Genomic DNA, 142,657 nt, shown 5'->3' with positions numbered 1-142,657 from the left:
AAGTCGGTGATGCTATCCAACCATCTTGTCCTCTGCCTTCCCCTTCATTTACCATGAATCTTTCCCAGCATCAGGGTCTTTTCCAGCACTTCGCATCAGGTGGCCGAAGTATACTCCTTCCAATGAGTATTCCCAGTTGATTTCCTTTAGGATTGACTGGTTTGATTTCCTTGCTGTTCAGAGGACTCTCAGGAGTCTTCTCCAGCACCACATTTGTACTGTTCTATAAACGGAAGGATTGCTTTCTAAAACGCTTACTGCTGTGCTAAAAATTCAGCAGTCAGTTCCAAGATACAGTTGCACCGTCTATCAATTTTAATTTCTCGGCTTTATTTTAAATATACCAACCCTGTGCCTTTTTCCCCAAGAAGCTGCAGCCAAGGAGGTATCCCTGGTGAGTGGAGAGCTGTACCCAGGAGAGATGGTGCCCATTGACTTCTTAGAAGCCAAGACCGGAGGTGAGGACCTGGAGCAGGACCTGGAGCAGGACCTGACCTGTGACATGATCCTGGCCTTGATGAATAAGTGACAGGAGGCAGGATTCAGTCTCATAGCCACAGAATTCTTACATAGAGTTACAAGGTTTTAGCACTGTGTTTGAAACAATTGAATTCATCATAGGGAATTATCATAATTTTTTCTAGAGCTTGTGGTAGTGCCTAGAATTGTTTGCCTATTTTCAACTGGATGTTGCAAAACATTGCAGGTATTTGATAAAGGGCGCAAATCCTGAATTGGAGGATAAAACCTCAAACCTATGAATTCATTTGCTTGATGCAATGTGGCCCATGATGAACGAGCAATAATTTTTGGATAATTGTTATTTCCATCATAGTATAGACTTATTTAGACATCATAGTATAGAAGTATAGACTTATATAGACATCATAGTATAGAAGTATTTTAGTGCTTCAGCAAATAGTGTCAAACATGGGAAACTGTAGGTTACCTTGTACACACCCATGATATTTCCGATATTATGAGTTTTAACGTTAAAGACTACTTTTATGTCCATTTTTTTAATATAAATAAATTTTCTGTAAAATTTAAGGCTAAATTTAAAGTAATATAATAAAATGTAATGCTTTTAGTTAGTTTTAAATTCAACATGAAATATCTTAATGTTATTTTAAGAACTAAATAGAAATAAGAAACTTTAAACTGGAAAATGTTGAGTAAATTTTTTTACTTTAGTTGATGAGCAAGACTCGATTTTAGATTTTGTATTCTTTCTTCATGTCATTCTTTGGCAAGTATGAAACCCCTCCCCACCCCCTTTATATTCCATTATTGCTTATTAATTACTAGATCAATTGGTCACCCTTTTGTTTTGCTAAAACACCTTTGTTTATATTTTTTAAATAATTGGCAGAGAAAAAACAAAAATCCAATAAGGCGAATGTGTACCTGTAAAGAATGTGTACTTTTTTAGAGCTCCCTATAATGAGTATTTCTCTTTTGCCAATTGAATTTTCCCACATTTGAGTAGCACATGAAATGCCTCTTTTACTTAAAATTAACTAATACCTATCTTTATAGTGAGGGTTTCCCATGTGGCTCAGGGTACAGAACCCGCCTGCCAATGCAGGAGACGCGGGTTCGATCCCTGGGTGGGAAAGAGCTCCTGGAGGAGCAAATGACAACCCACTCCAGTATTTTTGCCTAGAGAATCCCATGGACAGAGGGGCCCATTGGGCTGCAGTCCCTAGGATTGCAAAAGAGTCAAACATGACAGCAACTAAACAAGAACAGTCTTTATACTGAGTCATATTTTTCTTCTTAGCACAGCAACTGCCTTTGCTGTGAACTCTTCCCCTCCCATATTTTAAAATCATTGATAGGCCCTAAGTTCTTTTTTTTAGCTTTATTGAGATGTAATTGACAAATAAAATTGTAAGGTTTTTAAAGTGTACCTTCTGGTGACTTGATAAATAATTTGATGTACATACACATTGTAAAAGAATTTCTCCCATCTAATTAACTAAATTCAAATTCTTAAAATGCTGATCTGCTGTTAAAATACACCAAGTTCAGAAGGCCCATGTAAGGTGAACATATAGAAGCAATTTCCTAGCAGGAAAGGCCGTATATTCATTTTATGACAGTGAATTAATGGAAATCACACAATAAGACTTAAATCCCATGCTCTGCTGTATGCTACAATTGGATCTATTTGAACTTCTGTAATACTTTCTTATTCTTTGACTGTTGTTAAAAGATGTTTTTTGCAAAACTCAATAAAATGAATTGACTTAAATTTGCTGTCTTTTGTTATGTGTGAGTGACGGTTCTAAAAAATGTTTTCTTTGTCCGATGAGAAGGTGGAGAAACTGAAACCCTTGTGCATTGTTGGTGAGCTTGTAAAATGGTGCAGATGCCAGATGCTATGGAAACAGTATGGTGGGTCCTCAAAAAATTAAAACTAGAATTACCACGTGATTCAGCAGTCTTGGGGATAGACCCAAAAGAATTGAAGCAGGGGATTGAAGAGATACTTGTATACCTGTGTTTATGGGAGCACCATTCACCATAGCCAGAAAGTGGAAGTAACCCAGGTGTCCATGGATAGATGAATGGATAAGCCAGATGTGGTCTATCTATACAGTGGAATATCATTCAGCCTTAAAAAGGAAGGAAAATTTGACACCTGCTAGAAGGTGGGTGAACCTTGAAGATACTATTCATAGTGATATAAGCCGGTGATAAAAGGACAAATACTGTTTGTTTTCACTCATGTGAGGTTCCTCAGTTCAGTTCAGTTCAGTCGCTCAGTCGTGTCCAACTCTTTGTGAACCCATGAATTGCAGCATGCCAGGCCTCCCTGTCCATCACCAACTCCTGGAGTTCATTCAAACTCACGTCCATCAAGTCGGTGATGCCATCCAGCCATCTCATCCTGTGTCGTCCCCTTTTCCTCCTGCCCCCAATCCCTCCCAGCATCAGAGTCTTTTCCAATGAGTCAACTCTTCGCATGAGGTGGCCAAAGTATTGGAGTTTCAGCTTCAGCATCAGTCCCTCCAATGAACACCCAGGACTGATCTCCTTTAGGATGGACTGGTTGGATCTCCTTGCAGTCCAAAGGGCTCTCAAGAGTCTTCTCCAACACCACAGTTCAAAAGCATTAATTCTTCGGCGCTCAGCTTTCTTCACAGTCCAACTCTCACATCCATACATGACCACAGGAAAAACCATAGCCTTGACTAGACGGAGAGGAGTCAAAATTCACAGAGACAGAAAGTAAGACGGTGGTTTGCAGGGGCTAGGGGGAGGGGGCAGGGGAGTTATTGTCTAACGGGGACAGTTTGGGAAGACAAGATGGGTTTTAGAGATTGGTTGCAAAGTGAACGTAATGAACCCTACTGAACTCCACACTTAAAATGGTTAAGATGCTAAATTTCATATATTTTACTAAAATATTTTTTCAATTAAAGAAAAACAGATAAGAAACGTGTTTGATAATGGTTGCCGGGGGTAAGGATGGGAGGAAGAGATAGTTGGGAGTTTGGGATTGACATGTACCCACCGCTATGCTTAAAATGGATAACCAACAAGGGCCTACCGTGTAGCACAGGAAACTCTGCTCAGAGTTATGTGGCAGCCTGGATAGGAGAGGAGTTTGGGGAGAATAGATACACGTGTATGTATGGCTGAGTCCCTTTGCTATCCACCTGAAACTATCACAGCACTGTTAATCGGCTATGCTCCAATAGAAAATAAAAGAGTTTCAAAAGAAACATGTTTGAAAAATTTAAGTCCAGTTGGTATGTAGACACCATCAAAAACTTCCTGGAAACAGTCTTTTTCGTAGGTTATTTGCAGAGTTTTGAACACATACCACCTGGATAAACTATTCGGTAAAATTAAGTTCAGATGCCTGACTGGTGCCCAGACTCGCACCAGCTTTGAAATTTCCAAAAGGAAAAATTCCCGAAGCCTGTGGCAGGAGCAGTGACACAAGTGCCCACAAGAGGGCGATAGTTTCTTCCTTTTCAAACATGGAGCTGGACTCCAGTCCTTGGAGATGGTTAACAAACACAAGTTACAAAAAAGTCTTGGTGATTTGTTTGATCACTTTCGTACCACACAGAAAGATGAACAAAAATCTGTATGTCTTTTAATAGTAACAGGAGGGTTTCTGGCCCATTGCTCAGTGAGACAGGGGCCTTTCCCAGACCTGGAAGTGAAGATACCTCGTGGGCTTGGAGTCAGGATGCCTGGAGAGAAACCGCCTTCAACACACTTCTGCTTTAAATAGTTGTGAGATCCAGCAGGAAATTGTTGTGGAATACACACCTCTTGCACAATTTAATGTCTCTGTCTGGAGGCAAGGGTGTTCAAACTGCAGCACTGTTTGACAACAGTTTTATTGTATAAATGATGCTTTTTAAACACACCTGAGGCTTGTCTGATGCCTCTGTCGTTTGAGGTCAGTCTCTGGTGGCTCAGTGGTAAAGAACCTGCCTGCCAATGCAGGAGACACAGTAGACTTGGGTTCGATCCCTGGGTCAGGAAGATCCCCTGGAGAAGGAAATGGTAGCCCACTCCAGTATTCTTGCCTGGAGAATCCCATGAACAGAAGAGCCCGGTGGGCTACAGTCTGTGAGGCCTCAAAGAGTCAGACACAACTGAGCGACTAAACAACGAACAGCAACAACCGAAAGAGTCGGTACCACAAGGGGGTTAACCCTGGTGGAGCACAAGCGGTTTATACTGGAAAGTTCAACAGCCTTGTGAAAATGGCAGGAATTTCTTATTTTCCAGGCATTATTTCCAGGACAGTAAGTCCCCTACATACAAACCTGGGAACTTTAAAAGATGTGAACCTGGATTCACACGTCCAATCATGTAAGTTAGCTCACGTGTCTGGGGGTACTTTGTCGTGTGCCCCATGTGCCCTCTACACGTGACTGGGTTTTGTGTGCATTGCTGCACAGTACTGTATAGAGTAGAGCAGTTTAGTACTTTTATTTCAAGTCTAGGATATCCAGTTAGTGTTAGTCTCTCAGTCGTGTCTGACTCTTTGAGACCCCATGGACTGTAGCCCGCCAGCCTCCTCTGTCCATGGAATTCTCCAGGCAAGAATACTGGAGTGGGTTCATTTCCTCCTCCAGGGGATCTTCCCAACCCAGGTCTCCTGCATTGCAGGCAGATTCTTTACCGTCTAAGCCACCAGAGAAGCCCAGGATGTCTGGAAGAAAGGGTAAAAGGGGTAGTGATGTAGCTGGTATGACTGTACTTTTTAAGGTACTGTACTGTAAGATTTAAAGTGGTTTTTTTTTTAATGTATTATTTGTGTGGTAAGTATTAGAAACCTATTATAGTACAGTACTATATAGCTGATTGTATTAGTTGGGTATCTAAACCAACTTTGCTGGACTTATGAACATGCTGTTAGAATAAAACTCGTTCGTCAGTAGGGGACTCACTGTATAAATGTTATGCTTTCGGCTGACCTTTGATAATCTCACTGAATAGTCCCTGGAAATGTATCCTTTATAACAATCAGTCCTTTTAACGGGCAGTTAAGGACTTAACAGCATTGAACTTAACCACGTTCAATGAAAAGCCTTAGGACCTTTGGCTTATCAAACCAACTGTTTCTACATTTCCCCATCTTTATTTGCACTTTACTTTTAATGGGGTGTAACAGATAAAACAGATCTTAAGAGGCAGCCTTGTTCCGGGTGTGACTTAAGTAGCTTTTGTATCATTTCCAAGGCATGGCTATGATTATAAGCCTTGTTTCCATAAATCATTGTCTTTTATAGTAAGCGCAATTCAGGATGTCAAAAGACACATGTGCTTGTTTTTCTGAGCAGTTGCAGATTAAGTGCTGTACGGGATGCTCACCGTGCTTGTTGAGACAAAAAATGCAGTAAAGGAAAAAAAAAAAAAAAAAACTATTGAACCCCAGTGGCTAGGAGCCAGTCACAGGAGACGAGATAGGAGGGCTGCAAATAGCTGTCATGGTAGAATACTGCCCCGCGTAGCAGCCAAATGGTTGAGCTGGAACGTGATGTCATTTCCTGTTAATGAAGGGTGACAGTTTGTAGACGAGTCCAGAGGTCGCTGATTAAAAGACTCATCCTGATAATTATTATAATTACATCCCAGTGCCTGAACTACCAACATCAGGAAGGTAATAACAGAAAACAGTGCACTAGACAATGAATTACTTTAAGTCCATCAGCTTTGGTCACTAATTCGATCAGAAAAGCTGTGTTTAACCTTTTCTGAGGGTAGTCCTTTCACTTAATGACCATCTGAAAACTAAACACGAATCTGTTTGTAGTGAAAAGCCCATCTAGTATTTCAAAGCATAAGAACCGCTTCACCCCCTAAAAATGAGAGTAGCTGGTTGATGGCGTTGGAATCATCTGTGAACACTGCCAAAACAATTCTAAAAGGGATTCTAGGATTTTTCTACGACATAAGAGTATTTTGTCAGTTAAATCATTTGTCTTAAGCAGAAAAAAATAAAAACCTTTCACAACACAGACATGCCCGAGTTTGCTGCTGGTGTAGCAAGATTTAAATACAGCTGCCCCAGGCATCAAAAATCAATTTTAAATGGAATACAGGAACAGTTAGGCTTTTCCCATCCTGGCCGCAGAGTGTTGTTATCAAGCGTGTTGCCAACTCCCTAAATAAAGAAGCTAATATTTGAAAGTAGGAGTCTTTCAGAGGAGCGGAAGTTGAGTTTTGTTAGCAGACATGCCCAACTTTGCAGTGAAATCTCTGGAATGATTTTCACTGGGAAAAGCCCTGGAGGCCAAAGTGTCACCTGGCGTGATGGTCTCCCTAGAAATGGCCACAGTTGCTGGCGCTTTTTTTTCAACTTTGTGTGCCTGGATTTTAGGATGTGATCCCGAAGCTGTTCATAATACCGTGAACCCAACTGAATTCCCTCAGAAGTCCCAGCACGAAATGAAAGTCCTGTTTTCAGGGCTTGGGAAGAGCAGACGCGGTCACGAGCGGCAGGGGGAGCCTGGCGCCTCTGCTGGAAAAGGTGGAGGGGTGGAGAGCGGGGTGTCCTCAGGAACAAATGGAGTGGCCAGAGCTGCAGGCGGGCAGTGAGGACGGCTGGACGGTCCCGCCTGGACTGGAGCCTGTGTCTGCAGGTGACACCCCAGTTCTCTGGGGGTGCTTCTGCCCAGCAGGCAGCCTGTCTGCGCAGAGGGCCTGGGTCCCGCTCGGAACAGCGTCACCTGTCACTTGGGGGGAGTGGTGTGTGCTTCTCGCTGCTCTGGTCACCTGGTCCCCCATTGGCCAGCGTGGGTCCCCTTCTCGAGTGCCACCGCACAACACACTGTCACTTGATCCTGTCCTGGGGGCGGGGGTGGTGTTCCTGCTCCTTCAGGGCCCTCAGTGACAGAGTTCAGAAATCTTTCTGGGCACTGGGACTGTCCAGGGGCTTGTGAAAATCACAAACTCCCAGACAGGACACCCCAGCACACGAAGTGAGCGGCCCTGAATGACACCCGAGAACTGGCATTTTCCACTGGCAGTGCTGTGGCTGAGCCAGCTCAGCGTCACCTGCCCTTCAGGCTGCACTGCTTCCATGCTTTCACTGATGTTGGAAAAACTGAAGGTGCTTTCAGTGCCAGGACCTGAGGGTTTTGCTCTGCATGGTTCTACCCCCCAAAGGGCACCTCGGCAGCCCTCTGGTGGCCTGGCAACGGCTTTTGCACCCCCTGGGAACGGAAGGAGACAGAGCTCTGGAAGCGACAGGTGACCTGTGTTCTGGAGTCTGCTGGGCCTCCTCCATGGTTTGGCACTGAGATCCCACACTCAGGTGGCCTGGGACATCTGTTTCGTGGTGGCAGAGCACAAAGGGAGAGAGACAGAAGTAAGATTCAGGGTCTGCCAATCGCACATGAGTTTCTACCAGGCTGACGGTAGACGTGTCATGTAGAGAACGGACATTTGAAAATGCATTGGTCTGACTGCATTTGCCCTGTGTCGGGGTAATAACAGACCCATTTCAGAATAAGAAGAGCTGGATCTTCTTAAAAATTATCCTTACCATGTATTGCAACAGGTAGGATAACGTCAGGATGGATGGATGAATGGGTAGGAACAGATAGATAGTTGCTCACATTCTTTTAAAATTTTGATCTTAAAAAATTTCTTGAAGGGACCTCCTTAGTGGTCCAGTGGTTAAGACTCTGCACTTGCACTGCAGGGGACATGGGTTCTATTTCTGGTCAGGGAACTAAGATGCCACACCCTTCATGGTATGGCAAAAATAAATAAGTAAAAATAAACTTAAGTAAGCATCTTTAAAAAAAAAACAAAATTTCATGAAGAATCAGAAATTAGTCATGGAAATATGGAGCCTTCAAACGTTGGCCAAATGGAAATTAGTTTACTAATCACAAATTTTTATCTACATGATATGATAGTAGAATTCTCAGTTCTATTTTCCAACACTACATTTTTTTTACATATTTTTTTATTTTTGAGGCATAACTTACAAATAGTAAAATTCTCCTTTTAAGCGCACAATTCTCTGTTTTGACAAGAGGATGGTCGTGGAAACACACCCCAAACCCCACAGTGCTCCTTTGTTGCTGCCCTGCTCCTGCCCTGCCCACAGCAAAAACCGGTTTCTCTCTGCCCCGAAAATCACCATTTCCAGAACGTCCTATAGATGGAATCACATATTTCTAATCAAATACACTCCATTTTTGAGTCTGGCTTCTTCCATTCAAGGTAACGACTGTGAGAGCTAGCCTTACTGTTTCCTAGGTTATTTGTTAATTTATCTTTATTATGGGGTAATATTCCAGTGTACAGCTATTCCAAAATTTGCTTCTCTATCCACCAGGTCAAGGACATTTGAATTGTTCCCACTTTGGGTAGATTGTGAATAAAGCTATTATAAAACATTTGTGTACAGGTTTTGTGCAAATCTATATTCTCATGTCTCCTGAGGTGAGATCGCTGGGTCATAAGACAGATGTTTGTTTGCCCTGGTAAGAAACTACCAAACCAGTTCTCAAAGTGGACGCTCCTGTATTCCCACCAGTAAGCAGTCAAGTCACCCCACTTCCTGGCCATCACTTGGTATTATCGGGGTTTGTTTGGTTTTGTTTTAAGCTGTCCTAGTAGGTATAGTGATATCCTACTGTGGTTTTGGTTTGTACTTTATTAATAACTCACGAGTCTGAAAACCTTTCCATAGACTTATTTGCCATCTACACATCTTCTCTAATGAAATATCTGGTCAAATCTTTTAACCATCTTTTCAATCAGTTTGAGAGTTTATAGATTCTGAACACAGATTCTTTATCAGACATATGCTTTGCAAGTATTTTCTCTCTGTCTTCTCTTTTCATTCTCTTAACAGTGTTTTGCAAAGAGCAGGTTTTTCTTTTAATTTGATGGTGTCTAATTTATCCTTTTCTTGGGACGAATCATTCTTTTAGTGTCTTGGCTAAGACATCTTTGCATAATGCAGGGTTACACAGATTTTTTTTCCCTAGGTTTAGTTCAGAAGTTTTGTAATTTTATGCTTTGCATGGGAGTCATGGATCTATTTTGAGTCAAATTTTGTTTATGATACAAGGTGTGGATCAAGGTTTCTTTTTTCACACGTGGATGACCAACCAATTGTTCCAGCACCATTTGTTGAAAAAACTATCCTTTGTCCATTGAATTCCCTTTGCAGCTGTGTTGAAAGTAAATTGGCCACACATGTGGGATCTATTTCTGGATTCCACTCTGTTGCACTGATCCAGGCTTTCATCAGTACCACACTGTCTTGATTACTGTAGCTTTATAGTAAGCATCGAAATTAGAGAATGGGAGTCTTCCAAAGCTGTTCCTCTTTCCCCAAATTGTTTTGGTTATTCTAGATCTGCTGCCTCTCCATGTAAATTTACAAACCAACTTGTTGATTTGTACCTAAGATGTACAAATTCCTACATTTTGTTGGACAAAACTACATTTTGGAAGGGAAGAATTTACAGACTTGTTTGGGAAGAACCTATCATTTTAACAATATTGAGTCTTCTGAATCCCATGAACAGAGGAGCCTGGCAGGCTACAGTCCCCGGGGTTGCAAAGAGTCAGACACAACTGAGCAACTAAGCGAGCACACACTGATTCATGAACACAGTATATCTCTCCACTTGTTTAGGTTTTTAATTTCGTTTATCATTGTTTTATAGACTGTGTACAGATCTTGCACAGATGTTGGAATTTATACTCAGTTTTTGGTGAGATTTTTCTTTTTTTTTTTTGGTACTATTGTAAATTGTGCTGTTTTTAGAATTTCAACTTCCTACTGTTCATTGCTAGTACAGACAAATACTGTTGAGTTTTATATTGACCTTGTATCCTGCAACCTTACTAAACTCACTTATTATTCATTCTGGCAATTTGTTTGTAGATTCCTTGGTGTTTTCTAAATAGACAGTCATGCCATCTGCAAATAGAATGATTTCTTCCCCCCTGTCCAATCTAGGTTTTTATTTTCTTGCCTCATTGCACTTGTGAGGGCCTCCAGTATGATGTTGAATAGGAGTGGTGAGAGTGGACATCTTTGTCCAGTTCCCAGTTTAGGGGGTGAGGATCAAGCCTTTTGCCATTAAGATGTTAGCTGTAGGTGTTCTGTAGATGCCATTTAATGCACCGAGGACATTTCTTCCTAATATCAGTTTGCTGAGAATTAATCATGAATGAATACTGAATCCTGTCAAATGCTTTTTCTATATCAATTAAGATGACTACATGCTTTGTCTATATCTGTCAATGTTTTAGATTACATTGGCAGATTTTCCAATGTTGAACAGCCTTGCATTCCAGGATAAACTTCACTTGGTCATGATGTATTATACATTTTATATTTTGCTGGATTTGACTTGATGATATTTTTCTGAGGATTCTTTTATTTATATACACTAGCAATACTGGTCTATAGTTTCCTTTTCTTCTAATGTTTGGTATTAGCATATGCACCCCACTCCAGTACTTTTGCCTGGAAAATCCCATGGATGGAGAAGCCTGGTAGGCTGCAGTCCATGGGGTTGCTAGAGTCGGACACGACTGAGCGACTTCACTTTCACTTTTCACTTTCATGCATTGGAGAAGGAAATGGCAACCCACTCCAGTGCTCTTGCCTGGAGAATCCCAGGGACGGGGAAGCCTGGTGGGCTGCCGTCTATGGGGTTGCACAGAGTCGGACATGACTGAAGCGACTTAGCAGCAGCAGCAGCCTCAAGAAATGAGTTGGGAAGTGTTCCCTCTTCTTCAATTTTCTGGAAGAATTTGTGTAGAATTAGGATTATTTCTTCCTTGAATGGTAATATTTACCAATGAAGACATCTGGTCTGGAGCTTGCTTTGTTAGAAAGTTTTGACTATGCATTCCATGTCTTTAATAGCTATGGTTAACTATTCCTTCTTGAGTGAGTTCTGGTTTTCTAGGTCTTTCAGGCATTAGTCCATTTCACCTAAGCTGTCAAATTTTAGGACATAACATTGTTTGTTACCTTCCCTTACTATCTTTTTCATGCCTGTAGAGTCTTGAGCGATGTTTTCTCTTTCATTTCTAATACTGCTAATGTTTATCTTCTCTCTTTTTGTTATTATCTGTCTGGCTAGAGGTTTATCAATTTTGTTGGCCTTTTCAAATAGTCAGATTTCTGTTTCATTAATTTTTCTCTTTCATTTTTTCTGATATTAACTACATTGCTTTCTGAGCTTATCTTTATAATTTCATTCCTTCAGCCTAAAGTTGCCATTCTTTTTCTAGCTTCTTAAGGTAGAAGTTTGGATAATTCATTTGACATGTTTCTTATTTTCTACCATAAGCGCTTGGCGTTATGAAACTCCCTCTCAGCTCTGCTTTAGTTGCAGTTTACAAATCTTGATATATTCTTATTTTTAGTCAGTTCAGAATATTTTCTACTTTCCCTTGAGATTTCCACTTTGACCTAGAAGTGCATTTAATTTTTAAATATCTGGGAATTTTCCAGATACCTTTCTGCTTGTGAACTCTAGATTTATTACCGTATGGTCAGAGAATGAACACTGTATGCTCCCATTTGTCTTAAATTGGTTAGGGTTTGTTTGGTTGCCCAGAATACAGTCTGTCTTGGCGACAGTTCCATGGCACTTGAGAAAACTGTGTATCCTGTTACTGAGTGGCCTGTTCTAATGCGTCACTTAGGTCACATCACTGACGCTGCCATCCAGGTCTTTTCTATCCTCACTGATTGCTTGTTTGTTTTGTCAATAACTCAGAGAAGAGTTTGAGGTCAACCAGACCTGTGGATTTGTCTATCCTTTCAGTTTTTGCTTTGTGCATTTTGAAAAGGCATATTGTTGTTCAGTTGCTCAGTCGTGTCTGACTCTTGGCGACCCCCATGGGCTACAGTACGCCAGGCTTCCCTGAACTTCACCATGTCCTGAAGTTTGCTCAAACTCATGTCCATTAAGTCGATGATGCCATCCAACCATCTCATCCTCTGTCACCCCCTTCTCCTCCTGTCCTCAATCTTTAGAGACCTCATGTGATTAAATGCTGCACCCATTACTTGCTAAAATCATTTTGCAAAGCTGCAAGGTGTTAAGAAATGGGTGCTCTGAACAAAGGCTTTGAACTTTAGGGCCGCTGGGAAGGCAGAGTCTTCTTCATTGCCTGAGGCAGAGTATTTGAGCTCAGCTACCAGCTGGGCCTCTCAGTCCTCCAAGGGTCAGAGATGACTGGATAAGAAGGGCTGATGCCAGGGTGGGGCACAGAGTCTGTGCTCAGGATCCTACCCCAGCACCAGGTGACTTTGGACCCCGACTGCCTCTAGTCAATCCATCCTCATAAACTGGCTGTCCACACTAGATGCTGGTGAAACCAAAGTGTGAATCTTGCTCCAAGGATGACTACAACCCCTCCTTCCTGGTACTTGGGGTCCCCGAAGAGCAGATGGGGCCCCACATGTGTTATCAGGCCTCCTTTCAGCACTATGCTGCAAAAGTTCAACCACAGTTTGGGGTGGGGTAGCCCTATTTGCAGCACTTGCCAATGTCCATGGTGTGAATACTCCCAACCATGATGGGTTTCAAGCTACCAGCCTGACTCCCTATGTGTGGAGCAGGGAGACGCAGAGGCCCGCACAGTCCAAAGCACTGACACTGCACAGAGACAACAGAGATAAATAGCCCCAAGGGCGTGGATTGGTAAAATGTACTGAGGGGCTTTCCTCCTGGCCCAGCTGCTAAGACTTCACTTTCCACTGCAGGGCTACAGAGGATGTGGGTTCAGTCCCCACTCGGGGAGACAAGATCCCACATGCCACAGGGCCAAAAAAGCAAAACATAAGACAGAATCAATATTGTAACAAATTCAATAAAGACTTTAAAAATGGTCCAGGGCTTTCCCTGGTGGCTCAGTGGTAAAGAAACCGCCTGCCAATGCAGGACACACAGGTTCCATCCCTGGGCTGGGAAGATCCCACATGCCACACAAAGCAACTAAGCCCACACACCACAACTATTGAGCCTGTGCTCTAGAGTCTGGGAACCAAGACAGCTGAAGCCCATGCACCCTACAGCCCATGATCCACAGCAAGAGAAGCCACTACAATGAGAAGCCTGTGTACCGCGACTAGAGAGTACCCTCTGCTCGCCACAGCTAGAGAAAAGCCCATGCAGCAATGAGGGCCAAGCACAGCCAATAAATAAATACATTTTTTATAATGGTCCACATCAAAAAACAGAATTCTTAAAAAGATAGTAAAATAGATTACCTTTGTTTTTAATATAACCCATTTAATGATAAGTTCATACAATTCAATTTTAATGTTGCCCATGTTTCACAAACAATACGCAAAATTCCTGCCAATTCAGCAATCATTTTGTGTAGATTCACTGGAGTGCTGACCCAACTGCCACTCAGACAAGCCTCAGACAAGCTCAGCCGACAGAAATGAATTGGTTCATGTGAGAGGTTCCGTAGCAGCTCTTAAGCAGAGTGTCTTGGGTTCTCCAAGCTTAACACATCTGAGAGGCACATCTAAGAGGCATCAGGAGATGGAGAGTGGAGGTCCAGTTGTCCGAAAGAGTGAGGGTCCATCACACAAAACCATAGAAGCCCTTTGCTAACTGTAAAATCCCATATAAACATTCAGGTTGAGATTTTTCAATCTTGGGATATATTCAAACTTTTTGGTGTTCAAGGTTCTCAAATTTCGGAAGTAATCCATACTTGTTTTAAACAATAAATACAAAGCTTTGCATAAGGACAGAGTTACTCACCTCCCAGGCTCTAACCTCAGCCCCTAACCCACCCTCCCCCTGGCTCCCCCATTCCCTTAGTTAGCAGCCTGCCCCGTGCCCCGCCCAGGCTGAGCAGTCCCAGACACACATACACAGGGGGGTTTTGTTTTGCAGAAGTAGACCCAGACACACCTGTGGCTCTGCAGCTTGCTGTTTCTCACCGTGAGATAAATCTCGGGCGTCTCAGCAGTCGGTAGACAGAGCCTGGCATAGGGTTTGCTGTAGCTGGACTGGCAGGGGCTGGGAATGGGGGCCTTTTCATCCATTCCTCCTACCGAGGGCATGGAAGTGCAAAGACCTCTTGTGATTTCTAAATTTGGTCAGAGTGCAGGAGACAGTGCAGGGTGCCTGTGTGCTAAAAATACCAGCCGGGGTCTGGGGTGGAGGCCACTCATTCAGAGCAGACAGGGAAGCCCAGGGTGGCAGAGCATCGGGGTCCTTGGCAAAGCATCTTCAGGTTTTTCCAAAGAGCCTCAGCCTCTACACTGACACCCACGCCCACGGCCACATGTCCGCGTGACCAAGGTGCATTTGCATGCTAAGTCTTTTCAGTCGCGTCCAACTCCGTGTGACCCTATGAACTATAGCCCACCAGGCTCCTCTGCCCATGGGATTCTCCAGGCAAGAATACTGGAGTAGGTTGCTGTGCCCTCCTCCAGGGGATCTTCCCAGCCCAGGGATCGAACCCAGGTCTCTTATGTCTCCTGCATTAACAGGTAGGTTCTTTACCACTAGCGCCACCTGGGAGACACAAATGACCAGGGTACAGATTCTAAAATCTGCTTCCAACTGAGTCACCATCACCCTGTGGGTCATGTTAACCTGTTGTTTGATACCACCTCAGGATTTGGACCCTATCTGGCTACCACTGCACAGAAACTTATTTTCAACTTACTTTTTAAATATATAATTTCATTTATTTATTTTATTTTGGGCTGTGCTGCGTCTTCATTTTCACACGGGCTTTCTCTGGTTGTGGAGAGCAGGGGCTGCTCTTCGCTGCAGTGCTCGGGTTTCTCATTGCGGTGGCTTCTCTTGGTGTGGAGCAAGGGCTCTAGGGCGCACGGGTTTCAGTAGCTGCAGCACGTGGGCTCAGTAGTTGTGGCTCCCTGGCTCTAGAGCACAGCTTCAATAGTTGTGATGCACAGGCCTAGTTGCTCCACCGCATGTGGGATCTTCCCAAACCAGTGATCAAATCCGTGTCTCCTGCATTGGAAGGCGGATTCTTTATCACTGAGCCACCAGGGAAGCCCTCAACTCACTTTAAAAAAATCAAATTCATTTATTTCTAAATAGAACTTCACAACACTACAGTAAATAGAAAACCAGTATCGCTTTCCATAAATAATTATGATACATAGATAAGTAGATCATATACACAGTGATTACACATAATGTTGTTATTAACAGTTCTGAGCACTTGCTCTGTGCCAGTCTGTGTTCTAATCTAAAATATGAACTCGATCCTTATAACAGCCCCCATTCTACTGTAGACAAGAAAATGAGGCTCAGGGTAGCTCCACCTTAAAGTAGACAGGTCACTACCAAAACAAAGTCAGGAACTGTCTTGATCACCAAGGTGCCCATGGGTGGGGAACCTCAGCTGTGCTGGACTTTGAGTTCACTTCCGGCTTTTGATTTGCTCATTCACTCATCTCTTTAACAAGTGTTTGCTGAGCACTTACTGTGGGCCAGGGCTGAGGAGTGGAGGGGGCAGTGGGGGGATTCTGTGTCTGCCCTTGACGAGCTCTGTCTGGTGGTAGGGAAGGCGCATGTGGTGGGTGCTTCAGAGCCGCAGTGCTGGGGATAAGAGAAGGCATTCACCAGCCTAGGCTTAGGCGTGGGGGTGGGGGGTGATGCTGGGCCACGTTTCTAACCTTTTCAGGAAGAACAGGAGCTGAGTGGAATAAAGGAAGCGCAGAGGGGAACGTGGCAATTCAGGTGCATTAAAAAGGTGAATTCAAGTAATTTTCATGTCCTCACTGGAGACCCCTATTATGAGCGGATTGAAAGAAGAAGTTAACCTTAGTTTCTTCATCTGGAAAATGGGAATAATGGTACCAGCATCACAGAGTAATATCCGTGACGAGGATGGATGTGTCACAGTTTATGAAGCCTTCTGGCAGTTCTCGCCACAGGATAAATGCTCAAAATGTCACTAATAATAATGATGATAATTATTCTTATTTCTGGCAGGTGACCATGTTTTCTATGCACCAAAGCAGTACAGTAAAGTTCTTTTTAAGTATTTTTTATTTTAAAAAAATGAATTTAAAAGTGGCATGCTTCATCTAAAACTATCACAAATTTGTAAATCAACCATAATTTTTAAAAAATAAGGAAAGTGGCACTCTTGCAGGGAGTTTAAGCTAATATTCATATTACCATGTTTGTCTTCATTTGCATATGTCCGACAAGTTTACAAGCACATACGGAAAACTTAACCTGTAACTTCCACCTGTCCTTTTTGTCTTCCCTGGGCTTTATTTTGAAAGAAGTGGAAATCCAAGACTATCCTTTCAAACTAATAGCAATACATTTACTTGACAGGGGATTTAATTCCTTACCAAATGACATGAGCAACCTCATAATGAACAGTATTTCTAAGTAGCACAGCTCACAGCACGGGGCTCCCTAAATCTGACTTAGACAGTGGGTCAGCCATCTTTCATGACAAAGTTTCTCATAGAAAAGGCATGGTTTTGCAAGGACACCTATCAGAGTAGCCAGTAGGAGCTGAATTTTTCCTCATGTCTCCCACCTACAAACATGCTCAGCCACTGTCTGTGAGGAAGGTAGTATTTGGGGGAAAATTAAAAATCTGGAAGTCATTTTCAGGAGCCCATGGGCCATGGGCTACTCCTGGTCCAAGGGGTTTACATTCATGATCTCACATCTTCACAGCCATCCCTTGGGAGAAATGCCATCATTATTTACTTTTTACAAAGCAGAAAGCAAGGCACAGTGAAGTTAAGAAGCACGACCCAAGCCAAACAGCTCATAGACAGAGCCAGGATTCAAATCTGGGCAGTGAGATGCCCAAGGCTCAAGGAGAGAATCCGTTTATACTTGCCTTTTCCAGCACCTGGAGCCTGCCAAAATCCCGTGGCTCATGGCCTCTTCCACCTTCAAAGCCAGGAAAGGCTGGCTTATTTTTCTCCCTCTGACACTGACTCTCCTGCCTCCATTTAAAGGATTTTGTGATGGCATTGCCAGGGGGATGGGGGGCTTCCCTGATGGCTCAGACTGTAAAGAATCTGCCTGACAATGCAGGAGACCCAGGTTCGATCCATAGGTCTGGAAGATCCCCTGGAGAAGCAAACAGCAACCCACTCCAGAATTCTTGCCTGGAGAATCCCATGGACAGAGGAGCCTGATGGGCTGCAGTTCATAGGGTCACACAGAGTCAGACACGACTGAAGCCACTTAGCACGCACACACACTTGCACATGCATAGTGATGACATGGGTCCACCTGGATAGTCCAGGACAATCTCCCTGTTTTAAAGTCAGCTGATTGGCAACATCACTTCCCTCTGCAACTTTAACTTCCCTGCCACGTAAGGGAGTGTCACCAATTATAAGGATTAGAATGGGGACATCTTTGGTCACATCCTGCATTTCTCCACCTGGATGCACCCTTTGGAAGGGATAGCCTGGACTGTCAGGTCTCCATCAGAAGGGGTTAGGGTGAGAAAAAGGGTGGGGAGGGCTGGGAGGGAGGAAGAGAAGGAGAAAGAGACAAAGAGAAGAGACAGGAAAAGAGACAGAGCAGGAGGGAAAGCCACAGCATCTCTCCCCACCACCGAGGGGACTCTGGCTCCTCTCCTGCCCCTGACAGGGAGTCCCTAACTCGGCCCCTTGGAAGGACCCAGGGGCCCCAGTCTCCGCGTCCAAAGCAGGTGGCCGGAATCATGCTGCCCAAAGCCTGGAGAGGCTGAAGGCTCCTTTGCATATGCAAAGAGCCTCCATGTCCAAAGCAGAGGCCAGGCCAGGATCTGGCAGATGTTGGGAGGCTGGTTCAGGGATCTTCAGCCCCCACACCCCCTCCAGAGCTCGCTGTCCCTGAGCTGTTTGTCCTCACACTCAGCCTGGTCCTGAGGAGGCTCTTGACCTTGTAGCCAGGCCTGCCCCGAACAGTCACACTATGTCTCTCCCAAGAACTTCACGGAAGGAGAGAAGGAGGAAAGAAGGCAAAAGTAGGGGAAAGAAGGAATGGAAAAGGGAGGAAGGTTGTGGATGCAGGACCCCACTACAATGTCAGGACAGCAAGGCAACATCACAACAGTCTGAGCAGTGAGTGGGAGGGATGCTGGGCTAAGGGGTCCACCTGAGTGGGGTGGGGCTCCCTGTGTTCAACCCTCTGTGTTCAACCCTCCACGGCAGCATGTCCCTGGTCCATGCAACCACCTGTGAGGTAGCTCTCCATGCCCATTTCACAGATGGGAAAACTGAGGGTTACACTGGGAGAAAGAAGATAGAGAACCCACGACTCAGATACCAATGCTGAGAACCCCTTGGAAAGCAGCCACCACTCATGTGTGCATCTCAGGACAGTGACAGCAGCCGATCAACTGTGTTGACAGGACTAACTATTCGTCCTGGTGTTTTGAGGCCACTTGGCAGCAGCAGGTTGAACTCTGTTAGCACCGCAGGAAAGGGAATACGCCACATCAGAGGCAGCTGGGGTGGGGGAGGAGGAGTTACAGCAGCCCCTCTTCATAAAAATGTTCTCAAATTTGCTTTTACTATTTTTTTAACAGAAAAAGAGAGACTTTGAGAGAGTGAGTTAATTTGAAGGGAGAGTTGTTTAAACAGAAGAGAGAACTTTTCTGCTGGGATGCGATGGGATTTCCAAAAGGACCTCACACCTGAGCTGTGAACTTCTACGCAGCCAGAGCCCTCGTGTGTAAAATGGGTGGGATGCAGGGTGGGAGGGAGGGAGGTCCACAAGGGATGGGGTATATGTATGCTTATGACCGGTCCACTTCGTTGTCCAGCAGAAAGTAGCACAATATTATAAACGAACTATATCTGTGTGCTCAGTCACTTCAGTTGTGTCTGACTCTTTGTGACCCCATGGATTATAGCCCACCAGGCTCCACTGTCTGAGGGATTCTCCAGACAAGAATAATGGAGTGGGTTGCCATGCCCTCCTCCAGGGGATTTTTCCTATCCAGGGATTGAACATTTGTCTGTTAAGTCTCCTGCATTGGCAGGCGAGTTCTTTACTACTAGCGCCACCTGGGAAGTCCCATAAAGGAACTATACGCCACTGAAAATAATTTAAAAAATGTTGAACGAGATGAAACAAATAAATGAGAGGTTTGCCTGAAATCACCCCTGCCCTCAAGCCCAACAGGACCAAGTCAACCCAGGGCCACAATTCAAATGCCCCTTGGGGTGGGCAGGTGAAAAATGGGCAGGTAAGGAGAGTCAGAAACTGCATTTTCACGTGAATATTCCTCTTACATCAGTTCAGTTCAGTCGCTCAGTCGTGTCCGACTCTTTGCAACCCCATGAATCACAGCACGCTAGGCCTCCCTGTCCATCACCAACTCCTAGACTCCATCCAAACCCACGTCCATTGAGTCGGTGATGCCATCCAACCATCTTATCCTCTGTCATCCCCTTCTCCTCCTGCCCTCAATCTTTCCCAGCATCAGGGGTCTTTTCAAATGAGTCAGCTCTTCACATCAGGTGGCCAAAGTATTGGAGTTTCAGCTTCAAAATCAGTCCTTCCAATGAACACCCAGGACTGATCTCCTTTAGAATGGACTGGTTGGATCTCCTTGCAGTCCAACAGACTCTCAAGAGTCTTCTCCAACACCACAGTTCAAAAGCATCAATTCTTCAGCGCTCAGCTTACTTTATAGTCCAACTCTCACATCCATACATGACTACTGAAAAACCATAGCCTTGACTAGATGGACCTTTGTTGACAAAATAATGTCTCTGCTTTTTAATATGCTGTCTGGGTTGGTCATAACTTTCCTTCCAAGGAGCAAGCATCTTTTAATTTCATGGCTGTAATCACCATCTGCAGTGATTTTGGAGCCCCCCAAAATAAAGTCAGCTACTGTTTCCACTGTTTCCCCATCTATTTCCCATGAAGTGATGGGACCGGATGCCATGATCTTAGTTTTCTGAATGTTGAGCTTTAAACCAACTTTTTCACTCTCCTCTTTCACTTTCATCAAGACGTTCTTTAGTTCCTCTTCACTTTCTGCCATAAGGGTGGTGTCATCTGTATATCTGAGGTTATTGATATTTTTCCCGGCAGTCTTGATTCTGGCTTGTGCTTCCTCCAGCCCAGCATATCTCATGATGTACTCTGCATAGAAGTTAAATAAGCAGGGTGACAATATACAGCCTTGACGTACTCCTTTTCCTATTTGGAACCAGTCTGTTGTTCCATGTCCAGTTCTAACTGTTGCTTCCTGACCTGCATGTAGGTTTCTCAAGAGGCAGGTCAGGTGGTCTGGTATTCCCATCTCTTTCAGGATTTTCCACAGTTTATTGTGATCCACATAGTCAAAGGCTTTGGCATAAGGGTGCTAATTTGCAATTTTCAGAAACATTCCCATTTGTTGGAAAAAACCATCTGCGGCTGGATTTCCCTTTTCATCGCCTCTCTCAGCTGCTCTGGGTTCCCTCTTGGTTCTCCTCAGAACTCTGTGTCTCTCTGAGGCTTTCTGGGGCCCAAAATAGCTAGAAGCAGGCATTTTTATGGGACTCTGACAGCACAGGTCGGAGGAGCTGGGGGGCCAGGCCGGTGCTGGGCTTGGAGTCTTTTATCAGCCTTTATCACCCAGCTCTGAGCTGTTGGACTCAGAGTGCCTGGAGGCATTGGAGAAGCCCAGGAATGTTCCCACTGGCGATGTCTGGGGAGAGTCAGGCAGCCTGGGGTAGTTATAAATAGGACATCCGTGCAGGTGGAGCCCAGCCGGCAGGCTGCGGGAAGCTGGTTCCTGCTCCTTGAACCCTTCCATCTCTTTCTCTGCCAGAGCCTCGGGCGCCCATTTCCCTAACATTTGCATGACGGTTGCCTGGGTCTCCAGTCAAAGTGCATGCAAATCCAAGCTCTGTGCCCAAAACTTATCTCTTGAGGAACACTGTTCCCAGTAGAGCCTGGACCCGAGATGCCCAGGGAGAGAGGGAGCAGGTATTCTTCCATCCCTCAAATACATACTAAGCACCTACTGTGTGCTTAGCCTGTGCACCTAGCACAGGCAACATGCTAGGAGCTGGGTACCAGAGTGAGCAGCCAGCCCACACCCATGGGGCTTCCAGTCAATGGGCAGACAGCCAGACAGATCCTTCAAATGCCTAAGGTGATAGCTGGGTGTGTGTGGTGGGGGGATGCGTACCTGCTCAGTCACTCAGTCATGTCCGACTCTTTGCAACCCCATGGACTGTAACCCACCAGGCTCCTCAGTCCATGGAATTTTTCAGGCAAGAATACTGGAGCAGGATGCCATTTCCAACTCCAGGGGATCTTCCCTAACTGGGGATGGGTAATACTTAAAACAGGATTGTGCAAGAATGATCTTAGCAATTTTATGTATAAGAGCCCCAAACTAGGAATAATTCAAATGCCCATCGATGGGATAGAGAAAAAAAGGGCCATGTATACAGCTGTGGAATATTCCTGATCACTGAGGAAAGATGAGATACCAGACACAGGGATGCATCTTGATATGAGAAGGAAGCCAGGCCAGGAGAAGACTCTGTGTGCTTCAATGCACAGATCATTCAAAGGCAGGAACTGTCTATGTGTGGAGCTGAAAATAAGGACAGTGGTAACCCTGGGGTGGAACAGGGGGCCCAGAGAGGCACATGGAGAACTTCGAGGGTCAGGTTCTCTTTCTGGATCTGGATGCTAGATACCCATGTGTGCTCCCTTTGTGAAGATTTGTGCATCTGGTCAGTTAACATCTGTGCCCTTTTCTGTTTATATATTTTACGTCTTGATAAAAGTTTACATAAAATAATAAAGGAGGGAAGGGGAGATGTGGGGCCATCCAGGAAGTAGGGCTGCAGAGAAAACACAGGACACCCAGGTAAATTTGAATTTCAGTTAAACAAGGAATCACCTTTTTTAGCGAAAGTATGTCCAGAATATCGCTGGACCTGCCCAGCGTGCTACTGGGAACCACAGTCCCAGGACCTCGGCTCTCTCTACCACCTCTCATGGTCTCCAGGTAGTCTCCCTGGTCTCCAGCTCATCTGCTCCCCAGATGGGTTGCTTTGGGGTGCTGCCAGGCCATGAACCCAGGGCTCTGGGCACCCCCCAGGGCAGCTCAGCTCTGTACCAAGACTTGGAATCAGGAAGTTGAAGACACCAGCAAGTCCCCCTCAAGGCCTTCCCTCTGTCCAGATGAAAATACTAAGTGGGAACATTGGAGCTGGATCCTCTGGAGTCTAATGCGTAATGGCCACAATATAGTTCCTGAGTGCTCAGCAAATGCTATGAGCCTCTGTGATCAGTGGCAGCACTGACTGAATGCTGACTGTGTGTGCACACAGGCGTGTGCAATTCCCACCTTGAACGGAGAGGAGATGCTTTGTAGAAAGTTGGTTGATCGAATGAATGAGCTCTCCTACTGCTATCACAGCCCCCACCTACCACCTGTGTGGTGACTTTGGAATCCTTCCCTCCTTAAGCCTCAGTTTCCTTCTCTGCAAAACAAAGATGATGACAGTCACTGGCTCACTTGGAAGGGTTTCTCAGCCTCGGCACCACGACCATTCGGCCTGGACCATTCTGTGCAAGGTTATGTCCTGCACTTCCAGGGGCTCAGCAACATCAGGATCTCTACTCACAAGATGCAGATGGCAGCCGCTCCTGACTGTGATGACCGAAACGTCTCCAGAGGTCGCCAAGTGTCCTCTGGGAGACAGGATCACTGGCTGAGAGCCCCTGGGTTGTTATGAAGATTGATGAGATTATGTCTGCAGAGGACCTAGCAGAAACCCCAGCACGGGATGATCGCTGTCAAGTTGAGGAGCCTAAAAGTGCCGGGATGAGGACTTGAACTCAATGTGTCTGACCGCAAGGCCTGACTGTGCCCACGGATGCCCCAGGGATCTTGTTGGGTGCTGATCTGATGGGACAGGTCTAGGGTGGGCCCAAGATGCAGCCTTTGTATGAAGTACATGAACCCTTGCCCTTGACACTGCCGATGGCCTTGAGGTGCTTATGGTCCAGTGTTAGTCGCTCAGTCGTATCTGACTCTTTGTGACCCCATGGACTGTAGTCTGCCAGGCTCCTCTGTCCATAGAATTCTCCAGGCAAGAATACTGAAGTGGGTTGCCATTCCTTTCTCCAGGGGATCTTCCCAACCCAGGGATTGAACTGAGGTCTCCTGCACTGCAGGCAGACTCTTTACCATCTGAGTCACCAGGGAAGCCCAATCCAGAGGGGAAGAAAAAAGGACACACACCACAGGACCTGCCATATGACAGGAAGGTGGGGGTTTACATAATAAAAATTAGGTGGCAGTGGGGAAGCAGTACAGTTTGCAAAATTCAGATCGGTAAACTATAGCCACTATAGGCTGCTGTCTGTCTGTGTAAATAATGTTCATTGGCATCGGGGCTGGGTCTAGGGCGAGGCAAGTGAGGCAGGATGGTGCCAGCACAGGGCTGCCACTTTTCTGTGCTAAACTTTTTCTGTATTTTGTACCTCATGGCTTTTTTCAGCAACTGATTTTTTAAAATTATTTATTTATTGGTTTCACTGAGTCTTCATTGCTATCTGCGGGCTTCCTCTAGTTGCAGCGAGCAGGGGCTTCTCTCTAGTTGTGGTGCTCGGGCTTCTCATTGCGGTGGCTTCTCTTGTTGCAGAGCACAGGCTCTAGGCACTCAGACTTCAGTAGCTGCAACACATGGGCTTAGGTGCTCTGTGGCATGTGGGATCTTCTTGGACCAGGGATCGAACCTGTGTCTCCTGCACTGGCAGGCACATTCTTAACTACTAGACCACCAGGGAAGCCCTGAGCATTGATTTTGATCTTTGAAAAATTTGCTTTGCAGTCATCTCTGTGCATTTTCTGTACACAGGGCCATGCCTCACTTGCCTCATCCTAGTCTCAGCCCTACTGGAAGGGTTCCAGAAGGGCTCTGTGCCTCCAGATGGGACCAGCAGGGACTCAGATGTGACATTTTCCTGTGTCTGCACCCTGCTCTGCCCCCAGCTGGCTGTGTGGCCTTGGGCAGCAGCCTGAGCTCTGGGGCCTCCATTTCCCTCCTGTGAAATGGGGCCAGAAGTGCCCAACTCTCCTACCTGGCAAGGATGTAGAAAGAATTAAATGAGATAATATATGCAGAAGCTTTTGGGAGGCCTGAAGTATACTCACTGTCAGCTAGAACGCAAAGTCAAGTCAAACCTACCTCACGGAAGCCGAAAAGAAGCAGGGAAGCCTTCAAGGGGCTGAGCTGGGTCATCACAGGTGACTCTTGAAATGGGTCTGGAGGAATAAGGAAGGGCTCAGACAATCCAGAAAGACATCGAGGTGAAGGAATCTGCAGAGGGCAAGACTTAGAGGAAGGGGTTCTCCTGGATGGCGGGACCCAGATGGCCACGTGCAGAGGGAAAGTCAGAGCTCAGCATGTCCACTCATTGGCAGCGGAGGTACTTCTCTCTGTGGCCAGGAGGAAGGGGAAGTCCCAGCCCGGCATGGATCACCATGGAAGGTAATCACCATATCAGCAGCAACCATCCACATGCCAGGGCCCCAGCAAGCAGCCAAGGACTTCCCCGCACAACCTCCTTTGCCACAGACACCATGTGGGGTTACAGAAGTGAGAATGCGGGCTTCTGATGGTCCAGACCTGGAGGGAGGGAGAGTCAGACCAGGGTGGCCTGGATGCAGGAAACGAAACTGAAAATACAAAGCAGAAGATTTGGCATTGGGCACCAGGGAGACTTGGCTTTCCTGGTGGCTCAGACAGTAAAGAGTCCACCTGCCAATGCAGGAAACCCGGTTCGATCCCCGGGTCAGGAAGATCCACTGGAGAAGGAAATGGCAATCCACTTCAGTATTCTTGCCTGGAGAATTCCATGGACAGAGAAGGCTGGTGGGCTACAGCCCATGATATCGCAAACAGTCAGAGACAAGTGAGCAACTAACACTTTCACTTTTTTTGACTGAGGAGACAAAGAGCCAATGGCGCTCAACCTCGGACATATCAGCTTCAGATGCACTGAGTTTCAAGATACCATGTGGCAGGGAGACAGGCTCTGATAAATTGCTCTCTGGGTTAGAAAGCAGCAGATTCCAGCTGGGGGCCTGGTCTGGGTGATTTCCCCCTAAACTTACCCAGAGATGGCCCCAGGAGGCCTCCCTGAGTCACCCAGAGCTGGCGAGTCTCAAGAGGCACCATCTTGGGATGCCTTTGCTCTGTGTACACGGGGCGAGGTTGCACAACCCCAGGGACAGGGTGACCTGTAGAACATCAGCTTTATCTCCTTGATCTGTGCTGTCAGGACCATTATTATCCCCTTCTGCTGCTGAACAGAGTAAGGCTCAGAGAGGTGATGTAACTTGCACTTTGGCCAACAGCTAACGCAGGTGGAGAGGGATTCACGGCCAGCTCCTGTCCCTTTCCAGAACAAATGACTTCTACCCCACTGGCTTCTCCCCTGAGGACTCACTTTCCTCCAAACCCACTCAAATGATGCTAAGCATTCTCCCACACCCTCTGGTTTCTTTGCCTAGGAGAGCTGGAGGCCAGCCTTAAGCAAGTTCCCTGGGACTTAGGGTTTATTGGAATCGGAAGAAACCACTTCCTCCCAGGACAACACACCTGAGCCTGCTCTCTGTCCATCCACCTGGGCCTGTGGGGGAGGGGCAGCCTCCCGGAAGTCAGGCTGTTGGGGGGTTCAGTGCTGTGCCAAGGTCTGATTTCATCAAGGAAATTGGCCAAGTCAGATTGCAGGATGTACGAGAAGGTTCCTAAAAATCATGTAGCAAGAGAGGTAGAGAGGCAGGCGTCACACCCTCCGGGGGAAGGCATGGGGGAGGGGACACCATAAGCATAAGATGTTCATCCTTGCACATCTGCAGCAGCGGGAATCAACACACTTGTGGGGATGTAAGCTTTGCTTGAATGACAAGGTGGAAGATTAATTATAATCACAGCCATTTATGACGTCTGTATTCATTTCTCCGTGTCTGATGCAACGATGGACTACAAACCAGGTGGCTTAAGACAACAGAAATTGATTCTGTCCCAGTTCTAGAGGTCAGAGTCCAAAGTCAAATTGTTGGCTGTGCCTCTCTTCCTCTGCAGGCTGTGGGGGACAACCCTTTCCTGGGCTCTTCTGGTGACCCCAGGTGTCCTGGGCTTGTGGCCACATCACTCCAGTCTCTGCCTCCATCATCACATGGCTCCACCCTGTGCGTCTCCTTCTCTTCTCTTCTAAGGACACTTGTCACTGGACTTGGGGCCCACCCGGATCCAGGATGGCTTCGTTTTGAGATCCTTAACTTGATTGCATCTGTAAAGACTCTTTTCCCGATAAGGTCCACATTAGCAGGCTCCAGGGGGACACAATTTTTGCGGGGGGAGGGGCCACCCTCAACCCACGACTGCGCCATTCCCACATCCCACAGGCTGAGTGGGCAAGGGAGGGCTTTCCAAGCACAATCTCATTTGCACACACTGTTTTGTACATAAAAATATGAGCTCCTCGTGGAACAGTGTGTTGGCTGTGAAGCTGCACCCCTGTCGGCCAAAGTCATTGCCTGGTATTTCCTTCCCCTGCCACCCCCTCGCGGGTACAAGGGAGAAAGAGGGAGGGAGCTTGCAAACAGCACATCCACTACTTGTTAGGGATGTCCTATAGGGGAAGTTAATGGTTGCACAGTCACACACATGCACACACACCTACACACATACAATTCCAAAAGCCAAGCATCTGGTCATTTTACGGATAGGGAATCCGAGGCTGGGATGACTGGAGGGAGGATGATCGGAAGTCAGAGGATCAGAGTGACGGCTTCCATGCCCAGGTGGAGTCGGTTGACCCTCGAGAGTGCATTTCAACCCATCTTGAGACTGGCCTCAAAAGGACATCCGCAAACACCTCCCAGAGCTTTGGTTGAGAGGCTTCTAAGAGAAAATCCGCGCCTGCAGCCTTTTCACTCGCACACCTAGCCATCCGAACAGATCCAGGCCTGCTTCTCAGAGCAGAGCTGGGACAGGTGCTCCGCAGGCAGCATCGGTTTGGAATAAGCTTACCTTGCAGAGATTAAATCCGCTCTCAGGGCTGAATTAAAGTTCAATGAAAGATAGTTCTTAATGCCTTGCTGGCCTCATGGAGCTCTCTGGGAGACAAGTCCTTCAAAATTCCTTCCTATGAGCCCATACCCTCCCCAAATCAAGCAGCCGTGTCATCCGAGGCAGGGCACACCAGAAGCAGGCCGGAGGAAAACATGAGTTTTCTTCTGGTAGGAAGTTTGGCATCTCCACTGCCAGGATTAAAATTCTGGCCCTGTTTCAGACTAACTGAGAAGCAAAGGCTGTTTTCATCCATTCATTCATTCATTCATTCATCCATCCATTCATCCAGCAAGTATTTTTTGAGGGCCTGCTTAGCCCTGGGGCTTGCATGACCTCACCCTTTAGAGGGAAGGTGGACATGAAACCAATAACACAACAACCACATAATCAAGCCATGGGGGTTTAGAGTCGGAGGTTTAGAGACCCACCCACTCTACAGGGTGGGTCAGGTAGAGCTGAAGGATCCTGTTGGAAGGAAGACCCTCCCTAGGAGAAATGATGCTTGAAATGAAACTTTAAGGACAACCAGGACAGACCTGGAGGTGGTGGACCTAGGGAAGGGGAGTCATCCCAGCAGAGGAACAGCAGGTGGAAAGGCCCTGCGGTGGGAAGACACCAAGGTGGGAAGGCCTGAAAGCAGGCCAGGGGAGGCGGAGGTGGGAACCCCAGGTAAGAACTCAGGTGTGCCCTGGGGTGGGCGTGGCCAAAGCACAGAAGGGCTTGGATTTAATTCTGTGGGCAATCAGAAGCCTGTGGAGCATTTATTTTCAACTAAGCTTGTAATTTGTAGGTAATTGTAGATTTCCATGCAGGAGGAAGAAATAATGCAAAGAGATCCTGTGTAATATCACCTCACTTCCCCCAGTGGTTTGTTTTGTTGTTTAGTCGCTAAATCGTGTCCGATTCTTTTGTGACCCCATGGACTGTATAGCCCACCAGGCTCCTCTGTCCATGGGATTTCCCAGGCAAGAATACTGGAGTGGGTTGCCATTTCCCTTCTCCAGGGGATCTTCCCAACCTAGGGATTGAACTTGAGTCTCCAGCATTGGCAGGCGGATTCTTTACTGCTGAGTCACCAGGGAAGCTCCTCCCTCCATGATTATATCTTGCAAAACTATACTGTAGGGTCACAACCAGGACACTGACATGGACACAAGCCACCCATTTTATTCAGTCTCCCCCAGTTTGCTCACTCGTGTGTGTATGTGTGTGTACCTGTGAATGTGTATATGTGTGTATTTGTGTCCCTGTGAGTGTGCATACATGTGTATGTAAGTGTATATACACGTGTTTAGTTCAGTGCAGTAAGTAGGCTTGTGGGGCTACTCACATTTATCTACCATTTCACAGTAAAAGAAAAGAGCTTGTAAACATGAAATACGACAGATGGGGTTCAAGTTGCCACTGACCACTCCCATTATGGTCCCTGTTGCCTCTCCCAGAGTGACCCTTAAGAGATCTCTTTGGTGTGGAGACCTCCACAGCTCCGCACTGTAGGTGGGAAGATGTGGCATCATTAATTTTCTAGGATGGCTAGAAAGTAAAAACAATACCACGTGGACTGTATGTGCCTGTGGTAGGATGTGACAAGAAGGGAATTTCACCTCTGTGGTCTTCTTTCCCCAAACCCCAAGCCTGGTCTAACTTTGAGGAAAACATCAGGCAGACTCAGGTTGGAAGGTGTGTCACAAAACACTTGAGCTGTACTCCCCCAAACAGCCGAGACCACCAAAAACGAGGCATGATGGAGAAACAGTCACTGAGCAGAGGACCAAGGTAACAGGAGCACTAAATGTCACGCGCACCCTGGCTGTGGGCTGGCGCAGGCACCTGTGGACTCTAAATAAAATCTGGAATCGAGTGAATAATGATACCAGGATTGGTGCAGGACCCAGTCACGCAGAATGACATGATGGGAAATTCAAACCGAGCGAGAGCCATGGACAAACACTCTGTACTATCTTTGCAACTTTTAGTACTTTTAGGTGCAAAGGTAGCACAGAGTGTTCCCATATGTCCCACATGCAGAGTTCAAGGGCACCCCCTTGAAGTTCACAAGGGACTCCAGGGAGCTGATACATTCAAAAGTATGCAAAGTACAAAATTCAAATTTCCCCTCCAGCATCTTCTACCCCGAATTTACTACCCAGTAGCTAGGACACGATATGGATTTTCTGCCACCTTTGGGAGTTCTTTTATAAAAGAAACGTCCAGTGCCTGATGACAAGCTCATCTTTGCAGACGAGTCCTAAGTCAGAGGAAAGTCTCTGAAAAGACCCTCACTTGGTCATATTTCAAATAACGTAAAACCCACATAGTCTGAACTTCTTCCGGGCACCAGGCCCTCTGCCTCCTCACCCCAGCCCACCAAAAAGAAACTGTCTTTAGCTCCATTTCCAAGAGGAGGAAACTGAGGCCTGAGTCACAGCCACTTGCAATGGGAGTGGAATTCGGTTCTAGCCTCTGATGGCAACACACAGCATCAGCCCCACTCCCTGGGGCTTCTCTCCCACAGTTCTTCCTCCCCTGCTTCTTTCCTCCCTTCCTTCCTTCCTCTGTCCCTCCCTCCCTCTTCACCTCTCTCTCTTTCTTTCCCTTCCTACTTTCTTTCCTTCTCTCTCTCTCCAGACCAGCAGCATCAGCACCACCAGAACACACATTGTCAGAAGCCCACAGGGCAGTGGTGGGCACGTACCATCCTAAGGGGTCCTCTTAGAGCATCTCCCCTCATAAGGGATGCTAGTGAAAAGCCTCCAGGACCATCTGACTCCAGATGCCGTGCTGGGCTGGGATGGAAACTTCAGGAGGCTCCGTGACTAGATTCAAGTATGCTTGGGTCTCACGCTTCAGCCAGGCACTTAACTGGCATATTCCTCTTTCTAGCCTAGGAAATGGCTTTAAAAAGCTCTGCAGAATCTAGTCCTGGGAACCCTGGCTCTGCCGATCCGTCATGTCCCCAGGGAGGCCACTCTGCCAGCCCAGGAGAGGCCTGGGCTGGATCTTGGCACTAACCACAAGGGGCCTACTCTGGTGGGTCCCATGGGTGGCTCACCCCCACCCTAATGATACAGCCACAGACCCCGAGCACCTCAAAGTCTTACACCATCTCCTGCACAGAGCAAGCCCTGGGGAAGGGATACTGTGAAGGGGGAGAACTTGTGGACACAGGACTCTGTCTTGTCTCCTCCGATTCCTGAGGCAGAGACTCTGTCCTTTGAGGCAGGAAGCATCTGTCCAAGTTCCCTGCTCTGCACCCTGGATTCAGCACCGTCTCGGCCTGTTGCTCCTGACTCCCAACCTCGACTTCCCCATCTGTAGAATAGACTGACCATCGTTTCCATCCCATGAGGGTGTCGTGAGGACTAAGCGAGATGCTGCAGCAAGGGAAGCCAGGCTGGCACTGGCTCAGTGAATCTATAACAGGAGAAAGGTCAGAAATTAAAGGAAAAACTGTGTGTGGGCTAAGTCACTTTAGTCGTGTCCAACTCTTTGTGATCCTATGGACTGTAGCCCCCCAGGCTCCTCTGTCCGTGGGATTTCCCAGGCAAGAATGTTGGAGTGGGTTGCCATGCCTCCTCCAGGGGATCTTCCTGATGCAGGATGTGTCTCTTACATCTCCTGCGTTGACAGGTGGGTTCTTTACCACTAGCACCGCCTGGGAGACCCAAATAGAAAGGTGGAGGATCAAAAATGGGGCATGGCAGGGCAGCTCTGATGGGGCCCCTGAACCAGGGATGAATGAACCGTTCCCAGTGGGTACACCTCTCAGGAGGAAGTAGACATTCCAAAATGCTTGTGGAAAACAGGAGCTCTTCCCATGTTGGGGGGAGGCAACCTCAGGGTCCCATCCAGACCCATAATCCTACGCCAGGGCCCAGTGAGAAAGAAAACTTGGGGCCTTTATTCAAAAAGTATCGAGACTTTCTAAACAGTGGCGGCAGAGCATTAAAGTCGGTGTGAGGTGCTTCAGAGAGGGCCTGTGTGACCACCCGAGTCGCACACCCAGAAAGCCAGCCTTGCTCAGGGGTCTCTCTGCCTTCAGAGAGTGAAATCTGGAGACCGCTGTTAGCAGATACCTTTACCCAAGCAGTCTAGCCACACACTCCCTCTCCTCCAATAGTTCCCCAAAGTGCAAATCGATCTAAGGGTCAGAGTGGCCCACACCATTAACAAGAGGGGAAGTGGGAGAGGGGGAGGTGACCCTGGGAAAAGTCAAAGTGTCACCACGCAGCTCCAGGAGATAAGCTGATGATAGCCAGCAGCCACCAGGCATTTGCCATGATGCCAGAAATGGCACTTGTCTGCTTCCTGTGATCTAGGAAGGAAGTCAGCTCACACACAAGGGACCCCTGCCCCAGTCCAGGCAGTGGGTAGGCGCTTAAAGCCTTCAAGTGCCCGCAGAGCACGCTGCAGGATGGAGCCAGCCGCCGACGGGACCATGGAGCACAGGGACGAACAACCTTCCCAGAGCATCCAGGTGCCTCTGGCCACTGGGAGCCTGCAGATTCAGGGGCAGGGGGATGCTCCTGCCTGAGAACCTCAGTTTCTCTGGAGGTCTTCTGATGGGTGCGCACAGCAGAGGGGAAGGAGTTGGGCCCCTCAAAACAAAACAAAAGGACTCTGGCACTGGGGACACTGCAGAGCAGCCAGGGCCCTGTGGGCCGTGGGGAGTTGGGGGAGGCCATGCGGCAGGAGAAACAGGGGAGTACAGGGTGGGGGGTCAGCTCCTCACCTCACGCCTGAGGCAGTGCCAGCAGAGGTGGCCGCAGACAGAGACCAGGCCCCGTTCTCAGGGAGTCAAGGCTCTAGGGCAATTACAGACAGACAGCACTCCCCGCCCCACCCCCCAACAAATATGCCCCGCACCGTGCAAAAGTTTTCCCAATAGACAAGAAGAAACTAGAGGACCCAGCCATGCAGTCTCCCCCAATGCTGCTCTGTGTGGCCTCGACTAATCTGCCACCATCAGAACCTCCATCCTAGAGGAGGAGCCTGAGGGTCAGGGAGGAACTGCATCTCTGGGGTCACACCACTGACCAACAGCAAAAGCAGTATTTAACCCAGATCTGAGTCACCTTCGGGGTTTTCTAGGGCATCCCAGGTGGCACTAGTAGTAAAGAACTCGACTGCCAATGCAGGAGACGTAAGAGGTGCAGATTCGATGCATGGGTCAGAAAGATCCCATGGAGGAGGTCACACCAACCCACTCCAGTCTTCTTGTCTGGAGACTCTCATGGCTATAATCCATGGGGTCACAAAGAATCAGGCACTACTGAGGCAACTTAGCACACATGCACGCTTCTTTCCAATCTTAGGAAGTCCTCCTCTCCTCCAGGGATGGCTATATCCCCTTTGCCCACCCAGCCCTGAACTCTGTCCTCCAACCACCCACCTTGGGGAGGGCCCACTGACTCATACACACACACACATACAGATACACACACAGAGACACACAATGGCTTTAGAATTTCCCCATAAGGGATTTTGTTGGTGGTCCAATGGTTAAGAATCTGCCTTCCAATGCAGGAGACATGGGTTCAATCCCTGATCAGGGAACTAAGATCCCACGTGCCTTGGAGTAACTAACCTTGTGTGCTACAATACTGAGCCTGCAAATCACAGTGAAAGATCCCGCATGCCTCAACTAAGACCTGACACAGCCAAGTAAATAAATATTAAAAATAAAAATACTTTATTAAAACAAGAATTTCCCCTCAGTTGGCTTCTTGCCCTGGGTGGTGTGATGGGAGATATTCACACATACACACACACACACACACATTTTTGTCTCATGGAATGCAGAGATGACTACATTCCCACTCCCATATCTTTTGGAAATAGCACTTAGAATTTTCTTACAGGACTCTCTACCTCAAGTCAATTCCCTATTGTTTGGGTAGTGAAAAAGTTGGCTTAAAGCTCAACATTCATAAAACTAAGATCATGGCATCCAGTCCCATCACTTCATGGCAAATAGATGGGGGAACAGTGGAAACAGTGGCTGACTTTATTTTTCTGGGCTCCAAAATCACTGCAGATGGTGACTGCAGCCATGAAATTAAAAGATGCTTACTCCTTGGAAGGAAAGTTATGACCAACTCAGACAGCATATTAAAAAGCAGAGACATTACTTTGTCAACAAAGGTCTGTCTAGTCAAGGCTATGGTTTTTTCCAGTGGTCATATATGGATGTGAGAGTTGGACTATGAAGAAAGCTGAGCGCCGAAGAATTGATGCTTTTGAACTGCGTTGTTGGAGAAGACTCTCGAGAGCCCTTTGCAAGGATATCCAACCAGTCCATCCTAAATGAGATCAGTCCTGGATGTTCCTTGGAAGGACTGATTTTGAAGCTGAAACTCCAATACTTTAGCCATCTGATGCGAAGAGCTGACTCATTTGAAAAGATCCTGATGATGGGAAAGATTGGGGGCAGGAGGAGAAGGGGATGACAGAGGATAAGATGGTGGGATGGCATTACCGACTCAATGGACATGAGTTTGGGTAAACTCCAGGAGCTGGTGATGGACAGGGAGGCCTGGCGTGCTGCGGTTCATGGGGTCGCAAAGAGTCGGACACAACTGAGCGACTGAACTGAACTGAACTGAGGGGAATCCCATTTCGAGGGTCCAAGGGTGGACATGTGACTCAGTCCTGGCCCATCAGCTTATTCCATCCTCCAGGCCTCAGAGATTGATTCACAGGCAGGAAGATGACCCAAATCAGTCCAGTCTGTTAATTCTGTGAAACTGTTGGAAAGAAATAACCTGAGTTTCTATTGGAAGAGGAGGTGGGAGGATGTAAATCTTGACCTGCCAGGAGTTCACTTGAAAGGAAGACAGAGCCAGTGATGGAGAGAAATCAAGTCCTGGTGACAGGATTTGATCTCCTGGAGCCAGAACCAGACCATTTCAGTTACATAAAAATTGTTTTTCGTAAGTCTATTCTGTCAGAGTTGGTGTCACTCATGACAGAGCCCTGCGCAGTTTTCTGTCTCTTTCTTTTGTGAAGGATACAGTCACACAGGAGCAGATTCCACACTTGGCTCTCAAACACAGTGCCCAGAACTTGGAGAAATTCCCAAAGCTGGCCCAAGGAGGCTCTGGAATGGAGCCTGTGCCTCTCACTGACTTTTCTTTCTAAGGCAATTTGACCAGGAGTTCTTCCCAAGAGTGCTCTTGTCCCCCTCATGTAGCACAGAGAGCCTCCAATCCTCGTGGGAGGCAGAACCCTGTCTTCTGGTGCAGACACCTGGCATAATATCTTTCCCTTGAATTTGGGCAGGACTGTGAAGAAGATGGAATATCAGTCCTAAGAAGAAGTCACTAATCAGTTGACTTGGAGTTTCTCCAAGGGGAGATTACCTGGGATGGGCCTGGTTTAATCAGGTGAGGTATTAAAAGAGACAAGGCCCTCCTGAAATCAGAGTTTGAAACCGTGAGGACTGAGAGAGAGGGTCACATGGTAAGGGTCTTCAAGTAGCCTGAAGAAGCTGAGAGTAGTTTCCAGCCAACAGCTACAGGACAAAGGCATCTTAGTTCTGAGTCTTTGACAACTTGAGGTAGCTTATTGCTCAGTCGCTCAGCTGTGTCTGACTCTCTGCAATCCCATGGACTGCAGGATGCCAGGCTTCTCTGTCCTTCACTATCTCCTGGAGTTTACTCTGACTCATGTCCATTGAGTCGGTGATGCCATCCAACCATCTCATCCTCTGTCACCCCCTTCTCCTCCTTCCCTCTTTCTCAGTACCAGGGTCTTTTCCAATGTGTCGGCTCTTCGTATCACATGGCCAAAGTACTGGTGCTTCAGCTTTAGCATCAGTCCTTCCAATGAATATTCAGTGTTGATTTTCTTTAGGATTGACTGGTTTGATCTCCTTGCAGTCCAAGAGACTCTTGAGAGTCTTCTCCAGCACCACAATTCAAAAGCACCAATTCTGAAGATAGACTTTCGGTGGGTAAGCCTCCCAATGAGAACCCAGCTCAGCCCACTCCACGGCTGCAGCTTTGTCAGACTCTGAGCAGAGAGCTAGCTACCAACTTCTGACCCATAGGCACCCTGAGTGCTTATTCAGCCACTAAGTTTATGGCTCTTTTTTACACAGTTTTGAAGATGAACAGACCTCTCCTCCACCTGGCTCATCTTCTCTTTGTTCAGGCCTCAAAGGTCCCCACCTCATAGGTCCTCCTGACCCCTGCTGTAGGCAGAACCCCCACCCCCACCCCATCCCATCAGCCTCCAGTCTCTTACCCACTTTAATGGCCTTCTAGCCCTTCTACCTGCCACAGCATGGACACCACAAGCCTGCTGATTCTTTACCCATCTCCCTGTGGATATGGAACTCCGGGGGAGGCGGTGGGTGGGGAGGGGAGGCGGGGCATGGCCTGACTGTGACTGGCTGCCGTTGCTGCCCTGGGCTAAAAACTTTGCAAATGAGAAGGCTTCTATCAACACTGGTTGAATGAACCAGTGAGTGAATGAATGAACAAGCAATTGAATGAAGAACCAGCCAATTTCAGCTGCTCAGAAGCCCTGACCAGTTGTAGCTCTTGCGGGGAGCAGATAAGCATGTGGTTTCCAAAGTTCCGGTTCCTCTAGAGCAGCTGAAGTGCTCCCCATGATCTCTGCGGCTGGCTGGGCCGAGAATATCTTCCCAAGGCGCGTGCATACTCAGGGTCAGCAAACTTCTTCCCAGAGCCTGGGTGCTCAGGCTGCATCCCCACACTGGCCCTGCTCCTCAGGAGCCTGTGGCCCTGTCAACTGAGCTCTCCATGCCTTGGTCTTCTTATCTACAAAATGGGTACAAGAGGAACTTCCCTGGTGCTCCAGTGGCTAAGACTTCACCTTCAAATGCAGGGGGTACAGGTCTGATCCCTGGTTGGGGAGCTAGGATACCACATGCTTCGTGGCCAAAAAACCAAAACATGAGACAGAAACAATGTTGTAGCAGATTTAATAAAGACTTTGAAAATGGCCCATTAAAAAAAAATCTTTTAAAAAAATGGATACAAGAGTTTAACTGGCTCCCAAGACTTTTTGAGGATTAGATGAACTCATTTGTACCCAGTTGTACCCAACTCATTTGTCCCTAAAAGGGGCCCAGTTCACTTTAACAAGTATTATAATGGAAATGTATTTGCAGCACTACCAAGAAGGGTGGTTTCCATCAAGAATCACCCCCCCAACTTTCTTGGTGCAAGCTGCAGTGTCTGACTGGCTCCATCTGGGCCATGAGACCAGAGGAGGAGATACAGCAGACCCTTAGCATAGTGACACCCCAGGGCTGTGGGTGGAGGGGCTGTGTGAGCAGTTGAGGATGTCAGTTCAGCACTTGATGTCTTAGCTTAGGGGTTTCCCAGAGAGAAGCCATGGTCCTCCCTCTTCGTGCCCTGAGCAGATCCCAAGTCTTCCCACCCCCACTGCCAACTTCAGTGAGCAGGAAACAGAAATGCCTGGGCCCGCAACCAACAGGAGAAAGAAACGCAAGCCTTTGGGGAGGGCAAAGAGGTGCATGCCAAGGGCAGAGGGCCACCGGGCCCAGGGCTGTGAAGCTGTGGGTGACCCTGGAGAAAGCAAAGAACTGCCAAGCCCACCTCTGGGCTGGGGTCCCAGCAGGGACCACACCTCCAGTGGTAGGGCACGACCAAGAGGTCCCAGATTCACACTGGGACCAAGAGGGGGCCGTGAGCACTCCTAGCACATGGTGAGATGTGCCAGCCACAATCCCATCTCTTACTGACTCCCACCCTGGGCTTCCCCAGGCTGCCCTCTCCTTCCTCCCTCCCACTGAGTGCCAAGGTGCCCAGTAGAGCAGAAGTGTTCTGGAAACAGGGTGTTGACAGAGCATTACCCGAACAGCCCTCGATGCCCCATCTCACCCCGTCAGCCAGTGCATTTCGTCACGTGCCCCTAGAAGTGAGCCACCCAGACTCACAAGCTGTGCTCAGTGCCCCCGACTAGCATGCCAGCATGCTAACTGACTGGATTCCCCTGCTGGCTCAGATGGTAAAGAATCTGCCCACAGTGCGGGAGACCCAGGTTCGATCCCCGCGTTGGGAAACTCCTCTGGTGAAGGGAATGGCTACCCACTCCAGTATTCTTGCCTGGAGAAATTCATGGACAGAGGAGCTGGTGGGCTACAGTCCATGGAGTTGCAGAGTCAGGCACACTGAGACACAAACACTTTCACTTTCAACATGCTAGCAAATTGACAGCTGCTAAGTGAAGTGAAACTTGTTGTCCCTGTTCAGTCACTAAGTCGTGTCCAATTCTTTGTGACTCCATGGACTGCAATATGTCAGGCTCCCCCATCCTCCACTATCTCTTGGAGTTTGCTCAGATTCATGTCCATTGAGTCAGTGATACTGTCTAACCATTTCATCCTCTGTCGTCCCCTTCTCCTCCTGCCTTCAGTCTTTCCCAGCATCAGGGTAGTCTCCAATGAGTCAGCTCTTCGCATTAGGTGGCCAAAGTATTGGAGCTTCAGCTTCAGCATCAGTCCTTCTAATGAATATTCAGGGTCGATAAGTGAAACTTAACATCCAGTAACTTTCACATGACACCCAAGCAAGAGACACCCTCACAGGCTCCTTGAGGAAACTACTCTCCCTCCACCCGACCCTTGAGCCTCCTGCCCCTCTCTGCAGCCCGCTGGTCACCCAAGAGACACTTCACCACCCTTGGTGGAGCAGGGCTGATAGACAAGAGCAGCCCATGTCCACCGACAGCCAGATGTTGGCAGATTCGAAATCAGCCCTGAGTCCATGAGGGCATGTGTCCTGTGCAGGCCTGCTAATTGGCCGCAAGAGACACAAGAGCCAGGCCACAGCCGCACAGAGTGAGGAAATGGGGCCATGGGAGGGGAAGGCAGCTGCTGAGCCTCACTTATGTGAAGTTAGCTAAGTGGGCATCCCTCCCTCTGTGTTACATAACTCTCTCTCTGACCTGCCAGAAGGAGGCCGTCTCAGCCTGATTTCAGAGTTACCTGGAAAATGCAGATGCCAGAGTCCACTGCAGAGATTTCAAAGCAACTGGTCTGGGGCATGGCCTGAACACCAGGATTTTAAAAGTCCTTTGGATGACTCCAAAGGCAGACAGGGTTGAGAACACAGCTCCAGGTTCAGGAGCAGAGCCATGGCCCATGGAAAAAAAGGCTGGACCCTACCCAACTGCAAGGATCACAGAGTCTTAGATGTAAGCTGAGCCTTAGAGTTGTGCAGTCCACAACCTGTGCAACTGGACACAGAACCCTTTTGGAGGCGGGGGAGAAACTGAGCATTGAACACTCTTTGTTGATATATAACAACATGGTTCAAACCCTGGCCCTGCTGTTTGTTCAGGGAATTTGTACTCCAGATTCCCTCCAACCCTCTAGTGGCCTGGAGAGGGAGACAGAAAACAAAGAATCTCAAAAATGAATATATAATGACGGATTTGATAAACACGTGTGATAGAAAAGACGAGTCAGGTAATGCAGGAGGCAAAATAACGGTCCCGCAAAGATGTCCAAGCCGCAGTCTCCAGACTCTATGAATATGTTAGGTTATATGACAAAGAGGAGTAAAGGCTGCAGAGAGAACTGAGGTTACTAAACAGCTGTCATTTTTATGCTTAACATGCGACACTAGATTTTTTTTTCTTAATTTTAAACGTTAGGTACAGTTGAAATATGTGACAATTTCATACGCATAGATTGGAAGGTCTTAAAGTTGTGAATCACTTAGGCAGGAAACAGGATTAAGAAATACATGAGAAATCAGAAGATGAATGAAAACATCTAGACAAATTAGAACAACCCACTTTTAAGTGAACAAGGTAAAGTTTTTTTTTTTAATTTCTACTCATTTTATTTAAATTTCAGGTTATATTGAGAAAATCTTTGTTACATTTTTATTAATTATTTTTATTGAGGTACAATAGACATACAACATTATATTTGTTTCAGGTGTACAACATAAGGATTCAATAATTGTGTACACTGAGAAATGATCACCACAATAGCTAACATCCATCCCCATACATGGTTACAAAATATTTTTCTTTTTTTCTGCTGGTGAGGACTTCAAGTTAATCTACTCTCAGGAACTTATGTTTATTTATTTGGCTTCACTGGGTCTTAGTTGTGGCACAGGGGCTTAGCTGCTCCAGGGCACATGGGATCTTCCCAGCTCAGGGATCGAACGAGGGATCTCTAGTTGTGGCCTGTGAACTTAGTTGCTGTGTGTGGGATCTAGCTCCATGACCAGGGATTGAATCTGGGCACACTGCATTGGGAGCGTGGACTTTTAGCCACTGGACCTCTGGGGAAGTCCCTCTTAGCAACTTTTAAATATGCAATCTGGTATTATGAACTATTGTCCCCATGCTATACGTTACATCCCCATTATTTATGTATCTAAACAGCTGACCTTGAGATGAAGCAATTATCCGGGATGATCCAGGTCCAATGTAATCACAAAGATCCTTCAGAACCGAAGATAACATATATATAATGTTACATGGCAATGACATCTCAAAAAAAAAAAAAAAAGTGGAAGAAAACTGGAGAGAGTCAGAGAGATGGCAGACTGAGAAAGACTTGGCCTTGAGCTTGCTGGAGGCAGGGGCCACCAGCCAAGGCTCTGAATTCCGCCAACAAACCAAATAAGCAGGAAACAGGTGCTTCCCAGATCTCTAGGAAGGAGTGTAGCCAACCACCACCTTGGGAGACCCCAAAACCACAAGCAAGTAGAGCCCCCTGCACTTATGACCCATGCACACTCAGCTCATAAAGGCTGTTGTTTACATCCACTCCATTTGTGAGGATTGGGTACAGCAGCAGGTAGAAAAGCTAGTGGGTCAGTGCCCAAAAGGAGGGCGGAGTCTAGTCTGGGGGCGGAGTCTAGTCTGGGGCGGAGTCTAGCCTGAGGGTGGGAGAGGGCTTCCTGAAGAAGCAGCTCTTGAGGGGAAAGGGGAGACAGAGGGAACAGAAGGTATGAGGGCCCCTAGGCAGGAGGAAACCTTGTGCAAGTGACTAGAGGGCAGACCCCTGGGGATGTCACCACACTCACTGAGCCTCAGTTTCCTCCTCTGTGAAATGGGACTGTAAGAGCATTTCTTTGTTTGAGGGTGAAGAGGGCCTAGGAGCCCTGCGGTGACAGAGCAGACAGCCTGGGCCCTACAGTCAGACCAGAGCTGGATTCAGTCCAGTCTTCTGGTCACCCCTGGGTGACCTGAGCAGCCCGCAGCCCCTCTCTGAGCCTTGCTTCTCGATCTGTTGGATGAGAGCATGCTGGGAGTGCTTGACAAGTCCTGGTTATTTATCCCCATCATCATCGATGGGAGACTGGGGCTCAGAGATGGGAAGTGACATGCTCAGGGTCACACGGAGACCCCGAGGCTGACCTTCCTCTTCCCAGTGTCCAGGTAGGGACAGAGCTTAGGCCTCAGCCTCACACACCCCCCAAGCCTCCACTCTGATCAGCACCATCCTCGCTCATCTGCAAAGTTCGTTCTATGTTGGCACAACGAACCCAAGGTTTCTACACACACATATCAGCAGCCTCGATGAAAACCAGCTGTGAGGTTTAAAATAACCTCCCCAGGCTTCCAGAGATGCCAGGTCTTGGCTGAGGGAGGCAAATTCAGGCCCAAGGTTGGGACACCATCTTCAGAGAAGAATAACAGCTGCCATGCGTCCAGGCCCAGAGATCACCTGAGAGATGGGTGAGCTGAACTTCCCAGAGAGGCACGGGTGCAGAGGAAACCGGGGGTGGGGGGGGGGGGTTGGTCCAGAAAGTCCCCCAAAGTGGGGCATCATCTTACCCTTGTCAAGTCTTTCTCTCTCCTCTCCTCCCCCCATCTCTCTTCTTTCATCAACTAATAATTCAAAGATCGGGCTGTGGACAGACATTACCTAGCCTCCACCCCCACAGGCTGTGCGATCATAAGCAAGTGACTTCACTCCCTGAGTCTCAGTTTCTTCATCTGTCAGATGGGGTCCCCGTTTCACCAGGTGGCCCTGAAGGTCCACAGGACAGTTCAGTGAAGAGCTGACAGATGAGCCCATCAGCAGGTGCCTGACAGCTGGCTGCTACCCCAGAGGACTGTGACAACGGTGACAACCCCTCTTCCCCAGTCCTTCTCCCCTCCCCCCACCCCCAGTCCTCTCCCTGCTCCCCCTGGGGCTCCTGGCCTGGCCCCTGGCAGGCTGAAGACAGATGATGGAATCTCGGAGCTGGGGGCCTGTTGGGCCAAATTCCACCCTCAGGGCAGCCTGTTGCCCAGATGTGCTCCACCTCTGGCTTGAAGAGGGAACCAGGGCCAGACATGAGGCCCACATTCCCCGTCAACTGTCACAGTAACTCACAGGGGCCGCTTGGTTCACGGTTGCCTCCACACCTAGATTGGTGAGTGGCACATAGTAGGTGCTCAATAAATATCTGCTGCTTGGCTGATGTGGTACTGTTATTGCCCTGTCTTACAGGTGAGAAACAGGCTCCCAAAGGTCAGCCAGCATGTAGCAGAGTGCAGCCCTCAGAGTTTGAGGGAACCCAGGCTTAGAGGGGAAAGGTACAGTCCAAGGTCCCCAGAAGCAGAACGTGAATCCACTCCACTGGCACCAAAGCGTGAGTTTTAATCACCAAATGATACCATTTACCACGGCCTCTAGCCAACTTCTGCACTCAGCTTCCTTGCAGGCCTTCCATGCACATGCTGTGTTGTCTTAGGTAACTCACACAACCTCTCTGAGCCTGTTTCTGCATTTATAAAACAGAAAACCCACCTCCTGCACTCGGGCAGAACCTCCCTCAGCTCAATTTTTCCTCTGGCTTCTCAGCCTCTAGTGGCTGGCTCAGACATGCAGTCCATGCCAAATAAATCTTTGTTGATTAATTGAAGAGACAAGTTTACTTTAGAGCATCGAAGCCTGCCCAGAAGGTCTCTGGGTTGGTTGTCTCCGAGAACATATGCCTTCTCTCTTCACTTTAAAGAAGGAAAAACTGCAAAAAGCAGACGATGGTTTAGGTGTGTGGTTTTTGCAAGAAAGACGTAAGCCGTTGGCAGACCCCTCAGGCCTTTGGAGAAAAGACCTCCTACATCAGAAAATAAGCCAATGAACGTGAATCATCAGGCTTTCCATTAAAATAAAATGTCAAAGGACTAGCTATCATACTGGTGGTGAGGCGGAACCCCAACCTCAGAGGAGGGTTCTGACCAACACCCACTCCTGGTGCTGATGGCATGGGCTGCAAAGGAGCCTCTCTCCTCCCCTCACACGGGAAGGTTGTGCCAGGCTCCAGGACACCCCAGTGAACAAGCCCAACCCAGTCCCCAGCCCAAGGGACCTCAGAGCTCAGCAGGAGGAGACCTGGAAGGTTCTGGGCAGAATCCTGAGGTTCCCAGTGGGCACGTTCAAGCACCATCTGGTGGTTTCTGGAGATCACAAAGAACTTTCCAGAGAGGAGAGGAAACACGCTGTGCCAGCAGAGTGTCACCTTAGGGCCAGTGTCCAGCGGCAGCTGTCAGGGAAGCCCCAAGCCCCTTGCAGGAGCCCCCAGATGGCAGCCTTTGGTTTTCATGCTGAGGGGCTCTGGGGGTCTCAGGGGGCTCTCCCACCTCCATCCCCACATCCTGGCCTTCACCTCCAGAGCTCACCTTCTCTACCCCAGGGGCCCATGCAAGAGAGCCCATCCCAGCCACCTGAGGGGTGTCCCTGTCACAGACAGCCTCACCTGCAGCATCCTGCCAGGCTGACTACAGCAGTAGCTGCAGAAACTTGCTGGCCTCTGGTTCAGGGGAACAAAGCTCCCTTGGCCTTCAGTAGAAGAGTTGGGAGACCGTGTTTATCATGGGCTCCACGTCCTGACCTGGGCTCCTGGCTGTTTCCATGACTGGGAGCCCCGGGAGTGGGGGTCACTTTTACAGACTTTAAAGACCCTTCCAGCTGATCCCATCACCACCACTGCTGCTGGGCTGGAGAGACCACAGTCCAACTGGGGTCAAACATGCTCATACTTCCAGGGAGAGTGAGGGGACAGGACCAGGGCATTCACATACATGGGGATCAGTGTTCAGAAAGGCCCCACACTTGGTTTAATGCTATGCTGTTGCCATCTTGAAAGTCTTGATACTTTTCAAACAAGGAGTTGCACATTTTTTTTTTTTTTTGCACTGGGTCCCTAATTCCATAGCCCATCCTGGGAGAGGGGCTTTGAGGGTCCAGCCGGGGATCTCCGTCACCTGGAGATTCCCAGATCTCATGAAAGGCTTCAGAAATGGAAATCAGCACAAACCACATCCCCGTGCCCACACCAGGGCTCCAAGTGCCCGCTTGCCTGCATACATTCACAATCACACAGCTGTGTTCATGGGAGTCCAATGGGGCCCCCCACATTCACACACACTCATACATGTTCACACATGAACATCCGTGTCACCCCCAGCCACATGTTTTCTGCTCTGGAAGGGGCTCAGGAGACCTCAAAATGCCACTCCAACTCCCCTAGGCCACTGAGAAAGCAGTGAAAAACTCGGGGAGGGGGGCCATCGGGAGCAGGCCCATGTCTGCCCCTACCCCCAGGAAAGGCAAGATCTCCTCCCTCACCCAGGATCCCACTAAATCCCCAGACAACTCTATGCAGAGCCCTCCACACACCTGAATTCCCACAGTCACTCATGTGGTAGCATTTGCATTATACCCATTTTAAGGATGGCAAAACTGAGACTACAAGAAGTGAAGCTGCTGACTGGAACAACGGCAGGCAGACTAGGGGACTCCATGCCGGACAGTGACTCCTGAGACACAACAAGCCCCCAACCCCAGCTCACAGCAGACTTGCCCCTCCCACCCCCACCTTCAGGTTGCTCCCCCCAAGGCTGCTCAGCCTAGTTCATGGAGGGGGGTTCTCCCAGTTTAGCCAGTGCTCACCCCTCTTGTCACTACAGGCACAGGTGGGGACAGGTCAGTGCCCAGGGGCCCTCAGTTTTCTCTGAAGCCCCTGTCCCCCTCCCCTAGCCCCTTGGCCAGCCTTACCCTTTGACACTACAGACCAGGCAGTGGGAAGGAGCTGCTGGAGTGACTACAGCTGCTGATTACCTACAGATAACACGCAACACCAGGACACCCTGAGGGTGTAGGAGCAGATGTGGGCGTGTGCACTGGAGGTGGGGCAGGCAGGGTCATCCCTTTGGCCGAGTTCAGGGCTCCCTGGGGCCACAGCAGGAGTTCCAGGGACCTTTCTACATCTTGACGCACCTCAGATTCTAAATGGAACTTTCTGAATGTTCCAAGGTGAACATTCCTATGGCCCTAAATAGAGGCTCCTCTCCCAGGGATGCTGAACAGTCCTCCAGGGCTTCTTGGTGGTGGGGGGCACTCCTGAACCTTGGGGACAAGGCTCTGTGGGGCCAGTTGGCTCCACATGCAGGAGGAAGAGGTGACCCGGCAGGCCTGCGGCCGCCCGCCACTCTGCCGGAGCTTGAGCCTGTCCAGGCCCCACGGCCCAGGCCTTATTTGGTAAGAAGAGCCTGTGCTGCCAGCCACTCGGGCTGCGAGCTGATGGGACACAGGAGTCTCTGAGCTGGCCCCATGCCCGCTGGCCTGGCAGCCCAGGTCCGCCCACCTGGCCTCCTCACCCGGCCCCTGGGCCAGAGGCTGGCAGAGTTGGAGGTGCGAGATCCCGGGGGTCACGCCAAGGCTGGGGCCGCCTCCCTCGGATCCCCGTCCAGCCATGGGACAGGGATTCCCCGGCTTTTGCCTATATATGGCCGAGGAGAGGCGGCGCGCTTGGGATGGGCCCCTGGGCCCCGGAGGTATTGTCTTAAGAGGGTGTTTGGCATCGGGCAGTGATGCTTCGGATTCTTATGAAAACCTGGCAGGGACATTGTTTGACAGCTCTGACAGTATGCTGGAGTCTCCACGGGGAGCCCGCCCCTGGGGGCCAAGGGCATGTGACGCGTCAGCTGCCTGCCCGGTCCTGGCAGGAGGGAGGCCAGGCCAGGCAACCATGTTCATGTTCAGGAGGAGGTGGCTGGCTCAGAGCTGTCCAGCTCAGGGGAACCAAACAGGAGCGACCCCTTCTGGGTCTCGTTTTCCCAACCCATGTGTAGTGTGTGCAGAGGTGCCGCCGTGGACACAGGGAGAAAGGTGCAGTGGAGGAGCAGATGGGGCCCCCGTGGGCAGGGCTGCCCATCTCCGAGTCCCACAATGTGCAGCCTCAGTGGACAGACTGGTGCATCTTTGTCACCCCATCCATGCCTCACAAACCCAAGGAGCTGGCCGCCCCTATACCCCTGCTGACAGATGAAGAAACCAAGGCTCAAAGACAGTTAAGACCCTGGGCTCTTTCTCCAACCCGCTGGGGACCTTCGCAGGCCAATGTTCATTCATCCATCCTCTTGACGAACACATCCTGAGCTCTGCTGTGGGCCAGGCGTCATTGTAGGGCCTGAGGCGGCAGTGGTGACCCATCTAAGAAACATTCTGTTCCCAAGGAGATAAACATCCCTTCAAATTAGGTAGAAAGGGAAGGTCTGTCTGTGCATATGACTTTTAAATCAAGGGCCAAAGATGAGAAGAAGCCAGTCCCGGGGGAAGAGGGGGGCTGGTTTCTTCAGGCAAAGGAAGCAGCGCATGGAAAAGCCCTGAGGCCGGTAGAGGCGGGTCAGGTCTAGGCCAGCAGGAGACCAGGCTGACAGAGCCGAACGAGCGGACTTAGAGCAGAAGATGCAGCCAGACGGCTCAGGGCAGATCAAGGACCCTGGGGTTGGGTTGTATTCTAAGAATGATGGGAAGCTGGCTGTTAAGCAGACATCTGACAACATAATCAGACGTGCTCTGCTGTATCAGATGTTTCATTGTTGCTCGGTCACTAAGTCGTGTGTGACTCTTTGCGACTCCATGGACTGCAGCATGCCAGGCTTCCCTTTTCTTCACTATCTCTCTGAGTTTGCACAAGTTCATGTCCATTAAGTCAGTGATGCTATCTAACCATCTCAGCCTCTGCTGCCCCCTACTCCTTCTGCCTTCAGTCTTTCCCAGCATCAGGGTCTCTTCCAATGAGTCAGCTATTCACGTTAGGTGGCTAAAATATTGGAGCTTCAGCTTCAGCATCAGTGCTTCCAATGACTATTCAGGGTTGATTTCCTTTAGGATGGACTGGTTTGATCTCCTTGCTGTCTAAGGGACTCTCAAGAGTCTTCTCCAGCACCACAGTTCAAAAGCATCAATTCTTTGGCACTCAGCTTTCTTTATGCTCCAACTCTCACATCCATACATGACTATTGGAAAAAATATAGCTTTGACTGTATGGACCTTTGTCGGCAAAGTGATGTCTTTGCTTTTTAATACACTGTCTAGGTTTGTCATAGCTTTCCTTCCAAGAAGCAAGCATCTTGTAATTTCACGGCTGCAGTCACCGTCCACAGTGATTTTAGAATGCAAGCCCCTTCGCCACGACAAGGCAGTGATCCATAATGAAAGTGAAAGTGAAAGTGTTAGGTGCTCAGTTGTGTCTGACTCTTTGTGACCCCATGTCCTGTAGCTCACCAGGCTCCTCTGTCCACGTAATTCTCCAGGAAAAAATACTGGAGTGGGTTACCATTTCCTTCTCCAGGGGATCTTCCCAACCCAGGGACTGAACCTGGGTTTCCCGCATTGCAGGCAGATTCTTTACTGTCTGAGCCACCAGGGAAGCTACGATCCATGAAGGGAATCATATATTTGGGCTCTGCTAAATGCTATATGTCTGTTTTCTCATTTGATTCCTGTGCATGCCCGTGAGGAGACTAAAATCTTATTACCATTTTAGAAACGAGGCAATTGAGGAGCCAAGAGTTGAAATGACAGGCTCATATCAAGTAATCATTACGGGATAGACAGGGATTCTTCAATGAACTCTGCCTGATGTCAAAGCCAGGCCCAGTACAGACCCCCTCAGGCAGCAGGGCTTGAGGGGGACAGAGCAGTGTGCTTGGGGGTGGGGGGACTGACCTGGTTTGGTTCCCCTCTGCTATCCAGCCCACCACCCCACCACACAGGGTAAGTCACCAGGACTTTCCCAGTTTTAACACTGAAAGTCCAGCTTCCCAGAAACCCCTCTGTCCTGGGCATGCACGCATGACCAGTTGCTCAGTCATGTCCAGCTCTTTGGAACCCCATAGACTATATAGCCCACCAGGCTCCTCTGTCCATGGGATTCTCCAGGCAAGAATACTGGAGTGGATTGCCATTTCCTTCTCCAGGGGATCTTCCTGACCCAGGGATAAACCTACGTCTCCTGCATTGGCAGGCAGATTCTTTACCACTGAGCCCCCTGGGAAGCCCATCTGTTCTGGGCAGACCTGTACACTCGGTCATTCACCCTGCAGGTGGCTCAGCCCTGGCCTTTAGGCACCACCAGGAGCTCAGAGAGAGAGGAGTGATCCAAAAATCCTCCCCACCCGCACACCTGGCCCCACGCCCACCTCTGTCCAGGCCAGGAAGCTCTGTGGAGAGGAAAGCAAATAGCAACCTGTGTATGGCTGCCTTAGCCTCCTCCCAGCACCAGGGCAATGCGGCCAACTGGCTCCCAGCCAGCCAGCCAGCCACAGCAGAACAAAGTGAGGGTGGGGCTGCCCACCAGGAGAGTGGATCAGGAGCAGGCCTGGCTGAGTGGGAAGGGCTTATCCCCGAGGCAAAGACTCAGGGTCACACAAGGCCTGCCTTTGACCCTAGAGACTCTGTGACCTCAAGAATTTTGTGGGCCTCAGTTGCCTCTCCTGTAAAATGGGAGAGTGACAATAGCCAGAGGTCTGCTGGATGCCAGGCCCTGTGTTAAGAGCTGTGCCAATTATCACCTCCTGGAAGGCTTAGAGCAGCCTTGGAAGGAAGTGTGCTAACTCTGTGTAGACAAGGAACAAAACCCAGAGAGGGTGAAACAGCCACCCCAGGTCACAGAGCTAGTAACAGTAAAGCACAGATGTGAACTGTCTGTTTCAGACCCTCACCTGATGCAGGTAGGCAGCACACCAAAGGGGTGGAGTGCAAGGGGTCTGGGGAGCCCCTTCCTGTTGATCCTGTGACCCTGGGCAAGTGGTTGCATCTCTCTGGGCCCGTTTTCCACCTACAAAGTAGGGATAACAAGGGTCCCCACCTCCTAGGGCTGGTCATTGATACCAGGAAATTTGTATTAGGCCTCTACCCTGGGCCAGGCCCTATCCTAGATGTTGACGATACAACAGAGAACAAAACAAACAAAAACCCCTGCCTAGAGTTTATATTCTGGGTGTGGGGACACACAATTGTGGACATATAAATACATCTATGTCAGGGATGGGAATAGAGTGAAGGTGGGGCTCCCTTTGATGAGGGGGCTAGGTGGGCTGTTCAGGGCCGTGGCACTTGAGCAGAACCTGAATGAAGGGAAGGAGCAGGCAGTGCAAATATTGGGCAGATCCTGGGGGAAAGGCATCTGGGGCTGAAGGAGCAGCCAGTACAAAGGCCCTGAGGCAGGCTCAGGGCTGCAGTGGCTGCAGCTGAGCGAGGCCGGAGAAGAGATGCTGAAGGTGAGGTAGCAGAACTCTGGTTGTGCAGGGATGAGAAACCGCTGGAGTGGTTCAAGCAGAGTGAGGACAGAATCACACAATTTTCTTTAAGGATCTGTGGACAATCAGGAGGAGGCAATAATCCAGACAAAATGTGATGGCGCTTGGCCCAGCACAGGAACAGGCCGAGGTGGGGAGATGGTGACATTCTGGAGATACTCTCAAGAGTCAACAGCTTTTGAAAAACAAATATTGTATATTAACGTATCTATGTGGAATCTAGAAAAGTGGTATAAATGATCTTACTTGCAAGGCAGGAATAGAGACACAGACACAGAGAACAAATCTATGTACGCCAACGGGGGAGAGGAGAGTGAACTGGGAGATTGAGATGGACATATATACACTATTAATGTGTGTTCTAGTCGCTCAGTCAGGTCCGACTCTTTGCGACCCCGTGGACTATAGCCCACCAGGCTCCTCTGTCCATGGAATTCTCCAGGCAAGAATGCTGGAGTGGGTTGCCATTCCCTTCTCCAGGGGATCTTCCCAACCCAGGAATTGAACCTGGGTCTCCTGCATTGCAGTCAGAGTCTTTACTGTCTGAGCCACCAGGGAAGCCCCACTGATACTATGTATAAAATAGATGACTAAAGAGAACCTAATATATAGCTCAGGGAACCTTACCTAGCACTCTGTGGTGACATAAGTGTGAAGTAAATCCAAAAAAAGAGGGGATATATGAATATGCATATTCATATACATACTGATTCACTTTGCTGTGCAGAAGAAGCTAACAATATTATAAAGCAACCATACTCCAATAAAAATTAATTAAAAAAAAGAGTCAACAGGGTACAAGGGATGGGGAGTAAGAGGGTGTGGGAATCAAAGGTGACCTCAGGATTAAGGGGAGGAGTGAATGAGTTAATGCCACAGGAGCTCTTAGCACAAAACCCAGTCTGCAGCAACCACTCAGTGACCATGCATTTTTGTCATTATTAAATGTGACGCTTTCTCTCCTAAGCTGCACTTCATCCTGGAAAACCTCTCTAATGAACCGGCCAGCTAAGAACTGATGCATTGGCCTAATGAAGTAGGAGAGGAAGAGTTGGGAAAACAAGAGCCCACAGCCAGGGCAACCCAGCCACCTTCCCCATAAGGAAACCCTCAAACCAACATGGCAACAGCAGGCATCTGCACTGGACCTAAAGATGCTTCCTGACCTTGTCTTGGCAGGAGGGAGAGGAGGTAAGAAGAGAGAGGAGGGAAGACTTAGAGAATGAATTTTTGGTTCCCAGCGGGGAAGAATGGCGGGAGGAATAGTTAGGGAGTTTGAGACAGACATGAACACACAGCTATATTTAAAATGGATAAGCAACAAGAATCTATTGTACAGCACAGAGAACTCTTCTCAATGTTATGGGGCAGCCTGGATGGGAGGGGAGTTTGAGGGAGAATGGATACACATATATGTATGGCTGAGTCCCTTTTCTGTCCACCTGAGACTATCCCAGCACTGTTCATTGGCTATACTCCAATACAAAATAAAAAGTTTGGGAAAAATGAAAAAGAAGAAAGAGAGAGGAGGAAGGGACGAGGAGGCCAAAGTTCCCAGAGACTCAAGAACTGGTCACCTAGACCCAAGGGGAGGGGCGGGCAAGACCCACACAATCCAGGATGATCTCACTGGGGACCAATGAGGGCCCCTAGCTCAGGGGCCACCTCTCTGTCTGACCATCTCCACCTCATCTATCACTGGCTTCATATTTTTATTTAGAATGACTAGCCTGTTTTGCTTTTTTTTTTCACTTAAGTAAGCTTATGGCAACCCACTCCAGTAATCTTGCCTGGAAAATCTCATGGACAGAGGAACCTGGCGCACTACAGTCCATGGAGTCAGAGAGAGTCAGATATGGCTGAGCCACTAAACAACAGCATCTTTTTTTTTAAGTAAGTTTATTTTAAAAGGAAAATCTCTATCATCAAAAGTAAATGGAAAACCAGCATGAAAACTTGCCACTAATAGAGGATAACTCTGAAAGTGAGCATGGTGAAAGCAAATCATGTTGCCTATCCATGGCTTTCAGCCTGGGGCTTGGTCTCTCTTAGCTCAGAAGAGGGACAAGCAGAGAATGACCAGCCATCAAGATACGCGAGCACCAGGCTGAACCAAGGAACAGAAAAATCATTGAAAAGGGATGGCCTTTGCCCCTGTGCCCCACGCCTACCACACACCAAGCACCCCTCAGCCATGGCAGCCTAGGCCCCACATTTTCAACAAATTCATGTGGGCCAACTCTGCTCTCTAGAGATGGAGATGGGGGACCTCAAGAACAGGAGCCACTGCTCCCTGAGAGTCCCCAGTATGTCAGCACTCACACTAGTCTCAGACAGGCCATGGGGATGTGTCCCCTCCTGGGAGGCAGAGAATCCAAGCTCTGCCTTGTGCCAAGAGCAACTTCAAACAGTCACATCCTCCTTGAAGCCACAGGCGCCTAGAGCTCTCACTGTCCTTCCCACCACGAGGCCACCAGCATTTCCGCTTCCGAGGGAAATACAAGGGTTCTGGGCATCGGTTCAACCGCTCAGCTCCCATCGAGGCAGTATGAAGAGTGTTGGCTTGATTCCTTGGACAAAAACAGAGCGTGTGTACCAGCCAGGTCTGTGGGCTGGGCCTGGCCCACCAACACCGGCCACCAACGGCAGGTCTCTGGGGTGGCAGCTCACCTACATTCCAGAACCACAGGCCAGGGCACGCCTGCTGGGTAGCAGGCGCACATTTACCATCAAGAGGAAGCAGAAAGAAGCTCCTTTGTCTTTTGGTAGCATCCTGGTGACAGTGCGTGCGGGCACACACACAGAGCAGCAGCTGCATCAGGTCACTGCCTCTTTGGCGGACAATTCTGCCTTCATGATACAGAGCAATAATGTGCAGTAGGAACCCCCAGGTTTCCTGTGTGGCAGCTTGGGTTCAAACCTCAGCTCTGCTGCTCACCATCTGATTGACCATGGAGGGAGGGCCGGACTCCAGGGCCCTCTAGGTCCTCATCTCTGAAAAGAAGCCTCAGAAATAACTGCTCTGCACCTCGCAGAGCGGCTATAAGGTTAAAGAGGTAATACATGTTCAGCATTTCAAGTAGTTGAGTACTCTCCCGAAACTAGCACAGGGCATCTGGGGGTTTTGGCTTTTGTTTTTTTCTATTTTCCACTTTTAAATAAGGCCACATTTTGCCAAAAGCCAAAATGCTGGGTCAGAGGGTATATGCAGTTTCTCCGTGCTTATTTCAGGAAGACAGACTGATCTTAAAACTCTGAATCTGTTTATAGCAAAGCTGATGTGTCACTTTCCCCACATCCCTGCCAGCACTGGGCTTTATCATTTCGTAATTGTTTCCTAATTGAATCAGCATGTAGCAAGGCTTTTGTTTGCATTTCTTTCTTTGCCTACAAGGCTGTGCATTCTTCCAGGTAGCCGCTGTCTACACTTTCGCAAGGATAAATGACTTGTTTACTCCTTTTCAGTGTTTCTTGAGTGGCCTCTGTGACATCCTTTGATGGGTCCACATGGAAAGCACCTTCTGAGCAGGAAGGGAGATGGGAAAGGGTTGTAGCATGGAAACGTGGTGAGAGCCTCTGCCCCGACCCACCCCCATCTCCTGCCTTCACTTCACGGGAGTTTTCCCAGCTGAGGAAATACTTCTCTGGGATGGGGTTGCAGGCACCCTGGCTGGGAGGAAGCAAGGAGGGGCCAGAGGAACTAATTGCATTCTCGGAGCAACAAGCCAGAAACCTAACAGGCTCCATTCCTGCCCCATTGACCACCCGCTTCTCACCCCTAACTCTCCTAGAGCCCCTGAATATCAGGAAACTTTCCTTCCAAACTAATGACATCAGAATGAATTCAGCCAAGTTATGATACTGCAATGATTTTCTCTCTTTGTTCCTTAATCACTCAAACTCCCAGGTGCTGTGTAAGCAAGATACCCGGAATCTCCTTTTTGGGTCCTCCCACACCTTGAATGGTCCAAGGATCCCTAGGTCATCTTCAACCCACAGGTAGGGGTGGGGCCTGTTTCCCCTAAACTTCACTGCTGCCATGGCCTCTTACTACCACATGGGGTCGCTGTTAAAGAGGGCTCTCCAACAGTCCTGTGGACACTTGTCCACTTTGCAATGATGCCTGAGCTGGTTGGACCTTTGCCTGGGTCTTGGAGGTCACCCACACTTGGGACTCGAGTTTATAGCTCTTGTGGGTCACTCTTAAACACTCAGAACAGAATGTTAAGTCACCTCCCCACCTGAGTCCTGATCCCAGCCCCTCACTACACAGGAGGCCCCTGGGAGGACTGGATCGTAGCACTGTCCCTAGGGTGACAGAGAGGGAACTGGAGCCCCAAAGAGTAATTTTTCCAAAATCACTTGGTCAGGGGGCACCCAATTCAAGCTGAAACTCCAATTCAAGCTGAACTCCCCTTCCAGTTCCTCTCAGCACTTTTGTTTTTAGAGGCTGCCAGTGAAACTCCTGGGTTTCCCAGGTGTCTCAGTGGTAAAGAATCTACCTACCAAGCAGGAGACAGGCTCAATCCCAGGTCAGGAAGCTCCCCTGGAGAGAAGAATGGCAACCCACTCTAGTGTTCTTGCCTGGGAAATTTTATGGACAGAGGAGCCTGGCAGGCTACAGTTAGTGGGATCACAGAAGAGTTGGACACGACTTAACGACTAAACAACAAAAAGTGAAACTCCTGTTTCTCAGCCCGTGAGACTCTGCAGGAAGTGACCACTGCCTTCCTCCCAGGCTTCATCTCACTTCCTCACGCACATTAAAAATCCTTTCCCACCTGCCTTTGCACCTGTCTCCCTCTCCCTAAAGATCCCCCCCCAGATCTCCCCATCACTCAAGTCTCTGCTCAGTGGGCCCCTATCAAGCTCCTCCTCAACAAGGCCCTTGTCATTATCTGTCCTGTCCACTCTGCAGGACACCCCTCTGATCCTGGCCACCTCTTCTCCTCCGCTGTCCCCCCGTCCACTCACTACTATGTTGTCCCCCAGACTCAGCCCCATATACATTCTCTGTTGTGAGACCAGCCTAGGCACTGAGGGCTGTGTGGCAGCCCCCTGGCCTCTTCTGAGATTCCAGGAGCACCCCCTCCCCAGCGATGACAACCAAAGACACCTCCAGACATTGCCTGATATCCCCCGGGGTGGGGGTGCTGCAGGGGGTCCGTCGGGGGAGAAGGGGAGAGCCCATCCAGAAGCCAGAGGAATCCCCATCCTGGGCCTCAGAGCCTGAGCCTCCCCCATACACAACCCCTGCCCTGCAGGCTCCTGGGGTTCTTGAGAAGCAGCGTGGAAACCCCTCTGCAGGGCCAGAAGGGAAGCAGCCGCAGGCCCAGCCACACCCAGCCAGGGAGGGTAGGCCAGGGGCTAATTATAGCAGGCAGGTTGTGAGAGGTCTTCTTCGGGAAGAGGAAGTGGCGCTCTGATTAACCCTGGGGTTGGTTCACCCCAAGTTGAGACAGTCTCCGTGGGGAGAGGAAGTGTGGTGAAATGAATTCAGCCTCGGGGGCCCAGGCATCACCAACAAGCCAGGCGGCTCTGGCGGGGAAGGCCAGAACGCGGCTCTGCAGCGCATGGGCCAAGTCTGTTGCAGAAGCCTTCAACTCTCCAGACCTTGGTTTTAAAAGAAAAGGGGCTGGCCAGATTTGATTTTTGAGGTGGGCCTCTCGTTTCAGGGCAAGGGCTCCTGAGTCAGGAGCTCACTGAGCTTCAGTGTCCTCATCTGCAGAATGGGTCAATGGGAACCATGTCTCTCACAGTCTTTGGAGGATGCATGGAGCTGGTCCGTGCTGCTGGCAGGCCTGAGCCAGAGCCCAGCATGGGATGGCGGCTCAGGTGTTCCATGTCGTCAGAACAGCGACACGATCGGTAGGGCCCAGTCAAAATGAAAATGTGGGCCCCTCGTTCAAAAGTTGCTAAGAACTTCAAGACAGAGAAAGCAGAGCGTTAAGCCTGGTGTGGGGCCCCTCTGAGCCCTGTATGGCTGCCTGGGCCACAGGCCTGTGAACTGGGGCAGCTGTGGGGATGGGAGTGAGGTGAGGGTGGGGAAAGGCTCCTGACCAGGATGGACCCCTCTCCAAGACTGTCATCAGAGGACCTCACCTGGAACACATAAAATCAGAGGGCTGCCTTCTGTATGAGACTCTTCACATACAAGCTATGTAAATGGTGCACACAAAGCAATACTGCAGATTAACTGTCACCATAAATATGGGGGCTTCCCAGGTGGCGCAAGCAGGGAAGAACCCACTGGCCAGTGTGGTAGACAGAAGAGATGTGGCTTCAATCCCTGGGTCAGGAAGATCCCCTGGAGGAGGGCACGGCAGTCCATTCCAGTATCTTGCCTGGAGAATCCGCATGGACAGAGGAGCCTGGCAGGCCACAGTCCATGGGGTCACGTGGAGTCGCACATGACTGAAGCGACTTAGCACGCATGCATAAATATGTAGGTAAAAGCCTAGGCAGGAGTTTCAGCCCCCACTCCCACTGAGGTTGGCTGTGGGTGGAACATGGGAGTCACAGCAGAACTGAGCTGTAACCTGTAACATTTTATTTCTTCAAAATAAAAAGGATTAGTGACAAATGTGATAAAATCTTCACATCTCACTGTGTGTCCTGTTTAATCCTGGGGAGTCCTAGTAGGAGCTTATTCTCTGTATATTTTCATTTTTAAAAAGCAGGCGTCACTGCTTTAAAAACCTTGAAAGCATTCAATGAGGAAAGAACTAGCCTTTGACTAAGGCTCCTGAGAGCAAGGTGCCTGGGAGACACACGAGTGTTAATTGAGAACCTACTACATGCCTGGCCCAAGGCTGGGGTCTCAGGCTGGAGGTCGGGGGATGTCCCTCCAGGAGCCCAGAGACCAGCACAGAAGCAGAAAGCAGGCCTGCATGCCCATCCTTTGCGGGGACTGACATGAAGTGACCCCAGCCTCAGCATGGGGCTGCCACTTGGCTATTTTCACAGGAAAGCTGAATCTTGGGTATTTTTCCCCTCTTGCTGAAGGATGCTCAGAGCCTAGAGGGGGAGAGGGGGTCAGCTGGCAGGCACCGAGGGCTGCCTGTTGGGGTGATAGGGGGCACGCCAAGGTGAGAATGTGGGACAGAGTCATCAACAGGCACGGTCACAGGTGCAAGGGAGCCCCCGGGGCTGCTGCAACCACTGCTGAGACACTTAGATGAATGCCAGGGGATGTCGCCCTGAATTGTCAGCCTCCTCTGCTGGCAGAACTTGGGGTCTGCAAGCTCGGGCATGGAAGTACCTCACTTGGCTGGAACTAGAGCCCTCCCCCCGGGCATTAGCAGCCTCTTTGCCAGTCATGGGCAGAGGACTAGACATCTAGACACCGGGCTCACCCAGCCTAGGGCTTTCTCCCGAAGGGGTCTTGGCCGATGGTCCCTACGAGGCCAGGAACGCAGGCAACTCCTCTGTCCCAGGGCTGCTCTCTGGTCATTTTTGTCTCCTTGGTTTATCTGTTCTAGCTTTTTAATTTTGAAATAATTTTAGACAGAGAAAAGGTGCAAAGACAGTTCCCACATCCCCTTCCCCCAGCTTCCTCTATTACTCTCTTTCGTAACAGTGCAACAATCCAAACTGAGAAATTCACTTTGATCCAACACCATTAACTAACTACAGAATTTATTCAGATTTTCCCCCAGTGTCCTTTCTCTGTTCCGGACCCCACGTGAAATTTGCTCATCTCGTCTCCTTCTCCTGCAGCCTCGGGTATGGTCCTCATTCTTTCCTTGTCCTTCCTGATCTCGCCGGACTTGCAGAGCATCAGTCAGATGTTTTGTAGACTGTCCTTCAATTTGGGTTTCTCTCATGTCATCTCATGTTTTCAAATGAGATATAATTCCATGTTCCAGAAAATGCAACCTTGTAAAAGCGTACAGTCCTGCAGCTTTTCATATACACAGTTGTGCAACCATCAAAAGGATCTAATTCCAGAATCTTCCCATCACCCCGAAAGGAGGCCCTGGGCCCCCACTTGCTTTTTGTCCACCGTGCGTGGCACTTTCTATTGTCCCCTCCCTCTTGCTTCATCTCCATTTCTCTGCAGGACCCTAGTCCTGTTTTCTTTCAGTTTCTGTTTGTGGCTCTGCCTCTGAGTTGCTTTGTCTCTCAGATTTGCTTCTATTTCTGCATCTCTCTCTCTCTCTCTCTGCCAGTCTCTCCCTGTCCCTCTATTTTATCCTTTTTCATTCTATTTTGCTCTATGTAGTGTGTGCAGCTCTCTCTCTTTCATTCCAAAGGTCGTTGGTGTTCAGTCGCTCAGTCGTGTCTGACTATTTGTGACCCCATGGACTGCAGCACACCAGACTTCCTTGTCCTTCACCATCTCCTGGAGTTCTAAAGGAGACATAGGCAAAACCCAAGAAAACAAAAAGGAATGATGAGGCATCTGCAGAGCTCTGGAGACAGACAGGGTGAGGGATATGTGAGGGCTCCAGCTAGGCGGGGACCTCTCTGAGGAAGTGACGATGCAGCAGCCCTGGAGGAGCTGCAGGGAGACAGCCAGGCAGAGGGCAGCACAAGCAAAGGCCCTGGGGCAGGAGCGAACTCCAGACTGAGCCAAGGAGAGGCGGGGAAGGCAGTCAGGGGCCTCCCTGTGCCCAGGCTTGCTTAGAATCCCTCCCCAGGTCAGGCCCTCAGCACTGGGCCCCCTGCCTGGGAACCCCAGCCAGCCCAGGGTGAGGCCTGTGGAGAATAAGTCACGGCTGAACCTCTGAGAACTTGCTAGGACCCCCACTGGGGGCCAGGCCATGTGCTCCTTCCTGGGGAACCTGAGCTGGACACAACCCCCGCCTTCCATGGAAGGAATCTGCAGCAGAAGGGCACAACCCAGGCTCAAAGAGAGTCTGTGTGTTGATTTATTCCATTATTTACTCCCAAAACACTGATTAAGCACCTGCTGTATACCAGATCCATAAATGGGCGTGGGCAGTGCCCCGACCTCACGGACTCAGATTCTAGCCCACCTACTCCCATGCTGGGGAGAAAGGGTGAAGCTCAGATGGTAACTTATTCATCCAGTGCCTATGGGCTCTCACTGTGTAGTGAACAAACACAGACGACCCTCAAGGGGTGGCCCATGTTCACAGTACAGTTTCTGAAGCGCAATGAATGGGTTCAAGTCCCAGCTCTGCCAGCTGTCAGCTAAGTGGCCTTGGGCAGGTAACTAACCTACTAACTTTCAGTCTCTGAGCCTCGCTTTCCTCCTCTGTAGAGTGGGCTGCTGTGAGAGCTACAGGGTAGAATGTCATATGCTGAGCCCCCCACTCCGGACATTCAGAGAGCCTTCCTGGATCCAAATTGAGTTTATCAGTCATAATCGTTGTCCTTCTGAGCTGGTGGGGTGGGCTAGTGGGTCAGGATCCCAGGCCTGCTGGGGATGGGGACCTGGGCATCCTTCGCCAGGGATGCAGTCTAGGCAGTCGGGTGGGGTGGGAGGGTAGAGAGGGGGCAGCGTGTGCAGCAGCTGGATGATGGCTTGTGTCCTTAAGTCACCGAGGGCAGCACCAGGCAGGCTAGCCAGGGCCAACAGCCTAACCCAGCCTCATTTGTGATGCAAATGGTTGGCCGTGGCTATGGGCCAGGGCCCCGGAGCCTTTATTTGGAGCAGAGGAGCCTGGGGGGAAGTTGGGGGGTGGGGAGTGGCCAGCCCCAGACAGCCTCGAGGGACCTCTCTGGGTGGGTTAGGGGTGAGTTGGGACTCCTCAACACCAGAAGATGCATTCCTGGAGGCTTACAAGGGCAGAGTTGAGGGGTGGGGGTGGGGTAGGGGGAAGAGCTCTGGCTTGGCCAGTGGAGGGAGCAGAAAAGCCTTGCTGGCAGGGCTCCATCCTGCAGAACCCAGAGATCCTCTCTGGGCTTTCTCCCGGGATCCCGTAGAAATCAGGGCCTCGCATGTTACACCCTATCACTTCCTAGCTGGCTGCCCCCACTGGATCTCCAGCCCCCTCCAGGGTCCCCTGCAAAGCTGCGGCCACACAGACCTTCTCACCTTCTTCCCTGGCTCCTAGCCAGCCTGGGCTTTTTCACAACCATTCCTTCTGCCTGGAATGCCTTTTCCTTTGGCTATGCCAATCTTTGTTAGTTCTCTTGTTCTTACTCAGTACATGTAACCATATATTCTTTTACTTAAAGTCGGTACCCCCAAATTGTATAAACTTCAGGCCCCATGAAAACTGGGTATGTTCCCAGTGGCAGGAAAATGTTCCCTGACACCATCCTTCCTGGTCCCTGAAGAAATGATTAGGTCACATCCCCCTTTAGGTCATTCATTCATTCAACAAACATTTAATGAGAAACATTAAACATTTAGGGCTTCCCAGGTGGCGCTAGTGGTAAAGAACCTGCCTGCCAATGCAGGAGACATAAGAGATGGGGGTTTGATCCCTGAGTTGGGAAGATGCCCTAGAGGAGGGCATGGCAACCCACTCCAATATTCTTGCCTGGAGAATCCCATGGACAGAGGAGCCTGGCGGGCTACAGTCCATAGGGTCACAAAGAGTTGGACACAACTGAAGCAACTTAGCACATACGATTAAACATTTAATGTATCAGGCACTCATATAGGCACAGGGATAGAGCAGTGAACAAGGCAGATAAGAACGCCTGCCTTTATGCACTGACAGTCCACCAGGGGGATAAGCAACAGACAAATGAATAAGTAACAATAAGAGGTACATAAGGTGGTTGTAGGTTTGAGGTGTAATAAGTTCTACAAAGAAAAATGGACAGGAAAGATAGAGGAAGCATGGTCGGGGTCGGGGCTGTGACTTTGAATGCAGCAAGGTAAAATGTGAGTGTGTTGATACCTGGAAGATGAGTGGTCCAGGTAAAGGGAAGAGCATGTGCAAAGGCCCCGTGGCAGAGAAATGCCTAAGAGGGCTTGGCATTTCCCAGTACTGTTTATCAGACTGAAATTCAATAATTCATGCCAGTGATGACTTATGAATTTTCTGTCTTCCCCACTCGGATCTTGTATTTGGTAACTGTTCAATAAGTAAATGGAGAAAGAATGTATTTATTTCTTTGGGAGAAGGGGTTGGTGCTGGTGGAGTTCTAACAGAGCTCCCACCTTAGGGCACTAGGTCAGCGCACAGACCAGAGCTCTGCAGGCAGAGTGCTGGGCCTGGCAATGCTGCCCATTGGACAAGGGCAGTGCCTGGGGACGGGGGCACCAGGCAGCCTTTTCCTGGGATGTGGAGGGGCGGGGGGCGGCAGGCAGCAGGCATGGCAAGAACAAAGCAGGAAAAGAAGAATGAGAAGACCCTGAGATGATCTCCAAGCTCAGTTTGGGGCACATGGAGTCCTCTGGAGATGTCCCAGAAATAACAGTCACACCATTTCAGGGGCCAAGTTCCAACTGGGCCACTGAATTTGGGAAGTGAACTTTAAAATCATGGCCCCATATAGTTACCTCCTCTTATGTGACCTCTGGGCAGGGCTGTGCGAGTGCTGAGAAAGAATCTGCAGGTGAAATCCTGGCGCACAGCCGGTGAGCACGGATTGGATAGGGCAGGTGTGGCAGCAACTCTGTTCAAAGCAATTCTTCTGCCTTTGCTTGAATTAGCAGATGGCTGGACATGACATTTGTCCCCATTCCAGGGGAATGGAGCAATAGAGCACACCCACCCCCACTCCTTGGAGTATTACACAGCTGACAATCAGGTGAGAACAAGCTCCATGTGAAATCAGTGGGGAATCTTCAAGATGTTTTGGAGGGAAAGGAGCCTGACAGAGCGAATGGCATGTGCTGATTTGAAGGGAACAGATAGAAGCTCATGATGTGGTGTTCTGAAGCTGAAGGCCCTGGATGCCTGGAGGGAAGAGAACCAGGTGGGAGATGGGCTGGGAGGGACTTTCCCATCCCACAACCCTCCCCTAATGCCCAGTCAATACATTAGTGAAAAACTGTTGTTGTTGTTCAGCTGCCAAGTTGTGTACGACTCTTTCCGACCCCCTGGACTGCAGCATGCCAGCGTGCCAGAGACAGAGGCCTCCCTGTCTCTTACCATGTCTCACAGTTTGCCCAAGTTCATGTCCATTGAACTGGTGATGCCACTTAGCCATCTCATTCTCTGTCATCCCCTTCTCCTTCTGCCTTCAATCTTTCCCAGCATCAGAGTCTTTTCCAATGAGTTGGATCTTCGTATCAGGTAGCCAAAGTATTGGAGCTTCAGCATCAGTCCTTCCAGTGAATATTCTGGGTTGATTTCCTTTAGGATTGACTGGTTTGATCTCCTTGTTGTCCAAGGGAATCTCAAGAGTCTTCCCCAGCCTCACAGTTCAAAAGCATCAATCCTTCAGTGCTCTGCCTTCTTTACTGAAGATGGGCAATTATCCTGCATAGAAATGCCACCGCTGTTAGGAGCAGTAAGGTGACTGCTGACAGCTGGAGGCGGGAGAAACTACCAGATGGGGGCAGAGAGGGTGGGGTGATGGGCACACCCCTCAGGGACCTGTCTGTTCCCCTTTCTCACAAAGCCAACCACCCGAGGAACAATAGGGCTTCCCCTCCTCTTCGGAGAGAAAGGGCAGGGGAAGACAGCCTGCAGGGCTAGAGGTGGCAGGTGGAAACCTCAATGAGGTGCCAAATGCTATTCTGAGAGGCCAGGCGGAAGCAGGGGCGGAAGTCCTGCCGGGGATGGTCTCCGGCTCGGTTACTGCAAGTGTGTTTGTGCTGGGGGAGGGGTACCCCGGGGAGGGGAGGGAGATGCCAGAGGGTGCTCCCAGTCAGGCCTCATGCTCCCAACCCTCCAGGAAGCTGCTAGTCCAAAGCCAAGCCAGTTTCTGTTTTGCAGGAAGTAGGGGTAGGCTAATGCATTCATCCCCCTCCATTTTCCTATCTACTCTGCCAACCTCAACCGCCTCCCAATCACACTCTCACCCTCCTGACCTGCCGCAGTGCTTCACCCTGGCTGGGTGCATCCAACCTCAGGTTGTTCTCACAGGCTGTGAGTCGCTTGCCTCCTTCCATGACCTTTCTCCAGCGGCTTTTGCTCCACCCTCCTCTCACCTGGGTCCTCCTGGTTCTTCTCCAGTATCTCACCTTGCTTCCTTCATAAAATTGTACCCCATGATTTTTTTTTTAATTATGCTCCTGTCTGGGCAGTAGCCACACCCACCTGTTTTTACTGCTGCAGAGAGAAGGTTGGGCATTTGCAGAAGGAACAAAAGGAGACTCTTTGGGGCCTGTCACTTGGGAGAAAATGAGGCTCATCAAAGAGAGAGCCTGAATCTAACCAAGGTGGGGAATTTCAGAGCAAACAATTAGACTCCCCTTCAAGATAAAGGAGGTTGACTTTGTGATAGGCTGGGCTAAGGTTAGGGCCCAGCAGGAAGGAGACACATTTTCTTTCCTTTGCAGTAACCCAGAGGTTAGGAGCCAAGGGCATTGGATTCTGAGCATGAAACCAACATAGGCTGAGAAATAGAGAAAGTTGGATCCCTATAATAATACTTAAACTGCTGGATCCAGCCATTCCTGAATCCAGAAATTCAGCTGCATGAGTCAATCATGTCCAACTGGTGGCTCAGACGGTAAAGCGTCTGCCTACAATGTGGGATACCCGGGTTCAAGCCCTGGGTCGGGAAGATCTCCCGGAGAAGGGAATGGCAACCCACTCCAGTATTCTTGGACTTCCCTGGTGGCTCAGATGGTAAAGTGTCTGTGTACAATGCGGGAGACCTGGGTTCAATCCCTGGGTCGGGAAGATTCCCTGGAGAAGGAAATAGCAACCCACTACAGTACTCTTGCTTAGAAAATCCCATGGACGGAGGAGCTTGGTGCAGGCTACTGTCCATGGGGTCGCAAAGAGTCAGGCACGACTGAGCGAGTTCAGTTCACTACACTTCACTTCAATCATTCTCCAGAATGTAGGTAAATCAATCAAGATCCTTTCCTTTGCAAATGACAGAAAACCCAAGTCAGATTTCGCGGGTGGGCAGAATAACGCCCCTCCCTCCTAGACAGTGTGTCTGGATCCTGGGAACCTGTGACTATATGAAGTTTGAATATATTTGGTTACACGGCAAAAGGGACTTTGCAGATGTGATTAAGGTTGCTGCTGCTGCTGCTGCTAAGTTGCTTCAGTCGTGTCCGACTCTGTGCGACCCCATAGACGGCAGCTCACCAGGCTCCCCCATCCCTGGGATTCACCAGGCAAAAACACTGGAGTGAGTTGCCATTTCCTTCTCCAATGCATGAAAGTGAAAAGTGAAAGTGAAGTCGCTCAGTCATGTCTGACTCTTAGTGACCCATGGACTGTAGCCTACCAGGCTCCTCCGCCCATGGGATTTTCCAGGCGAGAGTACTGGAGTGGGTTTCCATTGCCTTCTCCAGTGATTAAGGTTATGGATCTTCAAAGAGGGAGAGTATCCTAGATTATCCAGGTGGGTTCAGTCTAACATGAGTCTTTAAAAGCAGAGAGCTTTCTCCAGCAGGAGGCAGAGAGGGGCAGCAGAAGAGGAAGTTGAAGAGATTTGAACACCAAAGAGACTTGATCCATGGTTGCATTGTTGCAAAAGGGAGCCACGTGGGAAACAAGAGAAGGAATGTGGGCAGCCTCTAACAAAAAACCCGCCCCCACTGTCTGCCAGCAGGAAATGAGGACCACAGTCCCATAGACACAAGGAACTGAGTTTAGCCAGCTATTTGAATGAGGCTGGAAGAGGATTCTTCCCAGACCCTCCCATAAGGATCAGCTCTGCAGAAACCTTGACTTCGTCATCCTAAGCTGAGGACCTGTCTGGATCATGCTGTATCTGGAGCTCTGAACCACAAAAAGTAGGACATAATGATCTGTTAAGTGTTGTTTTAAGCCAATAAGTTTGTGACGACCTGATAGAAAACTAACCCCCGGTTTAATGAAAAAAAAGAATTGACAGGCTTTCTCACCCTGACTTCAGGAATGACTGGATCCAGCAGTTTAAATACTGTCCTCAAGATTCAATGTCTCTGCTTCCTCCTATGCTGGTTCATGCTACATGGGTCACCCTGGCAGCTCCCACCCCCAGGTTAAATCTACAGGAAAGGAGGCCTGCTTCTCCCAGCTCTCCCATTGTAATTCTCACCATCTCTCATTGCCCATGAGCAGACCATGTGCCCACTCCTGAGTTAGTCTCTAAGGCTAGTGGTATGGTGTTCTTTTTGGCCAGGTCTGGGTCACATACCTACCCTAAGAGGGTCAGGGCTGGGATCTGGAGCCACAGAGACTGAAAGACAGATGTGGGGAAGGGCTGGTTCCCCAAGGGGGAAATCTGGGCATGGGAGGGGGTAAATGACCACAGTGAAGCCCCTGCACAACGGGGCGGCAGGAGGTCAGAGTGCACAGAGAATTTGCTGTTTCACTTTCTGGAGGAAAGTGCACCAGGCACCGTGCAGGGTGGCCTGGGCAGAGGAGCTCCAAGCCGGCCCAGTGAATGTGACTCAGAACCTCCAGATGACTCCTGCCCCGAGGGTGCTGTTTCCAAACTCTCAGGCTAGCCAGCAGGGAAGCCTTGCGTTCCTCAGAAGCATGCTCGACTGGGACACAGAGTAAATAAACTGATATTTATACTCCAGCCCCACAGGGTGGCCACTTGGCTCTGAGGCAAATATGGTCAAAACTGAATTGTGCGGCCCTGGGAGGAGACCGAGGCAGTCCCAGGAGGAGCCCGCGGGAGGCAGCCACATACCACACTCCCACGGGCAATCCCTGCTCCTTCCCCAAAGACTCGGGTCAAGGAGGGAGGGGTCTGGCCCTCGCTCCTGCTCATCCCCTTTCCCCTGCACCCAGACCAGGTGGCCCCTCCTCTCCTAGGACCTGGACCCCTGCTGGCCCTTCCCAGGTCAGATCCTGGCTGGATCTGCAGCCCACAGCCAGGGTACCCATGCCCCCCCATCCATCCTTTCCTAAAGATGGCCTCTGCCTCAGATGGCCTCTCCTTGACTCGGAAGGTCACTTAAATTATTTAGAATTCATATGTCCAGCAAGTATTATAAGCCCCTTCTATGTGCCTGGCACTGGGTGCTGGGGCTGGGTACCATCATGAAGGCTCTGGCCTGCTACTGCCCCTCCCAGCTTATAGTACAGGATGGGAGACAGATATTAAGTGAGCAAACAAAGTGTACTGAGAAGTGCAAACCCTGACAAGTGCTCCTGAGGAGGCAGGCAAGCAGAGTGCAGAGTGAGGGAGGGTGGCAGGAGCTGCCAAGGATGGTCTCTGCATCTGCAGGAACAGCACTCAGGTAGTGCAAACAGCTTGCGCAAAGGCCCTGGGACCACCTGATAACTTCCTCCCCAGCTCCCGCTGATTCTGTAATGATCTTAGTTAATGGTTTCCCTGTGTTTTGTTCATCTCTCCCAGGAAACTGAAAGCCCTAGGACGACCAGGATCTTTCTGCTTTGTTCTGGGCTGTCTCCACAGGGCCTAGGACAGAGTCTGCACACAGTAGGTGCTAATACATGTTAGCAGAGTTCACTGAATGCAGTAACGATGAGTGGGCTGCGAGCTATGAAGGCAAGTGGACAAGCACATTTAAAAATAGTGAGTGAGGCATCAATTAAAGGTGTTCCCAGGTGGCTCAGTGGTAAAGAATTCGCCTGCCAAGCAAGAGACATGCATTCAATCCCTGGACCAGGAAATGGCAACCCACTCCAGTTATCACTGCAGATGGTGACTGCAGTCATGAAATGAAAAGATGCTTGCTCCCTGGAAGAAAAGCTGTGACAAACCTAGACAACATATTAAAAGGCAGAGACATCATTTTGCCAACAAAATGTCCATTTAGTCAAAACTATGGTTTTTCCATTTGTTATATACAGATGTGAGAGTTGGACCATAAAGAAGACTGAATGCTGAAGAACTGATGCTTTCAAACTGTGGTGCTGAAGAAGACTCTTGAGAGTTCCTTAAATAGCAAGAAGATGAAACCAGTCAATCCTAAAGGAAATCAACCTTGAATATTAACTGGAAGGACCAATGCTGAAGCTGAAGCCCCAGTACTTTGGCCACATGATGTGAAGAGCCGACCCATTGGGAAAGACTCTGATGCTGGGAAAGACTGAGGGCATAAGGAGAAGGGGATGACAGGGGATGAAATGGTTGAATGGCATCACCGACTCATGGACATGAGTTTGAGCAAACTCTGGGAGATGGTGAAGGACAGGGAAGCCTGGAGTTCTACAGTCCATGGGATCACAAAGAGTCAGACACGACTGAGCACACAAGCTGATAGTCATGGCTATGTCACTGCCTCGTTGCTGAGAAATCTGGAGCAACAGCACAAATATTATCTGGAATTGGAGGGGCTCTCCTTTTGCACTTTTCAGAACTCTGTAACCTTCCAGTGTTTCACTCTGAGGTTGTATTTCTCTCTACTCTTTTTGTTTTTTTTAATCACAAAAGCAATACACCTCTGCAGCATCACATTCAAACAGAAATACGTATAGAGTAAAAAGTCAAATCCGTATTCGCCAGAGAGCACTCCTCAAACTGTGAATTCCATGAATGCCCCTCTCATTGGAGCCCCCCACCCCACGGGTTACACGTGATGCCCCCACGTCCACCACAGACTAAAGTGATGGAGGCCCAGGACCAGACGAGTGTGGGTGAAGGCCTTGGAGAGGTCTGGGTCCCCTCCCCATCTTGGCTAAGCCCAGAGCTTCCCCTCCCCTTGTGACCTGGAGACACAGCCCAGCGCAGGGACTGAGCGCATGGTCACAGCCTCTACCCGCACGGTTCTAGCCAAGCAGACACCTGGGGAACAAACATCAGGAAGCTTGGGAACCCATCGCATGCGTCACCCAAAACAGAAGTGATGTTCAGCGATAAGTAAGTGTGAGAAGGGCCCAGAGCTCTGCTTTTTCCCATGGTGACTTCCGTGGCTCTTTTGGAATACTCTTTCATCGTCTTTTCTCATTTTTTCAGAGCCACTGCTTTGCTGATTTTGTAAGACCTGCCTGGTGAGGTGAGCCTGGTATGTGGCAGGCCACCCCCTGGCCCCCCAGCCCCTGCAACCACTAAGCTACTATCTCCGTGGATTTGCCTGTTCTGGACATGTCATACGAATGGAATCACGTGAGACGTGGTCTTTCGCGACTGGTTTCTGCCAGCTATCATCCTGTTTTCAAGGTTCACCTGTGCTGTAACATATATCAGAATTTCATGTGTAGAAAACAAACGTGATTACCAAAAGGGGAAAAGGGGGGAGGGATTAACTGGGAGGCTGGGATTTACATATACACACTACTATATATCAAGGAGATAACTAATGAAGACCTACTACGTAGCATGGGGAATGCTACTCAGTACTCTGTAATGAGCTATATGGGAATAGAATCTAAAAAAGAGGGGATATATGTATATGTGTAATTGATTTCTGCTGTACAGCAGAAACTGACATAACATTGTAAATCAACTATACTCCAATAAAAATTTTAAAAAGGAAATTTCATTCCCTTTTATGGAAAATAATATTCTTTGTATAGGATACTATATTTTGTTTATCTGTTTTTCAATGGTGGACAGTGAGTTCATTTCCACTTTGGGGCTATTGTGAATAGGCCTGCTAGAATGTTCATGGACAAGGTTTTGCATGCATGTATGTTTTTTATTTGTCTTGGTATATACCCAGGCGTGCAATTTATGGGTTGTATGGTTGCTGCTGCTGCTGCTGCTTCATCACTAAGTCATGTCCCACTCTTTGCGACCCCATGGATTGTAGCCCGGCCTGCTCCTCTGTCCATGGGATTTTCCAGTTTCCCAGGCAAGAATACTGGAGTGGGTTGCCATTTCCTTCTCCAGGAGATCTTCCTGACCCAGGGATTGAACTCAGGTCTCCTGCTTAGTAGGCAGATTCTTTACCACTGAGCCGCCTGGGAAGCCCCATGGTAACTCTACATTTAATCATTTGAAAACTGCTGGACAATCTTCCGTTCATATTCCCGCCAGCAGGGTGAAAGTGAAAGTCCTTTAGTTGTGTCTGACTCTTTGCGACGCCATGGGCTATACAGTACATGGAATTCTCCAGGCCAAAAATACTGGAGTGGGTGGCCGTTCCCTTCTCCAGGGGATCTTCCCAATCCAGGGATTGTACCCAGGTCTACCTGCATTACAGGCAGATTCTTTACCAGCTAAGCCACAAGAGAAGCCCAGAGAGTTTCATTTCCTCCCACCCCACCAACACGGGTTCTTGCCTGACTTTTCCTTCCAGCCACCATAGGGGCTGTGAAGTGGCATCTCACTCTTTTGCTTTGATTGCATTTAGTGTTATTCTTTTAAACCAGTCTAAACTGTAATAAAAACCCCATGCTATATTCACAGAGGGTCTCAGAGCCACATAAAGGAAGTGGATGGGGGGGCTCCCCTGCTCTCACCAGCTATACTCCAAGGGGATTCACAAAAGATATTTTTTAAACTGAACCATCAAAACCCTAAAAAGGAGACAAATTTGAATTCTTCCTCCAACTACAAGAGGACAGAGTTTTTTGGACCTCTGAAGAAATGAGAGAGGATACACAGGTAAAAATGGACAGGTGAAAACATACAAAACATTAAACAGAACTAAATGTGGTGGTTCTTAGGCCAGGCTTCACTTTAAAATCATCATGATGCTCTTTAAATAATACCCATGCCCAGACCCTTCTCTCAAGAGACCAAGCTTCAGCTGGTCCCGGTGGGGCCCGTGCAGTGCGATTTGGGGAAGTTCCCTGGACCCAGGTTCTGTGGGTGCCACCAGGAACCTGTTCCCTGCAGACTTTTGTGCCTTTGTGGGGGTTATATCTGTCTGGTTAAAGCCAAAGAGCAAGGGGTACTAACAGTATTGGCAGTGGTCCAGCGAAATCCCGAGATCCTCAGAATGGAAGGGGAGAAAATGCTGGGTTTCCCCAGGGACTAACCTGTTTTCCTTGGACCGAGGGCAACAGCACTGACTGTGCTGAAGGGCTGGCACTCCTCAAGCTCCTCCCTCAAACCTGGCCCTCGCTGCTTTTTCCACAGTTATCCCAGGAGGCACAGATGAGGAAACTGAGGATCAAAGAGGGTGAGTGACTCACCCAAGGTCACATGGCTTGTAAGGAAAGAAACTCAAATTCAGACTCATGTCTGTCTAATTCCAAACGTTTGCAGTGGACCCTTGCACTGACTTCACTGGAGTGGCGATGGGGGCTGGCGGTCTATCTAACCTACCATTCATCCTTCCAGCATCCCTCTACCCACCAGTCCTCCCTTCCCTCTCTCTCTCTGTCCATACTTTCTTCCCTTCATTCATCCCTCCCTCCATCCATCCATCCATCCATCAAGGCTTAACTGCATGAACGTCCTCCACTTAGACACTGACATGGATAAAATGGACGTGTATCTGATGTGGCCCCTACCTTTCTCCCCAGCTGACTGCCTCCCATGGCTCCTAGCTGGCAAACTAAAACACCCACCAGAGCTTAGTGAGAAGCACAATCAGGACTGGTGGGGACTGTGGCGAAGGGGAAGAGCGAGTGTTCTATCGTTGCTCTGTAGGACTGTGGGCCAGAGAAGCTTCTGCCTGTGGGTGCTCACCTTCCCACGGTGCTCCATGAACATCTCTCCAAGTCACAAAGGTACCTCTGCCTCATGGCTCTTCGTGGCTGCACCGAATTACACATCACCATTCGTTCCAGTAGAAAAGCCAGCAGCAGGCTGAGGGAGTGACTTTGGCATCAGACCCACTGAGGTTTGGACCCCAGCTCTGCCAGCTTCCTAATTACTTTGAGCCTCAGTTTCTGCATCTGTAAAATGGGGACAATGTACATGCACACTGCATGGGCTTTGTGAGTGACACAGCCAAGCACTCAGCACAGTGCCTGGCAGAAGCTAGGTGCTCAGTAAGTACGGGATTCTCTGTCTGGCCTGCCCCACAAGGAGGAACACGGCAGCCTCACTCACCCCTGCCCCCCATCCCCTGTGACCTTGGAGGCTCCTATTTAAACCTCAGCTCCAGGCTCAGGATTGTGGCCTTTTTTGCAAGTCCCTCCCTCATCCTCCACCCATGGGAGCCAAGCAGACTCTTCACCTGGGCCAGGTGAGCTCATGCAGACCAACCAGGCAGAGGCCGGATCTGCAGCAAACAGGGGCAGGTGTCCTGGATGTGCTGAAGGCTGGTGAGCAGGGATGATGTGAGGCCTTGGGTCAGGCAGGAGCAGGATGCCAGGAGAACACAGCCCAAAGGACCCAGTCAGCTCCAAGGAGGATGCAAGAGGCAGCCTGGACCTGTTCCTACCTAAGATGCTCTGAGGCCACACCCAGGCTCTTGTTCTGGGTGATGGCAACACAAGGAGAGACAGCTGCCCCGAAAGGGAAGAAAAGTCAGAGTGAACAAAGATGGGGGTGGGGTGGGGAAGCAGCTTCGACAAGGAGGTCTAGGAAGGCATCTTTCGGGTGGGGAGCAGGGGAGACATCTGAGCTGAGACTGGTGACTTTTGAACTAAGGCTGAGGGACAGAACACCTGTGGGGAGAGTGGCTTGTGAGAAAGGCATCTGCGAGGTGGTAGGGCCAGTTCAGCCATGGCACAGAACTGAGATTTTATTCCAGGGCAATGGGGAGCCACAGAGGCTCCTATGCCAGGGAACAGCATGTTCTGTGTTACCTTTTTAGAAGATTGAGTGGGTCACCCTAGATAAGAGGTAGGAGGAGGCAAGGACAGCTGGGACCCCACCCAGCTCTGGCTCATCAGAGACACCCAGAAGACCAGTATAAGCAAGCCGACAGGCACTGAAATGACCCCACCCTGGTAGTATTTGGAGTATGTGCACAGAAATGTAGTATCAACCAGACGCCAAACTTCGGTCTCCAATTTTTCTTGCTCAGTTCCAAATTGTACAGAATTGTGTTAAGAAAAAAGTAAAACTTCCCTGTAGTCCTGGTATTATTAACATCTCTGGTGGTTCAAATGGTGAAGAATCTGCCTGCAATTCAAGAGACCCAGGTTCAATCCCTGGGTTGGGAAGATCCCCTGGAAAAAGGAAAGGCTACCCACTCAGGTATTTTTGCCTGGAGAATTCCATGGACAGAGGAGCCTGGCAGGCTACAGTCCATGGGGTCGAAAAGAGTCGACATGACTGAGTGACTATAACACTTACACACTAGTTCCTTCCTCGTTTATTATACACATATGTAAATTATTTGAATAAATTCCCTTTATTTTGGAATTTTCCCCCAACCTTGCTAATGTTATAATTTAGAAATAAAAGACCTTCATTTTTAATTCATGTACAAGTGTCTCCATCATGGGGCCCAGAGAAGCCAGCAGGAGGCACCTTGAACTCTCGAGCTGTCTCTAATGTAGCCAGCTTAGTTGCTGGTGTTCGGGGCTTGGGGCTGGGGGGTGGAGTTGCCCCATCCTTGATCTCCAGGCTGCTGTGTACACAAGGCTTGAGGTGAGCAGACAGTGGAGCAGGGCTGATAAGCACAGCTGGGCACTTATCGGCCCCAGCAGGAGGCCCAGGTGGTATCTGGAGGGCCAGGTACCCACCCCACACCGTGGCCCATGCCCCGTGCAGACATCCAGCCCCAGGGCACGCTGGGCAGCTGCCCTGTGTTTGGACAGCCCCCAATCCCAGGGGGCTCCCAGTTCGGTGTTTACATCTTGGGGACAAGCACAAGTGTGACTCAGCTCTCTAGGCAGGGACGAGCAGGATAGAGGGTGAGGAAGGAGAGAATGGGGCAGGGGTTGGGGAGGCCAGAGCCCAGCCCTTGGGGCAGGGTGGCATGTGTCCTCCAGATTCAGGATTCTCCTATCCAAATCCTGGCAGCCACATCAGTTCTCTAGCCACGGGCAGGCAGCTGACTCTCCCAGCCTTGGTTTTCCTGCCTGTAAGCTGGGCACAGTCAACCACCCGTGGGTTGCCGGAAGGATTCAGGGAGAGAGTAGGTACAGACTATGGAAAGCCATCGGAAGTGTTCACTGATGGTCGGTTGTCATGACCCTGGGGACAGCCTTAAGTTCCAGAGCTGAGGGTAATGAGGGGGAGGGTGTGCCTCATTTGATGGAAACATGGGGTCCTTCATCCACAGGCGGGACCCCTAGAGGCAGTGGGCGGCTTTCACAGGAATTGGGGTGGTTTTCTCACCTCCACCCTCCACTGCTTGCTCAGCTTTCCCACGGGCACGGGGCTGAGGCTTCAGGAGCTGGGTGTCTGCCCCACGGCACTGAGCACTAGTCACCCTCTTTCATCCTAGTGGTGGTCTGGGGAGAGGACTGTGGTGATCACACTGTGTGCAGGTGATCATGACCCAGTTGCTGCCTAGGGAAAGGCAGTGACGAGGAGAGACAGAGCCAGAGGTCCCCAAGTATCTGGTCCTTTGCCCTGCAACATGTTGGCCTAGTGGGGTCTGTCTGCCTGGAGGAGGCTTGTGGGCAGGGTGGTGGGGGAGCCCCGGCCAAGACGTTCCACCTCGAGCTCCCAGGGGCCACAGAGCCAGAGGCCAACACCACAGACAAACCCAAGCCTGGAGCAACCACGTAGCCCCTCTGAGTCTCAGTCTCCTCCTCTGTAAAATGGGACTATTAAGCCATACCTTGTGGGAGGGTTCTGACCAGGAGGAATAGAGCCAGCACACGGGAGAACATCAAATGGTCCGCCCAGGGCAGCACCCCACTCAAGGACCCTAAATGTGAAAGCACCTCGGGCCGCAAGCCCTATATAAGGTTCAGACGCCCCATGACGACTGTTCACCAAACCTGAGCAACACGATGAGGCAGCAACTTCAGCTACCATCTCAGAACTGCCCCTGGGGAGTGACCCTGGGCAAGTTCTGTGCACACTCTGAGCCCCAATTTCTCCATGTGAGAAGTGGGCATGACGATGACAGACCCAGCTGACCTGGCTGGTGTGAAGGTCGAGAGAGGGATTGAGTCAGTAACAATGTGCACAAAGCCCCTGTGAATGGGGTGTTAGTATCCTGGACTCACAGTTAACTGCCAGGAGAGTCTGAGACAGAAACTGCATGATGGACAGTCCCACCTTCCTCCTTAGTAACAAAAGGCTTTCTGTATTCCAGGTAAAAATCCAGCTAAACACCTGTATTACCCACTCGCCCCTCATGGTTGAGTATGGCCACGTGACCAAGTTCTGGTCAGTGAGATGGAAGAGAAACGTGCAATTTCTGTGAAACCTCCTTGGGAACTCCCAGCTTGAGGTATTCCTTTCACTTTCCTCCTCCTTCTTTCTTCTGTCTAGAACTCTGAGGTGATGGCTGGATCTCTGGCAGCCACCTTGTTTCATGTGATGTCTTGAGAAAGTAAACCATGCACTAAAACAGTGCCATTGGAAGTTAGAAGGAGCCTGATTCTGACGACTGGAGCTCTCATTTAAACACTGGACCGTCTGCTTCAGATTTCTTTTATATTAGAAAAACAAAAAAATGAACTTGTAACTTGCTAAGAACCACTGTTACTATTTTTTTTATTGTATATCACTCAGCCTAATTTTAAGTAATGCGGACCCTTTGAGATTGTATATATCCAGAGTCTTGATTGCAAAGGACAGAAAAAAAGAAAATTAAACTGGGGTAAGTGAAAAAGGAAATGTATTAGCCCTTATAATGGGGAAGTCCAGGGTCTAATGCAGGCACAGCTGGATCGAGGGGCCCCATAGATGTCACTAAGACCTTGTTTTGACTCCTCAGCTCTACTTTCCCTAGTGTGGTCTCTTCAAAGGCACACATAGTCCTGCCTCTCCACTCCATGCCTTCGCCCCACCCCACCCCTCCCCCAACCCCAGCAGCTCCAGGCTTATCTGCTCCCAGATTGGCTCCCCAGCAGACAGACAGCTTCCTTCCCTCAAGAGGACCAGTAGGAATCCAGAACTGACTCCCACTGACCCAGACTGGGTCATATGCCTAACGCTGAACCAATCACCGAGGCCCCTCTCACTACACTGCCTGCTGGGGATGCAGCAGAGCAGGGACAGAGCCCTGGTCTCAGGGGGACTGTTGTGGCTCCTTTCTCAGCGAGGCTCAGGGAGGCAGAAACCTGGCTGAGCTCACCCTGCCAGCCTCAGAGGGTACCAGGCCCTGGATCAGGCCCAGGCCCTTCACCTCCATGGCAGAGCACCTCCCACCGCCACGCCTCAGGGGCCCAGGCTGTGGTGACTCCACTTCTGTGTCTCAGTTTCTGCATCTGTGCAAAGGGGCCATCTGAGTGTCCCCTCGTGGGTAACCGACCATCCAGGAAAAGTGCTTGCACACAGCGCCTGAGCCAGGACAGCCCATGGATGTCGGCAGCATTATTTACTGTCCTCATTTATAATCATCGTCGGGGCATCCCACGTGCACAGACCACCACCTGCCGTCCTCAGCTTGCTCCTGCCCTGCACTAAATGCCCTGACTCTGGAAGCTCACTCTCCGCGGTTTACCACTGTCCAGAGCCCTCGGTCCCAGACCCCAGGAGGATGTGTATGAGGCCTCGAGGCCGGTCCCAGAGGCTGCCACCAGCCGATAGCGACAGGAAATGGGCTGGCTGTGAGTGGCCCTCCAGATAACCCTGGCAGCACTCGCCGCCCACCCCCAGCACTTATCAACAGCAGCAAATGTCTTCTTGGAGCTGGGAGCCCCATGGTGACCTTCATGACACCTTGCCAGTGTTTGCAAACTAAGACACAGCCAGAGGGAGAGAGGTAGGGGGCAGGGGCAGGTGTGAGGGAGCATCAGGGGTCCCTGGTGAGACAAGGAAACCCTGCCTGGCAGGATCTCACCTGACTTGACCCTGAGAACCCTGACCCTTCCCTGGGCAGAGGCTGGGGACCTGGACCACAGAAAGGGGGTAAACTCATAAATCTCAGAATCAAAGGGACTGAAACAGACCCAGGGTAATCCCACGGGGACCCCAGGTCAGCACAGGGAAGGTGGCTCCCAGTCTGCCTCAAGCCACCTTCCTGAATCAGGGTGAGTCATCTCGCTTCAAAGCCAAAGGCTGACCACGTGGAGTTGTCGGTGGACCTGGGATCAGACCCAGCCACCCAGCTCTGGGCAGGTGCTACGTTCCCCATGCATCATCTGTCCTGTTCCCTGCAGACACCGTGGCAGTTTTGGCCTCTGGCTGCCCCACCCCTCCCCGGGCCCCAGCTCCTCTCATCTCAGATCTGCCCAGCACACTCCAGCCTGGATGGATGGTTCCAAAACTCCCGCTGGTGTCCTCCACCAGAATCAAGTTCCAAATGCCGGCGGGCCTCAGTTTCCCTGCTGTGCCTGGCACAACACTACATGTGGGGGACATACAGGACACAAAGCAGATGCCCCCCTGGTGTCGGTGTTCCAATGGGGGTGGGACAGGGTCAGGTGAGGTTACACCAGACAGGGGACACAGTCCAGCTGTCTGGACTGAGACTGGGGCCAGAGGAGGCTGCTGGGACAAAGATGCACTGAGAGCTGGAGGAGTCCAGCAGGTGAAAGCTGGAGGATTCGACAGCAAGTGCAAAGGTCCTGTGGCGGGCTCTAGTGTGGGGGCCCTCCCAGACCACAGTGACAGCTTTGGCTTCTTCCTCAAGGATGATGGGGAGCCACAGAGGGTTCTGAGCTGGGGGAGCGGGGAACCCCACTGACGTCAAACAGGGCCCTCTGGCTGCAAGATGCAGCCCATAGACTGCCAGAGGACAGGAGCAGAAGCAGCGAAGGGGCCACTGCAAGGGTCCAGGAGAGAGGAAGGCGATGCTGCACCAGGGCTGGAAACAGAGGAGGGGGCAAGGAGCGGGCAGGCAAGAGACAGGCTTAGCAGGAGTTGCACACGAGGGTGAGGGAGGAGTTCAGAGTGACCAGAGGGAGCCTGGCTCGCCTACTGTGCAGGAGGTGAATGGGGGAGATGGCACAGACGTACAAGCTCTGCAAGGTCCGGGAGGACAAGCAACCTGGTGCCTGGAGAGCGACTGTCCCAAAGTAGGCCAACTCTCAACCTCTGAGCTCTGCTCAGACTGGCTTGCCCACCAGGAGCACCCACCTCATTTCCCCAGATCACCAGGAGGAACCCCTCCGTCCAACTGCCCTTGGTGCCTCCTCCTACCTGTGCAGTCCTCTCCTCCCGTCCCCCAGGGCATCGACCGCACTGTGCCGAGCTCGCCAGGCAGCGGGCGTCTCTGCACTGTCCCCCTCCCCCAACCCAGACTGTGCTCACAGCATGCTCACTGGTCTCTGCTGCCCCCTCAGCCCCGCCACCTCCTACACTCACCTGCCACCCTGCCTCCCCTCATGAACCTCTCCAGCCACCTGGGCCTCTTTGTCCTGGGCCTTGACGCCTGCTGTTCCTCTACCTGGAACCCAGGCCTCCTCCTCCATTACCTGGTAACACATCCTGACCGGTATGTGAAATCTCTGTATTTGCATGTTTCCTGCATCTCCCTCACTGCTTTGCATGCCTGCTGTGTGTCCCTACTAGACTATAACCCCCCCGGGCAGAACTGTATGCTTTGTTTACGACTACTCCCGGTGCTTTGCATGTGACCTGGCATACAACAATTTCTTGAAATGAATGAATGAATGAGGGAGCAATTGAGGGAATAAGCAAATGAACCTCCCTCTCCAGCCTTCACACTCCTTCCAGAAGGCCTCCATGATCTCCCACCACTGACGGAGCTCCAGGTAGGTGGTGGAAGACGTTGGGACTCCCCCAAGATGGGACCCCCTTACTCACACACCCTAGACATCTCTTTTCCACCCTGACTTGTGTCTGGCTGCCAGTGCCCCAAGGGTGGGTGGCCTGGATACCTGCTCCTCAGCTCTCTTAGCAGACGCTGCCCAGGTTCCGCCAGCAGCGCCCAGCTTTCTCTTCCACGGGGATCCAGTGGTGCCGTAAATGACAACACCCTACCCAACCCCCTGACCTCTGCCCCTAGGGCCCTGCTCCCAGCACATCAACAATGCTGAGCCTGGTTGCTGTGGGGGTCAGAGGCGCCCCCTTTGAGGGGAAAAAAACCACAGACCCACTTTTTCTTTAAAGAAAACAAGTTTTATTTTTTATAATCAGAACATTCTAATAAAAATATTATTATAATATTAGCTACCTTAACTTTCTGGGCTTTGACTCTGCACCAGGCGTGCAGCAAAGCCCACATACGTCAGCCCCGAGGCCTCCCGTGTCCCTGAGGTAGGTCTGAATGAGCACCTCAGTGCCCCCAACCTTCCAGCCCGCCCGCCCCTCATCTTTCCCTTGCTCCTCCAGGGCGAGGCCCCATCGTGGTATGTGTGAACCGCCGCCTCCTCTCCCTGAGCTCTCAAGGCAGGCAGACGTGTCTCAGCTCAAACCCGCAGGTTGTATACAGCAGGCGACACTATGTGGGTGGGGGGTGGGGTGGGGACCACCCTGTGCTCTGAGCCTCTATCCTGCCAGCTGGCCGGGATGTGGTGGTCCAGCCCCTCAGCCAGCACCCACTTCACGGCCTCGGGGAGCGAGCCAAGCTTAAGACAACTCACTGTCAAGATGCCCACCTCTGAGGAGCTCGGGCTGGTAGATACTTATCAGAAGACCACCACCACCATCTCTTCAGGCAGACGAGCCATCGACCAAAGCAAGTCTCAAAGTCAAAAAAACAGGTTTCGGATTCTTGGCGATGGGAGTCTCCATTGAAAAAATAGACTGAAACTCTGAAATCATCTTAGTAGCAAAAGAACAATGATAAGAAAAAGAGCCGCAGTGCTTCGATGGAACGGACCATGGCTGGCTGCCCTAGTCGCCAGTCACCGGAGGCCCTGCCGCACCTGGGAGCCTTGGGTGGGGGGATGCCCCCGGGCCAGCATTTAGATAATGGGAATTTCTGGGGGTGGGAGAGTCCCCTACCTGCGGTTCACAGTCATGCGGATGAAGTGACAACAGTCAATGCACTTCGCAATCCTGGGCTTCCCTGGAGTAATAAGGCTTCTCTGAACAGGACCCAGAGGGCGGTTGGGGTTTACGGAGGGTCCAGAAGACCCTTCCGGGTGCTGGGGGGACCACCTGCGGGCTCCTAGGGTATGGGAGGGTGGGGACGGTGCGTGTGCGACTGATCAGGCTGATCTTCGATTAGCTTTCGGTCATTCAAGTACTCCCTCAAGACGTGACGTCCCAGGTGTAAAGAGCAGTGGTCTCCGGGCCATCCAGGGTGCTGGTGGGGTCCCGCACGGTCCTCCGAGGCCCAGGGGTGGGTGTGCACCCCTGGACCTGGCTGGCGCCCACCCAGCCCACAGTGACGGGGCCGCAGTCGCAGGCGGGGGGCAGCCTCACTGCATCCGGTCAGGCTGCAGCTGTGGAGGCTGGTACTGCAGGAAGGTGGTGCCCGCGGGAGCCGCAGCCGAGAGGGCCTGGGGCACGGCGGCCGGGTAGCTGTAGCCCACGAAGCTGGCGGCTGTGGCGGGCGAGGCGGCGTACGGGTACTGGTCATAGGTGGCCGGTGGGTACTGGGCATAGGCCGGGCTGGCCGGCGTGTACTCGATGTAAGGCGAGGACAGAGGTGGAACCGGGGCGGCTGGGATCACCACGCTGGGCTGGACGATGGCTTGTGGGTAGATGTAGTGGGGGGTCAGCCTGCGGGGCCAAGCAGAGAGGGTCAGGGTCGGGTGACAGCAGGGAAGCACAGCTGGCTCCAGGGTGGAGTGGAGGAGCTGGGACTGCTGGGCGATGCTGTGTCACCCTCCCGTGTCTCCACTTCCTCATGTGTAAAACGGGTGCAGCCTGAGCAATAAGGCTGCTCCCACCGCAGGGCCGTGGCACTGGCCATGCCCACAACCGGCAGAGCACTCTCCCCAGCGACCCACAGGGATCCTACTGCCCCTCTTCAAGTCTGCACTCAAAATATCTCCTCAGTGAACCCCTCCAGGAAACCCCCTCAAACCACCCTACACCCCAAACACCATCCATTCCTGACAGGAGCAACAACATGACTTGGGGGCCAGGGGGAGTTTAAAAATGATTAGCAATTTCAGAACCAGCGCATCAAACCCAGCACAGGCCCTTCTGAGCACCAAGTCCCCATGTGATCACCCAGGGCACAGTCCATGAAGCCAGCCCTGTCCCCACCCCCACTTCCCTACTCATCTTCCAGCATCTCGCCACGCCCCCAAGTGACACCTACACAATTTACTTATCTCCCACATCCGTCTCGCCACCAACTAAAACGTCGGCCACCTATGAAATGACAACACAGACCTTGGCCCCCAGCACGGGCTCACTTGCTGAGTGAACGAAGAAAACGATGAAGAGAAGTATAACCAGATGGTGGTACTAAGAGCAAAGGTGATGGCCAAGCCTTAGGGACAGGGCTCAGCAGCCTGGTGGCCACGTCTCACGTAAGACAACTGGTGAACCTTCCCCTAGAGTGGCTCTCATAATTATCTCAGTTTACAACAGAAACACTGGGCTCAGAGGCACCTCGCCCACAGTACCAGCGTGGAGGGAACAGGATGTGGCCCCTGGGCATCAGTCTGAGAGCTGTGACCTGCACCTGGCACTCATCACACCTGGCAGGCTGCCCACTGTGGGTGCTGTGCATGCCGTGCACCCAGCCCTCCACCACAGGGGTGATCCCGCACATCGCCAAAGGGGAAAGTGAGGCTCGGGAAGGCAGTATCGGCAGGTGCCTGCTCTGCCAGCCAGCGCCGAGCCCCACGGCCAGTGTGCAGCAGCGCCCACGGCAGGGGTGGGCACAGAGCCACCAGGGCGGCCATCAGCTCCTCATCCTCCTCTCAGACCTGCTAGAGATATGCAGGACGGGGCCTCTACACCTGTAAGACAGGCCCGGAAACCCTGTCCCGCCGCCCTTCCATTTCAAAGAGAAGCTGCTTGGAAAGCAAAAGGGAAAATGTTCCCTCCTGGGAATCCCGCAGGTGTGGCAGAGCCAGAAACTGGGACAGCTGGGGGACAGCAAAGGGACAGCAAGCAGGGCCCTGGAAGCCAGGTTCCCTCCCCTGCCGGGCCCTCAGCATCCGGGAGCCCTTGCTCCTGAAAAAAGACGGGGCTCAATGGGTCCCGGCCGCCCCCTTGGGAACACAGAAAAAGCAGAGAAACCCCAGTGTCAACAAAGCAGTGCCTGGGGTCCCCCAGACCAACCCACGGGTCAACGGGACAAAGTCCAATCTCAATCTCCAGCCACTCTCCCTCTCCACATTGCTGGGAGAGAAAACCAGGCCACAGAACAGACGTGCTGTTTATGCAAAACTGTTACATTTATACTGAACGGTGATAATGTTCACTAAAAAAATCAAATGTGTGTTTAAACCAGTGCTAAGGATGGGTGAGGTGGAAGCGTATAAAACTCCATTTTTACGGGTCCAAGAAGTTGACTGACAGCAACTTTATGTGGCCCGATGTTTTGAATGCAAAGAAAAGGCTGGGAAGGGGGCTGTGGAGGGGGTAGGGGGGCGAGCAGTTGGTGCATGGGGGTCTGAGTATCTCTGTGAGGCAAACGGACTCAAGGGCACAGTTAAGAGATGATAAGCACTATTCGCACCAGCCACAAAGGAGAAGCAACCCAAGCTCCTGTCCAAGGATGAATGGGTTTCCAGACTGCGGTGTATGCATGCCAAGGAATGTTATTCTGCCATAAAAAGGAGTAACACGCTGATACACACCACCACTGCGCGGATGACCATTGAGGACACGATGCTGGGGAAAGCAGCCAGAAGTGAAAGGCTCTGGACTGCACAATTCCACTCATGGAAACCTCCACAAAAGCGAGTCCAGAGAGAAAGTGGTCATAGGTGCAGGGGCTTCAGGAAGCAGGAGAGGGGAGGGGGTGCTAAGTGGTGTCCTCCTGGGTGACGCAGAAGTTCTGAATCAGATGGTGGTGATGAATACACAACTTTGTGAAAATGCTTAATGCCCTAAAATGGCAGATTTTAGGTTATGTGTACTTTACCACAGGGCTTCCCTCGTGACTCAGCAGTAAAGAACCTGTCTGCCAATGCAGGAGACACAGGAGATGTGGGTTCAATTCCTGGGTCAAGAAGATTCCCCTTGAGGAGAGTATGACAACCCACTGCAGTATTCTTGCCTGAAAAATCCCATGGACAGAGGAGTCTGGTGGGCTCCAGTCCACAAGGCTGCAGAGTTGGACAGGACTGAGTGACTAAGCACTGCCTCACACCTTACCACAATAAAAGCACACACACGTAAGAAGCAATCCTGAGCCAGGGGTGAACCCAGTGAGGGCAGACTTGAGGTGAGGATAGGTACCACAGCCTCGTGGACACAGCAACAAACCCTGCCCTAGGGGTAGGAGCCTGGGCACACCTGGCCAGTCCCAGAGCAGCCCCAGTTGCCCCGGGCCAGGAAGTTCTCACAGTGGATCCCCTCATCCCTGCTATTTGCCCTCCTAGGTGGCAGCACTCCTATGGTTGCCATGGCGACCCACTCCTGCTTGTCAGGAGGTCAGACAGCTTCCTGTAGGAACCTGCACACCGGCCCTAGGCCAAGCCCTCTCTCCCTTATTAGGGGTTTCTGCCGTCCACTCCCTCCTGCTTCTCTGGTGGGAACAAGAGCCCTGAACGGAGTTGGGCCTGGGTTCGAATTCCACCTCCGCCTCCCCAGGCTTCTCTCCTGTCTGTGGGTGTGCTCTGGGCAAGGACACAGTAAGAGAAGACTACACAGCCCCTGGCCTCTCAGAGCTCGCAATCCAGGAGGAGGAGAGACAAACACATATGCCAACCCACGAACCAGAGTCAGGAGTGGTCAGGGGAGGCTTCTTGGAGGAGGGGGCAGCTGCTCGGAGCCTGAGCTCCTGGTCCATCTCCCCCACTGGACCTCACATGAGTGGGTGGAGGCTCTACCGGCACCTTGCCCAGGCCCATGGATGGGGAAGGGGCTGGGCATTCGGTGCTGACAACAAGACAGAAGAGGGGCCACACCAACAGTTCCATTTCTTGATATCTAGTCTGCCTACAGGAAATTACCTAAGTATTTACACAGAAGTATATGAGGACTTGAGAATCCATAGAAAACACGTCCCTTATTTAAAAGGATATGTGATATGAAGCATATGAGTTGCCTTTTGGGTCTCAGCTTAATAACTTAACAATTTGATAATTTAATAAATTTGTAACAATGGAAACAGTGCCATCTATTTCACAAGATTGTGACAATTTTAAAAGCTATCATATATTTAAAAAACCAGGCAGGAAAAAAATAAAGCAGGACAGGAACTAATACCTGATCAATATTCTGCGTCTATTTCTTGGGTATCCACTATGTGACAGACACTTTGTTTTCACCCTCATGGAGCACTTTTATTTTCAGTCTAATTATAAACAACAACAAAAAAGGAGGAGCCTCAGCTGTCCAGACCCCTCCCTAAAGAGAAGCCAGTGGAAACTCGACAGAGCGGGTCTTGGTGTAGTGCTCCAGAAACCCCAGCACATTCCTGAGGGTGAGGTTCTGGAAGTTTTGAGCGCAGAACTTCTGGGCTCAAACACAGAACACACAGGCAAGGACACCCCTGTTTCAGAGAGCAGAAAGCCAAGTCTGATGGGGTCTGGGAACCTGCACTGGACAGGTCCCCGGGGATGCAGGTACACACCGCACTGCAGAAGCACCACGCAGACCAGGCACAAGCTGTCCGTGCAGGAGATGACAGGGCGCAGAAATGACAGGATTCTGGCCATGCCTGCCGCAAGGGTGCCAGCCAGGAAAGCCAGCATGTGCACCAGGTTCCCGACAGTCCGCACCGTGGGGACCACGGAGCTGCCCTGCTGGGGATGCTCAGACATGGTGGGTGAGTAAGCTTCAGGTTGGGAGGAAGGGGGGTTCCCATTTCCTGGCCTGCAGGGACATTCTGAGTCTGCATCTGTTCATCTGTGTCCCTCAAGCACCCTGTCCCACTCTCCACTCTGTGAAAAGCCAAAGATAACATATGAAGCATTTCACAGCCAGAAAATAGGTGCTGATGTTGCCCCATTTCTCAGGAAAACTTAGGCTCCAAGAGGCCAAGGGACTGGCAGTCACACAGCCAGGAGACAAGAGCAGGGCTCTGCTGCTGCACAAGCCCTGCAGAGTCAAGGGGGAGGAAGCTATGGAGCTCCCCCCAACAGGGGGCTGGGCCCTTCAGATCTGCATTCAAGTTACAGAGCTTCCACGAGCCTGTTTTCCCAGGCTGGCAGAAGCTGACCTCAGGGCTTGAGAGCAGAGATCCTCTACCAGACCAGCATTTCTCAGCCACAGTGACTTCAACCCCAGGGGCCACTCAGCATGAATGTGACATTTCTGGTTGTCACCTGATGGGTACGGAGTGCCACAGGTGGAGGCTGGGGACACTGCTAACATTCCACAGCACACAGGACAGTCCCCCTACAAAGAATTCGCCAGCATCATGCTGGGGTCAAGACCTGATGTAAACTACAAGGCAAAAGGTTGATACAAGGAGTTCTAACCACTGTCCCAACCAGAAACCCACACAGGGGGCTGGGAAGGAGGCCAGGTGGGAACCAAGGAGCCGAGCTGGCACATGAACACACTCAGGAAGGAACACACACACACACATATACGCACCCACCAGAATCTCCAGTGAGAAGGAAAACCCAGCCAAGCCAGCGGCTGGCCCCGTCTGAGCACAGCCCCCTGGATCCCTCCCAGGCCTACACACCACGAAAGGGGGGCGTCTTGGACACCGCACCAGGACACAGGGTGCGTGTGCCCAGTGGGTTCCTCGGCACTCCACCTGCCCCTCAGAAAGGTCAGCTACCACTGGCCTCCACGCACTCCATCTACAGGCTTCTGAAGAGGGCACAGGCTTGGCACGTTCTGTCCCCAGACTGGACATGCTTCTCTGTGCACAGGGCCTTTGCACCTGCTGTTCCCACTGCTGCCAGGCTCCTTCCCACAGCTCAATCACCTCCAAAGAGGCCTTCCCTGACCACCACCCCCTCACCTCCTGCCCACCGCTGGCCATACTTCCCTACAGCCTCAAACCACTTTGTCATCCACCTGTCTTCCTAAGGGCAGGGACATGGCCTGGACTGCTCGATCCCCAGCACCAGCCGAGAGCCAAGGGCCTTGTTGGCACTGGGTGGAAAAGGGGCTTCCTCCAGGGCCCCGCTGCTTTCTGGGCTGGGAGTCTCGGCCCTTGGAAGGCAGCAGAAGCAGCAGCCTGACCTGGAATGGCCACTAGGGCCGGCACAGCTTTGCTCAGCAACTCACAGCCATGAACCCTGGGGAGGCAAGAACCACAGGCTCCGTTCAAGTCTGACTCTGCACCTGTCAGCTTCAGTACTGTGCTGGGGGCTGGGACTGCCCCCTGTCCGCACCTCCAGGGACCTCAGCAGCACCAATGACCCCTCCTCCTCGAGCCTGAGGAAGGGCAAGAACATTCCACGCAGCCAGGACGGACAGAAGGCCCTCCCAGCCAGCCCCATGGAGGGCAGACCAGAGACCTGGGGGGAAAAGCAAACCAGCAAGCAGGACAGTTAGTGGGTCAGAACCTCAAAATCAGGTGACCCAACGCCTAGGCCAGGACCTGGACAAAACAAACTCACAAAACCCCAGACTGTGGGAAGTAGAGGGGGCTACAGCTGGCCAGTTCAAAAGGCCAGACCATCCTGGAGGGGCACATACTCAGGTTGAGCAGCCCCTGCTGAAAGGGCAATGGCAGAGATATCTGCCTGGACCCGCACACCCAGGGTGAGCGGTTCCCAGCCAGGAGTGACCCAGCTGTCTCAGGCCGATGGAGACAGGGGTGTAGGACTGAGAACCCCGAGTCTGATTTCGGCCACAGCTGCCCCAGCCCCTCGGCCCTCTCTGACCTGTTTCCCTGTCTGTAAACCAAGGGTGGCACAGAGCACAACAGAGCCTCCCCTAGACCCCGGGGGCCAAGGTCTAGGGGTCTGATCGGCAAGGTCTGGGGACTCCTGGGCGGGCAGGGGTGGAGGGGGCAGCTGAGGGAGCTGGCGCCAGGAGACAGACGGCCTCACACCCCACACTCAGAGCGAAACTCACAGCGCAAAGGGATGGGTTGCAGTCCTAAGCGCTTACTCTGTGAACGCACGGTCACCCTCGAAAATAAAAATAAAAAAGGCAAATGAGCCCATTTCACTTTTTCTGTTCTCTGGAGGTTTGGCCTGATGGGCTGGAGAAGTCAGCAGCTGCTGGGGTACAATTCAGGATTCTTAGGTCGGGGAGGGCCCCCAGGACTTCCCAGAGCGGGGCCTCCAGGCTCTCTGTCGCCACTGGATCAGAGCAGGTGCAATGCATCTCCTGTGGGGCAGTGCCAGGCCCTGGCTTGGCCTCATCACCAGAACCTGTCCAAGCCCAAACACCGGCTCTTCCCCTTAGATTGCAGCCTCCCCTCACTGCCAAGGCCAATTGAACCACCATGAGCTCAGGCCCAATGTTCTGGAATCCTCTTGGGACTCCCTTCTTTCGCACGTTCTTTAAATGTACTTCTTTAAATGTACACAGAATCCTACAACTCCACACCCCTGTGCTGTTCCAGGCGGCCACCATGCCCCCCGTGGCTCAGGCCCACCCGGCAGCCAGAGAGGCTCTAAAGATGCAAGTGACTCGGCTCTTACATGCTCAGGGCCCACGGTAGCCCCACATGACCCAGAGTAAAATCCAAACACCCCCACTGGACCACTAAGGCCCTACGTGAGCTGAGGCCACCCTGCTGGGTCCGTGACTCCCCTCAATCTCCCACTTCCTCCCACAGGTCATACCAGCCTCCCGTCAGCTGCTCCCTTCCCCCCAGGAGCACCAGTCACCACCTCTGCCAAAGAAAGTCCTGTAATCACAAGCAGGATCAGGGCTCCCTTCATCCCAAGCTGCCACAAACCGGCATACGTCCTTTGAACAAACTGAATGAATGACAGCAGGGCTTCCTCCCCACCCTCGACGTGAGAGGGGTCAGGAGAATGATCCAGGTGCCCCCCCAGCACTCTGCAGAGTGCTCGTCACATCCACGCAGCAGCCGGGGAAATGGAGACTTGAAGAGGAAAAGGTCATCACAAGAACAAAGGGTCACCCAGGCAAGTCATGGGGCTCCCAGGCTCCTCACATGGCCTCCTCCAGCTGCAGCATGAAGGGCCTGGCCCACCTGGGAGTTCCCCTTCCCACACTCCTACCCACCCATGGGGCCAGGATGCCCGTGTCAGCCTGAGCGTGGTCAGGCCTCTGCCCTGCAGCCCTCAGTACAGGGTCCCTCCTGCCAGGGCCAGCGCGGCTGGCGGGGAGCTCGCCCTTGGACGAGAACCCAAGAACCACCCGGAGGCCGGTGTCTGTTACAGCAGACGGCGACAAACAACAGGTGTGCACGGGCGCCCGCGGGGAGGGCCATGCGCCGGCCCACGCCTCGCTCCAGTGAGAGCCAAACAGGAAGCAACGGGGTGGGGAGGGGGAGGACCACCCCAGACACCCTGAAAGTAAAAACAAGCCATGTGATGCCACACGGGGAGGGTACAGGCTTCCTCTCTGCCCTCCTGCAAAGCCTCCATTCTGACCTCACTTCCTGCCACACCTCCAAGGTGCTGGCCCCCCACCCCCTGCCCCCCGCCCAGGTGCTGACCCCTATTCTAGGCACTGCAACTACCCCTGGCTTTATTTATGTCATATCATGAGATAACAAGGCTCTGCAGGTATAGTACAGGAGGCCCCCTGCAGTGTCCCCAGTGGTGATGTTTCATAACACAACATGCCACCAAGCCCAGGAGTCCATAGCAGGCATGCTGCTCTTAGCTGGCTCCAGGCCTTGCTCTGATTTCACCATCTGGGGGTGGCACAGGGTGCAAGTCTATGACTGTCATACTCGCAGATCACCCTCCCTACCCTTACATCACGACACAGGCCTGTCCTGCCCCCACGAGGCCCCCTGCCAGCCAGCTGCTCTGCCCAGCTGCACCCATCACATGTGCAGACGGATTTCTAATGGTCTGGCATCCCTGCCAGAAAGTGAGACAGAGAACCAACCACGTCTTTCAAAGTATCCAGCAGGTGTTCAATAAATACTTAACGAACAAAGCATTCTGGGAACAGCTCATTCCCTTCTGCCCAGTCCCGTGTGCTCCATGCTTTTGAGAAACAGACATCATCCTGTCACCCTGTGGCCCCCCATCCCGTTCTGGGGACCCAGGCACTCCACTCAGACCCCCTGGCTGGGCAGGTACCCACGACCTGATGACAACAAGGGCAGCGGGTCTCAACCTGGGCACTGGGGACCATCACAGAGACAGAGCAGGGGCCCGGAAACCTTCAGCCAAATGGAGTGTGCAGGTGCCGAGGGAGGAGATCCTGGGCCCTGGTCAGTTCTGGGGGTTCTGGCTCTGACTTGTCTGAGAGCTGGCCAGACAGCGGTGCTGGGGCCTCGGGGAAGGAGAGAGGGTGTTGGAGCCCCCAACTCAGGCTCCAGTGCCTATGCCATGCACGTTCAGCTCTGGCAAGTTTCCCCACACCCAGCACCTGCACAGGTGGAAGGGGCAACAGACTGTGGCCAAGCTGCTGTGAGATGAGTCACTGTGCGCCTGTCTTTCCGTGGGCCAGGCCCTCACTGCGCGGCTCTGCACACAGGCACGGGCCCATCTCCCCTCAGCCCTGCAAGGTGGCACTGACACAGTCCCCACCCTGCAGAAGGGGAGAAGGGGGTGGGCCTGACCCCGAGCCTGGTCAGGCTCCCGGGGCCTCGCTCTGGCACGAAGCCTGCCTGACACCCAATGGCCACCAGACCCTGTCCTGTCATCTGGGCCCGAGGGCTTGGCTTGCCCCCAGCACTGAGTGGGGCTCATGGCGGACAGGTATGAAGCCCACAGTGAGGTCCCCTTAAGAAGTTGGGGCGGGGGGAGATAAACCTAGACAAACAGGTAACCCTTCAAAAATACCCCAAGGAGAGGCTCCCAGTGTAGTTGGGCCCAGGACACACCTTAGCTCCTACCGGCCTCAGGCCCAGCCTGAACAGACAGCTGGCTGTCAGACAGCCCTGACACCAGCCAAGAAGCCCCTTCCGAGCCAGACCCAACACTCTGCCTAGACCCGTGCCTGTAGGCTGCTGACTGTCCCACCCAGTGGGACGCTCGGCAGGGTGGTCTCTGGCTGTAGTTGTCTCCCCCTGGGACTGGCCACTTGCCACCTCCCAAAGAAGTCTTCTCCAGACCCAAGCCTCAGCCGTCATGAATGTGACAGAAATGTCCCACTCAAGATAGACCCTGAAAGACCCTGTTCTTGAAGAAAAGATAAACCAGGGAGGAGGAACCCAAGCAGAAAACAGAATGTCAAAGTCCTTTGGCAAATCTTCCCACATCGACGTTTATGACCCGGCCAGGCGAGGATTCCGCAGTGGCTGAGCCTGGGAGTGGGGGTCTGGGGTCTTTGGAGCTGCCCCGGGCACAGGAGTGGGGCTGGAAAGCCTGGGGAAAGTTCCGCTGGGCAGGAGAGGGGTTAACGGGTTCGCAAACCCTGGGCTGCCCAGGCCTCCCTGCCAGCCTGGAGCTGACACAACTGACCGCTGAGTCAGGCCCGACCGGGCTCCCGGGCCCGATTGTTTGTAAAGACAAAAGGGACGCTGACGGCCTAAGTCTCCAGCCAGGCGGGCAGGCGCTGGGAAGAGACAGCTGACTCTGAAAGCCTGGCCGAGGCCCCCCTGCCCCTGGGTCTCAGCGCGGCCTGGTGGGAGGTGACAATCCACCAGCTGCTGGAAAACGCAGAGCTGGACTGTCCCTCCGACTCCTTGTCCCTGTTTGTCGACTGTCCTTCCACCCCTCAGCAACCAACAAATAGAGCCTCTGCGTCGTCATGGGTCTTAAATGGCTGGCCAGCAGATTCAGTTACAAAACATTGTCGCCGGCACTCAGGAGCACGTGGCAGTGAAATCAGAGTGACCCCTGACCACCCTCCCGTGGGCGGCGCTCTGAGGACCATGGGGGAAACCGTCTGGGCACCCTGCCCACCTCCCACCCCAGAGAGCAGGGGCTGAGAGCACGGGGCCAGAGCCAGCTTGTGGAGGTTCAAGTCCCCTCACTTCAGCCCGTTAGCTGTTTTTAACCTCTCTTTGCCTGTTTCCCCACCTATGAGGGAGGGATGATGTCCGTCCCAACCTCAGAGAAGTGCCACGAGGGTGTGGGGCACCTCGCCCCGTGAGCCAGCACGGCCTTGTGTGCTTATTATTCCCATTTTCCAGATGAGGGAACGGAAGGCTCAGGAAGAGGTGACATCACTTATCAAGGAGGACCCCACTGGTAAAGTGACAAAGCCAGGATCTGAACCCAGGTCCGCAGGCTCCAGTCCCAAATATCAGGACTCTGAGACTCAGTCCCAGAAGCAGCTGTAATGGGTCAGAACAGAGCCCAGGCCCAAGCAGAAAGCCACAGAGGCATTTTAAGCAGAGGAGAGCTGCGTGTGCTCAAGGCTCACACTTGGATCTCAGTGCTAGCCCCTGTCCCAGCCCCTGCCCCAGGAAACAGAACCAGGACTGTGAAAAGTGAGGAACGCCCTCCCCGTGTGGCCTGAACCCAAACAGGAAGAACTTGGGTGACAGCAGGAAGATGGGGGTGTCCCCAAACACCTTCAAAGACGCCTACAGACACAGATGAAGCAGATCCCAGGGTGGGAAGGAAACCAGAGCCCCCTGCTCCCGGCGGCCCTCCAGGCTTCCTCCCAGGAGGACACACAAGGCACTGGGCTCACACACGGTCTCTGACCCACAAGCGGGGGGGGCCCTGGACAGCCAGAGACTGCCTGTCAGGGCCAGGAGCCTCGAATCATGGCCAACCTGCCCAGGCCGCCCGAGCCCAGCTCCCAACCTGCTCCAAAGCCTGGTCCACACCACCCCAGCGAGCCAGGTGAGCAATCAAATCAAGCCTCTGGGGCAGATACACACACACATATTTGCAACTTTCAACACAAAACACAGGGCCTGGAATCTGATCACTGATAAGCTTAAGAAGTTCTACCATCTTAAAAGGGGCTCCCTGTTCTATAAATGGCCCCCCAACACAAACCCCTCATCGTAATCAGCACATTCCCCACACCAGGGCACAGAGCCGACATCAATCATGGGGCTGAGAAGTCGGCCAGTACGGCAGGCTCCTTTGTGCATCTAAAGTTTGTGTCCTTTCCCAAGCAGCTGCCAGGCCTTATTAGATGCTTTAAAAAAAAAAAAAAAAAGGCCCTTTTCGGGTGGAGGAGGGTGGGACACGCTACTCCAAAGCACCTTAGACAAAAGGCCCACAGGCTGGCCCACTTGGGCAGAGACATCTGGCCCTAATCCCAGCTCACCTGCTGCAGCTTCACAAACACCAGACCGGTTGGCAGTGACCTGCTGCCACCATCTGTTGGGCACTGGAGCAGGTCAGAGAGGCGCCCTCAGAAGAGCCTGGCCCGGTTCCTGGTCGGCAAACACTTCCAGCATGCTCACCTACCTGCCTGGCCTCCACCCACAGAACTCAGAGGTGCTATCACTACCCCATTTTACAGGTGAGGAACCCAAGGCACACAACCAATAAGGGGAAGCCAGGACCTGAATTCAAGCCCACAGGCTCCAGAGTGCATGTTCCCCATCTCTCTTCAGTGTGGCCTTTGCCGGGGCAGAGAAATGCAATCTGCCTTCTCTCCCTTCTCCCAGCTGAATCCCTCCCACTCCCACAACACGATCACGCTTCTGAAAGACTGGAGCAAGTGACGGGTCTCAGACAGAGAAAGGGAGCTGCAGACAGTGCCACCAGTGCCGGGGGGTCAGCGGTCCTGGGGTGAGAGGCTCCCTCAGACCGAGGGCCACCTGCACGGGGAGACCCAGGAAGCCCACGGCGCCCTGGCCTAGTCTCCAAGAGCTGTGCGCCCCCCAGCCCCAGCCAGCCGCGTCCACTCACCCGTAAGTCCGCTGGATCAAAGTAGGGGGCACCTGTTGCACGCCGATGGCAAAGCCTAAAATGAGAGACCAGTTAGGGAGGGGCCCAGCCTCACCCAGGGAAGACCCCCACAGCCCTCCACCTCTAATCCAAAAGGGTAAACAGCTTCCTCTCCCCTCCCGGGCACCTCTACCTGAACCCCAGAACTCCCAGCCAAAGGGGGCCCATGGAGCTGAGGGGCAGCAGCCACTGGGCTTGCACCCTCCGGAGCTCCAGCTCTGGGACCCACTTCCTCCCTCCGGTGAGGACAGCTGACAAGTGGGTGACCTGCCCTCCTTGCCGACCTGCCCTCCTTGCCCTGTCCCACCGGCACACGCAGCCGGAGGAAGGGGTTCAACTTCCGAGCTGGGGGATGACTGCCCTGTGACGGCTCTCTTGGAGCACATGACAGCCAACTGCTACTCCTGGTGCAGGGCGGGGGGGGGGGCCTCCTCCACCCCACAGATACCGAGGCTGAATATAGCAACCAGAAGCACAGCGAAGGAAAGCACGCACTCTCACCCGTCTGGAGGCTGCGCGGCTTGGCACCCAGATAGGCCAAGTTCACGTTTGCCTTGCGACCATCGATGTTGGGGTTAGGGTCTTTGCAAGCCCTCTCTGCGGCTGCCCGGTCGGCCATGGTCACCTGGAGGAGCACAGAGGCATCAGGGGCTTCACCGGAAGGCGAGGGAAGCAGAGTGGGCTCTAGAGCCCAGGCACCCCGGCATTTACTTCCCCTGACCCCAGGTGCCCGCTACCCAAGGCATCCGCCCAGCCCCGTCCAGCCTAAGCCCCCTAACCCCAAAGCCGCCCCTGGACCCCAGCTCCTCCTTCCGAGTTCAAGTGCTAAGAAACGCGGCCTTGAAGGGCAAAAACAATGCCCGGGGACGACAGCGAAACCCGAAGGGAGGGAGGGGTCCTGGCTTGGCCTACCCGGCCCGTGGGGACCACCAGTTTCCTCACGGGAGGGGTTTGGGGACACCCTAGTTAGAAAAGGAGTAAGAGAAGTGTCTTCAGGCCAACTCGGACTTAGGTTGTTTGGGATGTCTGTGGGAGTTGGTGGAAAATAATACACGAGTTGTTCAAAGGCTCCTAGCCCCAGGGTTAAGCCCTGTTCCTCGCTCGCTTGTTGCTCCAGGAAGTGCCGAAAAGTAGCCGGCTGTCCCCAAAACCTCTCCACAAACTTAGAAGAGTCCTAATTGAACACAGCGGCTCTCCCTTTTAAGCCGGCGTGGCGTGGGGGCAGGGAGACGGGGGCAGGACCGGCTGCAGCCCGAGAAGGGTCAGCAGGTGCCGAGCCGGCGGGAGGCGCCCGGGACTGGCGTGCGCCCGCCGCTTGACTCAGCGCCCCGGCCAAGATAAGTGCGGGGCGGGCGCTCCCGGCCGCGGGGCCACTTACGAAGCCGTATCCGCGAGACTTGCCCGTCTGGCGGTCGGTGATGACCACGGCCTCCTCGATGTCCCCGAAGCCCTCGAAGTACTTCCTGAGCGAGGCGTCGGTGGTATGGTAGGGCAGGCCGCCCACGAAAATCTTGGTGAACGTGGTGTCCTTCTGCGAGCCGTGCATGGCGCCGGGGGCGGCCGGGGGCCGCGAGAAGCCCGCGCTCGGGGCGCACGGCGCGGGCTGCAGCAGCATGGGGGGCGCCCCGCCGCCTACGGACCCGGGCCGCGTGGGGCTGCGCTCATTGGGGACGGTGGGGGTGCGAGCGGGGCAGCAGGGGCGCCGGTCTAGCCGCCGGGCCCGTCCACGCGCGGGCCGCTCCCGCCGTACGCTCCTCGCTGCGTTGCGCTGCTCTCCAGCCGGCGTTGCGAGCACTCTGCGCCTCAGCGCCTGCCCCTCGGGCTTTGTAGTCGGCCCCGCCCCCGGCCCGCCCAGGCCCCGCCCTACAACACCGACCCCGCCTCCAGCCTCAGCCCCGCCCCGCCCCGGGCGCGCGAGGAGCGCCGGGAAGCGTAGTCCAGGCCTCGCCCCACCGCGCCGCACGTGCGGTGGGGAAGCTCTTGGAGCAAGGCGCGCACTTGCGGCGGGGGCACATCCGGGTTTTCTAGGGCACCTGTTCCGTGCTCGCTGGGTTCCGGGCTCCTCTCCTCGTGGAAAGCAGTCTAGCGAATCAGATGTACACGATTCAGATCGTGTTTAGTGAGTCGGCGTTTCTCCCAGTGCTACCTCCAGTACAACACATATTGAAGGTGAAATGATTTTTGTCTTTACTCAGAGGTGCTAAGTAGCTTCAGTAGTGTCCCACTCTTTGTGACCACCACGGACTATGCCCTGCCAGGTTCCTCTGTCCTTGGAATTCTCTAGGCAAGAATACTGGACCATGCCCTCCTCCAGGAGATCTTTCCAATCCACAGACTGAACCCTCATCTGTTATGTCTTCTGCACTGGCAGGCAGGTTCCTTACCACTAGAGCCACCTGGGAAGCCCCGTTTGTCGAGAGTGTATGTGGGTATGCGTGTGTGTGTGGTCTATATACATGAAAATAATTAGTTCGAGGAATTTTAGAGTGTGGTATGTGATCTATATACACGAATATAATTCATTCGAGGAATATTTATTAGGGTGTGGGGAATGCAGAAATGCACAGAACACGCTCTAGCCCCACCAAGCCGCTATGAACAAGACAAATAAACGGGTTCAGTTCAGTTCAGCCGCTCAGTCGTGTCCAACTCTTTGCAACCCCATCGACTGCAGCATGCCAGGCCTCCCTGTCCATCACCAACTCCTGGAGCTTGCTCAAACTCATGTCCCTCGAGTCAGTGATGCCCTCCAACCATCTCCTCTGTTGTCCCCTCCTCCTCCTGCCTTCAATTTTTCCAAGCATCAGGGTCTTTTCCAATGAGTCACTTCTTTGCATCAGATAGCCAAAGTATTGGAGTTTCAGCTTCAGCATCAGTCCTCCCAAGGAATATTCAGGACTGATTTCCTTTAGGCTTGATTGGTTCGATCTCCTTGCAGCCCAAGGGACTCTCAAGAGTCTTCTCCAACACCACAGTTCAAAAGCATCAATTCTTTGGCACTCAGCTTTCTTTATAGTCCAACTCTCTCCCATCCATATGTGACTACTGGAAAAACTATAGCTTTGACTAGACGGGCCTTTGTCGGCAAAGTAATATCTCTGCTTTTTAACTATACGATATATTACCCATTAGGAAATAAATCATGGTGCTACCATCCAGGAGTGGCCAGAGTGGTCCCCAGAGCCCCTATGATAAGGTGACTAGGCAGGGGAAGTAATTCTGGCCTCATCGAAAATCCATCTCGGTGCTCGGGATTCCTCCCTCTGTCGGCAACCTCTAGGGGAAAGCAAACATAAAGGGCAGTGCTATTCTCTTTGTCCCTTCCCCAACCATAGGGACAGGCCCACCCCTGGGACTCTGTAGCAAGACCTGCTTCAGAATTGTCAAGGCTGCTTGTTCAAAGTTACTAGGAACTTCCTGTCTGACCAGAGCACTGAACCCAAGGCCCCCGCACCAGCATCCCCCACCAGTGGGTCACACGGCTATGCAGAGCCAGGCCCTGAGGGTCTCAAACCCTCCACATGTCCAGGCACCAGCATTGGGGTGTCCTGTGCAGTGGACATTAAGCCATCAGCCACTGTAGCCACCTGACTACACCCTGAGGCGATTCAGGTTGGGGGGGGGGGCGGGGGGCTGGGACAGGATACTGATCCTAGATGGTTAAGGTGCACATCAAAGGAATAATTTCCATAAGCCCACACTTTTGCATCTTTGCATGCATATGAAAGTGCTAAATTCATTAACTTGTCTGGTTTTTCTTTAATTCACAAGAATCCTTTGATGTTCGACTTTCGGGTTTTTGTTATAAAACTCCCTGTATCCTGGCCCCTCCTTTACCGCTTAGGAACACTCTCTCACGCTTAGGAGCACTCTCTCTGGGCTATCCTAGAAACTGCTTCCAGGGTTTGAGTCTGCATAAAGCCCACTGAATAAAATACAATCCTTAGCTTCTAGTCGTGCACCTTTTTAAAAGTTGACACTGCTCAAAGTGGGGTTGAGGGGCACAGGAAGGCAGGCGAGGTGTTTACTAGTCTTTGCGATTATCCAGTACATTCTCTGTCAGGCTATATTTGACCCCGGGCCCAGACCAGCTGTGCCTGAAGCACCCCCCACTCCTTAATCCCACTCTCCCCCAGGCACCCACTGTTCTGATCCTTGCTTCCCCCAAGACGCCCACCTCAGCCCCTTGACGGCTGAGAATGGAGCCCCGAGTCTTCACGGAGTCCCCTGGGGACACACTTTTCTGACTCCCCTGATTTCTCGTCTTGTCCTCGGTGCTCCCCAGGCCCACTCCTGCCTCAGGGCTGTGTCACACCACTTGCCCTTTAGCCTGCTCTTATCCCTTCATTGCACTTTTCACCTCCCCAAACCCTGGTCCCCTATTCGCGGATTTAAGTTCTCTCTCGCCCCTGCGAGGTGGGGTCTTGGATGTTTTCCTCAAGCTGTATGGTCTGGCAAACAGAAGTCCGCCGAGGAAAAGTTTGTTGAGTGAATGAATGCATGGTGGAAGGAAAGAGCCGAGAAGAGCTCTCCACCAGAGAAAGGATTCTCAGCGCTCCCTTGGAAAACTTTGCTAAAGTGTCATCTACACTTGTTGGGCCAGGGAAGGCGGCCATGTTGCAGCCGCGCGTCACGTTGGATACCTTCAGCCGGCCTCAGTTTCCCCTTCCGTGATTGGGCCTCTAGGGGGCGGGGGCAGGGCGCGGGCGGCTAGGCCTACAAGTCCTACAAGTCCCAGCACCGCCCGGGCTGGCCCGCCCCGCCCACTCCGCGCCCCTCCCTATTGAGCGGCCGCGCGGGGAGGGGCGCCGCAGGGAGTGAGGCTGCGCCCTGGGCGGCCGGCGTCTGCTGAGCACGTGCTGACGCCGCGGGATCAGGAGGGTTCAGACCCCGGGTGGTCGGCCTCCCTGGGCGGGAACACGGGGTTAGAAAGGCAGAGCGCGCAGAACCCGTGCCCGACGTTTTCCGCCCGTGTCCGGCAGGATCGCTGCGGGCCCCTAGCGCTCCCGCCCTGCCCGGAAGAGGGCATGGGGCATCTTTTTTTAAAAAATTCGGATGCCCAGCCATGGTTCATTCAGTTGTTTATCCTCCGGTCCCTAGGTTTCTGCGTCACCAATCTCTCCGCCCGTCGAGTGGCCCCATGTCCCCATGTGTCACCCCCTTCTCCCAACACGTACTTATTGATCTGTTAGGTGCCGGGCAGGGTTCTAGACCCCAGGAAGACTGCAAGCAGGAAACTAATAATGTCCCCCACTCCCTCCACCCGCACACAAGTCCAAGCTTACGTTTTAGAGAGAAAGTGAATGAATGAATACTATATTTACTTTTAGGTAAATTTTTCTAGGCAGGTGCTGAGACAAGGGCAAAGAAGAGTCACAGGTGTTCTCTAGAAGCAAGTTAGGACTCTAGGGGATTGATGAAAGCCAGAGCCATCGGCGCACAGGGCACAGGTGACCGAATGTGAAAAGTCAGAACAGAACAGGAGGAGATCCTGGCGCCATCACTGATGCAGTAACCTCTGAGTGCTGGGCACTTTTATGTGGCTAATCCTCCCACACCACTAATAAAAATAAAGGTCAAGTGTTTTAATGCCTGTTGGGGTTAGGTCCTGAACTGGGTAATTTATATATTAGAAAGTGTGAAAGTGAACGTGTTAATTGCTCAATCATGTCTGACTTTGCAATTCCATGGACCATAGCCCTCCAGGCTCCTCTGCCCATGGGATTTCCCAGGCATTTTGAGGATACTGGAGTGGCTTGCCATTGCCTTCTCCAGGGGATCTTCCCTACCCAATACAGGGTCTCCTGCATTGCAGGCAGAGTTTTTGCCGTGATTTAACCTCCAAACACCCTTTGTCACAGGGAGGGAACTGAGGCACTGAGTGACTTCCTCAACACCACCCAGAGCAGCAAATGGCTGGCCAATCCATGATCCTATTTTTGTCCTCTCACAGCCTTTAGAGAAGGCCTTTCATTTTTGTTTATTTATTTATGCCTTTGCTGGTCTGCGTTGCTGCACAGGCTTTCTTTAGCTGTGGCGAGCAGGAACTACTCTCTAGTTCTGATGTGCTGGCTTCTCATTGCGGCCACCTGGGCTGAGGTGGTGGTCCTAGACTCAGGCCCTTCCTCTGGAAATGTTGGCCCTTGTCTGAGGCCATGCCTGGGTGTGGGTATTTGCTGTGGGTTGGATTGTGTGCCCTAAGAATACATTCAAGTCCCTGGTACTCATGAACGTGCCCTTATTTGGAAATAGGATTTTTGTACTATCGTCCACTTAAGACAAAGTCATATTGGAGTTGTATGGGGACTTATCCAATGACTGTTGTCCTTATAAGAAGGCTATATGAAAACTTAGACAAACAATGAGAAGGCCATGTGACACCAGAGGCAGAGAGGTTGGAGTGATGTGCCTGCAAGGTGAGAACACGGTGATTGGTGGCAACCCCAGAAGCCAGCTCTGAAAAAGGCATACTGGGAACAGAGTTCTCTCTCTGAGTGCCTTAACAGGGAACACGGCCCTACCGACACCTTACCTTTGGACTTCTGATCTCCAGAGCCATGAGAGTACATTTCTGTTGTTCTAAGCCGTCCAGTTCAAGGTCAGACGCTGCAGCAGCCCCGGGAGACCAGCACAGCTGGAGGGGAGAGAAAGCCAGAGCTCCGGGTGGGTGGAATCGTGGCCGTGGGACTCGTGGTTTGGAATAACCGACCTTGAGTCACACAAGGGTACTGGGGCTCCCTAGGGTCATTCCAGGACTGGGAAGCACTCCTGTACCTCCCTGGGCTTCAGCTGCTCAGCTAGGGAAAAGTCCAACTAAGCATCCTTTTACTTAGAACATTGCTGGTTTATATCCTGTTCTGTTCTTCCCTGCCCAACCCACTCTGGGAATGAAACTGATAGCACCCACCTCCCCTGCCCACTCCTGGCTGTCTCCTGAGTCTGGGCCCTTGTACTCAGCAAGCAGTCAGGCTGGGACCCCACCTCCCATCCTCACCTGCATCTTGGAGGCAGCATCTGGCTGCAGCCCCAGGATCCACACAGACCCTCTGTTCCCAGCCTGTCCTAGAGGGCAGCCAGCCTGGTGTTTGGATCTGCTATCGCTGAACTAGATGCTTCCAGGGCCTGGGACTCAGACTCCCTCCAGGCCTCTCCTCCAGCATCCCTCAAAAGCTCCGGTCCCTTCCCAACCCTACTTTATACATCTGTTTGCTTCTGTGTGGACCATCTCCCCACCAGAGGGTGGCTCTGGGAGGACAGGCTACTGGCTACTTTGTTCGGTTCCATGTATTCAGGGCCTGGCATGTGGAAGGCACTCGGTAAAGATGTGCTGAGTGGAGTAACAACTGTGTGACTGAACACATTCCAGAGGACTGAGATTGGGGGCGTGAAGGGATCCCCAAAGCCTGTTTATCTTAACGGAGATGTGAGCCACAGGATGTTCCTGTGGAGTCAAGCCTGGGCAGCCCCATCTCCATCTCAGAGCTGGGCTGCAGCTGAGGGGCAGGGTGCAGCCACCTGCACCCCCTCCCCCACCCAAACTGGGGGCCCAAGGAACCTTGAAACAAAAAACTGAGGCAGGGAACCAAAAGAGGAAGCACAAGAGAGGTTTGTACGTCATTCGGGCATGGATTGGTCCCTGCTGTTTCAACTTCAGAGAGTAACCTGCCCCCTGGGCTCCTCTGGTCGTCCCTGTCAATTAGTGAAAGTCCCTCTCGCTTCTTTTTGGGCAGAGGGCAGGCTGCACTGCACAGAGCATAGCCACCACCTCTCTGGGCCTTAGTTTCCTCAGCTCTAGAATGGGCAGATGACAGTGACATCCTCCTAAGTCTTCAGCGAGGCTGAATTGGGATCATGCACAGAGTGCCGAGCTCGTCCTCATACTGAATGTTGTTGTTAAGCCGCCCAGTCGTGTCCGACTCTTTGTGACCTCATGGACAGCAGCGCGCCAGGCTCCCCTGTCCCCCACTATCTCCTGGAGTTTGCTCAAACTCATGTCCCATACCGACAATTGCAATTTTGACTTTTTCACCGGGCATGCCTCAGTTTCCAGGCTACACACGCCAGGTGAGGAGGTGGGCACCTGGCAATCCTCCCATGTGTGCTCCTTCTGTGGCTCCTCAGTGCCCAGGGACAGTCCCCGATCTCTTTGCTCAAGATGCCTTCCCTGCCTCCCAAAGCAGAGCCGAAGAGCCCAGCCTCCCAGGAAGGCTGTGTCCCCTTCCCAGGAGCCTGCAGCTGTGTGGGCCACAGTGCCCCTGGGTGGTCTGCTGAGCCCAAAGGACCCTCCTCAGACAGATGATCTTAGACACTTAATAAAATGCCTAGAAAGGCAAAGGAAAACCATCATACTAAAACACAGCTATTAAAATAGTTAAAAGCAGAGTGTGACTCATGGCTTCTCAGCTCACCCCTTCCCTCTGCTATCAGTAGGTCAGATGCTTAGTCCCTGCCCTGGCTTTGCCATCTTTCTCTGGGTTTTCTAGGGCAAGCAGTGATTTTTGACAAGATGAAGCCCTCAGCAGCAAGCAGAGGCATCTCTTTCAACTGTCTGCATTTTAGTACCACTTACTAAACATCTGGCTATGGTGGCAACCATATGATATTGTGTTCTGGAGCACACAGCATTTGATGGCAGTCTACCATCCTCAAGGGAGGTGTAGGGATGAGTTTTAATATACCAGGACCATGACTTGGCCTGTGGGAAAGACCATCTGCCAACATCCATATCCTGTTCAGACAGAGGGAGCAGAATGGAAGGCAAGCTTCAGCCACTGTATTTCCTTGCCCTATAGACTGAACTCTAAATTAGGCATCACCCTGTGAACTTCCAAACATATGGATGGTGGCTGTGATATAGGAGTAAGTTTTTTTCTATTTTTCCAGTATTTTACCAAAATATGGATATTTTCCATCAAGTGTATTCCTATAACAAAAACCATTCAGTGACTAAAACAAAGGAAATCAGCCTCCACGGAAATATTATTAAAATTATCTAAAATAAATCTTCAAAGTAAAAAAAAAAAAAAAGTTAAAAGCAAGGAATGTGTGTGTTCCTTGACTACGCCAAGAAACGATATACAGCAGGGGCGCTGGTGAGTCAGCAGTTTCGAAGGACAAATGAGCAAGTCCCCTGTGTCAAGATGTCAGTGGTGCCCTGGGGTACAGGGCATCCATTGTTGGGTCACAGCTGCTGCTGGGGGGCCCTGGCCCAGGTTGTGACTCATCTGTGCCTCAATGTGACTCTGGTTGCTAAAGATGAATACTTTCCCCTTGCAGTTCACAGACCCTGAATTCTACCTGGGGGGGTTCTGTGAATGCGTGCTAAGTCACTTCAGTCGTGCTAACTCTTGTGATCCCGTGGACTGTAGCCCGCCAGGCTCCTCTGTCCAGGCAAGACTACTGCAGTGGGTTGCCGTGCCCTCCTCTAGGGGATCTTCCCATCCCAGGGTTTGAACCCGCATCTCTTATATCTCCTACATTGGCTGGCGAGTCCTTTACCACTAGCGCCACTTGGGAAGCCCATGGGATCTGTGGGTCCCAGGTAAAGACCACTTTGCTTTAGTTCCAGTTGCTGCTGTCACAGAGGGCCCACACTTTTTGACTTAAAGCAGCAGACATTTCCTCTCTTAGAGTTCTGGAGGGCAGAGCCCAAACATGTCTCACAGGGTTTAAGTCAAGGTGTAGGCAGAGCTAGTCCTTCTGGCGACTCCAGGAAGGAATCTGTTTCCTTGCCTTTTCCAGCTTCTAGAGGTTGCCAGCATTCCCAGCTGCCAGCTTCCTCCCAGTCTTTCTCCCACTGCATCTCCCTGATACTCTCTCCCTTCTACCCATCTCTTCCACAGTTAGAGACCCTTGCGACTCCACTGGCCCCCCGGAAAATCCACCATAAGCTCCCTATCTCAAAGCCCAGCACCTCGGGCACATCTGCAAAGTCCCTTCGCTGTGCGAATGGGCATGGAAAGCAGTAGGAACCTTGGGGACTGATGATGGTATGTCAGTGCATACCTTGGGGCACTGCCTCTGTCAGCCTTCTAAGAGCAGCCGCCACTGGGGTGAGGATGTGGATTAAACAGCCAGTCTCACCGGGAAGGCTACAGGAGTCTTAGTTTTTTTGCATCCCCCAGGCCAGCAGGTGTGCTGGGAAGCCTGTCCTGCCAATGGGAGCCCCCTTTCCCAGGATGGTGTGGCTAATCCCCGAGCTGAGAGCGGTCTTCGAGAATCAGTGCAGGGATGGGGGCCAGACTAACTCTGCAGCTAGAGGGAGGGTGCCCACCTGCCAGCAGGGGTCTTCTCAGTGAGCGCCAGGGTGAGACCCTGTCCCAGGCAAGTGCAGCCCTACTCTGCACCTGCTCTGGGGGCCCGGGAATGTGTGTGAAGGCTCTTGTAGGTGTGGCATGAACATGGGGTGTATTCCAGAGGGGACACCTGGTCATACGGCTGAAAGACACATGGCTACCTGGCAACACTTAGCTGAGGGCGCTGGGACAAAGCACCACAGAAATCTAGTTCCTCACACTTTTGGAGGCCAGGAGTCCAAGATCAAGGTGTGGGCAATGTTGGTTCTGTGAGGCTTCTCTCCTTGCAGATGGCTGGCTGTCTTCTCCTTGTCGTTACATGGTCTTTCCTCTGCGGTGTCTGAGTCCTAATCTCTTCTTTTAAGGACACCAGTCATACTGGATTAGGGCCCATTCTAGTGACCTCATTTAATCCCCTCTTTGAAGACCCTCTCTCCAATCCAGTCATAATTGAGGTACTGGGGGTTAGGACTTCGAGATACAACTGGGGGAGTGGGGGACAATTCTGCCCATGACAAATACTTCCTTTGCATCTGCAGGTGACTAAGTTGTTAGCCTTCAGAATCGTGCTCAGGGCCTTCCCTGCTACTCAAGGGCCCTCACTGTGGAGGCCACAGAGGCCCACAGAGGCAGCCGAGCAGTGGTTCATGTCAGGTGAAGTCCAGAAGCTGAGGAGCCTTGAGGGAGTCTCTGGGCCTTGGCACCAGAAAACACGCACTGATCTGAGGACAGTGGGAAGCAACCTGCTTGAATGCTTCCAGGCATTCTCTCTCAGAAAAAGTCAGCCTCCACCACACTTCTTTAAGGGCAAACCCCAGAGCCAGAAAGATCCATGAGGGAGTGGAAATGATGATAAACACAGTGCCCGAGGTATTCTTGCCTGGAAAATCCCGTGGACAGAGGAGCCTGGTGGACTGCAGTCCATGGGGTCACAAAGAGTCAGACACGACTGAAGCGACTGAGAACCCACACACGGTGCCTGATAAGGTGCCCAGGGTCAGCAGGGGCTGGGGTTTGACTCCACTGCAGGCAGTGAGTCCTGGCCAATGAGTAGCCAGTGAAGGGCCAGGGATAGGCCCCTCCCCATCCCCAGGCAGCCTTGTGAAATCTGGTGTGTGATCAATGGCCCTAAGCTCACCAGGGGCAGTGTTGACGTGGTATGGGGGCCTACCAGCCATATCTAAATTCAAGACTCAAAAGGAAGAGACTCCACTGCTGACCGGTGATGGGGAAGGGATGCTGAAGCCTTGGGGGTGACCCAGCACTGCCAGGGGCCCTGATGACCTAAAGGGTAGTGCTGGTTTGGTCCATGGGAGACAGGGGATTGACAATGTCTTAGTACTGTGTCCATGGCCTCTCCCCATCACCACCCTTGCCCCACACCTGGGAGGAAAAAACCAAAGAATGCATACCAGTTGCTTTTCAGGGGCTGAATTACTGTTTAAGCATGTGTGTAACTGGTTTTTCTTATTTGCTTTGGAAATGGCCCTCACCTTAAAGAATATTTCTCAACACATCAATGCAAAATTCACAACAGACTTACATCAGGCTTCCAAGTTATTTACTCTGTTTCTGTTTGCTCTTTGGTGACATAACACCTGTCATGATTAAGAAAACAAAAAAACAAACAAAAAAAACCCTCTCAAAACTGCAGCCACAGGATTTTCCTGCCTTCTCCTGCCTTCTGATGAACAAGATCTGTGAAACCCAGGAGTCCTCACTTAGCAGGAAATTCTGCAGAGCTATGAAACGCTGGGTCTCTGGGTGTCAACCTAGCATCTTTCAAGGAAATAGGACTCTAGTGTTGAAACTGCCTTTGCGAAACACTACAGCCCCAAGAGACTTCCCACCAGGCACTCTGGACCCCAGGACTGGGGCTTATATAGCTTGTTCAAGGGCCTGCAAATGTGTCTGGGGGTGGGGTTGGTAGCAGGAAGGAGAGAATGAAAATTGGCTTCAAAATATAAAAACAACCCCAAACTAATGTAAGTGTCCACAAATATAATACTGTCAAACTCTTCGGTGTTCCAAAGAGTCATCAGAAAACATGTTTTGAGAAACTTCCTGGTATTCTTGGTGATCGTTAAGAAATCATTGCCAAGTGTGAGTTATAGACTGCCAAATAATCTCAGAAGTAAAGCATAAAAAAAAAAAAATTTTTTTTTTCCAAACACTTGCAGCAGGAATATGTATGTAAGGTGGGATGTGGGTACATTTTAACATATGACGTGATGAGTGGGGAAATCTTCAAAAAGTCAGAGGGCCTGGGGCCCCAGTGTCCTGGGGAAACACACTGTGGTGGATTTACATTTCTAGTAGCTGCAGTTACAAAAGTATGACAGGGTGAAATTGATTTTATCATCCAGAATATTATTTCAATGTGATATTAAAAAGAAGATATTTATATTCTGTTTTTGAAATCTACTGTGCCAAATTTTACATCTCCATTCTGACTAGACACACAGAGGCCTGGAGCACCCAAAGTTACTAAAATGCATCTTAAAATGGGCTGTTTGCCACCAATACCCATGTGGGATGGAGATTTTCTGAATCTTACTTTCCCAAACCAGGGCAGGGATGCTAAGGGTGAGCAAGTGCTCAGAGCCCCCCGCCCCCGACCCCACACAAGAAGGCCTCAATGTCCCAGGAGGAAACCAACAGGGACATTAAATCTTAAGTAGAAATTCAGGAATCTGATCTCTGAAAAACTGTCCCCTTCAGCATTGTGGCTCAGACGATAAAGAATCTGCTTGCAATGCAGGACACCCAGGTTTGATCCCTGGGTCAAGAAGATTCCTTGGAGAAAGGAACAGAAACCACTCCAGTCTTACCTGGGAAATCCCATGGACAGAGGAACCTGGCAGGCTAGTCCATAGGGTTGCAAACAGTCGGACATGACTAACACTTTCACTTTGACTTTCATAATTTCCCACACAGGACATCAATCTTCTAAGATAAAAATGTATTAAAGACTAGTCTTCTAGCAGCATCAATAATCCTTAGACTCTACTTCCCAACTATTTTACAAGCAACAGCAAACGGTGACCCACACCATTTCTTCTAATAAGCTGAAGTCGGTGAAATTGAATACAGAAGCTGGTCCCCAACACTGGCACTGGCATCCTTGGCGCCATCTGCTGGTCACATTGAAACACAGCCTCCCTGAGGCAGAATCCTCTTAGGGGCGTTTTGGTCCCAAAAGGCTCCCTGGGACAGGAAACTTCCCTCGATGCCATCTCCCTGAAGTTAGAGCATAGCAGCTGACATTTATTATGCGCCAGCCACTGAAGCCCTTCACACCCATTAGCTCTTTGAATACTCACACCGACTGTTTGTGGCAGCTACTTTTAGTGTCTCCCATTTTAGACGAAGTCACTGAAGCTCACAGTTTAAGTCACATGCTTAAGGTCCCAGAGTTGGTCATCACTTGACAGCTGAGATGTGGAGGCAGGCAGTCCAACTCTGAGTGCATGTTCTTAACTACATCATACAGGCATTTCATGCAATAAATGCTACTTGAGGTTATTGAACCTCAAGAATCCACCCAAATCAAAAGTCCCCAACACCTGGGTTCTAATGCCTGACAATCTGAGGTGGAGCTGATGTAATAATAATAGAAATAAAGTGCTCAAGAAATGTAATGTGTTTGAATCATCCTGAAACCATGCCCTCCACCTCCTGGTCTGTGGAAAATTCTTCTTCCACAAAACTGGTCCCTCGTGCCAAAAAAGTTGGGGACCACTGCCCTAAACCATGTAAAAGGAGGGACAGAAAAAGAAACCCCAATCCAGTATATTATTAAACATGTAATGGTAGCACAGCATGCAAAACAACATTTACCATTACTGTTAAGCCACGTACTGGAATAGATTCTGTTGTCTGTGGCTTCACTTGACACAATTCGTTCTAATTGTACCACCTACGAGGGGTCATGATTTAATTGGAAAATGCTGGCTTAGATGTTCCTATATGCATTCAACGTTCATTTCTTACTGAGCCTTTCCTTTAAAGGAAACTAAAGTTTTGAATTAAAAAAAAAAATCTCTCTCTCTCTCTCTCTAGGTAGCCCAGAACACATGGAATAGTCACCTTTGTGGAATTTTCACTGTATTTTTTATGGTAACTTTCTAGTTTGGGTAAGACATACTAGTTTTCCATGTAGTAATGAAATTTTTTTCTCTAAATTTATGTCAATGACATTTATTTTTGAGGAGCAAATGTTGTAAGTGAATTGATTTAAAAGAAAAACAAGGAATGGTAGCAAAGTGTTGACTGTAGCATCTGGGTGTAGATAAATGGTCACTATAAAACTCCCAACTGCTTCACGTTTGAAATTTTTCATTAAAAAGTGTTCGGGGAAAAAAATGAACAACAAAACCTGTCTTCTCCATGAGGTTTACATACTCCACCTTCAATGAAAGCAACTCCATCTTAAACTGGGTATAAATTTTTAATGGCAGAATGACTTGACACTAATTAAAGTGAAGATTATACTTGGGTCTTCCCAAACTAGATGTCATCAAATTTATGAATACCTATTGAGCACCTGTGGCTTCCAGGTGGCTCAGTGGTAAAGAATCCACCTGCCGATGCAGGTTCAACCTCTGGGTTGGGAAGATCCCCTGGAGAAGGAAATAGCCACCCACTCCAGTATTCTTGCCTGGGAAATTCCATGGACAGAGAAGCCTGGTGGGCTCTAGTCCCTGGGGTCACAGTTGCATTCAACTGAGCAACCGGGCACCTGCTGTAGGGAACACACAGTACTGGTGCCTACAGGGATGTCGAAGATGGAGAGTTCCTAAGAAACCCACATACCTTTTACAAAATGTGAAAACAAGTATCTTACGAAGTTTAATGATTTCAACAAATATTTACAGGTTCACTTTTATGTTTCAGGTTCTAGGCCAACACAGAACTGAACACATCTCCAGGGTTCACATCCTGGGGCCCTTACTTACAACTGGTTTCTACAGCCATAAGTCCAACCAGGGACTTAAATATTTTAAATCTGACAGTTAGAAAAGAACACTCTAAAAGGTCCATGACTTAATATGCACTATTCTATGGTCACTTTCAACCACAGCCAGTCACTAGCTTGTAAAAAAAAGAACAGTGAAACGCTGGCTGAACTAAAAGTGATACATTTCTTCTCATTGCTAACGAACGTGGACTACCGAGACAATCAAGCTTGGCTAGAGCCCAGCTCTCTTCAGAGCCACATCTGCACATACATACAGATGACAGGGCTCAGGGCTGATTCATAAAGGAAAGGAAAAAATGAGCTGTAAACTTTTAACTTGAAAACTAAGAACTTTCTAGTGCACCTGCCTTTCTCTCTCAAAAAATTAAAAAAATCAGAAAAGCCAAAAGAAAACAACAACAAAACTTTTCAGACCAAAAGAATCAGAGTTAATAGTCTGAATTCATGTATGATTTGATAAGCGAAGAATTTAAATCACTGATGCAGGTTATGTCTTTTAGTAGAAAACTTTATTTTGTCTTTTAGGAGTAGGCAAACATGTCTTACAATATTACAATACCTGACTTCCACACTGAGCAAGTTAATTTACAACCGGCCCCAAAGACTAAAGCAGAAGCATTTGGGTTTGCAGGGTAAAAACACAACAGACTCTCATTTCTGATACTTACCAATCAGGAATTTTATTACATGAAATTAAAAAAACACTCCAAAATTATGGCTACTGGGGGCACGAGCTCAGAGCACTTCCCATGCAGTGGACTTGGGTTCTAACTGGGGAGTCCACAAAGGCATCACCCACTTGGGCTTCGCCCACAAAGGGCTGTCCTTCAAAACAGGAAGAACCATGTTCCAGTCACCAGGACACCCAGCAGAGGTGAAAAGCACTAGAATGTCAAAGATGGGAATGAGGGAAGCAAAAGAAAAGCACATCCAAACTCTGTCCAGCAATGCTTGGAGAGGCTGCTGCTGGACATGCCACCAGGCAGAGACAACCCCAGCTCAGGACTGTCTCTCCTGGGGGACAAGATGTCTCATTTCCGAAAGGACATCTGCAATCACAAACCAAAACCCAACGAGGACGCTGAGCAGGACAACCACTTCAGAGCTCACAGGTGGGTGAGGGGAGAGTCGGACAAAGGGAGCTTAGGAGACAATCTTCAAAATGTTTATTACAAAATACAGTACAGGCTCGCCAAATGTTTCCCAATGTTCTCTGATACATACACTGGATGAAGCACTGCAAATACCTGGCAGGCGCCCACGTGAATCTAGGGACGTCTATAATGATTTGAATCTCCTTGGAGGTACAGACGAAACCTGTAGCCGGCAGTGGAATGGAGACGGACAGTCACTGCAACCGCCGGGCTCCTGCCTGCTGAAGAATGACATCGTTTTCTCCAGAGGTTGAAATCCACATCCAGGGCTGACAACCTACTGAAAGCTGGGATCCAAATTCGTACAGAGGCAGAATGGAGAGAAAACTCCGGACAACCCACAGGTCTCCAGCCACTACTTCTTATTCCTTGGTTTTAGCTCTTCAGCTGCATTACGCAGGAAAATGTAATTTTTCTTTTGGGGATTATAAAATTCATGTCCCTAAAGGGGAAAAAAAACAGTATCTTAAAAACTGATGAAAAATCAGGTTAGCATTTTGTGGGCACTTTTAACATGCCAAGTCCCATGCCCTGTGTGTGAAGCATAATCTGTTAGGAGTGAAAGAGGTAAATGGAGAGCAATAAAAGTCAAATCTTAAACAAAAACTTCAGTCCCCAGAGAAAAGGTTAAGGATGTGGGACTTGCAATGTCCCCTTGGAAGGATGATCTTTTACATATTTGCCTCTTCAGCACTGAGACTCCTGTCAACCTTCCACCCACTGCTTTACTGCTGAGACAACTCCCCAGACAGCACAGCCTGGAAAGGGGAGGCTGGTGGAAGATGAGCTGCAGGCTTCTCAGTATAGGAGACGCCTGGTCTGTGACGTCAGAGGGAGCAGACGTGCCGTCCCAGACGCCAAGGGAGGTGAAGTACAGGTGTTGGTGTATCTGCCGGGGAGGGAGGGGGCTACATGACACTGGGGGAGCTGGAAACACCCAGTTCAGGCCAGGTTGTGAACGACGAGGGGAGAAAGGAATGGCAGCCACAAAGGCTGTAAGTGACAATGACAGTGACAGGAAGAGAGCAGAGTGGGGACAAGACAGAGGAGTGGAAACCCACGGTAACCAAAAGGCCTGGAACACAGAGGTGGGCAGGGCCTCTGGGTGTACCCTGCCACCTGCTCTGCAATGGCACACTTTATTCTCATTCCTTGACAGTTATGCCGAGATGGTTCTAGAAATTCTGCTCAACCAATGACCAATCATTCTCATAATATACAAAATATAGCTTTTCTTATTGGTTATGCTAAAGCAGCAACCTAATATTAATCACGTCATCATGACTCCATACCACAGATAACTGTCCTTCAACTAAGAACAATGGAAAACTCTTAAAACAACTTTTTTTAAAATTAAAAGATTATAATTAAGTATTTCACTGTAAATTGACATTAACTGTTCAGATTAAGGGATTCTGAGCAGCATTCAAATCAACAAGCTTTGTTTGTACACTTCTTTCAATCTACAACTATTTTTCCAAGGCTTGAAAACAGAACCCTGAGTGTCATGTGAGTAAAACATGGACTTTTGATGTGGCTGCAGGTCGAGCAGGTGAAGAAGAGGAGTTCCATCACAGGCCCACGGGGACACTGGGGCCTCAGGTCAGAAGCTGGCCCCGACCCCAGACAGGCAGAATCGAAAACAGCATACTCTTTGTAAAACCGAGGGTATGGCTTCCACAGGTGAACGGATAAACAGTGATCCCAGACCACGGGATACTACTCAGTCGTAAAAAGGAACAAACTAGTGACATACTCAACAGCAAAAAAGCGTACCTAGTGTATGACTCCATCTGTATAGTATTCTAGAAAACACAAATTTATCCGTAACAACAGAAAGGAAATCAATGTGTGTGTGAAAGAAAGCATTACAATAATACACAACCTTTTGGGAGATAACTGTTTGTTAATCTTGACTGTGGTGATGGTTTCCTGGGTATATAAAGATACTGAAACTGATCAAAGTATACTTCTTACATATGTTATGTGCAATTTACTGCATTTCCATTACAACCCAGTGAAGTTGCTTAAAAAAGGGGTGGGACGGGGGAGGGGCAGCTGCATGGCTCACAGAAGCAAAGGCTCCGAGAGGCTGAGCCTCCCCAAGGCCAGAGCCGGCAGTACAGGTCAACAGTGTGCTGAGTGGGCAAGATGTACTGCACGGGCCCAGCTCTTCTGAGAGAAAGAGACAGAATCCAAGGCGATTCCAAGACTTCTGCCCCACTGGCCAGGTGGTGTTTAAGTAAAGAGGAACACAGGAGAAGCAGCAAGCCTGGAGGATGAAAGGAGACGGGTCGGAAAATCCACCCGGTTTTTATGTCCTAGGTTAAGGTGCTCAGGGGGTACCCAGGTGCAGACACCCCATTGGGATGGGGACACAGGGAGAACTGGGGTGCAAGGTCAGGAGGCAGGTTAGACACAAGAGCCACTAGCTTATGAGGGAGGTGCTTCATGAATGCAGATGCACCTTGAGGAACCTGACGGAGAACCACAGAAAAAGGCCTGCATGCAAGAGTTGGGAAGAAGAGCAGAAGCCACCAGAGATGGTGAGCAGTCCAGAGCAGGAATACAACAGACAACAGAAATGTCAGAGACCAGGGAGAAGGCTTTGTGAACGGAAGAGGAAGGGGTGGCCCACAGTGCCCAACACAGACAATAAGCAGCTTCTGGACCGGACAGGACAAAGGCAGCGAGATCCCAGCTACAGCTCCAGGAAACTGAGGAGGAGACAGAGGTGGGGAACAAGAGGGCAGGCGGTTACCCCTCTGGGCGAGTTTACCAGGAAGGGGACACTGGGATTCTTAACGCTTGTTTCAGAACAGCTGAAGTGCGTGCTTACAGACCGCAGAAGGAGACAGGGGATAGGAAGAGAAGATGGAATAACAAGAGGCAGAGAAGAATGGAGTTAAGTGTTTTGGGGATGGGAGGGGAGGGGGGGCAGGATGAGTGAAGACAGACACGTGTGGAGGCGAGACTGTGGCTGAAACCTGAGTGTGAGGGTCAGTTCTTTTACTATGGCACTGGGATGACTCAAACACAACCAGGACCCCATCAGTCTGTAACTTCCCTCCCCAAACAGCGAACAAACAAAAAGCCTATGCCTCTGGTGAAGGCTGGGCACCTTGCCGAGCCCTCGTCACTCTCACCCAACAACCCCCGACATCCCTGAATGACTCAGATGCCCCCGAGTGTCGGCTGCCGGGTTTACGCTGACCAAGCAGCTCACGTGGGCATGTTCTCAGGGAAAGGCCGAGAGGGAGGCCCTGCTGCTTCCTGCTGCGGTGAGGTGATGTGACAGGCCACGTGCAAGCCACACGGCATGGCTGGAGAGGCCTCACGACCAAGCTCAGGCCTTCGTACACCAGAGCCTGGCTCTGCTGCCGGACGGCGCCAGTGCAGGCCTGAGGACTCTCACCTTTGACCAGTCGTAGCTGGAAGCATACGCAAATATGTTTCCATTGTGATTGAAGCAGCAGGCCGATATCGGCTGATCTAACTGTTCCGAAGTCTTTAGTTTTGTTCTGGCATCCTTGTCCCAAAAGCTGAATCTACCATCAGATCCCACAGTGGCAAGGGTGCCATGGACAGGATGGAACGCAATTCCATTAACCTATGAAGGACGGATACATACAATGAGGAGCAGAGAAGGGAGGAGAAAGCCGGTTTTTGACAATGCAGACTTCCTGGTTCAATGAGAACATAAAATGAACAACCATAATTTCATTAGAGCTGATGGCCTGCTGATCACATCAGAAACCAGCCCCGCTTCCTGAACCAACTGACAGCCCAGGACTGAATCTTGTCTCTTGTTAAAAACACAAGTCAGCAGAAGTTAATAAGTATGTAAGCTAGTGGCACCAAGGGGCCAACCTCAGGAAAATGCCTTTTTCTTTTTCAGCAAATAGCAATTTCTCAGTTTTAGCTAAGCGTACCAACTGTCTACCAGCACTCATACAGGTGGAAGTTGCTCCCCAAAACTCCTAAGCTTGCATTTCAGAAACAGAGAGAATGAAGAGAGTCAACATGTTCATAAAAACAGAAAACCGAAACCTCCCACGTAAGCCATTTATCCCTGCACATGAACACACACAATGACAGTGATCTTTTCTGATCCCATTATGACTCAGCTATCCACCGCCAAGTCTAGTTTCTAGACACATTCTCAGGATTAACATTTCTAAAGACGCACCGCATAGATGTCCTGAGGAGCAGAAGTGTTGGTCCCGTTAGATCGATGACATTTAAAGGTGAAGTTATCCTTGGCACTGAAAAGCAAAGGCCCAACTTAGCTTTCCTTCAAAACAAAATGTCTCACACGAACACCTGCAAGCTGGCCAGGCCTCACTTACGGATTTGGGGGGTTGATGTAGTGGATAGCAACTCTCCCCTCGATGCTTCCCAGGGCAAAACCTGTCGGCTTGTTCTGTTTGTCTTTAAAAATAGCCACACATCGATGCTATAGTTGGGGAGAAAAAGTATACCATCATCATGTGAAGTGTAACATTCCATAAATAACGTGAAAGTAAACAACTTTTACTCCATTTTTGGGTTTTGAAAGAACCAGAAACATATTTCTCAAACACGATGAAGACTTTTCCATTCCTCCAGTAGGCATTATTTTTTTATTTAGCCACATGATTTTATGAATAAACCACAGACCACATGCTTCCATCCAGGTGCTGCTGCTCCTCTGCCACCCTGCAGGCCTCGCTGTCACTGCAACAGGGCACGCACCCCTCAGCCCCACCAGCTCCTATTCTGGCACTGACCCCCTGGTGGGTTGGGAGGACACGTCACTTTGATCTGCAGCATACCACTGACTAAGCGAGTGCCCTCTATGAAGTCACCCAGTGTCCCAGGGTCTCTGCGTCCCCAACTGGAAAAGGGAAGTAGTGTTGGCTGGGGGAGGATGTGGGAACAAGGGTCAAGCATACAGTGGATGTGGCCAGAACTTTCTAAACCATGAATAAGCTATGCAAAAGCTAGACACTGCACTTGATCCAACACTGAGCCTAAGGGCCCAAAGGAGGGTCTCCTGGACCCCACAGAAGATCCCAAACAAACAGCCCATGGCCCAGTCTCCAGAGGCAGAGATGCACGGGTCCACACTCCTGTTGTCATTCAACAAGAGCTGCGTTCGAGTTGGAAGGAGAGAAATGGTCAGATTCGAAACCATACACAGGGTGCAAGTGAGGGTGGTGGTTAATGAGATGGGGGAGGAGAAAAGGAAGGGCAGTGAGTAAAGGACAACCCCTGATTTCTGGCCTAGCCAGAAAAGGTGGAGGCCCCACCTAGTGAGATGCAGAGCATATGGGTAGGAGCAGGCTGGGGGCAGTGGGGAGGCCCTGGGCCTGGTATGGGATGCTTCTGGGCTGAGATACGTTGGCGGGGGCAGGAGGACAGGCGGACACGCATAGGAGCCGTCAGACTGCGAGTGCCCTTGTCAGGAGCACAGAGGGTAGGTAGCTAGGGATCCAAGACTCCAGCCCACCACACACGCCTAACCAACAGTCATAAACAGCAGATGGGACCGTGCTGAGGTTCAGAAGGCAGTGACCCAGGGCAGACGCCTGGGGAACCTCAAGATACAGCAAAGAAGACAAAGCAGCAAGCAGAGGCAGGAGGTAAGAGACTGGCATTATAGAGCCCAAGCACAAAGTCTTAAGAATATATAGTAAGAATATCGGTGAGTGCCACGGTTGTGTTAAGATGAGGGTGACAAGTATCCACTGGAGTTACTGACTAGGAAGCCATCAATGGCCATGCCAGAAACAGTTTTGGTGGAGAAACAGGGGCAGAAGTCTCAAAGGAGTGGGTGAGAAATGAGTAGGAGGTAGGGGAACCAAGAAAGCTCGTTTAAGACACTTGACTTACAAGAGGAAAAGGTACCTAGCTGGCTGAGGATGTGGGGGTCAGAAGAGGTTTGTTTCCCAGGATTAGACTTGAGTCTGTCTTATGCCAATGAACAAAAGTTGCGGGGGTGAGAGGGGGTAAGACGAGATACAGGAGGGAGGTGGGTGGCTGATAGCCTGAGGCTCCTGAGAGGTGGGTCGGCACAGAGCCCAAACAAAACTGGCCACTGGAGAGTGTGGCCCACCCCTCAACGGGGGGTGGGAAAGGCAGGGAAGAGGCAGGTATAGCCAGAGTTCTATGTTCAGCAGGAGTAAGATGAGGAAGCTTCCAATTATCAGTTTCTGTGTTCTAGGACTAGAGGCTGCAGATCAGATCTGCAGAGACAAAGACCAAAGGAGTGATGGATCGGAAGAGAGTGAAGAAGATCTAAGAACGTGTGGCAGGCAGGTGGAGACCGAGCTGAAGGCAGAAGCTATGGACTCATGATGGAACCAATTCACTGTGGTGTGTACCCATTCAGCAGCATTCTGCTACCCAGGGGATGTCTGCCAAGGACGGTATTTACCCACTAATACTGTGTTTATATCCTTAAATTCACCTCCTTTTAATATCCGACAGTATAACAATTTCCACATGCAGGCACTTACTCCCTAAGATAGATGCTAAATACAAGCTTCCTGATCTGATTCGTGACTCACCTGATGCTTCAGTGGAGACTCTATCCTCCTGAATTCAGAAGGCTGATTCTCTAACTGATACACAATCAGGCCCCTCTCTGCAGTTGCCACCACAGCCATAGGATATATCTAGGAAAAACAGGAAAGCAGAGACCTACTTAAAGTGGGGTGTGCTCTTTTGTATACCAAAGTATTCTATCAATTTTTTCAAAGTTGCAAAAATAAATAAACTTCTTTAAAATTTAACAATCCAATGGTATTTACATGTTTCAAGGTAATCTAGATAAATCATATTGGAAAGTAGCACGTACCTTTTTAAAAGACTCAGTTTTCAAAACTATGAAATATTATGAAACATTTATTTAGAACATTTACTGAAGAATAGAGAAGAAATGAAAATCATTGTTCTACCACGCCCTTCAAATGATAACAGTTGTCAGCATTATGGTATGTTTTCTCTTGTCTTTTTGAGTGTTTTTTTAATACACGTGTGTATACGTATGTTTCTATATAATTCACATCCTTTACTAAAGCGTGTTCAGTGAGCACCACTCCACACATTTTCCCGAGAACACTAGTGGTGGCCATCTAAGTAACATTCCCTCAAATCAAATGACTGTGTCTATCTAGTTGGCCCAATGGGTCATTTCCAATGTTTCACTCCATTATACAGAACAAAGAACATTTGCATCTCTACTTTTCTCATGATAAACTCCTGAAAGTGGAATTACGGGGCAGTTAGTACACTCTTAAGACTTATTGCTACACCAATAGAGAAAGTTCCTCAGCTTCTATCCCACTGAGACAGACACCAAAGGATCTAGTCCCACCTCACAAAGTTATTGCCAGTTTTTGTACTGTACGCATCATACCGGTGCCGGCATGGCCTGTGACTGAATATGTTCACACAACAAGTGACTAAAAAAGTGTGACATCCAGTTTTCTGTAGTTCTGGAACATATGCAGTACAAAAATCTAGGTTTACGACAACTGAGGCAATCCAAATTACATCCCACATCTATAATTAAAGTCTGAAGGGCTTTTACATTGTCCTCTAATTTAAGATATCATAAAAAAGAAGAAATTCCGTACCACGTCAGCACAGTAACACCTTTCAGGGAGCTGTAACACCATCATAGGATTTGATGATCGTGTATCCCAAAACTGAAAGACAAAAAAAAAAAAAGAACAAGTGACCAACCATTCAGAACTAACATCCAGATAGTGTAAGAATAATGTCCACCTTGGTCAGGCCAGGAAGCCCCTTGACTATACAGCATACCTTCAAGGTCTTATCCCAGCTCCCAGTCATCACACAGCTGTAGTTTGGTGCTTTGATCCAATGTATTGTTTTGACAGGAGCATCATGCTTTCAAGACAAAACCAAGACAGATCAAGGTAAATGTAATATAACATGCCACACAGCTTTGGCTCTGGAAGTTCAAAGAGAAGGAATCTTAAATATTGAGGTCATACTCAACAAAAACCAAAGGATAGTTTTGTCCTTCCCCATGACCAAAACATTCTGTGTAACATTCCATACCAACAAAATTTAATTTGATTTGAACCATAATTAACTAGTATGAGAGTGAAGGGGGAGGTACTCAGAAACAACTCACAGGGAGAACTCCACCACAGCTGTGTCACTGAGAAGACAAACATTAGAGATGGAAGAAGTGCTCTAGCACACAGTACTGCCGTCTCAGGGTATGTGACACCTTCCTGAAAATGTCTCAGTGTCAAGAGGCTCTTTCCCACCAGGCCTGACCCTCTGGTTCTAGGCTCTTTCCTCTTCATGGTTTCTACTTTTCTTAGCAGTCTTCACACAAGAACCTGCCTGCCATCCTCAAGCAGGCTGTAAAAGCTCCTGAAATAGGAAGGGCGCCTCTCACTCACTGCTGTGTTTCTACTCCAAGGACAGTGCCTGCGGTATCACTGGCAATTGATACGTATTTGTCTAATGAACAAGTGACCAAATGAAGCCTGGGACAAGGCAAGCCACACATGGGTGCTGGAATGCTGAACATCAGTTTTAACACTGCCTTTTATAGATCTGAACATCACTAGCTCCTTATGATGCAACCTTCAACCACACAAATGCAGAAGACCCTTGATGGAACTTGTGAAACACCAGTAAAAACGAGACTGCTCATAAAACTGGTGTTATTTTGTGCTTAAGAGGTTTCTGGTATATTTAAGTCTAATTGATTTGGTATAGTTGAACTGCACCTTTCCTGTAACAAAGAATAAGAATCATTACAACCCTGCCTTGCCCAGCATCTCTGCAGAGGATAAATTTTATTATTTATTACCTGTGCAATCTGTATCGCCTGGTTACTATTGAGGTCCCACATTTTAGCAGTTTTATCACATGAGGCTGTAAATACTTTGCTCCCATCCTAAAATAAAGTAGAAAAAATTCCGACATTCTAATAAAAATTCTATATGTACATTTAGATATTAGATTGAACATACTGAGGAAGGTTTTATTTTGCAAGTTTTATTTTTCCAATTATTTGGGGGCTTGTGTATTGCAAACTACAATGTCATATACAAAACACATTTCCAGCGCTTTTCAATCATCAATTTTTTTCTAAGAGAGAATGTGTAAACAGGTTAATAAAAAATTTAAACAGCATTTAGAGTTATGTAATGAAAACCGAGTCCCTCCCCGACCCCAGCTCACTGTTGAGAGGCAGTCATGGTCACTGGCAATCTCTAGGAATAGCCTTTTACATCCTGTATCAATGTGTATTACCTACCAGGAACCACTTACATTTTTTTTTCTTCTTTTCATCAATTTCAAGCCTCCACAACAGGTACAAGAATAGTACAATGAATACTCACAAACCCATCATCTAGGTTCCCAATTTAAACATTTTGCCACATATACTGTATCTTTCTCCCCGCAATTTCTGCTCTATACCACACATGTTCAATCATTATTACTTGTGTTCAGTTCAACATCTAATAGCATTCTGAAGTGCATGCAATAAAACTACACTAATTTACAATGATCACTGGTCCAATATAAACTACAGAACAGCTTAAAAAATTGGCAATCACCGTGTTATGGTTTTAAAATATTCACATATAGAATTCATAAAGTACGTCAGTCAATTATGAAGTACAAGACAATTTAAAAACAGTAAGTACCAAGCTGAAAATCTAGACCAATCATCAACAATTCTTTTTCCTAAAGGGTGATATAGTAAATATTTCAGCTTTGCAGGTCAAGTGGTCTCTGTTGCAACTCCTAATTCTGCTGTTGTAGCTAGAACGCAGCCATACACACTGTCAAATGAATGAGTGTGGTTGTGTTTCAAGAAAACTTTATTTACAAAAGTTAGCAATGGGCCAAATTGGGCCCATGGGCCATAATCTGCAGACCCCTCCCACTTCATTTCTGGTTCCACAGCTCAAAGATTTACCATTATCCTTCCCTAGCAAAAACTTATTTGAAGCTCTCCATCTGAAAGAAGAGAGAAAATCTTCTTCTCTATTAATGAGGCTCTAAGGGTAAGTCCACAAATCCTTGGAAAGATGCTAATGCGGGCTGTCCTGAGGCTGAGTGAAACACTGGCCCCTCAATCTCATGAAATGCTGACCCTACCAGCGGCAGGATGCCAGGCCCCAGTGGACACACCAAGACAGACCCAGTCTATCAAAAGGCTGAGGCAGAAGAATGAGATCCCTAAATGCTCCCAAATCAGCTCCTCTAAGCTCCACCTGCTATGTCCACGCAGCAAGCCACGTCCTTGGACTGCTTGGAGAATCACCCTCACCAAGCTGGGCTTTTACACCTCGAGGGTAACTCTGGCTCTTCTGTGCCTTTCCATACATGCCTTCCTCTTCCAGAAACCAGCTCCTATTTCCTATAAGCCCCTGTGAGAGAGGCTGTCAGTGCATGGGCTCTGGAGCCAGAAGGTCCAGGTCTGGGCTCAGCCTTTCTCTCTGTTCCCTCAAGCAAGTCTCTTAACCACTCCCCAAAGGCGCCATGCTAGTCTTTGAGTGACTGGATAACAGACTCAGAGAGATTACGTAACTTGGCAAAGCCAAAAAGTGAAGATAGAGCTGAAATTTGAATCCACACTTGGAATGGATGACAGAGCTCTAAAGCTATAAGCAAATGGTTTGCTTTTTCTTGCCTCATCTGTGAAGATTTCAGTGCACCCTTCCCAAACTTCATAGTTGCCTTCTGGGTTCTGTCCACCCAGGACAGTGCATCCTGCCTCTCTAAGAACTTAGCTCCCTGAATTGGAACTCTTAATGTCTATATTTCTCCTCCACTTGACGGCGCACGGCTCTAATGGAGACAGAGAAAGGAAATGGGCGGTGTACATTTCTGTACAAGGTGACTCACTAACACTTGAGCAACAGAGTTCTGGTGTCAGGTAATTCTATTTCTTACCATACTTGATAAGACACTTACAATTCTGATCTGTTCTCTCATCAGTAAAGAAAGACAGGTAAAATAAATCAGTGGTATTTAAAATCTACTCAAATGGCTGCTTTTCTATGTGTAATTTAAAACTATTATTAATCTCATAATAACCTAATCAGACGAATCAGCAATACATTTACAGATGACAGAAAATGCCTTAGAGAAGACTTTCAGAGATGATTAAAATGGGAGCAACTCAAAATATTCATAAACAGAATATTTATAAATTATAAATTTATAATTTATATAAATTATATAAACGCTATGTGTAAGCTAAATACAATCATATAAATGCATGGTGTGAGTAGTCTGGTGTTTCTCATAAAATTAACATAAATTTTTCATATGACTCGGCAAGCCCACTATTAGATATAAACTCAAGAGGAAAGAAAATTTATATTCACGGAAAATCCAGTATACAAAATGTTTATAGCAGCATTTATTCACTACAATCAAAAATGGAAAACAACCCACATGTCCTTCAGCTTGTGGACGGTGAACAGACGGTGAACACCCATACAACGCACCACTACTCAGCAACAAGGAGGACTAACTGCTGCCAGATACAAGCTGGATGGGCCACGAGTGCACTGAGCTGAAGGCAGCCAGACTCAAGAGGATTCTGGTGATGGCGTTCTAGTAAAGGCAGAAACACAGGGACCGAAAACACACCAGTGGTCTCCAGGGAGAGCGGCTGAGGGGGATCTGATTACAAAGGGCAAGAGGAAATCTTTGGGCTGATGGATCTCTTCTATATTTTGATCACAACTCTATGCATTTCTCAAAACTCACAGAATCATACACTTACAAGGTTCAATTTTACTGCCTGCAAACTACATCTAATAAAAAAAATTCTATGAGCCCAGGGAGGGACCTTGAGACTTAGCTTCCTCAGCACATCTGCCGACTCTGAGTCAGGCGCTTTTGTTTTCAGCTGCCAGCAGGAGAAGGAGGGGAGGGAGGCTGGGCCCTTCACAGCCAAGGCTCCTGCTGAGCGTGGCTTCACCATCCCTGTTGGCTTCTTTGTAAATGGTATACCTTCATTAAACTCCCCAATCACCCACCTTCTCCCCTCCAACAAAAAAAAAAGAGAGCTCAGAATTGAATAAACTCAAACACATTAACTTATAATGCTAACGTTCAGTATTTGGGAGGAAAAAGAATTTCAAAGAAAGGAAATATTTCAAAAGTCTAATAATGGTAAAGGATTAATTTTCCCCATAGGACTTACTTCCTGGGACTGTAAATTTCTAATTTTAAAACAACATAGGCTCCTGGCACATCAAGAGACATAGGAAAAGCTTTAATTGTCTAACCCCTTGCTCAAAAAACGGCAACCTGCTCCAGTATTCTTGCCTGGAGAATTTCATGGACAGAGGAGCCTGACAGGCTACAATCTATGGGGAGTGCAGGGTGCACAAAGAGTCAGACATGATTGAGCAGCTAACACTTTGCTCAAGGAGACAGGTCAATAAATTAATGGAATTTTTAAGCAAGAAGCTTTCAGAGAGACTAACTAAAGCTAATATAACAAAAGTTAACTGACTATATTATGAATATCAATCAATGACTATGTTTAAATTCAGAAACAGCATTTCTAAAATGTGCATGCTGCTGCTGCTTCTAAGTCACTTCAGTCGTGTCCGACTCTGTGTGACCCCATAGATGGCAGCCCACCAGGCTCCCCCATCCCTCGGATTCTTCAGGCAAGAATACTGGAGTGGGTTGCCATTTCCTTCTCCAATGCATGAAAGCGAAAAGTGAAAGTGAAGTCAGTCGTGTCCCACTCTTAGCGATCCCATGGACTGCAGCCTACCAGGCTCCTCCATCCATGGTATTTTCCAGGCAAGAGTACTGGAGTGGGGTGCCATTGCCTTCTCTGAAAATGTGCATGCATACATGCTATTTGTATTTCAGGTCACATAAAAACATAATGAAACTTACATCACTCCAGCAGACATCTAGGACAGGTCCCGTGTGCATCTGCTGGGCTTTTGGAATAGTCTGTCCGCTATCTTGAACTTCCCAGCATCGAACCTATAGTAATAAAACAATGCAGACACAACAATTAATGATAACCCCTATGCTCCCAGCCATAATCAGATAAACACAAATTTACACGACAGACACTTTCCCCTATCAAACTGGCGTAATAAAATGAATAATACTTGGCACCAGCAAGGAGAAGCTGAAATCTGAACCAGTGGTAGCTGTACCCTGTGTCTCAGATACTCCCTTTCTGGGACTTGAGGATTTCCCATGATGTACTTTGTATGTGTTATCTGAATTCATCTCTACAACAGCTAAACCTCTGTGTACTTACTGTCATCTCCATCTTATTTCAGGATATGAAGCTTACAGAAGATAACTGGCCTAAGTCCCTCACTTAAGTCAGCAGCAAACCACTATGCATCTATCTGATTATGAGTATGGTTAATTGGTTCAAGTTTGCTCCAACAAGCCACCTGCACTTCTTTTGTGAAGTGCTTCTAAACATCCTTTGCCTTTTTTTCTACCAGAATTTTTACCTTTCTTTTTGAATACTACAATTTTTGTTTGGTAAGTATAGTGTTGATGCAGGAGTGTTAATATAGCTAAAGGTGAAAAACTTTAACATAGCCTAAAGAACATTTTCAGGATGCCTAGAAGGGAAATTCACACAGAGCATCAGGGACAACATTTATTTTCCATGAATATGACACATGATTAGGGAATATACTTCAAGATACTGAACTAGAGTATAAATTTTTGAATGATGCATATGATTTTGCTTTCTTAAAAAATGGCACAAGAAGTGATCAATGCCTGCCATTCAGAATGGTTCAGACTCTTAAACTCATTTCTTTAAAAAAAGGTAATGAATAAGCCGTAAGTTTGCTTTATTCACTTGGAGCAAAAACAAACAAAAAACCCAGCCCTGCTCATACAGAGAGATACATGACAGAGAGAACATGCATTTAAGAAGCACTTACATCATTAGCCCACGATCCTGCAATAAGAAAGTTTCCCGGCAAGGTTGGGGGGCTAAATGATAGACAACCAATGCTATCATCAGGAGAGGATGTTACTTCAATATCCTGGGGTGGAAAAAGTCCATGTTAAAATGTATACATCATCACGATTTAATTCAAAATTGCTTCCTTTCTCACCAACACATCAAGGTCAAGCGTCCCTGTTCCCAAGAACTAAGTTAATCAGACCTCACTCACTTGGATAAAAAGGCGGACTGTAACCCAGCCAGTGAAGGTACTGGCACTGTTGGACCCAGGCAGCATCTCAAAGCCAGGCCTGCAGCCACGTTTCCCAACAACGGCCCCAGGTCATTCCTGCCCCGCAGTGCTCAACCGTCGTCATCACCTGCCTCCCTCTCCCAGAGAAACTCTCATTCCACAGTTGTGGGCTGGACCCTGGGCACCTGCAATCTTAACAAGCACCTCATGTGATTTTGGTGACTAGGAATGTTAGGGGAAATAGGACACCAGTCCAGGGGACACACAGTTCCTCTGCTCCAGTATTTGAGAAAGCAGGCTGAACAAAATTTCAGCGTGTTCACCTCAAAGGAGGCTCCCACACCAACTGGGATTCTCTTGCTATCACGTATGTGGGATTCTCTGGCCTGTGCTGTTTCTAAAAACCCTGTGAAGCTGTATGTGGTACCTTCATAGGGTTGTGATTATCTGTGGTTGTGCTGCCAAACATGCTGGTCCCACCAGATCCAAAACCCGAGGTTGTTCCAAACAGACTCATTTTGGCCCTAAAAAATAATGGAAAAAGTAAAGGACAAGTCCTCTCTTAAGTAATAAACATCCCTAAGAGGCAATAAAAAGATACAGTTAAGTTATAGAAGGGATATAGAGAGTAAATAAATAAATGACTTGATGTCAGGCTTCTCTCTTCTGAGGAGATTTAAATATGCAATAAGCAGAGTGCCTTTTAACAATAAGCTTTCTATTTTTAGAAGTTTTTAATGGAAAATTACAAAGACAGGAGAGTTCCCATATATCCCACATCCAGTTCCCTTCTTCCATTCATCACAATTAATTAACCAATATTGATACATTACAGCAGAGTATTTTTTAGTCACCAGCTAGAAAATAAATTCATTTTTACACAGTTTGAGACACAGTGCTGAGCAGCAGGAATGCAATAGGAAACCAGCAGAAGGCTGTGTTCTTCCAGGTTCCCACTTAGTGACAGCTCACTTTCCTCGTACAAATTTCTGCACTCTGGTTTAGGTCACTATTTCTGCATGAAGTTACTAAGAAAAGCAACCAATCTTGGCAGCAATCACAGGAGTTTTAGAGTAATCGACCTTTATCTGGTTTGGCATTGTGCTGGACATTTGCCCGCAAGAATTCCCCACTTTGAGTTTTTTAGGGGTGTCATAGTCTAGTAGGCCCACCTAGGTTAGAACCATGCCTCTGCCACTTCCCAGAACTGGGATCCTAATCTGACCAAGCCTCATTTTCCCTATTCTGCAAATACAGAGAATATTAACACCTTCTCCAGGGTTGCTCTGAGTATCAAATCAGATTATCTATGTAGAAAATGTAGTATCTAGTGGACAGTGGGTCATAAGCAAGTTTCTTTTTTTCCTTACAAGGAGAAAGTATATATATTCTCTCTCTGATGATTCACTTACATTGATGTCATATTTTCAATTCTGTAACTGGTTAGTAAATTCTTACATCCAGCTGCCTACTCAAAGGAGCCTTGCATGAGTGACATGAGATAACAAGAGTAGCATCTCTTATCATGACAACAAAGAATATGAGGAATTTTGGAAGATATCTGAGTTTCCTGAGCTTCAAGAAAAATAAGTGTACACATACTAGGTCTATGAGTACATTAATATCTCAAAAAGTGACTCTCTGCAAGGATGTGGCACTTGCTGACCCCATCTGACTCAAATGATTGAGATGAATTTGGAACAACAGCTAACTGTATGAGCAAAGGAATGACAAAGGTTCTGCAATCAAGCCCAGGAACTAAATATATGATTTCGGGCAAATTATTTAGCCCCACTGGCTCAGACAGTAAAGAATCTGCCTGCAATGCAGGAGACAGGGTTCAATCCACAGGTCAGGAAGATACCCTGGAGGAGGGCATGGCAACCCATTGAAGTATTCTTGCCCGGAATATCTCACGGACAAAAGAGCCTGTGGGGCTACAGTCCACGGGGTTGCAAAGAGTTGGACACGACTGAGCAACTAACACTTTCTCATCTACAAAAATAGACACTAAGATCCACTTGAAGTGAAGCTGCACACATAGTGCCCGAAACCTCTGTTCCTTCCTTCTCCTCAACCATGGAGCATTAATCAGCCTCTGCGGACCGTATGTTGTGCAGGACACTGGGAACCCACAACAAGTTCAGAAGGCAGGTGTTCATCTCTAGTCTACCCAGTCTCTCACTCCCTCCTTGAGCACCCCAGCTCTGAGGTTTTCCTTTCTGCCTGTGAACACAACAAGCGCCTCCCAGTTTGAAGCATTCCTACCAGCTGTTCCTGCAACCTGGGGTGAGGAGGCCTCCCCCGATGGAGGGAGTCGCTTTTTGAGATTATTAATGCGCTCAGACCTAGTATGTCTACATTTCATTATTTTTCTTGAAACCCAGGAAACTCAGATACGTTCCCAAATCCCCAGCTTTCTCAGTGCCAATTTTCAGGTCCCACTTCAAAAGGCAGCTCCTCTTGTGAACTTTTGGGGGTGATGGAAATGGTCTAAACTGCACCGTGATGATGCTTACACGACTGTATTAAACTTTCCAAACTCATCAAAATGTGCACTTTAAATAGGTTACAGTGTGTAAGTGACGTTCAGTGAAACTCTTGGAGCATCTTTTTTTTAAAGTCACCTCCTCTCCTCAGAGGCTTCCTTGCTTTCCGAAGGTATAACACCTGATCCTCCATCACTAGCCCCTTTTCTTCACAGCACCGATCCCCATCCGGGACTTGTCTGCAACCAGCCCCCTCCCCAGGAGACTGCCAGCTCCTAACGGCCCAGAGCTGTCTGGAAGCTCCCCTAAAACACACCTGGCCCGCAGCACAGCGCCTGGCGTGTCACAGATGCTTGCCTGGGCGGAGTGTGTGCACACGGATATAATAAAACACTTGGCGGAGGAAAGCAGAAACAGAGTTAACTGCAGACAGCGATAAGTGTAACAAAGGAGCTCAAGCACGTTACCCTGGGAGAGACTACCAAGAATGGTCAGGGAAGGTCTCCGAGGCGGCCGCTTGCGTCTGAGGAGAAACCAGACGTGTAACCAGGAAGGGCAGAGGCGATAGGGGCTGCCATCGACTCTGCCCTTTCTCGGTGCCTCAGTTTCCCCACAAAAACGAGGGGGTCAGACTAGCGGTGATCTTAAGGCACCCTTGCAACTCCGACGTCCCTCCCAGGGGCCACTCAGGAAGCTCGCCAACGGTCCGGCTCGCGCTCCAGCATCTCGCGGCGGGACGCACTCCCCCGGGGACCCGGCCTCAGCAGCGCCATGGCGGCGGGGAACAAGGGGAATCCGCACGGGGCCTACCTGAGAGTCGCGCAGCGGAGGGAAGCCGGCAATGGGAAGCGGGAGGAGCTCGAGAGCCTGCGACCCCGCTCGGGCGCGGAGGAGACAAAGGCCAGGTGACAGGAACGCTAACCCCGAGGGACTGGGGTCCCCTCACGCCGGCCGAGGAAATTGCCTTAATTACCGCGGAGACATTACGCATGCGTCCCTGAGCCACTTCCTTTGGCGTCCGGAAGTCAGGGAAGGAAAGAAAAGGCTTCTCCGCCCTCAAGGCAATGGCACATGCGCAGAAGCACTATCGGGCCTAGAAGTCCTTGCGCCAGCAGTTTGCGGATTGGTCGAAAGTTGGTGTCCGTCGCAGTTGCCGAGCGACCGCTCTAATAATTCCGCGGTCCCGGCAGGAGAAAGGTAGTTAGAATCTTCTCTTGTGAATTTACTGTAGCAAAATTCTGATTGCCGCCAATTCACGTTCAAGCCCATCCTTCGAATAGCTGGTGGTTTGCTGCCTGGGTCCCTACCGTGGCCTCCCTATTTACGAGTATGGTATCTTGAGCCATCTGGGCTCTATGACCTCAGTTTATAGCTGTAAAATGAGGACAATGATGCCTAACTTCCAGGACTATTCTTAGCTAGGCTCAAGAGAAGTAACACGAGTGAAGGTCTTCTGTTAAGTGTAAGGTTCCATAGTAATATTAAGGGACTGTTGTGGCGCACATATGCCAATTCTGAATATATCAGCTGGCTTCCCCCTCCCCCTTTATGAATATCTAAAGGAAAAAAAGGGGGGGTTGTGGTACACACACTGAACCTTCTCCTTTTCTACTCAGTGTGGGCTGCGTACCAAAAACCTTGACGTCTGAAGCGGGGAGACTTTCCAGGGGGGTGGGAATCTGGGGGACCTAGTTATAGCATGAAGATTCAGAAGGTCCAGTGTCGGTCTAAGAACCTAGAGTTTTAGCAAACTCCCAGCTGAAGTCGCCAAACGGACCACAGTTGAGCACCAAGAATCTGTATGTTTAGAAATCACTTGGGGAAACTGTTTAAAAAATAACTGATGCCTGGGCCTCACTCTTGAAGATTCTGATTTAGTTGGTTTGGGGTGGAACAGAGGGAATTAATATTTTTTAAAAGCTCTCAGTGATTCTAAAATGCAGCCAGAGTTAAAGAACTCTAGTCTAAATGCTAATAGCTCGTTTATTGTCTGGCTGCTGTTTATTATCTGGCTGCTCCATCTCCTGTAATTTCCAGAGCAGCCCTATAGGGTAGCGGTCTCCATTTTATAGAAAAAGAAAAGGAGGCTGAGAGAGGTAATGTGACTCGTCAGACATCAAACAGCAGTTAAGCGACAGAGCCAGTTTAAGTAGGTCCTGTACCTAACTCTCCCAACCAGCAAAACCTTAGAATCATCTCTGACAAGTACTCCCTCCTCAGTGACACCTTTCCTCATTCTTTCCTACATGAATCATCTCATACCATCTCTCCTTTCATCTTTCAAAGTCCTCTCAGTACTTATCATATTCTGTCTCACACGATCATGGGTGTATTTGCCTTGTCTAGCTTCCTAGATTTTAAACTTTGTGTTTTACGCCCACATATATAGCACCGAGCACAGTCTTACATATTTTGAGGTTTAATGTGTGTTGAATTATATTCTCCACGTCCAAGGAATCTTCCAGAAGCCTCTATTATATACAGATTCTTGTATAATACTGGTTATTCAGCATACTTTAAAAAAAACTTTCTGCTGTTTAGGAATATGTAATTGACAAGCTGCTTTTGCATACCCTATCCGTGGGATTTCTTTGGAAGGAATGATGCTAAAGCTGAAACTCCAGTACTTTGGCCACCTCATGCGAAGAGTTGACTCATTGGAAAAGACTCTGATGCTGGGAGGGATTGGGGGCAGGAGGAGAAGGGGACGACAGAGGATGAGATGGCTGGATGGCATCACTGACTTGATGGATGTGAGTCTCAGTGAACTCCAGGAGTTGGTGATGGACAGGGAGGCCTGGCGTGCTGCGATACATGGGGTCGCAAAGAGTCGGACATGACTGAGCGACTGATCTGATCTGATCTGATCAGTGGAACAATAGTAGCAGCCTGTGTACCAAATATAGCAATAACATTCCAAGGGTGTTATTCAAACCCACACTTGCCCTAACAGTTACACTACAGAATAGCTATTATTACTGTTATCCCCATTTTACAGTCAATGAAACAAAGGCCAGATTGTAACTTCTCCCAGTTACAAAGGCAGTGAGTAGAAGTGGAACTGGGATGCAAGCATCCTGGCCCTCAAAATATGACTTTACAGATGGAAGACAGGCTGTGGTGTCACCTAACTTTTCCCCTCAGAAACAGGAAGAGGGATCAAAACCATCTATATCAGGCGGTATGATTATTGAGCCATAAAATAAAGGTGAAATTATGAAAAAAAGTAATTAAAATTCAGCTTTGGTCATGGCTATTATTCACATTAGTAAGTCCTTCTGCAGTTTTAACACAAGGGGATATTTATGAATGACTATAGAGCTTCCCAGGTGGTACTAATGGTAAAGAACCTGCCTGCCAATGTGACATAGAGAGTTGCGGGTTCGGTCCCTGGGTTGAGAAGACCCCCTGGAGGAGGGCATGACAACCCACTTCATTATTCTTGCCTGGAGAATCCCATGGTCAGAGGAGCCTGACAGGCTACAGTCCACGGGGTTGCAAAGAGTTGGAGATGACTGAAGCAACTTAGCACACACACACATACAGTTTATATTCCGTTTTTAGGTGAGTAGAGACTGAATATATTTGTAATTTTAGTATCAATTTCTTTTCATTTGAAGTGATCTTTAATTCTTCTATTTTAAAAGTCCTAATATGTTGTCTTAGGTTTTTGTAAATAGCTTGGTTGCAATGAAGCACACATTAAGTATAGCTTTACAAGGAACTGGGGCATCTAAAAAGCAAGAGAGTTCCAGAAAAACATCTATTTCTGCTTTATTGACTATGCCAAAGCCTTTGTGTGTGTCACAATAAACTCTGGAAAATTCTGAAAGAGATGGGAATACCAGACCACCTGACCTGCCTCTTGAGAAACCTATATGCAGGTCAGGAAGCAATGGTTAGAATGGTATATGGAACAACAGACTGGTTCCAAATAGGAAAAGGAGTATGTCAAGGCTGTATATTGTCACCCTGCTTATTTAACTTCTACGCAGAGTACATCATGAGAAACGCTGGGCTGGAAGAAGCACAAGCTGGAATCAAGACTGCCGGGAGAAATATCAATAACCTCAGATATGCAGATGACACCACCCTTATGGCAGAAAGTGAAGAGGAACTAAAAAGCCTCTTGATGAAAGTGAAAGTGGAGAGTGAAAAAGTTGGCTTGAAGCTCAACATTCAGAACACGAAGATCATGGCATCTGGTCCCATCACTTCATGGGAAATAGATGGGGAAACAGTGGCTGACTTTATTTTTTTGAGCTCCAAAATCACTGCAGATGGTGACTGCAGCCATGAAATTAAAAGATGCTTACTCCTTGGAAGAAAAGTTATGACCAACCTAGTTAGCATATTCAAAAGCAGAGACATTACTTTGCCAACAAAGGTCCGTCTAGTCAAGGCTATGGTTTTTCCAGTGGTCATGTATGGATGTGAGAGTTGGACAGTGAAGAAAGCTGAGTGCCGAAGAATTGATGCTTTTGAACTGTGGTGTTGGAGAAGACTCTTGAGAGTCCCTTGGACTGCAAGGAGATCCAACCAGTCCATCCTAAAGGAGATCAGTCCTGGGTGTTCACTGGAAGCGCTGATGCTGAAGCTGAAACTCCAATACTTGGCCACCTCATGTGAAGAGTTGACTCATTGGAAAAGACTCTGATGCTGGGAGGGATTGGGGGCAGGAGGAGAAGGGAACGACAGAGGATGAGATGGCTGGATGGCATCACCAACCTGATGGACATGAGTTTGAGTGAACTCTGGGAGTTGGTGATGGACAGGGAGGCCTGGTGTGCTGCGATTCATGGGGTTACAAAGAATCGGACGTGACTGAGCGACTGAACTGAACTGAAAGCTGATGATACAAAATTGGTTCCTGTGTAGAAGTACTCGATCTCACAAAGAAAGCCTCACGGTTTTCACAACCTCTTGTGTCTCAGACTCTTTGACCCTATTCCTGAAAACAATGGCTTGAAAATATTACAAAGAAATATCCACCCAAAATAGTGGAAGAATTTGAGATAACTATAGAGCTTCTGCCAGCAGAGGGAGACCTTGACTTCTTTTTACAAGATTGTTTTCTTGATGAACTGAAGTCCAAACAGAAGTAATGTTTCTCAATAGTTTACTACAAAAACATCCCGCTGAAAATATTTTTTAACATCTATGTACTTGTGGCTTAGCTTTGATAGCATCTCTTCTTTTCAGCATCACTGAAGAGGTATTTACATCAAACAGTCCAAATGAGACACTCAGGGAAGTCATGGAAATCCCAGAGTGTTTTTTTGCCTGTTTTGTAGAAAGTGCAAAATGGGTTTATTTTCCCATGAAATCATGACTTCTGAAACCAATTAGCATCATCAATGATGACAGTTAAATTTCCCAGAAACCTGGGGATATTATGAGAGCTTTTATTTTACAAGGGTGATTATGAGCCCTTAAGGAAAAACCAAGATTCTCTGAACATCTTTCTGTTGCACCAGTTTTTATTCACTTTAATTATAAACAGATTCCAACCCAAATGTTTCTTGATTAAAATTATGAAAATATTAAAAATAAATACAGATGTAGAGAGGATGTCTGTTGTCAGTTGCCATTTTAAACAGCTGCCTATTTTACAGTAATCCTTTTTAGAAACAAATCTTAAGACTTAGAATTCTAGCTGGGTCCCAAACAGCTACTAACGTTAACTTTTCATCTGTATCTAATAAAGACAGGGAGCTAAGCCCAACTGCAGTGTATTTTGCTCTCTTCTCTCCTCCCATTTTCGTTTCCCAAAATAAATGAAAATTAGTTTACATAAATTTCTAACATAAACTTGAAAGGAATTTAATTATCCAGAGTGAATGTATCTGCAAACCTTTTTCAAATCTATTTTCAGATTTTAATGACTATGGTAGATTTTTTTTATTTCTCCTCATTTTGACAGTATACCCTAATCCAGACTTTCTGTGGCTTAACCACATATTTCTAAGTTGGTATTTTTCTCTTTTACAAACCTTGTCAAAATTCAATGATTATTAGATGTTAAGGGAGGAAGTGTTGTATACATTCAAAGAAAAACTTGCAATTTATAACATGTCTTTTAGAATTTGCAATAGTCTCACAAGTAAGTCACATTAACGATATACCAAAATATACTCAAGAGGAAATATCTGGTTCTGATGTGACTAGAGAACATAAGGTAACAGGCTTGATATCAGAGACCCTTACTGGGCAGTGTGCATGCCTGGCCACACATGACACACTTAACAAGCACCAGCACCATGATTAAAGCGTGAACTATGGAGTCAGACTCCCTGGGAGTAAGTCCCAGCTCCACCGCTCTGTAGTTATGTGACCTTGGGAAAGTTACTTAACCTCCCTGCACACTTGATGCCTCATCTGAAAATGGAGATAGGAAAGGTACTTGCCCATAGGGTTTCTGTGAACATGAAATTAGTTAATGCTGGTAAAGCACCTAGAAAAATACCTGGCAACATAATAAGTGCTATACAAGTATTTTCTTTCATTATTGTATTTGACCTTATTTACTCAATCTTGAGTAGGGTTGGCTTAATGGCTGTGCCACCGGTGCAGTCACACAGGGTCTTATGCTGAGAAGGGCCCCGTGCTTGGTTTAAGTCTCTGCTGCTATCATCTTGAAATTCTTAATAACTCTGAAACAAAGGACCCTACACTTACCTTCTTCACTGGACCCCAAATATTTGATACCTGGTCCTGCCCTGGAAGTAGATGGTGTCACTGTCCCCTTCTGCTACATCTGGCTGGGGCTTTAGACAAGCAACAGCCTCCGTGTTCTCACCTGTAAACTGTGAGTCTAACTACTGCCCTGACAAGGCTCTTGGGAGAGTTAAGTAAGATAATATGTAAGCAGTGATTGGCACATGTAAGTTCTCAAAGGTATATTCTGTTCATATTTATCGTGATAAAAATTAACCCAACTTTCTTTACTTCTCCTGTAAATACATATTCTTGCCTACAAGTACAAGAAAGTTTTCAGTGCAGTTAAGTTTGTTGAAAATACAGAATAAAATCATAAAACTCATCTCTGGAAAATTAAGATAGGTTTACGAGAGGAAAAGATCACACCTTTACTGTTACCAGTTCAGTTCAGTCGCTCAGTCGTATCCGACTCTTTGTGACCCCATTAATCGCAGCACACCAGGCCTCCCTGTCCATCACCAACTCCCGGAGTTCACTCAGACTCACGTCCATCGAGTCAGTGATGCCATCCAGCCATCTCATCCTCTGTCATCCCCTTCTCCTCCTGCCCCCAATCCCTCCCAGCATCAGAGTCTTTTCCAATGAGTCAACTCTTCACATGAGGTGGCCAAAGTACTGGAGTTTCAGCTTTAGCATCATTCCTTCCAAAGAAATCCCAGGGCTGATCTCCTTCAGAATGGACTGGTTGGATCTCCTTGCAGTCCAAGGGACTCTCAAGAGTCTTCTCCAACACCACAGTTCAAAAGCATCAATTCTTTGGCACCCAGCCTTCTTCACAGTCCAATTCTCACATCCATACATGACCACTGGAAAAACCATAGCCTTGACTAGACAGACCTTTGTTGGCAAAGTAATGTCTCTGCTTTTGAATATGCTAACTAGGTTGGTCATAACTTTCCTTCCAAGGAGTAAGCATCTTTTAACTTCATGGCTGCAGTCACCATCTGCAGTGATTTTGGAGCCCCCAAAAATAAAGTCTGACACTGTTTCCACTGTTTCCCCATCTATTTCCCATGAAGTGATGGGACCAGATGCCATGATCTTTGTGTTCTGAATGTTGAGCTTTAAGCCAACTTTTTCACTCTCCACTTTCACTTTCATCAAGAGGCTTTTTAGTTCCTCTTCACTTTCTGCCATAAGGGTGGTGTCATCTGCATATCTGAGGTTATTGATATTTCTCCCAGCAATCTTGATTCTAGCTTGTGTTTCTTCCAGTCCAGCGTTTCTCATGGATAGGCCTTATTAAATTTGAGGCTTCTGTAAATCTTAAAGCTGAACAAGTTCTTTGTTTATAAACCTAGGCTAGAGAAGAATTCAAGTGACTTGAATTTGGGTGAGAACTGATAAAACCCTGGGGAAATATTTCAAATAAGTATATTATTAATGAGAAGTATGCTCAAAATCAAATCAAAGCACTGAGGACTACATCAACCCAGTATTTATTCATAATGAACATTACCACTACTTTCACAGTGAATGACTGAGGCATGACCCCTACACTATGAAGGCAAAGGAAAATGTAACCAAGAAGAAATTGCTTGATACTTTCATTAATTTGCAACCTTTCAAATTTAGGTTACTATTACTTTTGTTACTGGGGCTTCCCTGGTGGCTCAGATGGTAAGGAAACCTCCTGCCATGCGAGAGACCTGGGGCCGATCCCTGGGTTGGGAAGATCCCGTGAAGAAGGGAATGGCTACCCACTCCAGTATTCTGCATAGTCCATGGGGTTGCAGACTCAGACACGACTGAATGACTTTCACTTCACTTCTTCACTTTTGTTACTATAGGATACTTCATGCCTTAACATTACTTGTACTGTAGAAAGTAAATAAAGCATTTCTGCAGACTTTGATGACAGGTGTTAGACATTTTTTTAAACAAAATTTAAAAGTCAAAATAACATACATTCTTCTATGATTTAATTTAGAACATAGGATAGAAATTAATCTCTTAAGAGAATGATAAAGCCTTCTTAAGAAAATTAGAGTATAGCATTTTTTGACAAAAAAATACAATTACGAAAAATTATATTTTACCTCTATAAAATGAAGAACATTTGTTCTTTGCATAACAGTATCTACTGCTGAAAACAAAACTAATGAAAAGCCTTTTGTGATCAGAAGATATATTCTGACATATTTTTATATCCACCCACCAAATTTTAATTTGTTAGGTAAGTACACTCTGGAAAGATAGTCTGATGATAGGAAGGTCAAAGCTTGAATTTCTGCCTTCATTTTAGAGTCTGCCATTATTTCCATCTGTCAATAAAAGTAAACTACAGTCATACTAGAGTCTTTGCTACAGTTCTGTCAACTCAAACTGGTAAATCTAGATTTGTTTTAGGCTCCAAAACCACGGGCAATAAACTTTAGGTCAGCCAGAATATTCTAGAGCTGCTACAGCTAAAAATATTAGTATGGATTCCTTCAGTAGTTAGGAATGGTCTGGCATCTTTATAATTTCCTTCTCTCCTTTTTTTCCTCACAAACTACAACAGAACCGTAGACAATGGGTATTTAACTATGATGAGAATAAATTAGGTCAACTCCACCCAGCTAATCTTACCTATTAGCATTCACAATTCAATGTTTCAGCAACAATTTACTGCCAAACAATGCACATAGCAGTTGCTAGTTATATAAAAATTCAAGAAGAATAGCTTCAAAATATGATGCAAATAGCCACTCCAGTGTTCTTGCCTGGAGAATCCCAGGGACGGGGACGCCTGGTGGGCTGCCATCTATGGGGTCGAATAGAGTTGGACACGACTAAAGCAACTTAGCAGCAGCAGCAGCCACTGCTAAAAGTAGAAAGCAATAAAACATGACATTTGCATTTTAAAAAGAAACATACTTCTTTTCTCCAAAATGGCTGGCAAGTAATATAAGGTCTCTTTAGGATGCTGTCAAGTTTCATCTGGTCCCGTTTTGTCAGTGGAATTAAAGTACCTTTGGGTATATTTAATCTGGGGGGAAAAAAATAGGTGAAAAAACAATCAGTAAAAACAAAGTGCTCCTGTAACTTTAAGGTCACATACATTTCATTTTTATTTATCGTGCTATTTCAAAAGACTCAGAAATAACAGATGAAAAAATCAGTACAGGTTCACTTTTAAATGTGGAGTTTGAGGGAATCTGGTTTGTCTTTGACTAGCAAGTATTCAAGATCATAGTGGAAGTCTGTTTCAAGTTGTTTTCTTTCATGCCACGCTCACAGGACGATGACAGGAAGATAGACATGGGTTATAAAACAAACGCCGGGAGCACTAACACCATGTGTCTCAACACCAAGGCTGCCCCCAGAGCGCCGCAGTCTTAGAGCGGTGAGTGCCAGCGTGTGTGTGGCCAGCAGCAAGATCCACTGTGGGATTTCAGGTCCCACTGAATCCTTAATTCTTTGTAATTCAAGGGGAATTTTCTGGGCCAAGGAAGTTAGTCTATCAGTTTTCACTTATGCGCTCATGCGTGCACACAGACATACGTATACACATCTATCTTGTTTCAAATTTTTAAAAAGTGGATTGTAATTTTATCTTGGTATGTGTTTTAAAAATACAACGTGAGAGGTCCAGGATTTATGCTGTGAATTGCTTTTTGAAGTCACAAATCCTGGATTTCCCAGCAGAGCTCTAGTTTCAAACAGTCTTTCTCAATGTCCCCACAATAATGACTATTTGCCACTGGCAGCTCCTGGATAGGGTGACAATTTGATTGAAAGAGAGACCTAGAGGATTTCCCTTGAAGCCATGTTTGTGTGGCTATCATGCTGTTTTTTCTTTGATTGTACATTTATTTAGAGTACATTTATTTTGAGTGCACTGGTGGAATTTATGAGATACACCTAGAGTTTCTTCGTTTTCCGCCTTAATCAGATTCTCTGTCCTAAACTTGCATTAGAAATGATCTTCATACAAATAGATCACCCCCGACGGATTTTGACCATGATGTATACACTAAACAAAACTTTGATTCACTACAGCATAAACATTCAAAAGTCAAAACCTGAATGTTTTCTCTTGTGCCCTCATTTTGTAAGAAGCAGCGATCATTCCATTTTTAGAAAATAAGCGCCTTTAACCAAGGTTTGCTCACTGCTTGAAGAAATCCAAATATGTTTAATTTCACTCTCACCTCTCACTAGCCAATTAAAACAATAAAATATCTTAAAATATCACATTAGCAGAGATGAATAAAGTGATAATGTCTTATGCTGAGGGGCAGGTGGGCTCTTACTCTCCAGGGAAGACAAAATAATTAACCTATCCAGAGGGCAGCTGAAGCCTTAAAAATGTGCATACCCTTTGACCCAGCAATTCCGGGAATTCAGCCTATGGGACTAATTAAGGATACAGGCAAAGATTCAGTCACAAGAGGGTCAGTCAGAGGACTATCTTTCAAAACAGAGATTTGGAACCCATCCAAATGTCCAATTACAAGGGACTGACCAAATAGACACACTCAGAATTGAAACCAAGTGGAAAAAGACATTCAAATAAGATCATAGGGATGTATTTATTGATAAGGAAGTGCAATTACATTGTGTTGTGGGAGAAAAGATTTCAAAATCAAGCTCTTCCAAATTCTTTTGGAAGAAATTATGGCAACGCACAGCAAATAATCTACAAGGGCAGAACTGTTTATCTATAGGTGACTTTTATATTGTTACTTAATATTTTTTCTATAACGAACACATATATCTTAAAACTGACAAAATGTGGATCCCCCAACTTTAAGTAATCTTAAAATGAGATTTTTAAATGAAATTAAGAACCTATGATAAAATCAATTCAGATGGCAAATGGTGTTGTCAATGATTACTATTTAGATTCAATGTCTTAATACTTTCTAAGTATAAAGAAATTATTAAAGACTTTAACCATAAGGGTAAAACAAAAAAATGTCTTCTAAAGGCTCAATTAACCAAATATATTTAAGTGTTTTAGTAGTTGAAACAGAAACATCGATAAATTTATAATGATATAATTCTGAGTTATCATGAACAACATAAGTAAAAAACAGTAAGCACTTCTCCTGGTAGTGACTCTTCAGGCTGAGTGCTACATGTTACAGTGAGTCATCGTTTTAAATACCCTCATTCTGCTAACTGTCTAACCTTTTGATATCAGAAGGGAGGAGACCAAGCCATCTAATAGCTGGAACTGTGAGATTATGGGCTTCGAAAGACATAGCCTAAAATAAAGAGCAGAAGTATATTAACTAAACCTTTTGCAGAGAACTAGCATACTTGTTTTTGCAGCAATTTTTTTTCAACTTATTAAGGACTCTTACTGAAGACTTCACACTCCCAGAGGCCACAGAAGTAAGAAAATCACCAAGAGCTTAGTTAAACTGGACTTTCAGTGGAGGTTTTAAAACTGCTCTATACTATTTCTGTGTTGATTTTCTATAACGTGAAAGTACAAATGACCCTCTCTGACCCAAATTTATTGTCGTTTGTGATTCCACACCTTAATCCCTTGCTCCACCATCCTTTTCTTCTGCTATAAACATATACATCTGCTACTGCTAAGTCACTGCCCACCAGGCTCCGCCGTCCCTGGGGTTCTCCAGGCAAGAACACTGGAGTGGGTTGCCATTTCCTTCTCCAATGCATAAAAGTGAAAAGTGAAGTCGCTCAGTCGTGTCCGACTCTTCCAGGGACACACAAAGTGTATACCAGTGATTCCCAAACTTCACCATGAGTCAGGATCACTTGGAGGGCCCACCCTTAGAATTCCAGACTCAGGAGGTCTGCATGGGGACTGAGAATTGCATTTCTAACAGCTTCCCAGGACCACGTTTTGAGAACCACTGATGTGTAGCAGTTGCCGTCCCTAGTGGTAAAGTTTGGTGGTCTTTTTATTTCTCCTGATGGTTGGAATTGGAAAAGTCAGAATTCAAGACTATATATGCTTTTCAGGGTATAATTGGTAATCAGTGTTGCTATGCGGAGGGCTTGCCATTACTTCAGCAGGCCAGGAGAGTGGAGGATAATTAAGGCCTCTTGCCCGAAGGTAATCCCACTCTGTCATCTGGAGTCACACTGGTTATGCTGGAAGCTGGAATCACAGACTCCGAAACAGAGCGGCCCTAGACTAGGACAGTAGCTTCCCTGGTACCTTTTGGGGGCCCTCAGCTTACTAGGGGCTGATAAGTAAATGCAGAAATCACTCCAGTGAATAATATAAACTATCTCAATAGTGGAAAAGGAAAAATATTTTTCTATACTTACCATAGATCCATACTTATAGATACACATTATCTCTATGCCTGTTAAAAGAAAGTTAACTTTGAAATTTGTCTCCTTGCATATTATAGTTAGATAATTATATCTAACATCTGCAGTTTTTATTTTTGTGAACAATACCAGTGGAAAATTTATGGTTCAGTTTAATACAGTAAAAAACAATAAATATCCCAAATGATTAGTCATTCATTTAAATCTAATAATCATATTCTTTTAAAGTATTTTATGAAAGTGTTCTATGAGCAGAAAAACACAAGCTATAAATATGATTTGATTATGACTATTTCAAATAGTCTAACAATAAATTACCATGTGGATCAGCATCTACCAGAGTGAAAACAGGAATGTGAAATGTATCCCACAACTTCTTGATTAGAAGTCTTGTGTTCACATCAGGTACCCCCTTTCCCTAAAAGCAAGGATTGAAATCATGCATTTTAATTTCAGTAGAATGAAACTGATGACACTGTATCCTTATTTTATTATTGACATAAATATCTTCATAACTTTGACTTAATTATCCCAGGCCTAGGAAAATATTTTAGCAGAAACAAAAATAATAAAAAATGTGACATACATAAAGATGTCCACTGCAGTGTTACTTAAAAGGACAGAAACCACAGTAAATATCCAAAAGATCTAACAATAGGCAGCATCGCACAGTGGTGACATGCATCGGCTTCAGAGCCGACTGCCTGCAGAGGCGCCTGGCTCTGCCACTTCTTAGCAGCATGGATCTTAACAGTCATGAAAACTCTCTGAGGTCTGGGGCTTTGTAATAACACCTTCTGCTATTATTACAGGAACTAAGTTATTTAATAATTATAAAGCATTTAAAAGTATCTGGTTTAAACTCAGGATTTAATAAAACCAAACAGTAGAATAGTATTATGACATGATTAAAACAATAATTATGTAGAAAAATAATTTGAAGAGCATTACAATACTGTTAAAAGAGAGAACAGGAAACCAAATGAAATGTGGAACAGGGAGGAAGCAAGTAGAGGTGAGAACGGGCTTTTGATGGGATAGCCCTGCGTCTGAATTCCCTCTCCACCAATCACTAGTGGGTTTCCTAGTCTCTTTAGGCTGTGGCTTTATTTATAAAACTGGGCTAAATATGCCTACCACACAGAGTTATGGCACTGTAGCAATGTGGAGTTGAACTATCTTAATCCCAGTACTATGGCTTCCCTGGTGGCTCAAGTTTTTTTTTTTTTTTTTTTTTAATATGTATTTATTTAATTTACTTATTTGGCTATGTCTGGTCTTAGTTGCAGCACACAGGATCTTTTGTTGTGGCACTTAGGCTTTGTTGCCCTGTGGAGTGTGGGATCTTAGTTCCACGACCTGGGATTGAACCCACATCCCCTGCATTGCAGATTCTTAACCACTGGACCACCAGGGGAGTCCCTCTCCAAGTCCTAGTTTTGACCAGCCTTGAGATTGTGGTAAAATACCTTCCTGAGTCCCAGTGTTCTATTGTTAAAATGGGGATGATAATAATACCTATCTCATAAGGCTGGAGAGACTTTACAAGTTGATATGAGGGCATGAAGAGAAGGGGGCAACAGAGGATAAGATGGTTGGATGGCTTCACTGACTCAACGGACATGAGTTTGAATAAGCTCCAAGAGATGGTGAAGGAGAGGGAGCTGGTGTGCTGCAGTTCATGGGATCCGAAAGAGTTAGACACAACTGAGTGACTGAACAAAGTAGAAAACAGCAGTAAATGTGAACCCTTATTACGTAAAGTGCCTAGCAGAGTTCCTGGTGTATCACGAATACATAGTGAATGGTAGTGTATTTTAATTGTTTCCTTTGGGAGAGATAACCCATATACGTGGTAGAGGAGTCAGACAGTACCAAATATTCCTTCCTAGCCCAGCCCTCGACTCTAAGCTCCCCTCTGCAGGGGCAGCTACTACAGGCCAGCTACTAGTGGGTGTTTCACCATAGTAACAACAGCAATTATCAACGGCTGCCATGACAGCACCAACATGTAGGTAGACAAAGACTAGAAGGCAGCATTCAAGAGGAAAGACAAGGTAAAAAGAGAAATGTGACCAAGAGCTGAGCTTTATGTGCATCTCCAGTGCACTAGTACCAGCTGTGATTCAAACTCCAAGGGCTGAAACGGAGGCCTGGGCCACTGCTGGTTTGTCTGTAACAGCTTGTCTTCTGATCGGTCCAGCAAGCATGCACTCTCACCAGGAAGGTGTGGAAGAGCAGGAGGACTCCACCAAAAGTGAACCACAGGACAACGCCATTGAGCGATCACTTCAGGGGTTCAGGTATGGCCTTTGTTACTGGTGAGGTCTCAGTGTACATTTTCTGTCACAACTGTTCTCCCCTCTCTTCAAACTGGGCACATGCCACTAGGATCTCCTGTTAGCATCTCAAATTTTTATTTCTAAGACTACATTCAACATCTTTTTTCTATGAAGAACCAAGCCTCCCTGCCACTTGTTCTATAGCATCCACGGGGACATCGTGGTAAAGCTCCACACACTAGAGTCATTTTGACTCATTCCTCTCACCCCATGGTCATCATGTCCTTTTAAACTTGCCTTGGAAATGTCCTTTGCTTAAGTCCTTTCTCTTTAACCATTTCCCTGGCAACCTGCCACCTGAGAGCCTCCAGACAGGCTTCCTGAATCCAGTTATCTCCCTATCCATCTAACTAATGATGCTACCACACGAATCCTTGTCATTTCCTTTCTCACCAATCCTCCTCACTTTTGTTAACACTTGATATTTTTGCACTAAATCAGGATGCCTCCTGGGGGTGGCCAGGCCTTCCAAGATGCCAACAGCTGCCCAACATCCTGCTCCCTTGGCAGGTCAGCTCTCCTACTGCTTCCACAAACATACCTCACAAACATCATACTTACTATTAATAAGCCAAGAGAACTGTAAGTAGATGAGCTTTTTTTTTTTTCTTCAGAGAACTAGGTCTTTATGCAGATCTGTAAGAGTGGAGGAAGGCTGGTACAGGAGGGGGAACCTGATGTGTCTGTTGCTCTCTCATCATCTCACTGACCCACACCCCTGGCTTCCTGTACTGCCACCTCCTTCTTCCCCAGGCCAGCGGATGTCACTGGTCTCCCCAGTTCTATGAACACCTCCTGCATTACCCTTTGCTAATTATTGCCTGTAGTTCCCTGTGTATTACCTCAACATACGCTTCTGTGTTCTTTGCTGTTCTTTCAACAGCATACTAACTGTGTGAGGAAGAACAAGGAGTGGCTCTTGTTCATTCAACCCTGTCAAAGTTCCCATGTTACCATATTATAGTCAAGACAAGTAGCCCCTGTGGGAATGGTGTTGAGGGTGATACTGAGAGCCTGTGTAAACTTACATTTTTATTAGAAAATCTCTGGTGTTTAAGAATCGGGACCATCACCTTGATTTCAGTCAGATTTGAGGATGGTTAAATAAACACCTTGGAAATTCTTGTTCTATAATCCCAAAGGATGCTTCACAGTGACAAGAGAATGCTGTTCAAACTCATAGATGAAGTTATAAGCCACTCTTGTGTGTATATGTGCTTCAGTTGTGTCTGACCCTGCAATTCTTTGGACTGTAGCCCGCCAGGCTCCTCTGTCCTTGGGATTTCTCAGGCAAGAATACTAGAACAGGTTGCCATTTCCTACTCCAAGGGATCTTCCTGACCCAGGGATAGAACCCATGTCTCCAGCACTGGCAGGCAGACTCTTTACCACTGAGCCATCTGGGAAGCCATAAACCCCTCTTACTGATCACCAAAGTAGTACATTAGTCTGGTAATTGAGGTAAAAGCAGATAATATACCGTAACCATGATGCATGGAGACATTTTGTTGCAAAAGTTGTCATCCAGGAGGCGCTGAAATGTTGCATCTTTTTCTACAATTAGTAGAAATTTCGCATCTGTAATTAAATCTGTGAAGTTAAGGCTGATAAATTTAAGGCATGTGTGTTTCAACTGAACCACTAATTATAAGTAACAATGCCATATCGATCAATTCAAAAGTAGCTACAGATACAGAATTTTTGTTTTTACCTTCATACTTCAGATACCTATTCTCTTCCAGGGCATCTTCCCAAGCCAGGGATCGAACCTGCTTCTCTTGCCTCTCCTGCATTGGCAGTCAGATTCTTTACCACTAGCGCCACCTATTCACACACCGTATTTACATATCTTTCTTACTAGGTAGTGAGCTCCTAAAAATATCCTAGAAAAGGGAGCATGATGTGTTCATCTTGACCAATACAGGGTATGGCTTACTGGTTACACATTATGAAGGCTTGATTTATTAAAGTAAAAATGAATGAACATTCTGTAAATTTAAATAGCTTTCTCACTCAAAGGATACTCTGAATTCCTTGAATATTAGATGGCACAGCAACAGCCTAAGTTAACAAGAGGAGACAGTTTTTATTTTAAATAAACAGCAAGTATAACAATATTTGGGCTTCTCTGGTGGCTCAGATGGTAAAGAATCCACTTGCAATGTGGGAGACCTGGGTTCGATCCCTGGGTTGGGAAGATTTCTTGGAGGAGGGCATGGCAATCCACTTCAGCATTCTTGTCTGGAGAATCGCCATGGACAGAAGAGTCTGGTGGGCTACAGTCCATGGGGTCGCGAAGAGTCAGACATGACTAAGCGACTAAGCAAACAAACACAATAACATTTAAAAATTTATCAAGAACACTTTTTGTTGTTGTTTAGTTGCATCAGTTGCAACCCCTGTGGACTGTAGCCCGCCAGGCTCCTCTGTCCATGGGATTTCCCAGGCAAGAATATTGGAGTAGGTTGCCATTTCCTCCTCCAGGGGATCTTCCCAAGCCAGGGATTGAACCCGTGTCTCTGAGTCTCCTGTATTGCAGGTGGATTCTTTACCACTAAGCCACTGGGGAAGCCCTATATTTTTTTAATTTTCATTTTTAAAAATACACTGTCATCAGAAGTCTATGCTTCAGTAAGAAAACAGTAGGATACAGATTTACTTTTCAATAAGAAAACAGACACACGACCCAAACTACTTCCCAGGAGGTGAAAATTTCTTGGAAACTTTATAGATATGTGACTTAAAAAGCAGAAACTGATGAAGGAAAGACTTCCTTCTCATAGGTGTCATTCTCCTCTTTCCAAAATGGTGAGTTAACCATTTCCAAACTTCTGTGCTAGTTCTGTGACTTTCTATGTACTAAAGCCTAGCAAACACTTTAGTCTCAAACTTACAAATTTCAGAACCAGAAAATTTTATGAACATCACATAAATAGCCATGCTAAAATGGTCAAGTCACACTCTACCTGAAAACAAAAAACAGTGCATTTAAAAAAGGAATGTGTATGTTTGTTTATTTCAATATGACATCTGACAACTGGCATATTTGGAAACTGGGTAATATACAACCCCTAAAGCATATACCTATTCATCCTTTCATTTTATTTTAAAGTCTTAAGCTCTGAACTACATAACAAAGCCAGTCAATAAAGTGCGTTTCAAACACAAATGAGTTTGATATGGCATGGAAGCACATGAACACATTATGATGCTTACTGTTGCACGCGTGCAGTTCACCTTGGTGCCGTCTTCCTCCAGGTACTTTAAATCGCCAGCAATTAAACCTTTTGATGTAG

At 48.9% G+C, this 142,657-nt stretch overlaps 3 protein-coding genes and 1 long non-coding RNA gene across 9 annotated transcripts in view; all 4 read right to left on the bottom strand.

Annotated features, from left to right (window-relative positions):
- Positions 1-13,737: 13,737 nt before the first annotated feature.
- LOC113903200 lies at positions 13,738-14,887 on the bottom strand. Its single transcript, XR_003514042.1, has 2 exons — positions 14,412-14,887; positions 13,738-14,105 (listed from the first exon to the last, which is right to left on the bottom strand). It is a non-coding gene; the product is annotated as an uncharacterized LOC113903200 (long non-coding RNA).
- Positions 14,888-61,445: 46,558 nt separating this feature from the next.
- RBM38 (RNA binding motif protein 38) lies at positions 61,446-92,738 on the bottom strand. Of its 4 annotated transcripts, none has more exons than XM_027558985.1 (4): positions 92,312-92,738; positions 91,429-91,558; positions 90,895-90,949; positions 61,446-61,482 (listed from the first exon to the last, which is right to left on the bottom strand). In XM_027558985.1, the coding sequence occupies exons 1-4, from the start codon at positions 92,546-92,548 to the stop codon at positions 61,461-61,463; spliced, it is 444 nt and encodes a 147-aa protein (XP_027414786.1). In that variant the 5' UTR covers positions 92,549-92,738; the 3' UTR covers positions 61,446-61,460. The 4 variants fall into 4 exon arrangements, with proteins under 4 accessions (XP_027414786.1, XP_027414788.1, XP_027414784.1 ...); XM_027558987.1 differs by having other exon boundaries at positions 91,435-91,558; positions 92,312-92,735; XM_027558983.1 differs by lacking the exon at positions 61,446-61,482 and adding an exon at positions 77,074-78,646 and having other exon boundaries at positions 92,312-92,733.
- A 13,961-nt stretch (positions 92,739-106,699) lies between these two features.
- RAE1 (ribonucleic acid export 1) lies at positions 106,700-125,076 on the bottom strand. 2 transcript variants are annotated; one of them, XM_027558981.1, is made up of 12 exons: positions 124,867-125,076; positions 121,995-122,091; positions 121,310-121,414; positions 120,282-120,374; positions 116,206-116,292; positions 115,176-115,262; positions 114,986-115,057; positions 113,915-114,022; positions 111,713-111,819; positions 111,553-111,628; positions 110,779-110,973; positions 106,700-107,805 (listed from the first exon to the last, which is right to left on the bottom strand). In XM_027558981.1, the coding sequence occupies exons 2-12, from the start codon at positions 122,082-122,084 to the stop codon at positions 107,719-107,721; spliced, it is 1,107 nt and encodes a 368-aa protein (XP_027414782.1). In that variant the 5' UTR covers positions 122,085-122,091; positions 124,867-125,076; the 3' UTR covers positions 106,700-107,718. The 2 variants fall into 2 exon arrangements, with proteins under 2 accessions (XP_027414782.1, XP_027414783.1); XM_027558982.1 differs by lacking the exon at positions 116,206-116,292 and having other exon boundaries at positions 124,867-125,074.
- Positions 125,077-132,920: 7,844 nt separating this feature from the next.
- The window catches only part of SPO11 (SPO11, initiator of meiotic double stranded breaks), a 14,389-nt gene continuing 4,652 nt past the window's right edge, over positions 132,921-142,657 (bottom strand). For both annotated transcript variants that reach the window (XM_027558176.1, XM_027558177.1), the window contains 8 exons: positions 142,578-142,657; positions 141,386-141,422; positions 140,842-140,951; positions 137,338-137,437; positions 137,014-137,051; positions 135,895-135,971; positions 133,636-133,747; positions 132,921-133,040 (listed from right to left, as the gene is read on the bottom strand). The exon at positions 142,578-142,657 is cut by the window's right edge and continues 4 nt beyond it. In XM_027558176.1, coding sequence (XP_027413977.1) covers positions 132,921-133,040; positions 133,636-133,747; positions 135,895-135,971; positions 137,014-137,051; positions 137,338-137,437; positions 140,842-140,951; positions 141,386-141,422; positions 142,578-142,657 — 674 coding nt within the window. The remainder of the gene's footprint in view (positions 133,041-133,635; positions 133,748-135,894; positions 135,972-137,013; positions 137,052-137,337; positions 137,438-140,841; positions 140,952-141,385; positions 141,423-142,577) is intronic.

The sequence above is a fragment of the Bos indicus x Bos taurus genome, chromosome 13 (assembly GCF_003369695.1).
Source record: "Bos indicus x Bos taurus breed Angus x Brahman F1 hybrid chromosome 13, Bos_hybrid_MaternalHap_v2.0, whole genome shotgun sequence".
In the NCBI taxonomy this organism is placed as follows: domain Eukaryota; kingdom Metazoa; phylum Chordata; class Mammalia; order Artiodactyla; family Bovidae; genus Bos; species Bos indicus x Bos taurus.
Note: the sequence above shows the minus strand (reverse complement) of the source record. Positions and strands in the feature narration are given on the sequence as shown.

Bases quoted from the DNA above. Each gene is read 5' to 3' on its own strand.
- RBM38 (XM_027558983.1), bottom strand. From the start codon at position 92,548: ATGCTGCTGCAGCCCGCGCCGTGCGCCCCGAGCGCGGGCTTCTCGCGG. The intron at 91,559-92,311 runs GTAAGTGGCCCC...GTGCTCCTCCAG, and splicing joins AGTCTCGCGGATACGGCTTC to GTGACCATGGCCGACCGGGC. The intron at 90,950-91,428 runs GTGCGTGCTTTC...CTCTCATTTTAG, and splicing joins CAGCCTCCAGACGGGTGAGA to GCTTTGCCATCGGCGTGCAA.
- RAE1 (XM_027558981.1), bottom strand. From the start codon at position 122,084: ATGAGTCTGTTTGGAACAACCTCGGGTTTTGGATCTGGTGGGACCAGC. The intron at 115,058-115,175 runs GTATGCTGTATA...TTTGTCTTTCAG, and splicing joins GCTGGGATAAGACCTTGAAG to TTTTGGGATACACGATCATC. The intron at 111,820-113,914 runs GTGAGTCACGAA...CCCCAACTATAG, and splicing joins AGTCTCCACTGAAGCATCAG to CATCGATGTGTGGCTATTTT.